General features: G+C 43.1%; 1 protein-coding gene across 1 annotated transcript; it reads right to left on the bottom strand.

The window, feature by feature from the left end:
* Positions 1 to 11,872: 11,872 nt before the first annotated feature.
* On the bottom strand, positions 11,873 to 111,486 carry LUM (lumican). The gene is made up of 3 exons (XM_086919557.1): positions 111,278 to 111,486; positions 60,876 to 61,811; positions 11,873 to 12,605 (listed from the first exon to the last, which is right to left on the bottom strand). The coding sequence occupies exons 2-3, from the start codon at positions 61,789 to 61,791 to the stop codon at positions 12,451 to 12,453; spliced, it is 1,071 nt and encodes a 356-aa protein (XP_086775683.1). The 5' UTR covers positions 61,792 to 61,811; positions 111,278 to 111,486; the 3' UTR covers positions 11,873 to 12,450.
* Positions 111,487 to 144,179: the final 32,693 nt, after the last annotated feature.

A 144,179-nucleotide genomic window follows, 5' to 3' on the forward strand; every position in this document is an offset into this window, starting at 1 on the left:
TCTACATCCATCGTTTTTTTGCACTCCACACCACCCTAGGTCAGACAATGGCTATATGCAAATCAGCCTTGACCCTGTGCCTCATGGGAACAGTCCAGCCCGAGTTACCAAGCCATGTCTTTCCTAGATCGGAATCAAGCATCAAAGGACCTGTTTCTGGCTATCAGCCTTCTTCAGCCTGGATAGCTTGACTCCAGTGATGTGGAGTGCCTGGGACTCACGTCTGAGCATACCCAGCCCACTCGGGTGAAAATTGCAAAAAACACAGTTGATGGACAGAATGCAGAACAATGTCTTACATTCACCCCAGTACAAAGATCTGGGCCTAAATCCATCTTTTTTTGCACTCCATACCACCCTAGGTCAGACAATGGCTATCTGCAAATCAGCCTTGACCCTGTGCCTCATGGGAACAGTCCAGCCTGAACTACCAAGCCATGTCTTTCCTAGACCGGAATCAAGCATACAAGGACCGATTTCTGGCTATCAGCCTTCTTCAGCCTGGATAGCTTGACTCCACTGATGTGGACTGCCTGGGACTCACGTCTGAGCATACCCAGCCCACCCGGGGTGAAAATTGCAAAAAACACAGTTGATGGACAGAATGCAGAACAATGTCTTACATTCACCCCAGTACAAAGATCTGGGCCTAAATCCATCGTTTTTTTGCACTCCACACCACCCTAGGTCAGACAATGGCTATATGCAAATCAGCCTTGACCCTGTGCCTCATGGGAACAGTCCAGCCCGAATTACCAAGCCATGTCTTTCCTAGATCGGAATCAAGCATCAAAGGACTTGTTTCTGGCTATCAGCCTTCTTCAGCCTGGATAGCTTGACTCCAGTGATGTGGAGTGCCTGGGACTCACGTCTGAGCATACCCAGCCCACTCGGGTGAAAATTGCAAAAAACACAGTTGATGGACAGAATGCAGAACAATGTCTTACATTCACCCCAGTACAAAGATCTGGGCCTAAATCCATCTTTTTTTGCACTCCACACCACCCTAGGTCAGACAATGGCTATCTGCAAATCAGCCCTGACCCTGTGCCTCATGGGAACAGTCCAGCCTGAACTACCAAGCCATGTCTTTCCTAGACCGGAATCAAGCATCCAAGGACTGATTTCTGGCTATCAGCCTTCTTCAGCCTGGATAGCTTGACTCCACTGATGTGGACTGCCTGGGACTCACGTCTGAGCATACCCAGCCCACCCGGGGTGAAAATTGCAAAAAACACAGTTGATGGACAGAATGCAGAACAGTGTCTTACATTCACCCCAGTACAAAGATCTGGGCCTAAATCCATCGTTTTTTTGCACTCCACACCACCCTAGGTCAGACAATGGCTATATGCATATCAGCCTTGACCCTGTGCCTCATGGGAACAGTCCAGCCCGAATTACCAAGCCATGTCTTTCCTAGATCGGAATCAGGCATCAAAGGACCGGTTTCTGGCTATCAGCCTTCTTCAGCCTGGATAGCTTGACTCCAGTGATGTGGAGTGCCTGGGACTCACGTCTGAGCATACCCAGCCCACTCGGGTGAAAATTGCAAAAAACACAGTTGATGGACAGAATGCAGAACAATGTCTTACATTCACCCCAGTACAAAGATCTGGGCCTAAATCCATCTTTTTTTGCACTCCACACCACCCTAGGTCAGACAATGGCTATCTGCAAATCAGCCTTGACCCTGTGCCTCATGGGAACAGTCCAGCCTGAACTACCAAGCCATGTCTTTCCTAGACCGGAATCAAACATCCAAGGACCGGTTTCTGGCTATCAGCCTTCTTCAGCCTGGATAGCTTGACTCCAGTGATGTGGAGTGCCTGGGAGTCACGTCTGAGCATACCCAGCCCACTTGGGGTGAAAATTGCAAAAAACACAGTTGATGGACAGAATGCAGAACAATGTCTTACATTCACCCCAGTACAAAGATCTGGGCCTAAATCTATCGTTTTTTTGCACTCCACACCACCCTAGGTCAGACAATGGCTATATGCAAATCAGCCTTGACCCTGTGCCTCATGGGAACAGTCCAGCCCGAACTACCAAGCCATGTCTTTCCTAGACCGGAATCAAGCATCCAAGGACCGGTTTCTGGCTATCAGCCTTCTTCAGCCTGGATAGCTTGACTCCAGTGATGTGGAGTGCCTGGGACTCACGTCTGAGCATACCCAGCCCACTCGGGGTGAAAATTGCAAAAAACACAGTTGATGGACAGAATGCAGAACAATGTCTTACATTCACCCCAGTACAAAGATCAGGGCCTAAATCCATCGTTTTTTTGCACTCCACACCATCCTAGGTCAGACAATGGCTAGATGCAAATCAGCCTTGACCCTGTGCCTCATGGGAACAGTCCAGTCCGAAACAAGCTTGTTTCCGGTCCAGGGAAGACATGGCTTGGCAGTTCGGGCTGGACTGTTCCCATGAGGCACAGGGTCAGACTGATTTGCATATAGCCATGTCTGAACTGGGGTGGCAGAGTGGGCTAAAGAACAGTGATGGATTAAACCCAGATATTTTGACTGGGTGTGAGTGTTTGATTTATTCAGATGCTCCGTCCATCACCACCCCCTTTTGTACCACTTTTGGCTGCCATAAGTGTGGCAGGGTATGCTCAGACGTGAGTCCCTTGCTCAGTTTGCCACTGGATTCAAGCAAGCCGGGCTGAAGACGGCTGGAAAGCCTGAAACCGGTCCTCGGAAGCTTGTTTCCGGTCCAGGGAAGACATGGTTTGGCAGTTTGGGCTGGACTGTTCCCATGAGGCACAGGGTTGGACTAATTTGCATATAGCCATGTCTGAACTGGGGTGGCAGAGTGGGCTAAAGAACGGTGATGGATTAAACCCAGATATTTTGACTGGGTGTGAGTGTTTGATTGATTCAGATGCTCCGTCCATTACCACCCCCTTTTGTACCACTTTTGGCTGCCATAATTGTGGCAGGGTATGCTCAGACGTGAGTCCCTTGCTCACTTTGCCACTGGATTCAAGCAAGCCGGGCTGAAGATGGCTGGAATGCCAGAAACCGGTCCTCGGAAGCTTGTTTCCGATCCAGTGAAGACATGGCTTGGCAGTTTGGGCTGGACTGTTCCCATGAGGCACAGGGTCAGACTGATTTGCATATAGCCATGTCTGAACTGGGGTGGCAGAGTGGGCTAAAGAATGGTGATGGATTAAACTCAGATCTTTTGACTGGGTGTGAGTGTTTGATTGATTCAGATGCTCAGTCCATCACCATCCCCTTTTGTACCGCTTTTGGCTGCCGTAATTGTGGCAGGGTATGCTCAGACGTGAGTCCCTTGCTCACTTTGCCACTGTATTCAAGCAAGCCGGGCTGAAGACGGCTGGAATGCCAGAATCCGGTCCTCGGAAGCTTGTTTCCGGTCCAGGGAAGACATGGCTTGGCAGTTCGGGCTGGACTGTTCCCATGAGGCACAGGGTCAGACTGATTTGCATATAGCCATGTCTGAACTGGGGTGGCAGAGTGGGCTAAAGAAAAGTGATGGATTAAACCCAGATCTTTTGACTGGGTGTGAGTGTTTGATTGATTCAGATGCTCCGTCTATCACCACCCCCTTTTGTACCGCTTTTGGCTGCCATAAGTGTGGCAGGGTATGCTCAGACGTGAGTCCCTTACTCACTTTGCCACTGGATTCAAGAAAGCCGGGCGTAAGACGGCTGGAATGCCAGAAACCGGTCCTCGGAAGCTTGTTTCCGGTCCAGGGAAGACCTGGCTTTGCAGTTCGGGCTGGACTGTTCCCATGAGGCACAGGGTCAGACTGATTTGCATATAGCCATGTCTGAACTGGGGTGGCAGAGTGGGCTAAAGAACGGTGATGGAATAAACCCAGATCTTTTGACTGGGTGTGAGTGTTTGATTGATTCAGATGCTCTGTCCATCACCACCCCTTTTTGTACTGTAAATTAGCTTGATGCATGAGGGCCTTTGTGATTTAGGTTTTTTCTAATTTCTAATTCCTTCAACGGGCTAACGAAAGATGGGGAAGGCTGCTAGGGTCCTTCAAATTCAAATGATTTGCCATTCAGAACCCACTGATGGCTTCGATTTTGACACCAAAGGAACAGAGTAAGATAAAGTCAGATTTCATATCTGCCAGAGTTACCCTCTCCATGGGATGGATTCTTCCTCAAGCTAGGTTTAGACTCGTACACTTTATTTTTGGTTCACATTTTCCTGCAATTGGGCAAGGCAGGCGGCTATTGCTGATGCGAACTAGATTTTGTCATGAACTACTTTTTGAGGTCCCGCTGTAACCAAGAGTGCAGAGTAAAAGAAAACTCAAAGAAGGAAAATCTGGCACTCTTTCAGCTTCCTGGATCAAACAAATTACTCAATCTAATAATTTTGGACACTAGCAAAGTACCCAATGGTCTCTCCTACAGACCCCTGGTCTGTAAGACAGGCCTCTAGGCACCTGGTCTCTCCCTCCCCAGGACTCTCATCATTTTCTTATTTTTTGCCTGAGAAAAGGGTTAAACAGCATATACTAATTCATGTGAAAGGCAACAGATACCTCCTAAAAAAGGACAAGAAAAAATCCATCATGTTATTGATGTATTGCCCTTTTAAATGTGATGGCCAAATACAATGCTTCAATAGTTTTAACAGACATTTGGGACTGGGCAACTCATTTGAGCATGATCCTGTAGCATCAGACAGGGCTCAAAGCTATCAGTGGAACATTGTATATTATCATGGCTCTCTTCTATCTCATCTATAATTACCTAATGATAGATAGATCCCTCACGTCTCCTTTACAGGGTTTCAAAAAGCCTTCAGTATTATTGAAAAAGGCCTTGTCTTGGTAAAATTGTCAAAGTGGGGCATTTCCAAAAAAATATAAAACACATTATTCTACTCTACTCAAACAACTGGGTACTAGTGAAACTGGACATACAGGGCACTTTAACTAAGAAAGTATTTGTCAACAAAGACCTCAAGCAAGGCTATGTGCTAGCTGCAAGTTTATTTACTCTATCATTTTCTGACATTCAGGTGATATTCACAAATCATACGGCATGCCCACATATGACCAACGACCATTAGCTATTAATTCTGCAATTTGCGGATGACAAAGCCATGCTAGATTACACAACAGCAGGGATACAAAAGTCACTAAACAATCTTTATAGTTACTATCAGAATATTATGTAAGTATACTATGAAAAAACAAAAGTACTAACCTTCACCAAAAAAAGAAAATGACAAGTATCCAGAAGCTTGAAAATCATCCGATCTCCAGAACATGATCCTACAAGTATTGTATGTAGGAAAACAAAAAGCCAGGACCAATTGACGGCAGTAGTAGGCAAGTAATTGTGGTAACCTTTGATGAATGTGTGACTAAAGGGAGCCTCGCCCTCGCTCCTAAGATGGCTGACGCAACAGAAAGACAGATGATGGGCAAGTATTAATACTGCCTTCATAACAGTGCACAACATTATTCTGCAAGTTACATTTGTGACCTAATTTACCAGGGAGATATTTCTTTGCACCCTGCTGAAAGTACTGGACCTTGTTAGGCCTTAGAGGAGGGTTGAAATATGTCAGTCAAAAAAATATAGGGTCATAGGACCATAAAACTCCACATTACCCCTTACCTTATTTTAAAATTCTCCACCTTCTCCACAAATAAAGGGATACCTAGGAGAAGGTGAGCTACTTTTAATCTCTAGGTTAAGCCCCTAGGTCACCCTCGATTTCTAAGTGCTCCCTGAAATACGGATGAGCCCACCCTGATCTTTAGGAGTCAGGGTGAACCAAATGATGAAGCATGACACTACTAGTGTGTGTGAGGGTTATATGTAAAAAAGGAAATCTTTCTTTCACCGCACTAGTCATGCAGAGCTAGTATATCCACACTGGGTGACCTACCAATCAAATCCTTGTCCTGTGTACTACACACCATAATCCCTACAACCATTGGCGGGATACTATATTGTTGTATTGAGTTTCCAAGGGAGGACGTATCCCCCCATCCTCTTCATATTTGAAGAGACCTCTCAACCCTTCAGGTCCCACAGGTTGCTCCTATGTGACCCTTGTTTGTTTAGTATGTACAGATTTTCAAAACACAGAACAATTGCAGCCATATCCACCATGAACTTAAACGAAATTTTATAATTGCAAAGTTGCAGTTGAATGGTTTTAATAACTATGGGCCATATGTATCATTCAAAATTGCAAACGCCGAAATTCGCAGAATTTCAGCGTTTGCGATCACTATTAGGCTTAATGGTATGTATTAAAGAAAAACTGTGAATGCGTTTAAGGAATAGCAAATTGCGATTCCTTAAATGGAATGTATGAGGCACCCAAGTTCTGAGAATATGGCATAACGAATCGCAAATTACCATCAATGTCAGGTTGGTGGTAATTTGCGATTTCTTTAAAAAATGCAAATGTTTGCATTTTTCAAAGTGCCATGTGATGCACACTCATACCCTCAGGGCATGTATGTGTGCCACATGTGCACCCATGCTCATTTCAGGGATGCAACAGGGTGTCTTTTTGGGGGAACGTCCTTTACAACAGAACTTTTACAACGAAGTACCGTTACGACGCAGGTTTAACAACGAAAGTCATTACAACGACTTTCGCTGGAGGGCGCTCTAGGATAGGTAATAGCTTTATTTACTATCCAACACCTTCCCTACTATCCAAGGGGACTAGGGTTGGAATAGTAAATTAAACTATTCACTATCCAGCGCCCCCCAACGCAAGTCGTTGTAACGACTTGCGTTGTAAAACTTGCGTCGTAACGGTACGCGTTGTAAAAGCACGCCTTGTACCGTCATACATCCGTCTTTTTGACACCCTGGCTCTCTTGAAATTGCATTCTCAATTTGCGATTCTCTAATTGAGAATCGCAAATTGAGAATGTCTTCCCATTCATTCCTATGGGCCTCTAGACAGCATCGATGTTGGTCGGAGGCAACTCTGACAAACATCGTAATGATGCTCCAAATGCTTCTTTGCATACATTTTGCCACTGTTCAAAACAGATTGTTAATGTGTATGGAAAGAGGTCCTGAATCAGGATCTCACATGATGTAAAGGGCTTGGTAATTCTGGGACCCATATGATATTTCTAATTCCGGTGCCAGAAACTAATCATTGCTCGCAACTGGAGTTGAGATATTGGGTGGAATCAGGAACCTTGGACCCAGTATCTCCCCTCTAATTACCAGTCATCTTGGAATGAGGACGCCTCCAGGCCCATAGGAATGAATGGGGCGGTATTCCTTAATTGGAAATCGCAATTTGCGATTAGCAATTAAGGAATATGTAGGATTCGCAAAATTATTTGCAAATCCTACATACATAGCGTTTTGCAATTCTCAAATAGATATTCTCTAAAAATTGCTATTTGAGAATCTCAAAACCAAAGTTTCATACATATGGCCCTATATTTTTAAATTTAAATCAGTGATTTTACATTTAATGTTTGTAATGAACTACAAATAATAATAATAATAATAATAATAAAAAGTATTATTATTATTTAAGGGAACTCAGAAGACCTGACCATGCCACTCTCTTCTTACACATGGCATTGGCTAAGCACACAAGGAAGAAGTCCAAATTTGACATCTACCATTCAATGCAGAATTTAGCAGTCTTGCTGCTGCCATTCCGACCTAACACTCTTAACAGTGTCACAGCACTGTTCAAATGGCAGAGTTGTCTAGGCCTTGAAACCACTCAGATGTTGCACACTGAGCATGGCATTCTGCAACATACTACCTTATTTCATGGTGAGCACACAGTCTTCATCTGAAGGCTTGCCACCACTGGTAAACTTGTAGCATGCACGGCTGAATGTTCAATTGAACAATTGAAGGAGCTCTTCTGTTCCTTTTGATCCCTGAGGCAGTGAACCGAAAGCAAGTCAGAAACTTTGGAGACCAGCTCCAGACCCTAGGCCCAAGCAGTTATTTGGGTTGCTTTGCTCAGCAGGTCAGGTAGAGTTGTGGTACCTGTTGCTAGTTGTTCTGCGAGGTCCAGTAATGCTAACTGGAGACCTCACTGGGGACGACTCTGACAGAGTTTCCATCAAAGATCAACTCCATTTTTCACCACTTTCTCACCTTACTATAAACCTTCCCAGAGCCCTCTATTTAAAATGACAGAAGCAACACCCACCTCTTATTACTTCTGAGTCCGTTCACACACTCGGTGCTATGGAGATTAGTAGTTCCCTCCTTTTCCTGATCTGGTAATTAATTTCTCCCTTAATGGATCTTCAAGTGAAATTGAAGCAGTTCCTGTAGTCATCTGTGGTGTGACCATATATTCTAATTCCCTCACAAATGACTCATACCAGCTGAGCGGTTAATGTTTGCATTACAGCAGATTTCCAGGCTTTAGAAGTTGCTGTTTTGTCATCAACGCTTCAAGCCTAATTGAAAGGTCAAGTGCAGTAATTGTCATAAAACAACTAGCAGAACTGATGTAATGTTGTTTGGCTTTTCGAAAACACAGTGTATCTATTTTTTACAGCAGATATGATAAATCTAGTTTCATGTCTGAATTAGATTTTTTATAAAAATTGAAAATTAACTTTCGAGCAATTTCAGATTCTTCTCCTATGCTGAACTATAAATTGGCTTTTATTCATGATTAGATCATCTAAGGGGGAAATAGAAAACAGTAAAAAACTGCTTTTGGTATCTTTTAACTATAGGGATATAGATTGCTGAAATATTTACTATATTTCAATGTTATAGAATAACTTCCCAGCCTAGTGAGCCTCCATAGCACATTTAAAAATGACCTAACTACTGTGTACAAAATAGGCTCTCAGATTTATTACTGCCAGGGTTTTAGAATTTCAGTTAATTAGGACACAAATAACCCCTACACCACCACCGTATTTGGTGAAAAGACTCACATCGGCCACTGTGGAAAGTTAAATAAGCCAATTGGGTACAGGCAGTTTCATTCTAGCTTTTTGGAGGAAAATAGTGCATGATGTGACATTGTAGAGCAGGGTTCCTTGCAGACAGAGTCCAAGAGGCAATAAAACAAAACAGAAAAAATTGGGGTGACCGTTCCAAAAATGTGTCATTTTGAAGAATACAAAAAACATTTTTGTTTTCTTCACTTTCATTTTTAAATGGTTATAACTATATTTTCACTGGAATTAATCTCCTGCTTGCACTCAACTTGCAGCCAACAAGTGTATATTAGAGTAGCAGAATTGTTTTTTCTTATGTGTTATGCATCATGGGACTTCTCCTTGAAAACCAGGTCTTTTGCAGTGTTTTCTACACCAAGATGTCAATTTCCACCCCATCTTCATTAATTAAACCAGAGTTCAATGAAAAAGACTTCTCAGCAAGAGTAAACAATGTGCCCTTCAATCAACCCCTTTTTTCTAAGGCCCTGTTTAAGCAAGATATTTCTTCTCCTATCAAATCCCGTGTCCAAACTTACCATTTTAAGTAAGATGTGCAGAGAAAATTGTTAGCATTACGCAGCTCATGTGACGCTGAGAACTTTCTGCTTCATACTAGTAATGTAAATCAAAGTTGATGATTAATAGCAAAATTGTATTATATTATATTACAGCATTAATATATAGTGCTTACTATCTCTATGTGGGACACTGAAGCTCTTACCTACATGGCTAACAAGCTACGCCATGTAGGGTGTGTGGTAGGAAGGATGTTCTCTTTTTTTTGTGATCATATGTGGGATCATGCTTTGTAAATCTGGCCCTAACTTCCCAGTACAGGTATGTGCTTATATAACTTTCTTCTACAACAACATATTACTCTCAGCTAGTGCACAGAACTTTAATAAATTATGAAATTATTAAATACACTTTGCATTGAATATATTTAAATAATGAATACTAGAATAAGTGCTTGCTTCCTTAGAAAGATAAAAAGTTTGCTTCCAGTTTAATTTGCAAGCTCACTTGCAACTAACTGCTTCCCAGTTTTCCATTGCTTTATACAATTACATTCACAAATACTGGTCAATGGATGCTGGTGTACACACAAACCATAGGTGTGGGTTCTCAACCCTAACTGTATTGTGTATCTGAAGATCATACTACCCACACGATTTTGAATTTTAAATTATTCAGTAACACACCTGGCAACACAAGGGCCCTCATTTTGATGTCAGTCGGAAAGCCTCCGACCTGCGCTCTGAGGCTTTCCGACAGACATTTTTGGTTTCACTTTTGACCAGCGTGTTACAGCTACGGCAGTTGGAAGTGAAACCAGACGGTGATTCCGCCTGGCTTCCGACGGGCTTGGGATTACGATCTTAGTTGCCCACAGGCTTTTCATGTCGGGCTTTCCGGCATGAAAAGCCTGTCAGAAAGCAACTTTGGGGTCCCGTAGCTGGGCCCACATGCCTCCACGGCCTCCGGTTGGTGGCCTGCTGTTAATCCCTGCACCATACGGTGCCTGCCACTTAGTGTAGGGATTAACAAAAAAAACCATTTCTCCATGGGAGCTTTTGCTGTGTCTGATTTTCGACCCCCGCACAAGATCCTATAGAGAAATGGGATGGTGCTGTTGCATTGTGATTGCGGTGTTGGGACCGCAGCCCAGAGGTCGGTTGGTCCCGAGACCGCATCAATGTCGGTCGGAGGCAACTTTGACCAACATCGTAATGATGCCCCAAATGCTTTTTTGCATACATTTTCCCACTGTTCAAAACAGATTGTTAATGTGTATGGAAAGAGGTCCTGAATCGGGATTTCACATGATGGAAAGGGCTTGGTAATTCTGAGTTTCATATGATATTTTTAATTCCAGTGCCAGAAACTAATTATTGCTTGCAACTGGAGTTGAGATATTGGGTGGAATCAGTAACCTTGGACCCAGTATCTCCCTTCTAATTACCAGTTACCTTGGAATGAGGGCGCCTATAATGTTGTGAATTTCACTTCTACCCAATTTGCACTTTTTCATGGCAAAAATAATCATTTAATGTGGTGTGATTCCAAACTTTTTTAGATGCCCCTGTTCTACATTCCTTTTACCTGTAAAGGATCAAATGCAAAAACTCATTGTGAGAGAAGAAGACTTGCTGTACCACAAGAAATTGATGACTTCTTTCAGTTTACAGTTATTGGCTACAAAATGGCTTATGGTAAGATTTAAAAATAAAAACATTAGCTGCCATGGTGAAATAGTTAAATTTAACATGTGAGGCCTGGCACTTTTATACTTATCTTGCTCCTACATTTGCAAAGTCTACCAATGCACATAGCACTGCTGTGTTTCTTATTTCCCTAACTCTCTAAAGATTCGCCATGTATAGATGATGCAGAAAACAAGAAAAAAATATCTACATCATTTCAACAAAGTGTGAAACATCACGGACTAATTTTAAAAACCTGCTGTAAACTGGTGTTTTGTGTAATGTTTAAGTACTTTCTACTTGGTTCTGTTCATCTTCCGTTTTAGTTTTGTGCGTCGATAAACACAAAACGACATTTGTGTTTGGGTGCCTACACTTTATTCAGTTGATAACAAATTTGAGACAGTTAAACAAATAAGTTAAACTGGGCTCTGAGGACACTAGAAGAACAGCGGTACACAAATTAATAAAATATTAAATCATTGTAAATACTGTGGGTTTGTCTGATATCTTTCGATATTAGTATTATGTAGAAAATATTGTGGATTCCAATTGTAAAGAGGAATACATTGTGGTTGAAACGTTAACATAACAAAAGAAAGAAAACATTGTTTGTTCGATAACTTTCCAGTAGTTTTGAAAAATATGTGTTCTTGGTTTTTTGTATTTATTGAAACTGATAGGCCACGCATGTTAAAAAGAATTACAAATGTCTCTAAAATATATGAGGCCAAAACTGATATGTTATGTTTTATTTCTTACACACCCGTTAAGCTTGGCATGCATGGTATTAAAGAGATATCCGAATAAATGAGTTAGAGAGAAATAAGTATTTAAGATTAGAAAAACCAACATAAAAGCTTTCATTGTAACAATGAGAAGAAACTTTACAAACAAACTGAAAAGCTGCACCACTTGTAGATTACTAAAGCGTTTTGTTAGAGTTGCTCTTTAAGGTACTGAATTAATCACTTTTTTTATTAAATTTAGGGATTCCGTCACATATATCACTTGCAAACGTTTGGAAATACTACATATTATACCATGCAAGTGTATGAATATTTTACAATATAAAATTTGATTTGCTAGATATACAATTTACGTCCACAACTCAGTCGCTGATTTTTCAAAAATGTATACAGACCGTTTGTACACAAAATATTGTAAGGTCACCATATTCATGCTAAATAACATGTATACACGTTTTAGTTTGTCAAATTGATGGTATCCGTTTTCATAGGGAATTTTAACTTTAAGATGTTATCCCTGAGCAAACTTAAGTTACTCAAGGTCACTGGTTATCCGGAGGGAGCCATCATTCCAGTTCTAAATCAGAAGCTTGGCGGAGACAACTGTACATTTCCTGAGGTAACTCAGCACGAGTGATGTTGTTTCCATCTAGACGCAGATGTTTAATCCTCGAGTAATCCAGCGGTCCAATAACTTTGCAAAAGCTGGACACTGTGAACTCTGCAAGAGAAAAATGGAAGGAAAGCAAAATGTGTAAATCAGAATTATTAAATAACACTTTAGTATGGGACAATGGTTTGCAGTTCAAACTGACTACAGAACAAGTTACAGATCAAAAGTTTTGACAATTAAACAAGCACACACATATACATGCTCGGTCACTATTGTTCATGAAACAGACAAACTGAAAATATACCAAAACATAATGCCATGCTAAATATATGCTTAATTTCAGTCAAACAAGAACATGGCTTGTGGGATGTTTAGTTAGACGTGCCCAGTGGAATAGTAACTCTATCAGTTACAAAGTTAAAAGACATTGTTATACAACAATCACCATTTAGAAAATTTGACTGGACTTGTTTTGTATTATTTATAAGCCAGTGCAATAGGCATAACAATATCAAAATGTCGACACCTTGATCATCAGAAACCTTACATAATTTGTCAGGTACATTTTTCACAAGATGTTGCACACACAGACCATCATTTGGAGTGCCCAAATTGGGATTCCGAGTTTTGCAATAATTGACCCTAATCGGCAAGAATTTTTACCCAAAAATATTTAATTGATGATCGCTAAGTTAAAATCATTACATCTCATCACAAATAATGAATGTTAAACATAGTTAAAACATTGTTTAAAGGACAAGGTATCAAGTTTGTAGTCCCCTTTTGGAGCTCCAAACTTTACATTCTCAATAATGTGAAATGACACACATGGTTTCTCCTCTCACAAAATATTAGTCATGGAAGCAAGAGGACCACACACTACTCTAAAGTGCTTAGCTCTAAAACGTGCTTCCTGGTACATCATTCCTGTGGGAGCGGAATAAGCTTGCAGCCTCTCCTAATTTATTCTATGCTTTTTTGCTTTTTTAAATAATTTTTATTCAGCTCCCCCTCTCCTATCTACCTGTCCCCCAGCCCCCCAGCCCCTTCCTTTCCCACAGGTAGGTTCAGAGCGCCTGCCCCTTCCCTCAGCCGAGCTTCTCTCCCCGGCTGCGCGGATCAGAGTGCCAGGCTCATCTCCTCTCCGAGCCCTCCCTCCTGCTCCCCCCCTGCAGCAGCACACTCAGAGCAGAAGGGCACAGGACTCTGCCCCCTTCAAACGGCCATGAACCTCAACCACCTCCTGCCCCCTCCAGCCTCTCTCAAGTTTTACTCCACATGCAAACTATCCCCATAATGGCCAGTCCGCATTCTGGACATTTTCCTTACCCTAGATTCAATTTGACACCCTCTGGCCCAAAGTGCTTTGTGTCATTAAAGTGAGGCCCAAAATGTCATAGAGATCCATGTGTAAAAGGCCACTAGTGTAAAACCACCCTAGACATTTTAGATTATCAGTTGTTGCTTTCATAAACTTTAAAAAGCATCCAGATAGCTGACAAGATTTTCCTTTTAAACAGGTTAGGACAGCTGCCCAACATATGCTCACATTTAGAGTTTGAAATAATGGCCGGAGAGAGAGGCCCCTCGTGTTTTAGAGCCTCACAGATTCTGATCACATGTTCTATTCTATTCTATTCATAAAGTTTTCTAAAAGGCGTAGTAACTCAGTATTAAAGACTCTTCTGTTTGGCCGCACAATCGGTGTCATGCATCACCTTCAGCTTCCTTGCGACAATACTAATAACACCTTAGGGAGATTAGGCTAAAGCGCATACTTACGAGTGTATACTTTGCATGGTTTTGGAGTGACAGATTCAGATATTCAGGTAGGATGCCTCAAGTTTAGAAGGTTCATGGCAGACCCGGCAGCAAGAAAGCCCCATGGTTCACCGATGAACTCAAGAGCTCCAAGAAGAACTGCCGAGCCCTCGAGAGAACCTGGCGCAGAGACCCAACACCGGACAACATGACTGCCCTCAAGCTCGCCACCCGAAAACACCACCAACTCATCCGCGCCATCAAGAAAACTGCATTCAAGGAACGACTGGACAACAACGCACACAACAGCAAAGAACTCTTCAACATCATCAAAGAGCTCTCCAACCCCAACGCCGGAAACAACGACATCACCCCTTCGCAAGACCTCTGCAACTCCCTCGCCTCCTACTTCCACAACAAGATCGCGGATATACACAACAGCTTCAGCACTCAACCGACGAACACCACGACCGAACCACCGCCCCCCACCACCACCCTCCGCGCCTGGACTCCGATCAGCACCGAAGACACCGTCCGCACGATGAACTCCATCCACTCCGGATCTCCGACCGACCCTTGCCCTCACCACGTCTTCAACAAGGCCGACGCTGTCATCGCACCCCACCTGTGGGACATCATCAACACCTCCTTCGACACCGCTACCTTCCCGGAGAGCTGGAAGCACGCCGAACTCAGCGCTCTACTTAAGAAGCCATCGGCTGACCCCACCGACCTCAAAAACTACCGCCCCATCTCGCTGCTCCAGTTTCCTGCTAAAGTCATCGAGAAGACCGTCAACAAGCAGCTGGCCGCCTTCCTCGAGATGAACGGATCCCTCGACCCCTCGCAGTCTGGCTTCCGGGCCAACCACAGCACCAAGACCGCCCTGATCACAGTCACCGATGACATCCGAGCGCTGCTCGACAACGGAGAAACAGCGGCCCTCATTCTCCTCGACCTCTCCGTGGCCTTCGACACTGTCTGCCATCGTACCCTAGTACAATGCCTCAGCAACGTCGGAGTCCAGGAGAAGGCACTGGAGTGGATCATCTCCTTCCTCGCCGGAAGGACACAGAGAGTCCGCCTCCCTCCGTTCAGATCTGAAGCCACCGAAGTCATCTGCGGCGTCCCTCAAGGCTCCTCGCTCAGTCCAACCCTCTTCAACATCTACATGAGCCCCCTCGCAGACATCGCACGCCAGCACCACCTCAACATCATCTCCTATGCCGACAACACCCAGCTGATCCTCTCCCTTACCAACGACTCGCCACCGCCAGAGCCAACCTTCACGAAGGGATGAAAGAGGTAGCCGAATGGATGAAGAACCGGCGCCTGAAACTGAACTCAGATAAGACGGAAGTCCTCATCCTGGGATCCTCACCCGCCGCTTGGGACGACTCCTGGTGGCCCCCCGCCCTAGGCAGTGCACCCAAACCAACAGACCACGCACGCAACCTGGGCTTCATCCTGGACTCCTCCCTCTCCATGACCAGACAAGTCAACGCCGTCTCCTCGTCGTGCTTCAACATCCTGCGCATGCTACGTAAGATCTTCCGGTGGATCCCCACCGAGACCAGGAAGACGGTCACCCAGGCCCTCGTCACCAGCCGTCTGGACTACGGCAACACCCTCTACACCGGAACCACCGCCAAACTCCAGAAGAGACTCCAGCGGATCCAGAACGCCTCAGCACGACTCATCCTGGACATCCCCCGTCGCAGCCACATCTCCGGACACCTGAGAGATCTGCATTGGCTCCCGGTCAACAAGAGATTCACCTTCCGACTCGTCACCCACGCACACAAAGCCCTACACAGCCAAGGCCCAGGATACCTCAACAGCCGCCTCAACTTCTACGCTCCCAAACGCCAGCTTCGATCGACCAGCCACGCCCTCGCCGCCGTCCCCCGCATCCGTAGAGCCACCACAGGGGGACGGTCCTTCTCCTACCTCGCCGCCAAGACATGGAACTCCCTCCCCAGGACCACCTCGCCTTCAGGAAGCAACTCAAGACCTGGTTGTTCGAGCAGTAGCAGATCCCCCCACCCCCCAGCGCCTTGAGACCCTCTGGGTAAGTAGTGCGCTATATAAATGCAATGATTGATTGATTGATTGATTGATGGCTCAGTAGCCAGAAAATCTAGCTCTTACTTCCCTAAAGTCCCGGTCCCATGAAAATATCTTTGCTGACTTCATGAATAGTTTTGCTATCGTTTTCTGCGGTAAGGTTTTCTTTATCAGATCTCCCCTACTCAGGGTCTTGATCGATGTTACCAGGAGTTGGTAATTTAAATTCGAATCCTATTTGGGGTTGACTTGTGCAGTCTGGGAGTGCAAATAGACGACGACAGCAGATGCATTTCTGTTTATCTAGCCACTCATATAGTTAATCCTTAAACACCAGTGCACCATATGTTATTGTGGGCATCAACTTAGTTGACACCACTATTAGTGGGGCATTAGTGTTTTGCCACACAAGGCTTCTCTTCAGTTGGGCCATCCTGCATGTCAGATGTTTCGCCATCAGTTACAAGGAGACGAGCTGGGCTTTCCTGCCTCCTCTGTAATCGAGCATAACACTAAGCTATTTAAAACGTGTTACTCTTGGTAATCTTGGCCAGCTGATGAACTAAGCAACCCTTTTTATCAGGTGTCTACCAAACAGCACTGCTTTCCTCTTCTTTAGGCTGATAGTAATATCGTTTACTACACAGTATTTATTGTACAAGTGCATAAAGCGATCTCCAGGGGCCAATTTGAGTGTTATCATGTGCCACCATGTAATCTGCTTATTGTAAGATTTAAATTTTTTGCTTCTTCCAGTAGGGTGGGCAGATCTTTCACATTACCAGATCACTTTCCAAGTCTGCCATATATAGATTAAAAAGTAAGGGGGTTAGAATGCAACCCTCGTACAATCCTTTGTTTGTGTAGATTTTCCCTGAGGTTCCCCAGCTACCTTAAAATGTACCTTTCACCCACGCTTTACTGTCTAGTGACTCCATGACGAGGACCAATCTCGGGCTCCATGGCCTTCAGGAGGTTTAATGGCATCTCCCACCTCCATAGCTGGCCTCTTGGCAAGTCATCAAAGGCATTTATGAAATCAATGAACGCCGCATTAAGCGGTTGGTTCTTGGAGAGCATTGCTTCCTCAATTAGGCAGGTGAAGGTCAGGAGATTGACCTCATTGTTATCGTGCCTTTGAAAACCAGCCTGAAACCCTGGGATCAGTTTATCTGTTTTGCCCAGATTTTCTGCTCTTCATACAGTAACCTGGCATAGCACTTTCCTTCCACATTGATTAACAATATCATTCTATAGTTGGGGCTGTAGAATAACACTCTGAGAAGAGGGGGGTTACAAATGACATCTAAAGACTCAGAATTGATTTTATTAGGACCACCGGGAAGCTATTTGGGCATAGTGCCCAAGCTGCTCTCATTTTCTTTCAGTCTTTTCATACCTTTCTTGTAGGCAGTCAAAGGTTGATACTAAAAGGCGTCGTTGCTATGCTCACTTCCCTCACCACCATAACGCCATCCATCTTATCAGCTATATGCGAGATTGGTGTCCTCGTCTGGTGCCCCGTGGTGATCTTGGTCAATTAACTATCATGTTCTTAGGTCTGTGCATTTGGGATGTTAGGCTTGAGTGAGTTTGTTAATTAACCCCCAGAATTTTCTTGATTCCTTTGTCTTGAGCGCAATGTGAAGTTTTGCCCAGGTCAGTTACTCAGCACAGGGTTTGTATATCAAGCCCTTTATAAATAGCTACTTTCATAAACATTTCGTTTACGGCTCTCATAGTGCCCCCACTTATTTTGTTCCACCTGTGATCTTCTTCTGGGGCATTCTGCTAGGTTTTCTTGGAGTGATGCAATCAGTGTTGCCCAGCCTGTTATTACCTCGTTTTCCTTTCTTTTGGACCTAAGCTTTGTTTTATTTTGTTTATTTGGCACTGCTCCATCTCCCAGTTCATTCTTTTTAATGGGCAGAGTCTTCTAGATGGCCAATTATCTTTGCTGCCCGACACTTCTCCAAAGGCCTGGTGATCTTACATAGAATTGCTGCATGGTTACTTGAAGTTTTTGGAATTATTTGAAAACCATCTATGTTGTGGAAATGTTCTGTTGCAAACCACAGATAGTCCAGGGTTGCTAATCTGAAAGGGGAGGAGTGAGTATATTCCCCTGGATTATCTGCTATTACTCTATCGTTGATACATCCCATCCCTAATGCATCTACGGCATTTGCCAGACATACAACAAACGTTTCCTGCAACTGGTCCTGGGCCGTCACTTGTGGGATGCTCCAGCATTCATCCTCTCTCTCTTTTCATTCCTGAATATTGTGTTTTTGTTAGTAGATTTGAATTGAAATTGCCTATAGGCAATCCAGCAATGTGCTTGCTCACTCGCATTTCTGTGTGATTGTCAGGTGTAGATAGATATTTCCCGATTAAGGTATGATTCAGTATGCTGTTTTGCATTTTATAATGATAGCATCCCCTTTTCCTGCCAAAATTATGGATGTCTTTACTACCAGGTCATTTTTTATTTGAATAAAAAAAAACCACTTGGGCGGCCACTACTTTGGAGGGGAGGACAGGTGCTGCAAAGTTTGCATAATTCAAGAAAAGCTCTGGTGACATGTTTTCTGACGTACAAAACCCCTCTATTGTTGCCACATTGTCGAGCCCCAGTGGGTCTTTTTTGTAATGGTGTAATGATGCGTTTCGTTTTTAATTAAGAGTGCTGTACCTGACTCCCTACCTTTCTGAAATATTGAGCTTTTAGTTTTTATTTTCCACTTTTTGGACCTTGAGTTCATTTATTATGATAAGACATTGTTGGTTATATCGTTCCGCTGTCCATGGAAGATTCCAATTTTTATTGGCGACATTCTAGGGTAAGGTAATGACATTGGTTGTGCTAATGTCCTTTCCTTGGTGTATGTTTCTGTCAGAAATGGGGGTCTCTAGGTGGCAGTTTACCCTTCTTCCCAGTCAGGATAAGGGGATACATTTCTAAAAGAACCCCTGTTCACCCCCTTGGTAGCTTGGCATGAGCAGACAGGCTTATCTCAGAGGCAGTGTGTAAGGCATTTGCACATAACATACAGTAATACAGTGAAAGCAATGCAAAAGGAAACTACAACAGTTTTGAAAAAATATCCAATATTTTATATGTGCACTGCAAACAAGACCATAAACGATAAAAATACAGTAATAAAAATATGCACTTTGCAAAAATAACCTTTAATATGCAGGTACTTGAAGTCGGTAGCTCTGTCTGGTGCTAACGCGGTGCTGAAAACAACCAAATCCAACAGTTTTGGTCGACCACATTGGTGCAGACCGGCATCTGTGTCAGAAGACTTGTAAACAGTTCCTCTTGTTCCATCCAACCAAAGCAGTGTGGGGCAGCAGTGGTGGTCATCGAGGCTGCAGTGAGAAGCCGAGCGGACCAGCGTGCAGTGCCCTCATGTGTGGGTGCAGGCAGCGGCTCTGTGCTGGTCAACCATCGGTGTTGGTGGGACCAGGGCTGCAGTGCGAAGTGGGGCAGTGCTCGTCATGGTGCTGATGGTCACAGTGCAAGCAGTGTCATCCGCTGAAGATTGGCGGTTGATCGGGCTGGCATCGTTGCACCGCGGCTCTGGTTTGGGATGGGGCAGTGTGTCTTGTAGCTTATGAGCAGTGCCCCAGACCATGGCAGCGCTGTCAGCATGCAGTGGCAGTAAGACTAGGGCGGTGGAGGGAAGTAAGGTAGTGCAGAGTGCGGTGCCCACAGGTCACGGTGCAAGCAGTGGCTTGGTAGTGGTGGAGGTTGTCATCGTCGGTGAGGCCAGGGTTGAGGTAAGAAGTGCAGTGGTGCCCTCTGGAGTGCCTTCAGGCCACAGAACTGCCGGCGGTTTTGGTGATGGCATTGGGTTACAGGTTCCCTCTGTGGCAACTAAGACATCCGGTCCCAGAGGCAGTGCCCAGAAGAAGGTGAAGTCTTTGCTGTACCTGAGACTTCTCAAACAGGGGGCAAGCTCTTTCTCAAGTCGTGGAGAAACTCAAAGAAGGAATTTGCAGAATGTTCAGTCCAGTTCTTTCTCTGCCCAAGACAGAAGCAGCCACTGCCGGCGAACACAGCAAAGCACACTTCAAAGTGGTAGTTCCTCCTCACAGCTTCTCCAGCTCTTCTTCTTGACATGTTCTTTAATCCAGAAGAGTTTTAAAGTCCTATACCACATTTCCTCTTCTATACCACATTTACTCTCTATTCTCTTTGTGGCAAGAGTCTCTGAGCCCAAACCATACCAGTGTGTCCATTTCTAACCTAGCTTCACTACAAGGTGGAGACATTATTGTGCAGAGGAGACACTGCTATTCAGGGGCTAGTGTAAACTCCTCCCACCATTCTAAATGGAGACCAGGCCTATTCAGCCAAGCTATATGAGTCACCCAGGAAAGTCAGAACACACTTCAGCCTCCATTGTGGCTGTCTATAGTGAATACACAATCTGAGCCCATGCTACACCAAAACCTGACAGTCAATACACAGACCAGCAGAGGCACTCAGAATGGTTAGGCAAGACAATACCCGCTTTCTAAAAATGGTATTTTAAAACAAATAATATAAAAATCATCTTTACTAAAAGATATGTTTTTAAATCCTGAGATCCAGCATACTAAACTCTATTTCTCTATCTTGTCCCAATGGAAAGTTAGGCTTGTAAGATGTTACAAGGCACCACCGATGTTAGCCTAAGGAATAGATAGCCTTGCAATAGTGAAAAACGAAATTAGCAGTATTTCACTATCAGGACATGTCACAAACACCAGGACAAGACCTACCTTTCATATACACTGCACCCTGCCCAGGGAGGTACCTTGGTCCTACCTGAGGTGTGCCTTACACGTGAGAAAAGGGAAGGTTAGAGCCTGGCAAGTATGGGCACTAGCCAGCTCGACATGACAATAAAAACTGCACGCAGACACTGCAGTGGGAGGTCTGAAAAGCTACTTGTGTGGGTGGCCCAAATCAGTGCTGCAGGCACACTAGCAGCCTTTGATGTACGGGCCCTGAGCACACACAGTGCACTGTACTAGGGACTTAGTAGTAAATCAAATAACATGGAAAAACTCATCCATAAACACAGTTTACATGGAGAACATATGCATTTAGCACTGAATAGCAACAGTATAGTGACCAGAGTCCTAAAATCAACAAAAATATGGTCAACAACAGGAGGCCAAAAAGCAAAACGTCTGGGGGTGAACCTGCGGAAAAAGCCAAGTCTAACAGCCTCCATTTGAGGAGGTGATTTGGGTAAGTTGCTAGAGTCGGAACCATGGGCTCACCCATCCACTGTTGGTCAGTGGAAACTCCCCTAGCATTGTTCTTTTACTCTACCACCTACAGCCTTATACTTAGTGGACCAGGCTCTACTATGTCAACTTTTATTTTGACTTTCATTTGAGCTTTTTGTGAGTCCTTTGGACAAGTCTCTATTGTATCAAGTTCCAGTTCAACTTTCATTTGGCTTTTTGTGGGGCCAGTCATTCACCAACCTTTTCTTTGCCAGTGATGTTTTTTGTGAACATTGAGAAATGTTTGTGTTCTTGTTTAATCCAGTTTAATTTAACCCCAAGCATATTGTTGCTCCTATTTTGCCTTGTTAGGAACTTTTTCTTTTTTTAAAGAAAGTGTAGACCATTCACTATCTAAGTTCCCATTCTCCTTTAATTGAGGCAGAAATACTGCCTGGCCAGCAGCTTCCTCTTTTACTCCATTGTTAACGCTGTAGGGCCTCAGATAGTCCGATATTGCATGTGGGTATTTATTAGGTGGATACTCGTTTGTGGTTGTTTCCCCCTGCATGCCCAATGCTGCTTGTGGTTTTGAGTTTTCCACCGGCTCCACAAACTCACTTGTCTGACCTTCTGCCTGAATCTAATTTCCTTCCACGTTCCATGTTGAGTTTATTGGGACTCCTGCCTTCGTGTCCTGTATAAGCGCTGGTATGACCTCCAGCAGGGTGGATTTGGAATCACACTGGCAATATGTTATGTTATGTTATGTTATGTTATAGGCTTTTGTATTGCGCACAGCTGCCCCAGCTAAGGGGCGTCCTGGCGCATGGCAAGAAAAAAGCAACACCTACAGGGAACATAACAAGGAAAGGAACGGAGGCAAAATTTATTCAAACAGAAAAGTTTTTAAAGCTTTGCGGAAGGCTAAAAGATCAACGAGCAACCGCATCTCAACAGGAAGAGAATTCCAAAGCTCGGCCGCTCTAACCCTGAAAGAGCGGCCGCCAACCCGACACAGCCTGTATCGGGGAATCACCGTAAGAGCTTGGCCCAGGGATCTCAAGGACCGGGTAGGCACATACCAAGTCAAAAGATTCACAAGAATTTGAGGGCTTCCACCCCTCAAAATCTTGAACTCCAGACACAGCACTTTAAACTGGATTCTTGCCCTGATGGGCAACCAGTGCAGAGATCTCAATGTGCTGGAGACGGAACAGGCTCGAGGTAGGCCAACAATGGCTCTCGCCGCGGCATTCAGAACGCGTTGGAGGCGAGTGACCTCCGCCACGTTAGCCCCTGCCAGGAGCGAGCTGGCATAGTCCAGGCGAGATAGCACTGTAGCCTGGACTATCAGCTGCCTAGTGTGATGGTCCAAAAACTTCAATACAGGGCGCAGCGACCGTAGTATGCCAAAGCAACAGGCAGCGGTTTTCTTTGTATGGCCCACAAAGCTGAGAGAGGGATCCATCCATACTCCAAGGTTCTTCAGTTCTGTAACCGGAATGGGGGCTGGGCCCAGCTCCACTGGCCACCATCTGTCCCCCCAGAGTTCCGGCCTCCTACCGACGATCATGATCTCCGTTTTCTTTGCGTTGAGCTGGAGACAGTTGTTCTTCATCCAGCTCGCCACCGCCCTGAGTCCGCTCTGAAACCTGGGGGCATCCCGGTCCGCATCCCCGCTGATCGTAACCGCTAGCTGAGTGTCGTCGGCATATGAGACCATAGTCATGCCCCAATGCTTGACGACCTCAGCCAGCGGTCTCACGTAAAGATTAAACAACGTGGGACTCAGCGAGGAGCCTTGCAGCACCCCCTGTTTCAGAGGATGGAATTGGGACTGGAACGGTGGGATGGCAACGCTAAAGAAACGATCGTCTAAGAAGGACCGGGACCATTGGAGAGCTAAACCACTCAGACCAATCTCCTCCAGGCGATGCAATAGGATGGGATGCGAGACAGTATCAAACGCGGCGCTCAGATCTAATAAAACAAGCGCCGCTGTCTGCCACGCATCCATCACCATGCGAAGGTGCTTTATCCTTTGCAAAGTCTTGCACCCAAATTATTAATTAATGTAGGTGTTCCAATTTTTCATCATTTGCCATAGTGAAAGTAGCTAATGTTGGCAGCACGTTGATTTGCGTGTCCAAGCTGCGAGGGTGGAGTTTACTGGCCTTAGTGATAGCTGCTAGTGTTTTTATTAAGACATTGCCACCTGCTACTCCTAGGTAGTCGGGCTGTCTAGCATCGAGGTATCTGGAGTTCTGAGGTGATGTTCAGTCAGCTTGTTCTTTTCATCTCCCTCTACTGGGGGACCTGTGGATTCTGTAGATTATATTCTGGTGGAGCTGTTGCAAAAGCAAAGTCTTCCTCCTCTTCCACCTCCATCTCAGCGGTTGCCCTCTCGAGGGTCTGTTCGCCATGTGGTTTGTAATCGCTTTGAATGGTCCGGTACCCAGGGGCCCAGGTTTCTGGTCTGAGGAGGTGTGAACTTGATTATAATCCTGGTGAAGAGGCATGGACCTGGAGATGATGGACTCCATTGTTGCCACACCTCATGTTTTTCACTCTGTTCACTTTCTTTATGTACTACTGCTTTTTCATTTCGACTTCCACTTTCAATCCTTTCAGGATTTTCAATCTTTACAACATTTTCAATATTCTCCTGTCCCCCCACTGATGGGACTGCCCCTCACTGATATGTTGATATTTGATTGGATTAGAAAAGCACTGGGTCCACTTGAGCAATGACAGCCACATAGCTCACATTCATGTAATTCTTGCTTAAACATCCTTCACTGCTTGCCTTAATTCTGTCCCTCTCTGTCCTCTAAGTTTGTTATTGTTGTTCCGTACTTATCAAAGCTGACTTGCTTATTCTGTAGTCAGTTATGACACAGAAGTCCCTTATTGAGCACTCTCCTTTTCTGTTTTGCTTTGTTCTTGGTGAGCGCATTTTGTCCTTGTTGGAAAACAAGGCAGAATCTTTGAGGACGCCTGCATAAATAACATGACTACATTTGTCATTCAATGGGAAACAAACACCCAATTGTAGGGCCTGACTCTCAGATGGTAGCATTGCAGAGCAGTCGAGGCTTACTCAAGGGAGGTGGTGTGGGCTAGTAACCGCCATTACACGTGCACAGCAATAACACTCAATAATTGATTATCCAGTCTGTACTTTGCTTTATGAAAGTAAGAGTGCATTTATTAAACACACACACTACTCAATACTATGCACCAATTTACAAATATACATAAGCTGTATGAATTACTTTGTGACATTGCATAACATCTCCACACCTCCCGCAGGGGAGTGGGGTCTAGTATCACCACTCCCATGTATGCACACCATCTTGCCCCCAAATGCAGTTAGTTGAACCTGACCTGGAGCGAGGGCTCTCCGCACTGGCATCTGCCCAGTGGCGACCCACCCCAGTACCTCAACAAGCATTTACAATAGGTACACCTGCCCTGGTGACACACAGCCCTACCTGAGCATTGCCTACTGACCATGAAGCATACATCTCTATGTTTTAAGGGCTAACAGTCTGGGCTCTTCACCTAAGCGCAGCAGCAAGAATACAAGTTTAAGCATTACTTTAGAATGACAGTACTCATCCCATTTGTTGGACATCAGAATGTGTTGCAATTACAGCCCCTAAGGGCATCACAGAGGAAATCACAGGATCACTGCATATACAGCAAGACAGACACCCTAGCAGGAATGTCTGGCAACATAACCCCACTTTGCTTATGACATCACCTTACACAGGTACTTCACATTACACATGTGACCTTCAGTCCCTCTAAAAGAAATAACATTCGTAAATGCTTTTCTGGTGCAATTACACCTCTTTATCTCCAGGGGATACCCTTCTCCAGACATCCTCAACTCAGCCCTTCAACTCTTGGCACACTTCTCAATCCTCCTCTAAATGTAGAACAAAAGTTCCACCCAAGAGAAGTTAAAATGCTGGCTGAACCCTGGAGGGGTTATTCTGTTTAAGTCCCCATGAGACTTAGGGAGGGACTTCCATGTTTGTGCTGGGGGGGAATGCGCTTCTCCAGCAGCTCCCCCTGCACCTTTGCACTCACTCTGTGGTGACCTCGTTCTCCTGGGGCCACCACAGGTAGAAAAACAAGCAGGCCGTTTCCTGCAGGCCGACCGGCCCGCAAATCATTATGAGGATGCTTCTTCTTGCCCCATGCACATTATAGTAGCGGCTCCCCCGCTGCTTCGGAGGGAGCTGTGATCTTGCTGCCGGCGGCTTTGCTGCATCTCCTGGCCTTGATGGGAGGCCCGGTCCCACCCAGAACCCCAGGTGAGTTCTGCAGCTCGGGAAGCCAACCCCCGGCTGCTTATGCCAATTATCGAGGGCCAGGTCCCATCCGGGCCCCTTGCATCTCTCTCCTCTCTGGGGCCCCAGTCCCCACCCGGGGACCCTGTCTGACTTCCTTGGGGATGAGCCAGCCGGAGAGCCTACCCCCGGTGGGCTCTGGCTCCCCGCCTGGCCAGCACCCTTGCATACTGCCATGGGAGCCAGCACTCGTCTTCAGGTCTGCCCGCTCCTGTGGGCAGATGCGCAGGTTTCTGCTGGTCGCAGTGGACCTCGGGGATTGCAACGGCACTCCCCCGACTCCCGACAGCTTTGGGGCCCGGAGATGGGATCCCGGGCCCCCTCCTCCTCTTCACATCGAGCACACTGTTGCTCCCCGTCTTCGGCTGTTTCGGCGAGGGTGAGGGTGGGCTCCTGGCACCTCCCTGTGGGGGATATCTTCCCTGGGAGCGCAACAGCACTCTCCACCTTAACTTCTCCACTCTGTGTCTCATTATCCTCAATTTTACCCAGGTGCATATTACCAGGAAATATTCAGGCAAAACGTGTCGGAGAAAATATTGTTGAAGAGAGGGAAACTTTGCAGTAATCAGACGGATAAACTCTGATGCCCCATATCATGCTTCATACTGACATGCAGGTCTCTAAACAGGTGGGTAATACAGATTCCATAAGAGTTGCCCTATTAGTACTGATAAGTGATGGTCATAAAAGTCAGAAAATAGAGCACAACTCCTACTCTGTGTGGTGAGTGGAAATGCAGACCAGGTTCCTTTTTGGCACGGTTGGTAGTGCATGGTATAGTGGATAGAGTGGCGAGTGGAACATATGTCATCATTCTCATCTGGGCATGTAAGTGGAACAGACATTTAGTGAGATATGTACATATTTGTGACAGGAGCCAGACCTAGAGTTTGTCTGCTGTCTGCCCTAGTGATTACACAGGGGTGAAACGTACAACTATTGACAATAGATAGACCACTTTAATGACAAGTGTGAGTAAGGAGAAACATTTGAAGAGTGAGGTGTACAAAAAGAGAGGAGACAGATCGTACGGAATTGGTGAAGGCAGATTTGTTATGATAGATAGAAAATGTCTGAAGCAGAGAAATGTAAGGTGTGAAGAAGGGCAAACTGCTTTACATTAGGGAAGAGCTGCACAGGGTAAACAAGAGGCCAAATGAGACATGCTGGTTTAAGGCTTAAGTTGGAAAGAAAGAGTGAGGTAAAGAAGAGACTTGTACTCTTAGAAGAAAGGTGTCCAAAAGATAAGGCATTAGAAATAGAGGGAGACGAGAAAGGGGGAGCGTTATAGAGAGCAATAGAAAGTAGTTCTATATTACATGACTGAGTCAGACACAATGAGAAATTTGTGGGGGAGAAAGATACACAGTTGGGAGGAAAGTAGGCACAAGATGGGCACAAGATGGGAAAGTAGTAAAGGGACAAGTGTGAGGCAGCAGTATAAAAAAGAAGACAGTTTGAAATGTTCACAATGAGAGAAAGGTACCAATGATATTGAATCTATATGAATATAGTATAAAAATGAGTATAAATTAGATTGAAATCATGTGGAGGGGTAGAATATGTTATGAAAAATCTAGGAGACAGAAGGGGAGAAGAGCAAGCTGAACAAAGGGCCATTGAGGGGGAAAAAATGCAATGAAAGATGGAGAAAGATAGGGTGAAAACGAGGTATTAGTAGTTGGTGAGAATAGTGTTAGGCTAATGAGTTACAAAGAGGAAATGAGACTACAAAAGTAGGCAAAGAAAGAAAACGTTGGAGTTAGAGAAATATGGAGACATGGGTACAGATCAAAATGGGAAGCAAGTGGAAAAAGCAAGACTGGAAGGAGCACATTTCAGGAGTAAACAGTTAAAACAGAGCTAGAGGAAAACAGCTATATTTGAGGTAGAGAGGGAAATGCGTAGAGAAAGGAAGGTGGGGAGATGAGGAAGTAAAATAAAGATAAATGGAAAGAAATAGAAACAGAATGAGATAAGGAAAGTCCTAGAGAGGGGGAAAGGCAGTGAGAAAGCAAACAGAAAAGCAAAAGAATCAGACTAAGAAGTAGAGAGCAACAGAAAAATGCTATCCAAAAATAATGAGAGAGGCAACTAAACAGGAAGAGATAACATTGAGAGGGAACCATTAGGTTTTAGTTTAATCAATTAATTGGATACAGCAGTTTATCCTAGTTGATTATGTAGAAGGAATTTGACTGATCACCTTTATCAGACAAAGTTTCATAACTACCATTCCACTATGTATAACTCTTTTACTTTGACATGAGTTGTATGGCTCGGCTTCCACAAAAAAAGGAATAATGAAGCTCTATTGAACCATAGAAAATATAAGCTGGCATTTGAACCAACAAATTGTTGATATTGTGGATATTACATATACATTTTCAATCAGATATGTGACATGTAATTAAATCACTCCATTTCAACAGCTGAATGCAGAGAGATAGTGCCCAGATTTCCATCTGGGCACATCCAGTCAGACAATGGTTTAATTGAATGTAGTATGGTGGCAACAATTGAATTCAATTCATTTTGCTGATCTTCCTTATGTCTGGCTAGCTTAGGTAAGACATCTCAAGGTGTTGCAATATTGTAGATACAATTGTCTGGGAAAGAACACTTAGGGGACTACAAAGGCATCTAGACGTGCTTAACATGGACATATCGCATGGCCTTATAACACATGGTGGCCTGCAATCTTCATATAAAAGCCCATCTCTAATATCCATATTATTGCTAAGTTGTAATGTTCCTAGTGACGTATAATGATTAAATGAAGTAGCTGCTCCACTTTAATAAATGATTACAGTTAAGTTGTGATGCTATGATGCCTACTACCAGCTCCAATAGACAAGGTGGAAGGCAGATCAAAGTTCATAATTACAGCTGCAGTTTAAAACAAAAAGGAGAACTGCATTTCTCTTCTACTGAACTGTTTTTCTTACATCCACACTTATTTACAGAAAGGAGGTATTAATGGCTACGTATTAACTCTCTGTGAACTGTACGTCATTGAAAGATACAATCTCAGCAGGTTTATACACATTCTGAGTTCAGATTTTCATTAAGCATATTCTAATTTTTCATCCAATTACAGACTGCTTCCTGGCTTGTTTAATTTTGAACTACGTGTTTCACTTTTATTCTTCATCTCTGCAACGCAGCACTTTTTTCATATAAAAGGGCAAGACACCAACAATTGAACAGTTTGTGGGAAATGTGATGCAGTGACCATGTACTATGCAGAATAAAGTACACCATGTATTATATAGAGAAACAAAATATCCTCTGCTGTAAGGTAAAAGAATATTCCAAGTTACCTCCATGCCATAACCTTAGATTGCTTCTCAGCCTTTTTGCGTGTTACTCTATGTCATAAATTTGAAGGAAAATCAGGTTATACATGGACTCCTGGTAATAACAAGTTGGAAGATGTGGACATTTATCGTAACCACTTATATACTTCAATAAACATTCTGGGCATGTTTATGTGCACAAAGTGCTGGTGCTGTTCCAGAGAGGAGGGTGGCCTGACTGCACAATTCCCTCATCAAATAAAAGTTTACACACCAGATTCTAAATAATTCCTCCATTACAAACTATTTAGTTAGGGATACTTTCAGTCTAGGAAGTAACACCTGCAATTTATTGTGAGCAGAAAATGAGAGTAAGTTGATCATATCAATGTTACTTCTATACAAGAGATGGAAACAATTAACTTAACCCCTTCCACGCTCATGCTCTGAACAAATGCAAATGTATCAATCCCCAGGTGAGCCAAGGGCCCAAATTGGAACATTAAGGTAAAAATAACTTCTTAACCAAAGACACTTTGCAGCACAATAACCTTGCATCACATTTGTTTTCACATAACAAACTCCAATAAATCTTTGTAGTTAGAATACTTATGCATACCAGGGTGGAGAACAGGGCACTAGGAATTAGAAAGAATCAATTTTCAATGACGTGATATGTGATTGCAACAATACAGAGCTACGCTAATTGCAATGAATAGATTTGGCCAGATGGAGCTGCATATCACGTAGACCTGGTGATTTTAGTTCATTGCTGACATTGCATTTGAACAATTATCTTTTAACATTCTGATTCTTCTCATTGCTTTGCATTGTTTACTGCAAAACCAACTCTAAGCAATTTTAGATTTATTCTTATTATTAGGATTACTTAGAGATTAGGTGGTGTGCTCCATTCTATGGAAAGAACATATGTTCGGTGCATACTGCTATTTCCCTGTTCTGCATTCTTTCTTTATTTCGTGTTTTGTACTAGTAATTTTGTAACTGTTATAATACACTTGCCACAGCAGTGATGTACAGGTATTGTATGAACAGTTGGCAAGATAGATTGTAGTATTTTAAATTCTTAAACTTGTATTGAAGATTTTGAGTAACAATGGTACACAAGTGGAATTTCTAGAAAGGTATGACAGTACGCATATTTAAAAAAAAATCCTTTAGTTGGTGAATCCTGAGGCATACGTGCAGTGATAGTCAATGTGCAAGTTACAGTATATCTGCAGGATAATACTAATTTGATGATAAAAACTAAATAGATTGTGGTGTAACACTGAACATTTGAGGTCCGTACCTGGTTGAAGGATAAAGAGATAGAAGGAGAAAACAGATGGTAAGAAGAAAGAAAGGAAGTGAAAAGTCAGTTCAAAACTTAAATTAGTGTATGAATAAGGACCCTCTCCAGCAAGGTTCTCTATGTTTCTTGTGTAGATTAGGAATGTTGTCTCAAAGAGATAGTTCACTGAAAGCGTTTAGCGTTTACAGAGGTGTTAGACTTGACATCCTTAGCGGGCATTCCCTCAAACCTTGTGACTTTACGTCCCAATTTTTTGCTGAACTCATCACTCTTGGCTTTAGGACTCGGTTCACTTTCCCTGCCAGCCTGTAGTAAACTACTGTGCTCTCTCCCTTTAGCATGGTAAAATTTAGTTTGTAAATTTAAAATCCTTTTTATTGGTAAAGCCTGATTTTAAATTACAGTTCTGAAAATAGCATTTACTCCGCAAAACAATTGTGTAATTCTGCCAGTGTCGGGGGTCACATTACTCTGAAAGGCTCTCCTGTGGTGTGATGTGTATTTCTTCAAGCAAAAATGGGCTTGAGTAAGGGGCAGGCTGGTCTTGTCCTGAGCAGGATGGCCTGAGGGTTTGTTAGAAATTGAGTGTCTGGCTGGCAGAGGTATGCACCCTGACTTAGCAGGGACCACAGTCCTAATCAAGGTAAGTCAGATACGGTACACAGACAAAATATCGATTTTTAAATAACGATATACAATTATATCGAAGTTTAAATATCGATGGGACAAAATATCGAAGGTAAGTAATATCGACAGTCTTAATATCGATATTAGTATGATATCAGTAATATCGAAGTTTTAAATATCGATGTCAATAATATCGAAATAATAACTTCGATGTTACTAATGTCAATGTTTTAATAAATTTAGTGTATATTATATTGTATTTATTATGTTTTATTATTTATTTTTCATGAAATGTAATTAAATATTGTCTTTTACTACTGTAGCGGGTTGTGGGTTTATAGGGGAATAGGGTGGGAAGTAATTTAATTATGTTAAATTAATTATTAATTAGTAGGAATTATTAAATAATTAATTGAGAATTAATTTATAATTAATTGATTATTGATAAATATGTTCTGTAGCGGGTTATGGGTTTATAGGGGAATAGGGTGGGAAGTAATTTAATAATAATTAATTAATTAATATATGTTTGTACATATTTTAATTAATAATTAATTGGTAATTAATGTATATTAATTAGTTAATTAATTAATATAATTGTGTACATATTTTTAATTATTAATTAGTTGGTAATTAATTAATATTAATTAGTTAATTACATTAATTACAGCTAATGTGCTAATATATTTACTTTATTGTTATTGTTAATTAATAATTAATTGATAATTAAATAATATTAATTAATTTTGGGTAAAGGAGTATTTTTAGGGTTCAGGGTCAGTTTTCAGTTTTTGGGTAAAGGGGTATTTTTAGGGTTCAGGGTCAGTTTTCAGTTCTTGGGTAAAGGGGTATTTTTAGGGTTCAGGGTCAGTTTTCAGTTTTTGGGTAAAGGGGTATTTTTAGGGTTCAGGGTCAGTTTTCAGTTTTTGGGTAAAGGGTTATTTTTAGGGTTCAGGGTCAGTTTTCAGTTTTTAAGTAAAGGAGTATTTTTAGGGTTCAGGGTGAGTTTTCAGTTCTTGGGTAAAGGGGTATTTTTAGGGTTCAGGGTCAGTTTTCAGTTTTTGGGTAAAGGGGTATTTTTAGGGTTCAGGGTCAGTTTTGGGTTTTTAGGGTACAGGGATATTTTTAGGGTTTAGGGTCAGTTTTGGGTTTTTGGGGTACAGGCGTACAGGGTAAAAATAAAAAATATTTACATTAAATCAATTAAATGAAATTAAGAAAAAGAAAATTACATTAAATTATTAAGTGTTTTATTTATTTTAAATGTATATGTATTAGTTTTAATTTTGTTTTAATATTTTTATTTAATATTTGTAAAATTATATGTATTTTAATTTTTTTTTACATTATTATTAATACATTTAAAAAAATGATATTTTTAATTTCGATATTTTTGTACTACGATATTATTTTTTCGATATTTTTGTACTTACCTTTATGAAGATATGACTCCGATATTTTTGATGTCGATATTTTTGTGCCGATATTTTTGTATTTCGATATTCTGTCTGTCGATATTATGTCAGACATCCGTCAGATACACACCCTAATTTAACTGTGCTCACCTTCTGGTAGCTTGGCACTGAGCAGTCAGACTTAACTTAAGAGGTAATGTGTGAAGTATTTGTGCAACAATTCAAACAGTAATCCAGTGAAAAAATTCAAAAAAGATACAATAAAACTCCAACACCAATTTATGAAAATAGATTATATTTTTATGAACAAACAGACACTAAAACACCAAACATCCAATAGAGGGACCAGAGATATGATTTTTTAAAGAATAAACACCTTCTAGTGCTTAAAAACATATAACAACAAATTGGGACATCTGGTTGCATTTGAGCAGCATAAGTTTGAGACCGACCGTGATAGAGGCTGACCGAGATAGAGCCCTGGTTGGATATTCTAAGCAGAGAGGCCTCGGTCAATATGTTACCTTCGCACTTAGTCGTTTGTCTAGAGCTTTTTCTGTCAACATAGAGTGAGGCTCCTCTTCAGGCTGGATTAACGTCAATTTTATCTGCTTGGTTTTCTGTGAGGCCTCGCGAAATCCTGGAAGTCTGGAACTCCGGAGCTTTCAGCGGGATGAACCTGAAATCCAGGACAGGACGTAGTTGAATGTGGCTGGCTTGACTCTCGACGTCGAGTCAGTCGTTTTATGGAGCTTTTTAAACAAAAAGTTCCTAAACCTCACCCAACTTCTGGACCTTCTTCCAGAAGGTCTTCTTGAGGGTTTAAAGTGTCCACAACACCAATCCATGGGTCTAGAATTTCTGAGATGGTCCTTGGGATGTTGGTGCTACAATTACCAAAATGCACATTTCCAAATCCTTAAAAGTCTACTGGTCGCACTCCAGGATGGGGACGTCTTGGAGGAGATGGACAGGTGGGCTCAGTTGTTCACTTGTAGTTTGCAGGGAGCCCACACCTTAATCCTTCTTAAAGCAAAACAAAGTCCTTAGGGCTGTAGTCTCAGAATGTGCAGCAGATGCAGTCCTTCAGAGTGCAGACCTTTGGGGTGCAGATCAAGCAGCAGGTCTAAGTTGCCATGCAGCTCTTCCATATTTATGCAGTATTGCTATGTGACAAGTAGGGGGCACTCCTAACCAATGGGATGTAGTGTGCCACCCAGGTATATGACCACTTACTTCAAAGTGTGGCATACTCTAGACCCAGAAAGCACCATTCTTCCAAAATCCCAAAGTGCGAAATTCTCTCCTTAGAGGTTAGATTAGGCTAAGCCAACCCACTGGTGTCTCTCAGATTCTCTAAGACTACCCTTCCAGCCCTCTCATTTGTTTAATTTCAGAGGCTCCTGTGTGGCTGGGGTGAATGAAGGAAGTGGTAGTGAGCCTGTGCTGTCTTGTCATTCTTTGTTTGAAGATCAGTTTGGGTACACCTCCTCTCAACCTGCCTTCTGCTTCTGCAGTGGCAGTTCTCCATCCACCGGAAATCCTTTATCGCTCTAGCAAACCACTTCAAACCTCATTAAGACAACTTGTTTCCGCCTGGCAGAGGTTAGCCATTCAGAGAAGGGCAGCTGGAAGGCTGGATTTTGGCTTACAAAAATAAAGTTTAATAACTTATTTTCTGCTGTAGTTATCAGAAATATAACAGTGGCAAACTGTTGTATTTAGCATAACTATCATCCTGAGACCGTGAGTGATATTTTAAGCTCACTCCTGTCAATATGTATACTCAAATAAAATATTCCAATGTTAGCCCATGGAGCTTATTAACTACAATGAAGAAAAAACAAATTGGCAGGTTTGCACTCACCAGGGCATACAAAACATGTTTTATAATGTCCCTGCTTATAGTTGGATGTATGACGTTACAAAGCATACTTTTACCACGCATACCATTACAACGCGGTATTTACAACGAATACCGTTACAACGCATAGCGCTTAGATGTGCTGGATAGTGGTAAGTATAATTTTATATTCCAACTCCAGTCCCCGTGGATACTAGGGAAGGTGTTGGATATAAAAATATACTTATACCCTATCCTAGAGCGCCCCCCAGCGCAATGCGTTGTAATGGTATGCGTGGTAATGCCTGCGTTGTAATGGTAGTGCGTTGTAAAAACTTTGTTGTAACAGTTGTATACCCTTATAGTTACATGGCACCTTATCTCTAGGGCAGACCTTGAAGGTGACATATGTAAAAACAAGGTAGAATATTAATTTGGAAGTACTTTCAATTCTAAAGTAGAATTTGCAAATCATTTAATGTTAAAGACAGTCTGCAGGGCTGAGTTGCCTCTAAAATGACAGCAGGCAACATGGTTGTTTACACTTCAGTGCAAGAAAGTACTGGGCCTCTAAACATCCCAGCCCAATTATGTACTAAGGGCTTGTAGGTCGTTTGAATCCCCTTGCCTTAATATATACTAGGGACTTACAGGAGTCTGACACTGCCAATTGTAATTATACCTAACCACCAAATACCTTTAAAGGAGAGCACTGGCCCAGGGTGTGGTAAGTATAACCCAGGGCACAATCAGTGTCAGTTACTACCATTATTAATAAAAAAGGGGGTTGATCAGGGCCAAACAATTTTCTCACAACAGCTTTAAAGTGTATTAAGGATTTTCCAATGTTAACCTATGAGAGGGGTAGGCCTCACAATAGTGAAAAACAAATTTGGGAGTTTTCTCACTCAGGACATGTAAAACTTAAAAGTACCCTTACTATCTTTTAATTACACAGCACTCTGCCTTATGGGTTACCTAGGGCCTACCAAAGGGGTGACATATGTAATAAAAGGAGAGTGTAAGACTTGGCAATGGGTTTTAAATGCCAAGTCGACATGGAAGTGTAAACTGCACACACAGGCTTTGCAGTGGCAGGCCTGAGTCATGTTTAAAATTCTACTTGTGTGGGTGGCACAGTCATTGCTTTAGGCCCATTTTTACATTTTAATTTACTTGCCCTGGTCACATGTATTGCACTTTACTAGTGCTTATAAATAAATTATATATGCACATTTTGGATAAGTCAAACGACCATGTTTTAGGGGAGAAGCACTTGCACTTTCGCCATGGCTGGCCGTGGTAAAGTGCTCAAAGTCCTAAGGCCAACAAAAAGAAATCAGGAAAAGTATGAGGCAAGCAGGCAAAACCTCTTTGGAAGACCACCCTAAGGCTGTCAGGTCCAGAGCAGTTGTACCTAGCCATTCCTGAGCTTCAAAGTGTAGCCTGGCGGCTGTGCCGACCCCATCCTGACTTGCTGAGCTGCCTACTCTGTCAATGGCACATGCAGCTCACACTTAGGCTTTTCTTCGTTTGTCCTCCTAGACAGAGTTGAGCCAAACTTAGGAAAGGGGAAAGTTAGACAAAGAGGTCATCCATCAACTGCAGACTGGCACTGAGTAGAAGACAAGAACCCTCAGAACCTTTCATCAGAACACTCATACTGCTCTCTTAAGAAGGAAGACGGGGCCTGCTGGCCTTGAACCCAGAATCCCCAGAGGATACTTAAAATGTCAGTTGGCGGTCCTCTTGTCTGTGCTACAGGGACACAACAAGCACAACAACAGGTCAGACCCAACTGGACCCGATCTGGTCTCCTCGACTAGCCGCTGGCGGAGTTAGTCCTTCAGGTCCTGGACTCTAGGCTGGAGTCAAAATGTAATCCTCTCCGCTCAACTGCAGGCGCATTTATTCAACGTCTCAATGGACCCGACGCAGCACAATGCCAAGGTTAACATTGCTGCACAGAACAGCCCCTGCACCAAGAACAAAAGGTACAACTCCCAGCGGGCCACACTTGGTCCTGTATCTGGCTCATGCTCCATCACCTTTGGCCTAAATAGGTGACCTTTTTGGGACAAGAGTCTGGTGCAACCAGATACCTGCAGTTGGCGCTACGCGCCTTTCTGCACTATTTATACTTTATGGTTTATAAACTCATAATTTTGCTTCTGCTGACTGAATTTTTGTTGTATTCGGTTTTCCTTCACTGATTTGGGATTTTTCTGGTCTTTTACATGGTATTACTGTTTGAGTACTGAATTAATACTTGTCACATTGCCTCTAAGTGAAAGTGAAGCCTGACTGTCTTTGTGCCAAGCTACGAGAGGGTTCAAATCACCGAAGACCAGCTAGCCACAAAACCTTGCCCGAAACCCACCAACCGACACTACTGACACTGACTCCGCCTCCCTCAACCTCGGGCAATGGATCGATGACTGCGCCAAAAATCTTGCGCCGATCAAGAAACCCTCGAACAGACGCACCAACAGAAAATCCATCTGGTCCACCGCCGACCTCGAGGCATCCAAGCAGGCCTGCCGTAGGCTCGGGAAGAATTGGCACCACAAACAGACAACGGCCAGCAACACAGCCTAAAAGAGCGCCATCCGCAGACACCATCAACTCATCCGAACCACCAAAAGGACCTCCTTCAAAGAACGCATTGACAACAACACACACAATAGCAAAGAGCTCTTCAACATCGTGAAGGAACTCTCCAACCCCAGCTCCAACTCCAACGACATCCAGGAATCACAAGACCTCTGCGAATCCCTCGCCACCTTCTTCCACCGCAAGATCGCAGACATCCATGACAGCTTCAGCAAACAGGCCCCCTGACAGATACAGTCCCCTCAGACGCACCGCTCCCCCAGCCACATTGACCCCTTCTCTCCTGGACCCACGCCAACAACGAAGACACCATCAAAATCATGAACACCATCCACCCCGGCTCACCATCTGACCCCAGTGCACAGCACATCTTCAACAAAGCAAGCTCCACCATCACACCCCATCTCCGCAAGATCATCAACAGCTCCTTCAAGACCGCCACCTTTCCAGAGAGCTGGAGGGACGCCGAGATCAAAGTACTACTCAAGAAACCCAAGGCAGACCCCAGGGACCTCACAAACTTCCGGCCCATCTCCCTCCTCCCATTCCCGTCGAAAGTCATTATTGATAAGAGTGTCAACAGGCAACTGACCTCCTTCCTCGAAAAGAACAACATTCGTAACCCGTCCCAATCTGGATCTTGCAGCAACCACAGCACTGAAACAGCCCTCATCGCTGCCACCAACAACATCAGGGCCATGCTGGGCAACAGAGAAACAACAGCCCTCATCCTCTTGAACCTCTTGGCCACCTTCGACACCGTCTGCCACCACACCCTCCACACATGCCTCCACAACCCAGGGATCCGCAACAAAGCATTAGACTGGACCACTTCCTTCCTCACCGGCAGAACCCAGAGTGTCTGCCTCCCGCAATTCTGCTTTAAAGACACCAAGATCATCTGTGGCGTACCCCAAGGATCGTTTCTCAGCCTGACACTCTTCAACATCTACATGGCACAGCTCACCAACGTCATTCAATCACACGACCTCAACATCATCTTATACGCCGACGACACCCAGCTGATCCTCTTCCTCACCGAGGACCCAACCATCGCCAAATCCAACCTCTACGAAGGTATAGAGGCCATCGCCGAATGGATGATGAACAGCTGCAAGAAACTAAACTCGGACAAGAAGGAGGTCCTCATCATCGGATCCACCCCCTCCACCTGGGATGACTCATGATGGCCGGCCGCACTGTGAGCTGCACCACCGACCATGCACGCAACCTAGGAGTCATTCTGGACTCCACGTTGTCAATGACCCAGCAAGTAAACGCCGCCTCCTCCTCCTGCTTCAACACCATCTGCATGCTCCGCAAGATCTACAGATGGATCCCCACCGGAACCAGAAGGACGGTCACCCAGGCCCTCGTCAGCAGTAGACTGGACTACTGCAATGCTCCCTGCACCGGAACCTCAGCCAAACTCCAGAAACAACTACAGCGCATACAGAACGCCTTTGCACGCCTCATCCTCTACATCTCCCGCCACAGCCACATCACAGCCCACCTGAAACACCTACACTGGCTCCCCGTCAACAAAAGGATCACCTTCAAACTCCTCACCCACGTTCACATAGCACTCCATAACACCGGACCAGCATACCTCAACGAACAACTCACCTTCTACACCCTGAACCGCCAGATTTGCTCCGCTGACCTCGCCCCCGCCAACGCCCCCCACATCCATCGAGCAACCGCCGGCGGCAGATCGTTCTCTCACCTCGCCGCAAAAACCTGGAACACCCTCCCCATCCGCCTACGACAGACCCAATAACTGCTGGCCTTCAGGAGACTCCTCAAGACCTGGCTGTTCAAGCAGTAGCAGCACCCCGCCCCCCAGCGCCTGGAGACCCTCATGGGAAAGTAGCAAGCTCTACAAATGATCTGATTGATTGATTGATTGATTGATTGATTGATTGATTAAGCACACGTTTAATTAGTGACATTTAATGTTCACCCCAGCAAGGATTGTGTTTGGTATTTAAGTGAAGCTCTCACCCCTCTCAAATAATAACCCAATTTCTTACAGGGAGGGGGACAACTGCAAAGTTGGGAGTTTGGACATTTCCCTTTGTGAGCAGATGCCATGCATTTGCGATCCTCTAATTGGACCTCAACAGTTAAAAACATGTTTTTCAGACAAAAATTGCATTTTCACATCTGCATTTTATTATTGGCAGATGTGCACTTTGGGAGTGGAAACTATGTGGCCGGTTTAGGAATATCCAAAAGAAAAGACAAGGTATTGTGTGTTTCCATTTCTCCTCCACTGGGAATACTCATGTTGCTATCCATAAAGTAAACACTGGAAAATTCATAAAATAATTTTTAGTTCAATTTAGAACAACAGAATTTCAAACATTCTCACTCTGTAGATCATTAAGTTTTTTGTCTACCTGAGTAGCATTTAAGGTGCCCAAATATGATTGAGAATCTGCTGCAAAAGCTTCTATTAATACATACATTTCCAAACATTTGTTTCTCTATACACTCTTGAAGTATAATTTGTACAGAATTTTAATACAAAACAGAGGTCAGTGTTTAGACTTGTATAAGAGCTGAGATCTCGAACTTTTTTATAAATGTCCATACAGTTTTCTTCTGAAAGTCTCTAAAACAGATAGTATAGTCTTCCTTGTGCTGGGGAAAACATTCACATGAATTAAACTTTAAATACATTATCCAAAGAAGATCAATTTCATTCTGATTATAATCAGGACTCCATAGATGGATGATATTTTCCAAAACAAATGTATAATAAAGTGGCACAGTGATTAATACAAATGCACACTTAACACTGTTTAACATCCCCACCCGACCATACTCAAGTTGCATTTACCCTGATTGAGAAATTGAGAAATGTATTAAACAATTTCAATGAAAGTTAGATGGAAACCATGCTACAGAAAATATCCCACTGTTTTAAGTAAGACGTAGAGATGAAAGAAAATGTATCCTATATTTGGGCATCCGATTGACTAAAATCTTAGGCTTTGGGAGAGCTTCAAACAGGATTTCCAATGTTGGGGGCACGTATCTTTGTTATTGTTCCCAATGGCCATTTTTTTTCCTACCTCTTTGTGTTGAAGGTCGGGGTTATTTCTCTAAATTGAATGCATTAGTTAGTCGATTTATATAGGCCGCTAAATCCCCGAGAACTGCAAAAACTAAACTATATACCAAGCTAAACAATAGACGGTTGGCGACTACTCATTTTAGGCATTATTTTCTGGCTGCAGTTTTCCTAAAACAGACGCCTTTGGTTAACCTTAGATCACAAAATACATTTTTAAATGCAGTTCTGGCCCAAATGGTGGGTTAACATGGATTATTTGGTTTTATCTCCAGTTTCTATAACTTGAAGAGTCACTGATACATTCTAATTTATGGGGGTTTACGGTTGTCTCCTGTTATAGAAAGTCCCTGCAAGTTCATCCAGAACTTTCTGGCATGGGTATCCAAGAGAACAAGTAAGGGTGCCTGATGATGTTGTCACAATATAATGAAATCTTTTTTTAGAAATAACAGCTGAATATGAATTGTGGTTTAAGGAAATGTTATGGATATTTGCAGCTGTGAAGTTTACTGAGAAAAGCTGAGGGAAGGGACACTGTTTTCGTTATATGAAGCCATATTTCGTCAGGACTCCATCAATGGTATATATGCATGTACATGGTATTCCTATAGCGGGAATCTTAGCCAAAAGGTAGCGGAAAACTGTATATAGTGAAAGGCAAGCGAAAAATCAATGAGTTGCAGGAAAGAAATCTTGTTTGTGGACTGTTAAAGCATTTTGATGTAGTGTTCTTAAAAGTGGGGAGTCTTCAACTCATTCTCATAGTAGAGCCACATTGGGTGGTCCTGATTGATGCAGGGTTGTTGTTCCAGGGTGTATAGATGGAAAAGGCCTGCTGGATTGGTTTTCCTTCTTTATAGTCTTTGTCTGCAGTCTGATGGTATCCTGACTGTGGATATGCCAAGATCCTATAGAGAGGTTGAGCTGGCCTGCAAGATACGCATGGGTGCTGGTCATGATGGCTTTGTAAATGACGTCTATCTTTTTTGAAGATGGTGCTGGCTGACAATGGGAGTAAATGAGTTCCATTTGTATGTGAGTGATGTGATCATATTTCTTCAGGCCCTGGATGAGGCGTGCTGCGGCTTGCAGGATGCCCCTAAATGGTGCCAGTATTGAGTCTAGGAGATGATAAAGTAGATCATTATCACCATCCACAAACAAAAGAGCAAGGGTTTGAACAGCAGTTCTGAAGTTGCATTTTGGAAGAGACTGCTTGACTTTCTTAAGAAGCCTGTCTATGTTCTTGTGGAAATGTGTTCCTTGAGTGTGAGGTTGGTGTCCAGAGTGAACACAAGTGACTTAGCATTCTGTGAAAGTTGGGCTTCGAAACCATCAAGGTTCATGTTATTGAGCCAGAAATGTATGTATCTTGTTGCTTGTTCTTGACAAATAACAGGACATTTGTCTTTTTTGGCTGAGCTTCAGGTAGATGCTGGGCATCAAGGTCTGAATTATGTGCAAGCTGTATTTAAGGCATTGGAAGCAGAGGAGACTTACAATGAGAGTTGTGTATCCTCAGCGCATTGGTAACTCTTGATGCTGTCATCGGTGAGAAGAGGCCCAAGGGGTTCCATATAAAGGATAAAGATGACAGAGACAGTACGAAACCCTGGTGGACTCCACAAGTGATAGGTATATCTCGATATGTGGAACTGCCCATGCGAACAAACCTATGTCACTGGCAAAGGTGGAGGAGAACCAGTGAAGGACATTGTCAGTGAATCCTTTCTAGACCCCAGGGTGTGTGTGAGAGTGAGATGGTAAGCTGTTCCAAAGGCTGCTCAAAGGACCAGCAATATTACGAGGCAAGGGCCATCTTCATCAGAGATCAAAAGGGCATCAGCTGTGATGTGCAAGGTACTGGCCTTGATGCTGCAGTGTGTTCCAAAGCCAGAGTAATAGTCGTGCAGGAGATGGGTTGCAGATGAGCATAGACTACTTTTTCAAAGATGATGCCAATTAATAGTATTCAAGTAATGTGCTGGTATTTGGTCAGGTCATCAGGGTCTAGTGTAGGTTTCTTTAGGAGTTGGAGAATCGGTCCTGTGATGACACATTCTGGGAAGATGCCTTGACAGAGGGAGGCATTGACTGTGGTAAGAAAGGGTACAAGAGTATCCCCATAGAGAGCTTTGATGGAGGACGATGGTAAGAAGTCATCTTCGTAAGAAGTGTCTTTGAGAAAGTTTAGTATGTCATCCAGATCTGGGAGAGATAGGGCTTTGAATGAAGAACATTGAAGGATGGCCATACAGCTAGAGCATATAAGTAACTACATGAATTGATGAGGGCACTCATTGGAAAGATAGGGGCAAAATTGGTTTGGAACATTTGGATGGACTTTTCAGCTACATACTGTTTACTTCTTTTTTTTTCCTTTTTTTTATTAAGAATTCATGAAACACAATGAAAACCAATTTACATAATTAGAGGAAAGAAGACAAAATACAATATATATATAATCAACCATCGTTATAAGGGCAGAAGTAATGCAGAGATCGATTTGGCAGCATACATAAATTAATATCTGATTAAATTGATTCCTTTAAATGTTAATAAACCAGTTACATGCGATATCATATATTTTTTAGACATTTTGAGGACCGGATTAGCTCGCTACACTCTGTTTGCCCGCCAAGCAGCCACTGGTGCCCAAATCTTCAGTCCCAATTCTTTTGTTTTTTTACCCTTAAATTCGTACAGGGCCGCCTCAACATTATGTATTCCTAAGAATCTAGACATACACATTTGGAAGGTTGGGGCCTCAGTATCTTTCCAGGCAGCTGAGATTAATATACGAAGTACGGCTGTAGAGATAAAGACTAAAGCTTCAGTCTCGATATTTAAATTCAGTTTACTTTCACGTCCTATGATCATGAGTGTTGGGGACAGGGTTATTTTAACATCTAACAACCCCTCCCAGAATGCCTCAATTTCCTTTTTAATTGATCCAAGTTTTTCACATTGATGAAACATGTGGATGATGTCAGCCGGACCTTCAGAACATCTGGGACAATTATGATCAACCCTCTTGCCCCAATCATGGAGCTTGGAGGGGGTATAGTACAGGTTAAATAATGTTTACACAGTGATAAGGTTTTACACACGCTCATAATAAATGCTAAAGTGATAAGCATTCAGTATTACTCATTTAATCAACTATTGGTCCACTTGAGAAAAATGGCCAGAAAATATCTCAACAGATGTCCGCAATGTTCTGCAGAAGTGGTTGCTGACAATGTGGTTTTTGGAGGGCCGTTTTCCCCATAATGAGTAAAATTTGTGAACAGAAGTTACAGTTAGGTTAATGTTTCACATTGCTGGGATGCTGCTGAAAAAGTAATTCCTATTGTAAATTCTAAGGGAAATCTGTCATTTGCCCATCTAATTAGTTGCACATTTACAAACTGAAAAAAACTGTTGCTCACCAGAGGCACCTTCACCACAGATCTGGTGAGCCAAGTTGACCTTTGTAATGAGGAAGAGGAGAAGCGTTACAAGAATAGAGAGATACATTAGAATTGTGTTACCCTACTGGGGCAGCAGAATGGAAACCCTCTCAGAATGATCGACCCAACATAATGATGGATTTAAAATTTTGTAGACTAGTGAGAGTAAATATGACAAGGGGTATGGTAAAAGGCAACTTCATTAATTTGAATATAAACAAGAGTTTGATATTGATTGTCTACTGGTGAGACCCTTTTGGATGGTTAACAATTAATAGATTCCTCCCTTTCTCCCCCTTGTTACCGAATATTAATATTTCAACCATTTTATCTGAAATGTCTGCTTACTACCTTCGCTGATCTAAAAATAAACATTTAAAAACATTTACATTCCTATTACACTTTCCTAACTAGTACAGGGAGAAAATAAAATATATCTATTTCATATCTTAATCTAGGGAATGAAGCATGGTACATTTTTGAACAGGTACTCCTAGCACCCGTGCCGACAAAATGGGAGTATGTGGGAGTTATTTTCAACATAGCAGTAATAATAGTATTCTGATTAATTTAGCATTTGTGCCTTGAGAATTTCATGACACTATTAATTGAAATCTGGCAATTAACCAATTAACTGAATTTTTAGAATAACCAAAATGATGACTGAGCACTGCTGCAACTTGAATGGGTCTCAACCACTACTACGTGACAAAAACTATCACAGATTTAAAACGGATGAGTTCTTAGTGGTTTCCTGAAATCCGGATGCTGATTAAACTGCCCAGGCATCTCAGGCCTTCAATCGAGAAAGAACATGTAATATTTGGGAATGCTCTTTCACATACATTTTCTAAAGATTCTGGTGAGAAGAGTAGACTTTTACCAGCAAATCTTACGACCGTTCAGGTATGACCACAAAATGTTGCTTCTCGTTTTCAAGGGGAATCCCCCAAAACTGCCTTATGTCTTCTCTTCAAGCATATGCATTAAATTCTTAAGGCTAATAGGAGCCACTGGAGCTTACTAAAGGCTTACGAGACATGAGCATGCCTTCGTACCTATGGGACTGCTCTGGCCACAGCATTCTATAAGACATGGCTTTCCTTACTAGGCTTGAATTTCCCAGCAATAAGAGCACTTCAGTGATCTATTTTGACCTCTTTGACGGCAATAGCTATTGTTTATCTATCAACCTTTGATAGCAGAATTCTTTATGTTATGTTATGTTATGTAATGTCAGAAAAACGTATAGAGAGCAAGTACACCCACGTTCTAGATGCTGTGACAAACAGGGGGGGAGAGGAGAGCGGGTTCAGGCTAACCAAAAGCTTGCTGAAACAGACAGTCCTTTAAAAGCTTCCTGAACCAGGAAGTTAGGTTCCAGCCTGATTGAGGAAGGGAGAGAGACCCTTAACTTAAGACCTGGACAGAGAATCTAATGTCCCCTACTTCCTGTCGCCTGATCCAAGGGCAAACGAGGATCTCAAAGGTAAAATAGAAACATGCCTCTTATTAACCCCTTCGATGCTGATGACGAGCTCAGCTCGTCATCAGCCACGGGGGGAGTGTGTGGATGACAAGCTGAGCTCGTCATCTAACGTGTCTTTTAGAAAAAAGCTGCGTAGCGTAAAAATAACCGCCGCAGCGATGCGGTTAATTCTGCAAGCTACAAACGCTGCAACATAGTCATGAATGGATTTGTAAACAATACAAGCCATTGTAAAAAGAGCTTTTTGATGGGGGAGCCAGTGGAGTTTCATTAAGGCAGGAGAGATATGCACATCTATGTAGTTTACATATTATCCTTGCTGCTGTATCCTGAATAATTTGTAATTTGAGTAAAGAAGTTGCAAGGAGGGGCAAATACCATTTCGGTATTTGCTTTTTATAGCAGTAGCATGATTGTGTTCTGTGTCTACTTGGTTACAGCCTGATGCACCGTCTTTTGAAATGTGGCATGCTCGGTTTTATAGAATCTTTAATTTGGAATATAGTTTGTATTCTGTTAAAGGGCCAGGACAGCATAAATTAGGTCTGTGTGCATGGGGGGTGGGAGGGCATAATTGACCATATGACTTGTTGAAATTAATTTCTGTACAGTGGAATGAATTTGATTGCTACTGTGCTCTGATGTAAGATCACTTTGTATTTATTGATGTTTTGATACTGTGGATAAAAAAAAAGTAGCAAGGAGACCCTTATATATAGGATGTATATAGGGAGTTTTGTATTGTTCAAGCAGGAAATACTCAGTGTTGCAGTAGGCACTTTCAAAGCCTCGAGTGACAAAAGAAGAGTGACCTTCCTAATGGCGTTGACTGGGTGTGAGTGTTTGATTGGTTCAGATGCTCCGTCCATCACCACCCCCTTTTGTACCGTTTTGTTCACCATAAGTTTGCAGGGTATGCTCAGACGTGAGTCCCTTGCTCACTTTGCCACTGGATTCAAGCTTGAATCCGGTCAAGGAAAGGCATGGCTTGGCAGTTCGGGCTGGACTGTTCCCATGAGGCACAGGGTCAGACTGATTTGCATATGGCCATGTCTGAACTGGGGTGGCAGAGTGGGCTAAAGAACGGTGATGGATCAAACACAGATTTTTTACTGGGTGTGAGTGTTTGATTGGTTCAGATGCTCCGTCCTTCACCACCCCCTTTTGTACCGCTTTGTTCGCCATAGGTTGGCAGGGTATGCTCAGACATGAGTCCCTTGCTCACTTTGCCACTGGATTCAAGCTTGAATCCGGTCAAGGAAAGGTATGGCTTGGCAGTTCGGGCTGGACTGTTCCCATGAGGCACAGGGTCAGACTGATTTGCATATGGCCATGTCTGAACTGGGGTGGCAGAGTGGGCTAAAGAACGGTGATGGATCAAACACAGATCTTTTTACTGGGTGTGAGTGTTTGATTGGTTCAGATGCTCCGTCCTTCACCACCCCCTTTTGTACCGCTTTGTTCGCCATAAGTTGGCAGGGTATGCTCAGACATGAGTCCCTTGCTCACTTTGCCACTGGTTTCAAGCAAGCCTGGCTAAAGATGGCTGTAACGCCAGAAACCGGTCCTAGGAAGCTTGAATCCGGTCCAGGGAAGGCATGGCTTGGCAGTTCGGGCTGGACTGTTTTCATGAGGCACAGGGTCAGACTGATTTGCATATTGCCATGTCTGAACTGGGGTGGCAGAGTTGGCTAAAGAACTGTGATGGAGCAAACCCAGATCTTTTGACTGGGTGTGAGTGTTTGATTGGTTCAGATGCTCCATCCATTACCACCCCCTTTTGTACCGCTTTGTTCGCCATAAGTTGGTAGGGTATGCTCAGACGTGAGTCCCTTGCTCACTTTGCCACTGGATTCAAGCAAGCCTGGCTGAAAATGGCTGTAATGCCAGAAACCGGTCCTAGGAAGCTTGAATCCGGTCCAGGGAAGGCATGGCTTGGCAGTTCGGGCTGGACTGTTCCCATGAGGCACAGGGTCAGACTGATTTGCATATGGCCATGTCTGAACTGGGGTGGCAGAGTGGGCTAAAGAACTGTGATGGAGCAAACCCAGATCTTTTGACTGGGTGTGAGTGTTTGATTGGTTCAGATGCTCCATCCATTACCACCCCCTTTTGTACCGCTTTGTTCGCCATAAGTTGGTAGGGTATGCTCAGACGTGAGTCCCTTGCTCACTTTGCCACTGGATTCAAGCAAGCCTGGCTGAAGACGGCTGTAATGCCAGAAACCGGTCCTAGGAAGCTTGAATCCGGTCCAGGGAAGGCATGGCTTGGCAGTTCGGGCTGGACTGTTCCTATGAGGGACAGGGTGAGACTGATTTGCATATGGCCATGTCTGAACTGGGGTGGCAGAGTGGGCTGAAGAACGGTGATGGATCAAACCCAGATCTGTTGACTGGGTGTGAGTGTTTGATTGGTTCTGATGCTCCGTCCATCACCACCCCCTTTTGTACCGCTTTGAATAGGCCAAAGCACTTTTCTCTCACTGCCTTGATCTGGGGGATCATGGCCAGCTTATTATCTACCTAAACACCCAGGCAGAGGCCACTGGAACAGTAGGGGCACCAAGCTTTAGTAGGTGTTGATCCAGAGATCTGCCCAGTGGCTGGGAATACCAATCTAAGTCGTATCGCCATTTATCTTGAGGGAGTTAGTGCCCATGTACTTCAAAATGACCTTCAGGCTAGATCAACATTCCTGTTGGGACTGGACTGGGCAGTGCCCTCAAGCAGGAGATGATCAGTGTAACTGTCAAGTCTGAAATCAAAACTAGCCAGGGCTAAGCTCAATGGGCAGATGTAAACATTAAACAGAAAATGAGATTTTGCTGAGCCCTGGGGGACCCCACTGTTAAAAGAAGAACATGGGTCAATCTGCTCTTCCTGTGTGCGGCCTCCTAGAAAGGAGGATATCCTGTTTAGAGCCTGACCTGATAGACCAGCTGCCTTCAGATCATTTCGCATTATTACATGGTCCAAAGTATTGAAGGCGGATGATAAATGTAGGAGAACTATTGCAGTCACATGTCCTGAATCTGACTCCCATCATAGTTCATCAAGAACAGAATGCATCACTGCTTCTGTACTGTGGGCTAGACAGAAACCAGCGTACAATGAATGAAGAAAGTTGGATGCATAAAGGAACCTACTTAGCTCCTGATTAGCAAAATTATCTAAAGGTTTGGGTGATGAGGGGGGGACTTTGCCTAGCTTCTCAGAAAGGGAAGTATCACAGCAGCTTTACATCTGTCAGAGGCAATGCCCTGAGTGAGTGATTTATTTAAAAGGCCTAACAGAGGGGTGCCAGTTATGAAAAACAGAGCTCGCCTAATGGTAGGTGGGACAGGAGTCCAGCGGGAACGAGATTTCACCTTATGCATGAGAGAAATAAGGGTCTCATGCTGGAGCTGAGAAAATTGTACAAAGCAGTGAGAATTAAAGGAGCTACAGTCCACATTCTCCCCAGGTTCCTGAGTCAGAGAAGTGGTCAGACTGCTATCCTTAGCTGATTTATTTTTTCACTGAAAAAAGTGCTGAGTGCTCCACACAGAGTTTGGGAGGGATTGATCTCACACAATACTCACTTGGAACATTTGAGTAGGTTTAATATCTTAAAAATGTCCTTATGTTTATTTGCAGCTAAATTAATGTGGTTAGAAACAAACGAGAATTTGGTTGTGAGGTACCAAGCTTTTATACTTCCTCAAGCCCTCACTAAAACCTGTTCTTTCTAAAGTACCATAGCTCTTATGCCACTGCCGTCGCTTTGCCACTTTTAATTTATCATCAAACCATGGAGTGTGTTTAGAAGGAGGCTGCGTCATTTAAGAACGTTCTGGGATGTGTACATCATGGGCAAGATGCAGCCATTTGGAAAAACCAGCAGAAGTCTGTTTAACAAAGGGTTTGGGGACTGAGCAATTATCATGGAGGGTTTTAGATATTTCCTGGAGATTCACCCTGGTCCACCTGCGAAAGGTGCTTGGACATGCATTAGTCAATACAATGCTTCTAATTTTTGAGATGGTGATCTGACCATCTGCAAGGGAGAGCCAACACCTTCTCGTAGATGTGTTGTGTGACCATACGAAATCCAAACATGCCCCTTAGCATGGGTAGGTAATTGGACCTGTTGCATGAAAGATAAAGAAAAAAGAGGTCAAAGCACTCTTTGTCCTAGGAATTTGCTGGAAGGTTGTTGTACCAAAAGTTTAATTCCCAATGACCAGCAGATTGCAATATGCCAAGGCTGTATGTTAATTCAAAGGAGTCCATAAAGCTTGATGAGCAGTGCAGTGGCCTATATATGACCATGCACATTAGACAGCAAGAGTGAAATTACATGTTTACAGTCATAATCTCAACTTGAGGAATAGTGGTACAGATCACAACAAATGAGTTAAGAGTGGGGAGGGCGAAAATGGCAAACACTAACGCCGCCTGTGGGACCCTCTATTGGTGTTAAAAATATTATACAGAGGGAGTAATACCTCCTAGATGTCAGGTATAGATGACTCATGCAGCCAGGTTTCTGTTAGGCAGAATATTTCTAGAGAGGTCTCCTCCAGCAAGTTTTAAATTTCAGTGGTATTCTTATTCAGGGACCTGGTATTGAGGAGAGCCATGTGTAGGGATTAATAGGAATTGCTATGGGGCAAACAAGGAAGCGAGCTGGACAAAGTGGAACCAGGTGGGTTCTAAGACCTGGGAAAGGAGTATTTCTAAGAGGAGGAGGGACGGTGATCCATGCAAACAAGTGACAGTAGTGCACATATTATAGGATGCATTTATGGTTTCATTATTTATTTCTTTACTTTGTTTCATTTTTTCTTGACAACTCAGTTATGGCGGCGCTATCTAAGGCATTAGGCAGCCGGATCTGTAATTTTTGGAAGCGCGTCGCTCTTGAAGGCCTGGCGTATGCACGCACGATGTCACGTGCATGAAGCAGCCCGACTTGGAAAACATTTGAAGCGTGTTATTTTTGGACGCCTGACGTATGTACGCATGTTGTTACATGTATATAATACGTCTCTCACTCTGGGTGAGTGATTTACTTCCAGAAACAGAGACGCTGTGAAGGCTCCAGTACCCCGGGAATTTTGAGCTATAGAGGTAAGGAGGGTTGCTTATCGAGGGCGCATTATAAATAGCTTCACTCCCGTCTATTTAGTGTGTTATTAACCTTATAAATCTGTTAGAACCGCTGGTCATGTCCATATAGACTACCTTTGATTTTGCATTTGGGTACTAATTTACATACCGGCTACGAGCCCAATGCGAGGGGCAACAATCTGGGGGTCCTTTTAACACTTTAGTCTACCCCCAAATCCTAGTATTTAGGACGAGGATGGTCCCGTTCTGTCTAACTGATATGATACGTTTTCAAAGCCATGCCATGACTGTTTTAATTACAAAAGCGGGCTGTTTTAGTTTGATTACACTGTACATCATGTGTAATTATTCTGCGATACAACCGCCACTGTGTAAAGACAGGGTATCGCTCATGGCTCAATTAGATGTTCATATTAAAATAGAATGCTATTAAATAGGTTGGCTTAAGTGGTGACGTGTTTTCTAAAAAGGTATTTAAAGATTTTGATAGGTAGCGCTCCTTCTGTAATTAGGATTGTAAAAATCCCCTCAGTCTATTATTATTAAAAAATGATTTTTCCTTCCTTTTTTCACATAGCCTAATAAATATGCTCCAGAAAATGGGAAGATATTTTATAAGAAATGTATCTCTATAAATCACTAAGGTCTTTGACCTGACAAAGCTGAAGACAGCGTTTTAACTTATAGGTGAGTCCCTCTGATAAAAAATCAAAATAATATCAGTGCGCTACATTATTAAGGGCAAGTCATATTTAGAGATTGTGACTTGTATCTTTATAGATAGACTGAGAATTCTTCCGATCAACCTCAACATTAAAGATCTACTATATAAATGTGGACTGAGCTGTGTGATCTAAGGCCATTGTTATAGAATTTAGTTGAGAACAATATCATAGGCTTAGCTTCCTGAATAACTTGATTGATATATTTTTAACATTCGTGTTTTTCAAGATTCATTGAGGATCATATCTGTTATTTTAACAGGCGCACGCCTTAAAACAGATATTAAGTTCCGGAGAGCTAGACGCTTCCTGCAATTTATGATACCACAGTTTGAACAAAGGTAATGAGACTGTGCAAAGTAAGGTGCACGTTTGGTGTGGGTGATTATGGAAGTTGCTAGTTCCAGATTAATTATGGACCATTTAATAATGTATTAGCCCCCACATAAAAATGGGTTTGCTAAATTAATCAGCCCACACTAGTCTATAGATACATAAGCAATGTGCAGGTGTGGGCCCCCCAGTGAAGCGGTATGTAGGTGTGTAAGATATGGGGTACATGTACTGGAACACTCTTACAGGATATATATGTTCTTATAGACTATTTGTCCTTTTTTTAAACATTTTTTAATAGATGCAATTATAAAAAAGATTTGTTTTATTTATTTTGGGAAAAATATGTTGTTTATCCTAATTCTATCTGTATAATGTTTTATGTTAGATACACTGATTGCTATTGAATAAGGAAGGAATATCATTGTTAGTCCTGAAGAAGGTGGTTTCATCCAACGAATCCCGTTGACGCAGAAAGTTCTGTTAAATTTTAATTGGGACAAGAATCATAGTGACTAGAGTCAACTGTTCTCTGTCAAGTCTTGTTTACATTTTCTTCAAATTAACACTGTAAAAGCATATTTGACTGCCCTGTATATGCTCTTTCCATGTATTGTTTTTTTAGTAGTTTGATGAGATAATAACTGTAGGAATTATGTATTTTGAATATGTTTTTTAATCGCTGTATGTCATTGGATTATCCTTTGATATATTTTAATTATGTATTTATATGTGATGATTCAATTTTGTGATTTTCATTCTTGACTTATAAATAAATCTTTTTTAATATAAGGACTACAGTATCCTGAGCGGAGTTAGTCCAAGTGTGTGGCAGTGGTGATAGAGTGCTGACATTGGGTGTTGGGAGTATAACGAAGAATTTTAGTCCAAAGGGAATTTTTATAACTACATTGTGGATTTCTAAATAAGCCTGCTGTCCACTAGGTCTCACCAACACTTCGATCAAGGAAAGGACTGACCTGTTTTAAATTGGAAAGTTCCAAATCTGAACAGTTAAGAAAATACCTAGCCTTCGTCCTGAGGGGAACGACGGGTGTGCCTTTGGCGTACCTTCAATTAGCTGTATTAATAACTGTGGCTTGAGATGATAGTTAGAAGATGCTATGCTGGGATGGATGTGGCTGTCTACAGACAGACAGGTATCAAACATGGCTTCTAACCTATCTAGTCTTTGCTCCAATCTCTGGTCACTAACCCTAAATGATTCACACAGACAGCTACATTACCTTTGCCAGTCACATGCACCAATGAGCAAGAATTAAATCTTTGCCTCATGTAGGCGAATTCAGTTCATCCAGTTCTGAATTGTACATCTATGTTTTTTCCAAAGAACTATATTTAGTTCTGTGAAAGTTAGAATGTTAAATGAATGTTAATGTTAAATGTCGTATACTTGTAAAGCGCACAGCTGCCCCAGCAAAGGGGCGTCCCGGCGCTGTATACCGCTGGGGAACCCATCCTGGCTTTCCCTGTGAGATGGTCCCTCCTGGGCATCTCCAAGGTGAAGACAAGCATCCCCGGCGCTGATGGGGCCGTTTGTAGAGATTAAGCAAGCTATTGCCCAGAGTTGCTGAGTGGAACCCATGGTTGGAGTAGGCACCGAGGCGAGAATTATCGAGTCCGCTGACCATGGCCCAAGACCCTGCCGCGTCGGGAATCGAACCCTGGTCCCGGGCCGACCTCTGCTTCCGGGTCTGCCGCCTCTAACCAGTGAGCCACACCACTCCACTAGAACACTACATAGTTCTGCAAATCAACTTTCAACATTAATAGTAGATAATGTAATGATTGAATACAGAAATTTTAAAACTATCTGGAAAATACTCAACATTGCAGAACATTCAAAGGTGCCCATATTCTTACTTCTTCCTCGCCATTAACAACCCTAGTGTTTCCATTAGACAAGAAGGACTCAAGCCAAATGGCAAATTGACACCCTTAATTGTCTCTTTTAAGTGCCTGCAGTGGCCTAGGAAGTTGGAAACGGCCAAAAGCTCAAGCAGTATCATTAATACTCTGTCAGTAGTGTTGATAATGGCGGGGAATGTTGCTTGCACTGCGGGTGCAAACTGCTTATGGTCTTTACCGCAATATCCTATTTATGTTAGTAACATTTGGCAGCTTATTCAAGACAAACATTCCCATTATTTGAAGCAAGCGGGGAGTATTAGAGAAGGAACATTTTCATTTCAAGCCTAAGGCATCAACTGAATTGTATTTTTAAATAAAGGGACGACCCAAGATTTTCAACTATGTCAGCAATCCTGCTAAACCTGAATGAGCCATTATTAATCTAATTTTTGAGCATGGCTAACTGTTCTAATTTCTCAATTATTTATTTTGTACAATAGTTATCACACTGACAATCTGTTGGACATTTGCTATCTGGGCACATTTAGCTCTACTACCCAGGGTCCAGGATTGAAGAGGCACTACTCAGAAAGTCGGGACTCACTCAGGCTGAGTCTAGGTGCAGGTTTAAGTTGTTCAGGCCTTTTCGGGTCCTTAGGCTCTGATTAGGAAGCCAGCTAACTACTCCTTGGAGGCACTCTGGTAGCCCTTGTTTCCTGGAGTGGAACAGGACACAAGCAGCAGGGCAGGCCTCTGAGGATTCAAGGCAGGCTTCAGGCAGCAGAGCAGTCCTTTCAGGTGGAGCAAAGCGGCCTAATGAAGTACAGAGCAGGCCACAGCCAAAAGGCAGTCCTCTGAGAGTCTTTCCACAGGCCCAGAAAGTGAACTGAACAGTGGATTGGAGGGTCCTATTTTTTTAATACAGGTGCCTTCTTTGAAGTAGGTCAAGTTTCTAGAGATCTTCTTTTTGAGTACTTGGAATTTTCTGCCTCCCCTGTCCTTTCTCCAGCTTGACTATACACACAATAAAGTGGGGTGAAATCCTTTGTGCAACAACGGGACACAGTCTACTGATTTGAAAGTGGGCTTGCGCACAGCTATGCCCCCATCATGCCATTGATGGTCCATCCAGGCACACTTGATCCCTCTATTGTGGCTGTCTGGGAAGAATAAACAAAGTCCAACTGCCAACTACACCCAGTCATATGATCCAGGAACAGTCTGCAGGAATCACATAGTTCGAGCAGGAAAATATCAAGTCTCTAAAAATTGCATTTTTAAAGTTCTAACTAAGAATCTGACACCAAACACGAAAGTCCTACTAGCTGCCAATCAAAGGTTAGCACTTATTAAATGGAATCAGGTATTCCAATGTTATCCTTTACAACAGGATTAACAAATAAATTTAGGAGTGTTTCTCTAGCAGGACATGTACATTTTTAAAGTACATGTCCAACATTTTAATTACTATTCATCCTGCCCTATGGGCTGCCTAGGACCTACCTTAGGGATGGCATGGATAATAAAAGGGGAGTTTCGGCTTGGCAAAGTGGGATATTTTGTCAAATCTAATTGGCAGTTTAAAACTGATAGCGCGCTGCAATGGCCGACCTGAGACATGTTTTTAGGGACTACTTAAATAGGTGGAACCCACTATTAAAATTGTATTTACCGGCCCTGGGCATATTGTATACCACTTTAAGTACTTATTAATAAAGTAAATATGCCAATCAGGTTTATGCTAACTTTAACATGTTGTTTGAGAGTGGGCACAAGCATGTAAGTACTAGATAGCAGTGGTAAAGTGCCAGGACTCCTAAGCCCAGCAAAAATTAATATAGCTTAAATAGGAGGGGTAAAGGTAAAATGTTTAGGGGGTGGTCCTGCAGAGAGGGCCACGTCCATCACAGCGCATTCAGGAACTATGCAGCAGGAACACAATCAAGTGGAGTGATGCTTTAGTATTAGCTTAACTTTAGACGAGAACCATCAAAAGAAAAGAGGTCTGCATTTGAAAAAGATGTCAAGCTTGGGCTTCTTCTTAATATGCTATGCTGACAAGATGAGTTAGAGGAAAGGAGTTTGGTCAAGCTTTATGAATTATACTTTCCAAGATGGTGGCCTGAGGTTTCTGCCTGAAAATAGCATTAATAAATGCTATCAAATAACATTTCTCACTTGGAAAGGCAGTGATCATCTTCCAGTGGCTGTGGATGTTGCTGCTCTTATGAAACTTTAGATAGCTACCTAAAGATTGAATTAATTTCATAAGGAATAAATAAAAAGCTACCCCTCCCTGAATGCTAGGAATTTTGTGAAGGAATTACAAATGTGCAGCAATTAATCCCTTCTGCTATTGTCACCCCAACTGATATTTACATGCAGCAAACTAAAAAATAAAAACTATAGTAATGGTCTGAAAATATATTTTGCTAACTACCAATTCCAATGGATGATTTGATAACGGCTGTTATATGGTTCCTAAACAATTAAAAAAGATATTGAAGATGATCCAAATATGATCCTAGCATATTAGCATAATACAAAGATTATTTATAAGTGTATATTATGGTAATTTTGAGAAAGAAGAAGCAAAATACATCTAAATCTTTCAATAAACAGTATGCTGCTTGTCGGCTAAATGGGGATGTAACGAGAAAGGTTTGCAGAATTCTCCTAATTTCAGTGAGGAAATCTGGTCTAAATACCTTACTGAGTTGTATCACTCTCCCTTAATCTTTCTAGTTTCAATTAAGATTTGAATTTGGTTAGCAAAATATCTATTATTTGGTCACTTAAGGCTAGTTACTCTGCAGGTCTTCATGAACTCCCTAATGCTTTAATCAAAAAAGATCCTGTAAGATAGGCCTACATTTTCTCACTACTTCCTCAGTACATGACAACTGTGGCTAAAATCCCACATTTTCAGAGAGGATCTCTGAGTGAACCAATATTTAAGAAGGATGAGTGACTTTCCTTCACAAATCTTGATAAATATTTAAATGTATTGATGTAGGCAGACTATCTAGTTATTCTTGATCATAATACTACAGACCCACAAAATCATCTCTTTGTACTGCATAATTATGCTAAGAGAAACCCATCTGAATATAAATGTAAGACCAAAGTGATGGTATTTGGAGAGACAAAGCATGTGCATTCTTGTCACTTACATAATGAGAAGCTGGAAACTACAAAGCAATATAGATTCATCAGCATGCCTTATAGCAGTACTTTGAGTTAGAGAGATCATTTAGGTATTGACACAACAAATGTCTGTTCTTCAAATAATGGGCTATGTCGTTTAAACTCTGTAGGCTTATCAATAGCTTACTTATTAAATGTCTTTATTAAAAAACATACTTAGAAGTGCTCTGCGTAGCTGTGTTCCTCTGGTACTGGATTTAATTTCAAAACTATAAAGTTTTAAAACTTGTAATGGAAGGTGTTTTTCCTAAATGTGTTTCAGTGCAGGCCATTCAATTAGGACTATGCAAATAAACACGAGTTTTACTCTTGAATATCTGAGTGCCAGGTTTTTCTGTAATTCGAAAGAAAAAGTAATTTAATCAATATTAGGTATGGGCTTAAGGGAATTGCTGTTGAGTGAAAACATCTAAACTGGAAGCAAAGAACATTTTATAAAAAAAGTGTCATATTTTTCTGAAACAATTGCAACGAGTTCCCTCAGTGTAGTGGACAATGCAATTTGTAAACTGATATCAGAAGGTATTTTAACAAGTTTAGACTAAGCATTCTCTATGTAATTTGTTAAAGTAATAAAAGACAATTTATAATGTCATTGTATTTGTCTTTAGTGTCTACTATCCTTACACAAGGTCATCTAATTATGATACAATTTGGACAATCAAATTAGCCATTCAACACAGGGAATTTTCGCTCTTGCTGCTAGAGTCTTCTTGAGGAATCGGTAGTTGTAGTTTATGGAATAATTGACTCATCAAAATATTAATCAGAAACAAGATGCTTCATAATCCCAATTTGTGAAAACCATGTTGACCGTATTGAGAAATCTGGCCATTCTAGTGTACAAAAACCGTGCTTGGAGATGCAAATTCTCACTGGGGCTCACCAACTTAGCTTTAGAGAGCGGCATGCGAAAAGATACTCCGCCATGCGGCTGTTGGTGGAGTTATGCCAGAACTCAGTTTTCCAATTATGCGAACACCGGTTTAGTAGAATTTTCGGCCCACCTCTAGTTTAAAGTAATAGGCTTGGATGAGTCTAGTAACATACATGTGTGTTTAATCTTACTCTGTAACTAATCAGTGCTATTTTAAGACATATGATGTTTTACAAACCTTTTGTTTGAAATGTCTGTATCAGTATTAAGTTACATAATAAAATTATCATTTTGTACACTCATCTTTAATGAGTCAATGAAGAGTGAAGGATACATCACAATAAACTAATTCCTTTCTTTTTTGTCACTTTTATCACCAACTTGCTGCTATTTTTGTCCCTTATATTTACACTTGTTCAGTTAGATTTCTCTTGGGGATTTTCTTCTGGATTTCCTCTTTGGCCTTTTCTCTTCCTAATGTCTGTATTAGCTTTGTGAATAGCTTATCTACTTATGCATTACTCTAAATCTTCAATTAAGATCTATAAGGTTGCCAAGGAGATGTTTTACACATATTTTTTTCTCCTACACGAGGCCCTTTGAAGGAGACTCTCCAAAATTCACGTACACATGTAAATACAGTCGACACAGTTGCTATTAGGAGCAGTGTCCTTACCTCAGGCAATCAAGAAGGAACCTTTACAGACCTTCCCAGTGCTCAGTATTTGACAGTTATTTATCATGCATCCTAGTTCAGGCCAGTAGTATGATTGTTCTGTATTGTAAAGTTGACAAGTGCTGGGTTGTGGTAAATGTGTTAGTAATAGAGGTGACATCTACATGCGACCCCCTAGAGCATCAGGTTTACGTATATTCTACACAGTATCAGTGAGTGTATGAGTCACATGGAACTAATGAAGATGTAACTCACTTACATCAGAGTGGATGTATCTTTTCAGGCAGATCAGAACATTGACAGATATTCTTCTGATGCACCAATGGACAAATATTTATAACTAGCAGCCCGTCCCGACGTTGTCTGGGAGCAAAAGGCTTGGGAGCAATCAGGCTTCAGGACCCCCGCCCGCCCCGACGTTGTCCGTGGGTCCCCCGGAGCGCACCTGTGGCGGCTTCACCTACCTTAGCCGCCGCTCCTCCCCGTGCTCCTGAGTTCACTGCTCCTCACCGCTCCTCCTCGCCTGTCTGCCGCTCCTCCCTGCCTGTCCGCCGCTCCTCACCGCTCCTCCCCGCCTGTCCGCCGCTCCTCCCCGCGCTCATGTCCGCAGCTCCTCCTCACGCTCCTGTACGCCGCTCCTCCCCGCGCTCCTGATGTCAGCACGCACATCGCGGCCGGCGCTACTTCCAAGGGACTCCTTTTTTTTAATCGTACATTTTTTTAACAACGCATATTTTGTTTTTTTTATGTAGCCTATGTCCATCTGCTTGCCCTGACGTTTTCAAAGATGTATTGGGTGTTTGGATTGGTGGTGTAGTTTTTGAGTTTACCTGGCTCAAACGACACAGTTCTCTCTTTATAATAGTAGTATAGATTGTGTGCTGAAAAGCTATTATTTTGACAATTGTATTTGAACAATATTGTCATTATCAGGGCCAAATAGTTATATGTTTTGATAAGACTTACTCTGATAAATTATCTATTCCACACAGATTGAAGTTTCCACATAAAAACTATGTGATGCAACAAAGCAGCTGATCAGCAACAGAAATACAATGTTTCGTCTTGCAAGTAAGGAAGCCACATGGATTCATGAACCCCAATAAGACTTTTAAAATGCTCCTTCACCAACAAAAAAACAAAGGAGAGACCATAAAACAGATTACTTTTCAATCCTGAAATTATAATATTTACAGAAAAACAAATTCATATTAGGTGCATATTAGGTGCCCACCCAGACAAAAGAAGCAGCTTTAAACCTGGGTTTGGACTACGAAGCCCATAAGGATTATTTGGGGGCCTTCTCTCAACTGGTGGGTGCCTATTGTCCTCCTGAGCTTATAACACAAGTTGTTTTCCTTTGTTTCATTTATATTTTGGGAATATGTTTTCTTGTAATACATCATGAAAGGGGAGCTAAATATTTTGCCAGTGAACAATTCACAGTACGTGAATTACCTTAAGGCATAACATTTGGAAATCTAAAAGTCTGTAGGCCAGATGTACAAAGCATTTTTTCATTGGTAAACAGCCCGATTCACAGAATCAAGTCATTTGGGAATGCAAACGGTTGACCCAATTTGCGATTTGGCAATCTGTTACTAAATTGCAAATTGGGTTTGCCATTTGGTATTAGGAAGGGGCTTGTTGAGGGTATCCCTTCCTAATACCAAATCGCAGTAGTGTGTGTAAATGTTTTGCCACCGAAATGAGGTCGCAAAACATTTGCATTTTACCTCCAACTTCAAGTGGGAGGAAACCAATTCACAAAAGGGACCCTTTCCCATTTGTGAATATTTATAAAAGATCATTTTAAGAGCAGGCAGTTGTCCCACACACCATTACCTACTGCTAAAAAATGGAAAGAAAACTTTTCATTTCTCTTTTGAAATGCATCCCATTTTCCTTTAAGGAAAACTAGCTGCATTTTAAAAAAATGCTCTATTGAAAACCAATCACAGACATGGTGGTCTGCTTACCCCCCCAGCATACCACCATCCCTGTGATTTTTTGTGAGTCCCAATGGGTTGCAAACCTAGACCTACCTCATTAATATTCATGAGGTAGGGTTATTTGCGATCCACTGGGAATCATAAAATGTGTTAAACAAACATTTGTACATTGCTCTTTGCGATTACCAAAAAGTAAATTGTAGAAATTTGCTATATGGTAATCGTAAACGCTTACCTTCTTACATCTGGCTCTATATTTTTAATTTAGTTTTCAGAGCTTTAAAACTGCTGAATAGAACCCTGAAAGCACGGCCAAATGTCTCTAACATTCTATGTTATTTGAGCTAGGCTAGTAATTTGGTGAAGGGCCTTATTTGTCAAAAAACGTACATGTACATATTTGTTTTTATATTGCAATCTGCACATTCACACTAACTAAAGGGGCTCAGAAGCAAATACTCTTTTAGTGGGATTGAAGTGTTAATTGTGTATTCTTCTAAACACATCCATCACTTTTCAATTGCTGCTTCAAAATTCTCCTTTGTACGCCTGCAGAACACAATGGGTCATCATGTGAGAATGCTGCAGGTTTGATTTCTGTATACATAATTATTAGGGAACCGTTTTACTCTGCTCAGAGCAATAGTTAATGTGAGCGAATACATCCCTGGAACCCAATTAGACCATAGTTCCTGGTAAGCATGGCTACTCCAGATTCCGGGTACAAAAATAGAAATTCATGGCGTCGGGGTAAAATTAATGTTTGAATGAATGATTCAGTACATTATAATTTTGGAACGCCTACACTCTGCAAGCTGTGTTCAAGCCATAGTACCAAGTCGTAGTGTTCAGTTAGATTAGGGAAAAGTAAATACCATTGCTATACTTCCTATTGTAGAATCATTTTGTGAATATTTTCGTACAAAACATTTCAATTCTTGAAGCTAGTTAATTCCATCTCCAGCATCATAATTAAGCACAATGTAAGCAGGAGTATAATAACCTTCTAGTTTGCCTTACCGTCATTAAACGCTTAACAACAATTCTATATTCACAGTGCACTTACTCTGAATTTTGTTGACCTGTAGGTAAAGGTTTTCTAGGCCTTCGTTGACAGCAGGAATGCTGCCCAGCTCATTAAAAGACAAATCCAGCTCGAGGAGTGTAGAGATGTTGAAAGCATTTCCAGGCACACCAGAATCAGTTAGCTTGTTGTGAGACAGACGTAGGTATTGTAGACCTTTAAAGCCTTGGAAGTATTCATCAGGAATATTGGTGATCTTGTTGTTGTCAAAATAGAGCATGTTTATTGAAGGCGGAAGTCCTCTTGGCAACTTTTTAAGTTCATTGAAGCTCAAGTCAAGGTACAATAGGGAGTTTAGACCTTTAAATGCACCAGAAATCGAATCCTCCTTTAGTGAATTATAGTGCAAATGGAGAACAGTCAAGTTCACCAGGCCTTCTAAGACGTTAGGTGTTATTTTGCTAATTTTGTTATGGGTTAGCTGGAGGTCGTCCATGGATTTCGGGAGTGGCCCAATAGGCTCGGTTAGATTGTTGTAGTTCATGTGCAATTTTTCTAGAAACTTCAGCTTCGAGAAAGCACCTTTCTTAATTTTACTATTCGACAAGTGATTGTAGTCCAGGATCAACCATTTCAAGTCAGTTACATTATCAAATGCATTATCTTCTATTCCCTCAATCATGTTGTGCCTGAGGTAGAGGTATTTTATTCCAGCAGGAATACTTGGAATACTCTTTAGCTTGAGATCGTCACAATACATGGCAGAGGGATAATTTGCTGGGCAATTGCACTCAGGTGCACAGACTGCAGAAGAATATCCTCCAAAAAATAAACTTGAGTAGGAGTAGTCTTCTCCTGCTGTATGGTATCCATGGTATCCTCCAGCATCGTAGTCATAATAATGACATAGGACAACACCAATCAGCAAGAAAAAGAAAGGAAGGCAACTCCTGTGCATTGTTACAGCCAGTGATGACCCTGAAAATAAAATACAGATTAATGAAAGTTGAAAGCATTTACAAATCTGGTTATTTAAGATATTGCCATTGATAGAAAAGAAATTTGTTCATAGACAATACAAGATATTTACATAAATAACAATAAAATGTATTGTTGAGGATCTGTACCACGGACTCGTACTAACAATCTTTTTGTCTCCAAATACACCTATACAACACTCTATTAACAAGTTTCCAGAAACCTTGTATATAATTTGAATGCAGCTGATTAGGAACAGTTTCCATCTGACCTTCCACCATGCCCTTATTGGTGAGGTATAGTCTGGTTGTTATTCATAATGCCAATGGATGGTGCTTGGGATGTTCTTAGTGGGTGTTAACAACATCTGCCAATCCTGTTCTCTTATATGATTGATATTCATTGTGGGTGGGCCACAGGTGTTCTGCTGGGAAATCTGTGAGTTTGAGGTTCCTAAATGTACATGTTGAGGGTATTTCTAATGGGTGGTGTTCCAAAAGGAAATGTGGTTGTTGCAACGCCCCTCCATGCCTATGTTGTGTTGCATTGGTAATATGGCTGTATTGTGTCTAACTATGGTCTGCGTAGATGTGCTTTTTATAGCATATGTGTTCTAATCTTTGACGATGTATTTGTTTCTTACAACTAAGAGGTCACTTTCATTATACTTTGATTTGTCTGTTGGTTAGATAGTTTCCAATGACCTATAATACGGTCAGTGAGAAGAAAGGAAGGGGGAGTATGGTGTGTTTAAGCCTGCATGTGTATTTGTAGAGATCATATCAAAAGGCGAGCAGTGAGACTTCAAAAGTGGGGGTGCATTCACAGGTGGTGGTGCGGTGGTTGTAAGTAAATGAAGATATTGGAATGGCGGGTCAGGTCAACGGGGGACTCTAATGGTAAACGGGATGGGTAGATAAAGAGTGGGAAGTTGGCTTCTAGGTCACACTTAATAATGGGGTAGCATCGGTGGGTAGCAGAGTCTAGTTGCAGTTGCAACTGGCAGGGAGTTGGGCTAAAGAGGGATCATCGCAATTGTGACATGCATGGTATGGGACTACAGACTGGAGGACAAGCTTGAAAATGCAGGAGATTAGTACTTTGAAAGGAAGTTGGCTCAGGCAGGTGTGGGTAATGTGAAGAAAAAGACATGGGGGGAAATGGTGTAAGTGCTTACCAAGCTAGAGAGAGTTGGGGAATGGGATGTGAAAGAAGGAAACAGGAGCTGGGAATATTTAATTATAGTTGGTTGGGATAAAGTATCTGTATGTTCTGGTTTGAGGGTGGTTCATTTGCACTGGGATTGTTGTAAGTGTAATATAAGAGATGAGCAGAGGTCATTTCATGACATGGAGCCCTATTACAATGACTGTGAGACAGCCACCGATAGCCTGTTGGTGGAGGTATCACCCCCATCGTAAGCATGTTTTCCACCTGCCACTGTAGGATGGCGGGCGGAGGGGTGGTGTCAGAGAAACCAACCGCCATGGATCGGATGAGCTCAAGGATCCTGTTGGACCATCAAAGATCACTCTGATCCCTACAATGGTGGCGGGGCGTGCCAGCCACCGCTGTAAGAATTATGATGTATCTCCCCGCCAGCTGTTTCATGTCCTTTACCCGCCATTTGAAGGGTGGCGGAAAGTGACATTTGGGGCCAGTAACAGGACCTCCTTTCCCTATAACCCTCAGTGTTGGGTTTTGGGGGGGTCTCTATGGTGCCCCACTACAAATCCTGCACCATATACCAGGCACCATGCAGGCATATGAACAATGTGTGTTTTTTGGACTGCAGCGTGTGCTGCAGCCAGCAGCAGATGCCGCAAAACAAAAAATACACTTTGCGACTGCCTAGTAAGGGTGCGGGACCGCAGTCAGCTTGTCAGGCAGTCCGATCCCCAATATGATGGCGGACAGATGTAAGTCCGACCACCATCATAATCAGCTCCATAGTTTGGAAGACAGAAAAGATAAAATGTGGTGGTGTCAGAAGAAACGGCTGTTAGTTTCAGAACAAATGGAGTTTTGGATACCTATAGCAGAGATATGGTGACGGGGAGGTGTGAGTGGTTGTTTCTGTAGAGCATATTTATGGGAGTTTGTGCAATAGGGAAGGCATAGTATCAAAGTGGGATGGGGATTTATGGCCAGGTGTCGAGTCTGGTTTTAGTTATGTCAGGGGTAGAGTATTCAGAGTGCTTATGTTTGATGTAGACAGAGGTGAGGGGTAGGTGGGGACTGCAGTAGTCGGCTTTAGAATGGGTGGAAGGTAAAAAATGAAGGGAGATTAAAAGGAACACAAAAAAGAAAGTGGGTTGGGGAAGAGAGGTTAGTGTTTTTGCACAGAGCCATCAGAATAGGAAAGGAAGCTATAGTGCCAAATGGTTGTTTCTATGTTTTTGGAGGAAGACAGATGATGGTTGTTGTGGGAAGTGGGTTATGTGTGAAACTAGGGCAAGGAGCTGTGAGGATGCAGCATTTAACAGAGACATTGAAGGAGTCACAGTGAGTCAAAGCAGAAGAGGATCTATTTTGAAAGTGGTGTTTTGAAAAGGATACAACAGGAAAGAACTGTGAGAAGATGTACTGAGGAGAAAGGTAGTGCTGGGCTGGCAGACTGTAGCTACAAGGGCATGTTTGCTGTGAGAGTGTTGGTGCTGTAAAGATGCTACAATCTATAGATACAGGTTAGTGTTCAGCTGGAGATGGGTTATTTGGAGCAGGTCTGTGTGTTACAGGCTCGAGATAGGACATCGGCCCACCAGAGAAGGAAATAAGGCAGTAGTATTAACAGGAAGGAAGGCCAGGATGAGGATGAGGCTGGAGGATTGAGGATAAAGTAGGGTGGGTGGTGGTGTACAGGAAACTGCATATCATAGATGTAGTGGAGTGGTAGAGGAGTGACTAAAAAGTGGAGGGCTGTTGCATTTTAGAGTTAAAATTCATATGACAGAATGGCGAAGCTTGAAGAGAGTGAAGGGTGATTTTAGTAGTGCCTCTGGTGGCGAGTGGGATGAATTGAAAGAAGTTTGGAGCATGGGGGATTTTTGCCTTGTCAATGGGAGAAATGTTGTGATGTAAAAACAAAGAGGTAGTAATGGTGGGATGATACAGGTAAACTGGTGAGAGTCCCAGCAAAACTCATCGAGATAGCCATCAACAGCCAACTCGCCACATTCATCGAAGAGCGCAACATCCTCGACTTCTCTCAATCCGGCTACAGAAAAAACCAAGGCACTGAAACCGCCCTCCTCGCCGCAACAAATGACATCTGCACCCTACTGGACAAAGGAGAAACAGCAGCCCTCATCCTCCTCGATCTCTCAGCTGTGTTTGACACAGTCTCTCACCTCACTCCAATATGCAGACTCTACGAGGCAGGGATTCAAGACAAGGCCTCGACTGCATCCACTCCTTCCTCTCCGGCAGAACGTAGCGGGTCAGACTCCCCACTTTCCTCTCAGACCCTACACCAACCACATGCCGAGACCACCAGGGGTCATCCTTCAGTCCTACGCTCTTCAACGTCAATATGGCTCCGCTCGCCCCCATTGTCAGAACCTACAGACTCAACATTGTGTCATACGCAGATGACAACCAACTCCTCCTCTCCCTTTCCAACGAGCCCAACATCGCCAGACACAATTTTTGAGAAGGCATGGAAGCCATCGCCAAATGGGTGAAAAACATCTTTCTACAATTAAACACCAACAAAACAGAAGTACTCATCATGGGCCCACACCCCGATGCCTGGAACGACACCTGTTGGCCCCCCGCCCTCGGAAGTCCTCCCGCCATGGACCATGCACGCAACCTGGGAATCATCCTGGACTCCAAATTTAAACCGCCAGATACACCCAGTTTCGTCCTCCTGCTTCCACACCCTAGTCCTCCTACGCAGGACCTTCAAATGGATCTCACTCGTACACAGAAAGACTGTCACTCACGCCCTGATCACCAGCAGACTCGACTACGGCAACGTACTCTACGCCGGAATAAACAAAAACCTCACACGCAAGCTACAGAACATCCAGAACGCAGCTGCAAGACTGGTCCTGAACCTGCCAAGACACTGCCACATCACCCAGCATCTGTGCACACTCCACTGACTGGCTCCCCATCGAAGCTAGAGTCACCTTCAAGATGCTCACCCACGCTAACAATGCCCTCACGACACCGGACCAGCATACCTGAACAGCCAACTCAAATTCCACACACCCCAAAGTTCAGCCCAACTCTCCTACGCCGTGGTCCCCCACACTAGAAAGACCAGATCAGGCGGCCGCTCCTTCTTTTTCCTCGCAGTCAGAGCCTCCCTCTCCACCTCAGACAGACAACATCTCTCCCCATCTTCACAAGAAACCTCAAAACCTGGTTCCTTGACAGACCCCCTCCTTGATGGACTTGTACCTGAGAAACCCCCCCTCCCCAGCGCCTTGAGACCCTTATGGGTGAGTAGTAGTGCTTATCAAACGGGTGATTGATTGATTTTGGACTATACAGTGGCTACAGTTGCTACAGTTTTTTTAAATCAACTTTGCAAATGCAATTATTAAACCTATGCCAGCTTTGAAAACTGGCTAAGTTTAATAAAAATGATGTCAGAAATAGGTCTGTGGGAAAGATGTGTTTTTACACAATTATGCTAAATCCTACAAAAAATCCATACAATTAAGCAAAATGCTAAATCTCCAAGTGGAGCTAAGTTTTAGGTCAAAATGCATTCTCACATCCAATTTGTATGCAAGGATCAATTTTTGTGCTAAATAAATGAGTGCATCAAGCCTCTTGTGTTGTGGTCATTGTGTTGTTTCTGTGCCCCTGCGTTAAAATTCTACCACAAAGCCGTGGAATTATACCACATGGTGTAATGGTGTAATTTTGGTAATTTCAAATAACAAGCATAATGCAAAATTCACAAAAATATTAATGGTGGGCGGACTACTCTGTTCCGCCCACGTAATGTGCGGAATTTTGACTGTTTCGCGTTCCGGGAAGTAGGCGGAGCAGGCAAATTTCCATACCCTCGCAGCAGAGCGGAGTTGGTCTCCCACCGAGCTATTAAAACATTTAAAAAATCGATTTAAAAGACCCATAAAACTCCTTACCTTATTGGCGACGTCCCCGGGCTACCCTCTTCCGCTACCACGACTTCTTCATGAAAAGTGTGCATGCAAAGGCGCCTGCGCATGTGCATTTCTCTCGAGGAAGGAGCATGCGCGGGTGCCCGTGCATGCGCAGTTTTCATGAAGAAGGCGCGATAGCGGAAGAGGGTAGCCCGGGGACGCCACCGATAAGGTAAGGAGTTTTCTGGGTCTTTTAAATAGATTTTTTTAACGTTTTAATAGCACGGGTGGAAGGCGGGTGGCGCGTAGCAGAGTTACACGGAGTGTGCAGGAATTGGTACTGTCTCCGTGGCACTCCGTGTAGGCCCGCTACTCCCACTACGCTCAGCCCTAAAAAATCTGCAACGGGCCTCAAGAACTTCAGACCCATCTCCCTGCTCTCCTTCACAGCCAAAGTCATTGAGAAGGCCATCAAAGCCCAACTCTCTGAGTTCATCAAGTTGAACCATGTCCTGGACATCTCCCAATCAGATTTCTGAAGAAACCACAGCACTAAGACCGCACTCCACGCCTCCACCTACGACATCCGATCCCTCTTTGGCTGGGGTGAAACCGCTGATCAGCAGTGGTAAAGTGTCCAGAATCCTATAGCCAATGAATACAGGTCAAAAAAATAGGAGTATCATACTGGCCTCCTTGCTCACAATGAACCGGCAGATCAAATTCATATCCTCATCATGCTTCCACATTTTGTGACTGGTTTGAAAGACATTTAGATGGATCCCCACCAAATCCAGAAAGACGGTCACCCACACACTCATCACCAGCAGACTTGACTACAGCTGCGCACAGAGAAACTCCTCTGGAAAGTACAGAACTTTCAAAATACTGCTGACAGGCTAGTCCTCAGCATCCACCACTTCAGCATCTTCGAGAACCTTCTAGAACTACACCACTGGCTCCCAATCAACAAAAGAATTACCTTCAATCTTCTCACACATGCCTACAAAGCCCTCCATGAAGCAGGACTAGCATATCTGACCCACCACATCTCATTCCAAATATCCGCCAGACACCTTCACTCCACCCAACTGGCCCATGTGTACATCCTACAGAGCTGGAGGAAGATCCTTCTCCTACCTCGCCACCAAGACCTGGAACACCCTGCCTCTCCACTTCAGGCAATCCCCTCAATAACCCAATTCAGGAAGGATCTCAATACCTGGCTCTTTGATGAAACCCCTGCACTCGGATGGATCAGAATCCCCCTCCCCCATCAGGACCTTGACCCCCTCACAGGTGAGTAGCTGCACTATATAAACCTCTGATTGATTAACTGATTGATTGCGGAACAACCACTTGTTTTGATTTCAATGGTGCCATTTATATTTCATTTCTTCACTTCCAGTAGTCTCATCATGGATTTCTGGCAGTGAGGAAAGTCCAATTTGCTTCGCTGTGTTCATTTTGTTTCCCCCCTAACATTCCTCACAAGGACATCTTTGAGTGGCCCTGTAAAGCAAGATTTCTAACATACTGGTGCCACATTCATATTGGTTGCTGGTTGGGATGGTTAAAACTGCTTTAGGTGTTTGGCAACAAGAGCAGAATTTGGAAAACAAAAATACTTCATAAGGTGAAAGCTCCCCGAATTCACACAACTTTGTAGACACAGTGTTTCACGTCAAACATTCATTACATTTGTTGATTCAGTCCACTTTACTAAATGTGAATATTTTGATAGGTAACCACATTAAATGAGTGATCATCTCACTAAGATATTCAGCTTAAACTGTTTTGTTGTTTTAATAGTTATCCAAGTTTGAAGCATAATCATCCCACCAATTTCTTCAGCTTTATGCTTCCTATACTTATGGTCGATTGAAGAGTATGGGTATCTTCATACCAGTTCCTCACATAATTAACCAGACCAGAGATTTTAAGATAGCAACATGTAACTCCACTATTTAATGTTTGATAACTTAGCATCATTAGATAATGCTGACATTCTCATCTGTGGGTGTCTAATTGAAGATATCTTTGATTTTTCTTGGCATACTAAGATTATGCCAATTGTGTCAGGGATGGTAGCAAAAATCAATCAATCAATCAATCATTTGTAGAGCGCACTAATCACCCATGAGGGTCTCAAGGAGCTGAGCGGGGGTGGGGGAGCAGCTACTGCTCGAACAGCTGAGTCTTGAGGAGTCTCCTGAAGGTCAGCAGGTCCTGGGTCTGTCGCAGCTGTGTGGGGAGGGTGTTCCATGTCTTGGCCACAAGGTATGAGAAGGATCTGCTGCCGGTGGAGGTTCTGGGGATACGTGGGACTGTGGAGAGGGCGAGGTCGGCGGATCGCAGCTGGCAGTTCGGGGTGTAGAAGGTGAGACGCTTGTTGAGGTATGCTGGTCCGGTGTTGTGTAGTGCTTTGTGGGCGTGGGTAAGGAGCTTGAAGGTGATCCTCTTCTTGACTGGGAGCCAGTGTAGGTCCTTCAGGTGGGCAGAGATGTGGGTGTGGCGGGTTTGTAAGGATGAGGCGTGCAGAGGCGTTCTGTATGCGTTGGAGTCTCTTCTGGAGTTTGGCCGTGGTTCCTGCATAGAGGGCGTTGCCGTAGTCCAGCCTGCTGCTGACGAGGGCCTGTGTGACCGTCCTGGTTTCGGTGGGGATCCATCTGTAGATCTTGCATAGCATGCGAAGGGTGTTGAAGCAGGAAGAGGAGACGGCGTTGACTTGCTGCTTCATTGAGAGCGATGAGTCCAGGATGACCCCCAGGTTGCTTGAGAGATGGGTGGGTGTGGGTGCGGCTCCCAGGGTGGCAGGCCACCAAGAATTATCCCAGGCTGAGGGGGTGGATCCGAGGATGAGTACTTCTGTCTTGTCCGAGTTAAGTTTAGGGCGGCTGGTCTGCATCCAGGTGGTGACGGCATTCATTTCTTTGTGGAGGTTGTATTAGGCGATCAAAGGGTTGTCAGTGAGTGAGAAGATCAGTTGAGTGTTGTCTGCAAAGGAGACGATGTTGAGGTTGTGTGATAGGTTGATGTTGGCGAACGGTGCCATGTAGACGTTGAAGAGGGTAAGGCTAAGGGAAGATCCTTGGGGTACGCCGCAGATGGTCTTGGTGGCTTTGGAGCAGAAAGGTGGGAGGGGGACCCTCTGGGTTCTGCCAGTGATGAAGAAGGTGATCCAGTCCAGGGTTCTGTCACATAATCCTGCTTCATGTAGTTGTGTGTGTAGGGTGTGGTGGCAAACGGTGTTGAAGGGGGCCGAGAGCTCCAGAAGGATAAGGGCCATGGTTTTGTCATTGTCCAGTAGGGTCCTGATTTTGTCTGTGGCAGCTATGAGGGCAGTTTCGGTGCTGTGGTTGCTGCGGAAGCCAGACTGGGATGGATCCAGGATGTTGTTCTCCTTGAGGAAGTGTCAGTTGTTTGTTGGCGATCTTTCAATGACTTTCACCGGGAATAGAAGAAGGGAGATGGGCCGGAAGCTCTTGAGGTCCTTTGGATCCACTGTGGGTTTCTTGAGTAGGGCGTTGATCTCGGCGTGCTTTCTGGGAAGGTGGCGGTCTCGAAGGAGCTGTTGATGATCTTCCAAAGTTGGGGAGCGAGGATGTGGTTTGCTTTGTTGAGGATGTGGTGAGGATCTTCAAGCAACAGATACACATGATTCAGCTAAATAAATGCACTGGAACATTGTTTGCCTAGAGCAATCTATACTAGTATAATAAAGAGAGAGCTCAAACCTTTGAGGCGGTAATCTCAGGAACCACAGCACCAATCACAACACCCAATACAGCGTTGGAAAGGGCAGTTGAAGCAGAAGGACATAGGCTATGCAGACGCCCACCATATACATCTAAAAGGTAAAAGAACCGTGCCAGCAAAGTAGTACCTTGTGGGCGTGTCTGTGTTGTGCTGTGGGCGTGTGCTGGGGGCGTGACAAATGCTGGGGGCGTGTGGTACGTTCCGCCCTTCATGCCATGTCTCATATCGTGTGGAAATCCCACCCCGCTCCCTTTAAATACCCCTGCACCCCATATTCATAACCCACCCATACTCCTTAAAATACCCCAACACCCTTAAACACTAACCCATCTTAACCCTATAAATATACCCTGTACCCTAAAACCAAAACCTATCCCTAAACCCTAAAAATACCCCTGTACCCCAAAACCCAAACCTAATCCTGAACCCTATAAATACCCCTGTACCTCAAAACCCAAACCTACCCCTGAACACTAAAAATACCCCTGTATCCCAAAACCTAAACCTAGCCCTAAACCCTAAAAATACCACTGTTCCCCAAAACCCAAACCTACCCCTGAACCCTAAAATACCCCTGTACCCCTATACCCCAAAACCCAAACCTAGCCCTGAACCCTTAAAATACCCCTGTACCCCAAAACCCAAGCCTACCCCTGAACCCTAAAAATACCCCTGTACTCCAAAATCCAAACCTAACCCTGAACCCTAAAAATAATATTAGCAAGTAAATTGTGGAACTCATCCAGATACAGGAGATTTTTAGAAGTATAAATTGGGGGTAAGATCATGGAGTCATATCTAATTCTTCAACTACAGAGATATTTAGCTGCCAAATTAAAAGTACAAATATCAGTTAGGATTTACTGAGATTAACTGTGTTTTATATCTGGTGAATGTGTAGGGGTTTGAAGTGCCTCAAAACCATTAAATTCACGTTGCCATTTTTGCTACTCACATTTATTGACTGTTCGTTCAAGAAAAGACCAAGCTGTTAAAACCCTTCTTTTCAAATTGGGTATTAGAGCAGTAGCTACCTCTTTACTCTTATCTTGAAGAGGTCATTGTCATCTGTACCCTACTCGAGTTTAAAAGGTGTTCTTCCTGTCCAGAAAGCCAGTATTTTAATTGAATGGCTACAGTATTATCTGAAGTAATCAGCACTTATCCTCCCATGAATTATACATTGAGGGCCCAGAGATCAAGGCAGATTTTATCCCACTAAATGAGCACGACTTTGTTTTTTAAACTAGGGTCCGTATTTACAAGGAATTAACGCAGGGTGGTGCTGCAAGCAATTTGGCTGTGCCATGCTGCGTTAATTCAGAAGCAAAGGGATGCGTAGTATCTACAAAGATATGATGGATCCCTTTGATCTCCCCTGACCTGGCACACAATTAACTGTCATGCGCTGAGACAGGCACTATGGTGCAAGGGTGCCTATGTCACTGGGATGATTGTTTTTGTACAGGAAGATGTACCTTCCTGCACAAAAAAAATCACAAAAGGCAGAATGCAGCACGCTTAGAAAAAGTAAAAACAAGGAGAAATGAAAACATTTCTCCTCATTGCGCCTTACCTACGCCTGGTAGCATTCTGACGCATTTCCAGGTTTACGATTTCTTATAAATATGGAAATGCTGCAGAAGCCATGGGCGTTACATGGGAACACCCACAGTAACACCCAGGGCATGGCCCTTTCATGCAATGTGTTGCTGTAAAGGGGCCATATTTACAAGTACACTAAAAGCTGCGCAGGGTAACTTTACATGTCCTTGTAAATATGGGGCAACAGGTTGCACCACTGGTGCATTACAAGGGGCTTGTAAATAAGCCCCGGAATATGCAATCCTAATATTTTAATATCCAACATATTTGAAACTAGAGCTCATCCTCAACAGTATATACTAGTTGTTTTCACTGCTTCCTTTAGACTGTGTTTAATATTAACCTTTACATTCTGCAGAACGTGATGAGAGGTAACCTGTCTCTCATATTTCACAGATAATCATTGGCCTTGGGCTTCAAGTGAACCACCTGAAGAGTTGGTGGCCCCTGTATGGTTGGGGCCCGCTTGCATTGTAGGGACTTTTAGGCCCTGCGTTATCACCCTGCTAGCAGCCGCAGCCGTGGATGGAGTTTCTTGGGGCAGAAAGGCGGGGCGGGGGAGGGGCAGAGTGGGGGGTGCTAAACACCAGAATATGGATAATGTGAGGTAAGTAAACAATTCAATAAATAAAACGAATTTCATAGTACACCCTGCATCGCATTTGAGATGCAGGGCGTACTACGAAACTCGTTTTATTTATTAAATTGTTTACTTACCTCACATTATCCATACTCCGGTTTTTAGCACCCTCCACCCTGCCCCTCCTCGCCCCGCCCCCCGCCTTTCTGCCCCACGGAACTCCCTCCACGGTCTGCGGCTGCCTGCTAGTTATAAATTTACTAACACATATGTATTGCATGCATGAGAGAAGGAAATGAAAATCTGACATCACGCACCACACAAAGTAAGATCAGGAGGAGGATATTGTTAAAATAAAACATTGTAAGAAATAGGGCTATTGGATGACTGGGATGTGAGCCTGGTCAAGCAGCAACCACACTCAATTTCAGGTTAAGGCACAAGCAAACCCCAAATTAACCTAGGGTCAACCCCCTGGTAGCTTTTTCACAGAGCAGTCAGGCTTAACTTAGAGGTAATGTACAAATTATTTGCACAACACAAACAAAAATAGAGCTTAATTTAAAACATAAAACAAGACCTAAACACTAGGGGTGGTAGCCACGCTACGTTCCGTGCACGGAGTGCGCGTAGTGCCGTCTCCTACGCATTTTGCGTAGCGGGCGTAGCCAGGCGGCACTACACGCGCTCCGCAGACGGTGCGTAGCCGGCCGCCACCCGCCTCCCACCCGCCCTCACTAAATACTTCAATAAAAGTATAGAAATCTTTTAAAAACACTTACCTTGTCCGCCGCGTCCCCGGGGCTCCCTCTCGCCGTCCCTGGATTCGCGCCGCCATTTAGAATACTAATGCGCATGAGCGGGCGCCCGCGCATGCGCCCGCGCTTTGCACATGACAATGTTAAAGTGCATTTCCAGCATTGTGGCGGGCGGTGCAGAGAGCACTGCCCGCCACAATGCTGAAAATAGAGGATGTGCCCGCCACTGTGGCGCGCACATCCTAATGGCACCCCCGGGACCCCCGCCCTTATGGCGGGCGGTCCCGATTTACGATGGGATGACGGGCGGGCAAAGTCCGCCCGTCATCCTAATGGAGCCCTTAGTGTCTGAATCCCAGTATTTATACCCAGTTGTGCCTTTTAAGTGGTGGAGAAGCTGCTAGGGCTTTTCCTTTGAAGTCTCCAGGCAACCTGCCCTCCCTGTCCTTTCTCCAGACTAAGTGCAGGTGTTCTGCAACCCTTTGTGTGGATGCAAGACACAGCCTATTCAGGTGAAAGTTGGGCTGTGCCTAGCTCCTTTCTCCCATTCTTCCAAAGATGGCCCATCAAGGCACACGTATGCTCTCTATTGTGTGTGGTTTTCTAGGAGGTACACATGAAGCTCAGCTGTCAACTACACCTGGCCATGTGACCAGAGACAGCCTACAGGCACTAAATGATGAAGGCAAGAAAATGCCAACATTCTAAAAGTAGCATTTTAAAATTTGCAATTTAAACTCTGACTTCACCATAAGTTAGGATTTAAAATTGTGGTTTCATAGACACCAGACATAGACTGGTCATCTCTTCCCATCTGGAAATGACAGTTAAGAAAAGTAATAAGACAACTCCAATGTTATCCATCTGGAGAGATAGGCCTTGCTGTAGTGAAATACAAATGTAAGAATTTTTCACTACATGTAACATTTAAAACATACATCCTTTATAATGGATTGCACCCTGCCCTATGGCCTGCCCAGGGTCTACCCTAGGAGTAACATATATATTAAAGAGGAAGGTTTGGGCCTGGCAAATTTCCCGTGCCATGTTGAAGTGGCAGTTTAAAACTGCACACACATGCTCTGCAATGCCAGGCCTAAGGTATGTCTGAAAGGGTTACTTGAGTGGGAGGCATAATCTGTGCTGCTGACACTAGTTACATTTAATTTACACACTTTGGGCACAGGTAGTGCCACTTTACGTAGAACTTACAGTCAGTCAATCAGTGAAAAATTCTTTATTTCGTCCGTTGAGACCATGAAAGCACAGATTAAAAAAAGAGTACAGCACAATTAATTAATTTGATTTACCTAATAACACTTCCGTTGCTTGCCATACCAATAACGTGGTAAAGTGCACTCCGATAATAGCATTTTACAAAAATTTCCATTAAAAGATAAAAGTTTAAAAGTATAATAGATAAAAAAATTACAGTCTTACGTCATTAAAATATTACAAAGTCAACTTAAAAAGAACCAGACTCTACGGCAGAGTGGGGTGATCAAATCGATGCAGGGTCTTGCTTTAAAATAGCTTGACGAACATACCACATGGAAAATAAAAGTCAGACTGAACACACAATCGACATGCTTGTGTTGTATTTTAGTATCAGAAATGCCTGTATGCAGTGTTTTGTTCGGAGATTTCTGCATAACTGCAAGAGCCAATATTACATGCCGGACATTCCACCCAATTGTTTGTGAAAGCACGTAATGGGAGTGCCCCGTACCTAAACTGTAAATAAAGCTTTTTTGCAAGGGCTGGCTGAATATCATCAGGGATGGGCTATAACCTGTATTGGCTTTTTATCTCTGAAAACACTGCAGTCAATATACCAGATGCAGGACTACCCTGCATTTGGGAAAGTTTAAACTCCCCATAACTCTCTATCAAAGCCTTCCTAGATGTTATCGAGCAATTTTCTTCAGGGATAACCCACAGATAACTCATTCCCATTGCTGCTAAAGTGTTTTTGATAAAGGCTAGTCATGGGATTTTGCTCACTCCCCGTAGGCTCAGCACTTCCTCAGCTATTCTCTGTATGCAGGCAGATCTCGGGTGCTCCATGGGCATCACCAGAATAGCAGGGGTCTGAGAGCAATCTCCTCTGCAATTGGTCTAACCTCAAGGTCTATACGAAGCGGTGTATGTGGAGTGCTTATGGGGAGACCCAGTAGTTGTCTAGCAAAGGAATTCTCTATTTTAGCTAGAGAGTCTGGTGGCGGGTTGGCCCCAGATTTTTGCCCCATACAGGACTGCACCTCTAGCTTGGGCTTTATAGATTCCCACCACCAGTCCAACAGTTGTGAAGATACAGTTCCTATGTACTTTAGCTATTCCCCCTGTTGTCTGGGCCAACCTTAGACTTGCCTTCTTAATCTGTACACCCCAGTCCATTTTTTCAGTTAACGTAATTCCCAGATATTCAAAAACGGTCACTCTCTCTAGTGCTTTCCCATCTAGGCAGGGGTTTGGTAGAGTACTGTTACCTGCATTGAATACCATATATTTGGTTTCATGCAAATTGATCTCTAACCCCTCTGTTTTTGTAGAAAAGAGAAAAAGTGTCTAGGACCCTTTGGATTCCCATAGGAGACTTTGATAGCATGTGGGTATCATCGGCGAACATCAAGGCTGGTACCTTGTGGTTTCCCTGCCTAGGTGCGCCTATACCACTCCCCGCAATCAAAGCCTCCACTAGGCCATTAATGATAAGGCAAAAGAGTGTCGGGCCAACACGCAACCTTGGCGTACACCTCTATCTATAGGTGTGGGATCAGTGAGCTCACCATTTTTACCATGCCTAATTTGGGCAAAGTTACGTTCATGGAGACATTTCAACTGATAACAAAGTACGGTGGTCCCCAGTTTTAATAAAATGACCCACAATTTGCCCCTGGGCATCAAATCAAAGGCTGATTTTAGGTCCACAAAGATCACACTCCAAGTATACTGTCTTCCAGTGCAATAGTTGTGATCTAAACATTTGATCTAATGTGGACATCCTTTCTCTAAAACCAGCTGGGTCAGGGCTGAGAATAGTATGCTCCTCCATCCAACTCTGTAGTCAGCCCAACAGCACTCAGGAATATATCCTCTGGCTGACATCTATGAGGCTGATGGGACGATAGTTGGCATGGAGAAGTGGTGAGCCTTTTTTGTAAATCGGTATCATTTCTGCCACAACCCTGGTGCAAGGGATCAGCATTCCCTGCAAGATGGCATTGAATAGGGTCCACAGGTAAGGAGCCCAAATAATAGGTCACCGGCTGTTGGGCCTTAGATGGAGCTACCCTGCTCAAGGCATATGTTATCTCTTTTAAAGAAATTGCAGGAGCATCAGAGCACGTTAACTGGAGGAAGGAACACTAATTTCTAGCAGGTTCATTCAACAGTGGCCCTATCTCATTACCAGCTTCAGAGTGTTCGATTATGGGAGTTGAAGGTTCTGTATTCGCCCTCTGGAGGCCATTAAATACCTGCGTGGGCCTGGGAGATAAGCCAGGTATAGTTCTGATACAGGGAACCCCTTGCGCCCGAGTGCTTTGAGCACCTCACACTCCATCAGCCCCCTAATTATACTGTCCACTTTCCTGTCTTAGACACAAGGGATTCTGAAAAGGCTCCCCCTGTTCTGTAGGACCCCCCGGGGCTCATTTTGCAACTTAAGTTCCAATATCGTAGGATATACCGGGTTGAGTCAATCTACTGTCTCTAGGGACGTACATCTATTTGTTAGTGGTAAATTGAGAAATAGTGGGCTTGGTTGATCCTGTCCCAGAAAGGCCCTTTGCTTAGTTTGCTGACAGATCCCAGCCCCATGGGCATTCCGCATTCCGCAATCTATTTGCAAGCATACGCCCAGGGGGCCTAATACCCTCCTCTTACCTTTGTTGATTGAGGTCTAGGAGAGCTCTTACAACTCGGGGATTTCTAAAATTAATCACTATAGTATTCCCGGGTACATATTTCGGCCTCTGACCCACCCATCTCACCATTCTTGTGAGAAAAATGTCACCTGCATCTTTATAGGAAAATTGCAGCTGCTTCGCCAGCCAAAAAATTCATTCATTTTTTACTTTGGAATGTGATTGCCTTTGTCCCAACTTTAATTCCAGTACTCCGGTTAGATCAAAACACAAGGGGTGGAATCCAGGGGGAGATTGATACAAGGCAAGGCTGTTCTTGCATCAGGTGTTTCTGTTCGTGCAGCATGACCCTCATCAGTCCTAGAACTTGTACCCAATCAGGGCACATACGCTCCTGCTGTGAAATTATGGGCAGATCTATGTTGGTTACCAACATCCAACCCCTGTCTGAGCCCTTGACAGTGTGTGCTAGCCTTATCTGTTGGCTTATTAGAGATAGTTACATTTCTGTCTGCATCCCCTGGTTGTTCTGGTTTAATAGAGTGGGGCCTAAGTTACTAATTGGAGCACTCATAGGAGTATGATCCACCCTATGATGGGAAGGGCAGACTTGTATTACCAGTTTGTGTAGGTCCCAGCTCTTGTGCCCGATTTAGTTTTCCTTTTTTTAATAGGACCATTGGGAGAGTCCTCCATGATCATGTCCGAGTTGGGTGTTTCATGGACCAGACCACGTGTCCTTGGCTGTGACTAGGGGAAATCAGAAACCACAATTGGCGGTGTAGGTTGCATATCGTGATTAGTCAGAGTAAAGGCTAGATCGGGGGTTAGCGATGAGTGCCTTTCAGTCAGTTCAATTTCTGTTGACACCACGCCAATGGCTCTCTGGAACATTTTGTCAATGGAGGTAGGTTGATGGGCTGTTGGAGATTGCATGAATAAAGTTTGTTTTTCCCTGTACAAGCGCGCTTTCCCATAATTACCGTCACACATTGACAAACACAAACTCCACTTTCCGCCCTGTCACTGGCTCCAATTAATGATCTAGGAACCAATACAAGATTATGATGGATTAGTAAATCAGGGATTGCATGTAGCTGGAGTCACTCACCAAGAGGGAATTATAAGCAACTGCTAAACTCACTCACAATAGTACGACAGATAAGGTGTAATGGCACTGACCTTGGGCTCCAGCCTGGATGATTTGATCTTGGCCCAATTTTTTCCACAAACTGTCCTAAAGGGGGTAACCCAGCCCAGCCACCTCTGCCGGGTGCAGCCCGGGCACGCCTTGCACGTCCCGTGCTGTGGGAGCCCTGGGAACCTTCTAAGCGCCTCCAGCGTGTTGCTGATGGTGCTGGCGCCTCCTGGCGCAAGGGATGATGAGGGACATATTCCCTAGCTGCCCCGGTGTAAGTGTCCATTCGTTGCGAGCTCCCGCTCTGCGGGAGTGCGTGGAATCTTTTAAGCACCTCTGGCGAGTTGCTGACGGTGCTGGCGCCTCCTGGCGCAAGGGATGATGGGGGGACGTAGTCCTTAGCTGCCCCGGGTAAAGTGTCCGTTCGCTGCGAGTGGGACTTACAAGTAAATTAACAATGTCCATTGGGTGTAGGTCTATTCTACCATGTTTAGGGAGGGAGCACAAGCACTTTAAAACGGGTTAGCAGTTGTTAAGTGAAAAGAGGCTTCAGGCCAACAAAAACGAACTCAGCAGAAAGTGGCGGAAAAAGCTTGGTTGGAATGCTAGCCCGAGAGATTGCCAGCATTCCTCCCATCACAATTTAGATGTTTATTTATTAAGAATTCATGAAACACAATGAAACCCAATTTACATGATTAGAGGAAAGAAGACAAAATACAAAATATACAATCAACCATCATTATTAGGGCAGAAGTAATGCAGAGATCGATTTGGCAGTATACATAGATTGATATCTGATTAAATTGATTCCTTTAAATGTTAATAAACCAGTTACATGCAATATCATATATTTTGAGACATTTTGAGGACCGGATTAGCTTGCTACACTCTGTTTGCCCGCCAAGCAGCCACTGGTGCCCAAATCTTCAGTCCCAATTATTTTGTTTTTTTACCCTTAAGTTCGTACAGGGCCGCCTCAACATTATGTATTCCTAAGAATCTAGACATCCACATTTGGAAGGTTGGGGCCTCAGTATCATTCCAGGCAGCTGAGATTAATATATGGAGTACAGCTGTAGAGATAAAGACTAAAGCTTCAGTCTCGACATTTAAATTCAGTTTACTTTCACATCCTATGATCATGAGTGTTGGGGACATGGTTATTTTAACATCTAACAACCCCTCCCAGAATGCCTCAATTTATTTTTTAATTGATCCAAGTTTCTCACATTGATGAAATATGTGGATGATGTCAACCGGACCTTTAGAACATCTGGGACAGTTATGATCCACCCTCTTGCCCCAATCATAGAGCTTGGAGGGGGTGTAGTACAGGTTAAATAATGTTTTGAAGTGCTGAGCTCTTAGATTGGAGGAGCGTAAGAATCTTCCATCCATTATAAGGGCTCTATCCAGGTCGATATCTGGATCCTCCAATTTAGAGGCCCAGGCTGCCTCAGTTTTACCCATGTCATCCTGGGATCCCTCCACAAACAGCCTATACACTCCATTGATTCTTAAGTCTCCCCCTTCAGATAATCCAGTATGTTACACCTCTCGTTTAAAATGATACAAGGCCTTCTTGATCTAATTGTGCTGACCATCTGAGCATATTTATAATCTTGATTACCCTGGAGGGAGTACCTTTGTTTCAGGTCTTCAAGAGGTCTACACTCGTCCCCTACCATAACTTGCCCCAGTGTCAAGATGCCCTGTCGCTCCCAGTGTCTCCAACACCCGTCATTACTTAGGTTAGGAAAGAGACCAGAATTCCAAAGTGGAGTGTGGTGGTTATATTTAGATATTGACAAGGCTTTCTGAGCTGCAGCCCAAACCCCCGATATCCCTTCAAGTATTTTATATCTTGTTTTTTTGTAATACCTTCTTTCTGTTCTCCTTAGTAATACCCCGGTAGCCTCGCTTCCTAGCAACAATTCAAAGATAGAGGGGATAGCATCTTGTAAGTTTGAGGTATTTGCACTATTTCCCGCGGGATCAAATAGTATAGCCATCTGAGTAAGGAGACAAGACCAATGATAGTATCTAAGATTTGGCAGTCCAAGGCCCCCCATTTCCTGTGGCAAAGACATGTATTTCATAGATCTTATGATCTTTCCATATTGCCACAGGAAATTCATGAAATAGCTTCTATTTCTTGGATAATTTCCCCCCCCTATTTTAAAGGGGATCGCCCGGAATTTGTATAATACCTTGGGGAACATAGTCATTTTGATGACATTGGCACGCCCTATTATTGAGAGTTGCAATGTATCCATTCTTTTCAGATTCTCCCTCATTGCTTTCATGAGGGGTAAAGTTATCTCTGATTATACGCTCCGTCTGTGCATTAATCGTTACCCCCAGATACACCACAGAATCGACGTATCTGGAGAATGATTTAATTATATTCTTGGAACACAATACCTGGGTCTTACCCACATTTAAGCGATATCCTGACTGTCTCCCGAATAGACTAGCGATTGCCACCACTTCACGCATAGCCACATCGGATTCAGTAGTGATGACCTCCAGATTGTCGGCATATGCCAAGATTTTTGTTTGGAAACCTTTCGTGACTACCGGTTTAATTACAGTGTTGTTCATTATCTGGCGTATTAGAGGATCGATATATAGTGCAAATAGGATGGGTGAGCACGGGCATCCCTGCCTAGTCCCCCTCGTAATAGAGCTCTCACCCATCATTTGAATCTTAGCAACTGGGGTAGTATACATTGCCTGAATAGCCTTCTGAAACTTTGGACCGAACCCCGTTTCTTCGAGCACCCTCCAAAGAAACTCCCATTTGACGCGGTCGTAGGCTTTCTCTGAGTCGAGAAGGATCATTGCGACCCCCCCCTCCCCGGCAGCATGGATATCGAACAGCCTGTTAGCTTGTCTGATGTGGTCCGTGGTTCCCCTACCGGGAATAAATCCATGCTGCCAGGGAGAGACCAGGGTCCCAATGATCTGTCCCAGACGGGCAGCCAAGATCTTAACGTACAATTTATTATCTGCGTTTATCAGGGATATCCGCCTGTAGGAGCCGGGGTTTTCTTGGGCTTATCCTTTTTATGAAACACCTCGATATTGGTGCTCATCCAAGACCCCGGAATTATGCCTGTGTTTATTATTCCTTTAAATAGGTCTAACAAAAGTAGGGATGTTTCCTCAAATACACATTTATACAATTCCATTGGTAGACCATCGGGCCAGCAGCCTTCCCTGCAGCTAGATCTTGTATGGCCTCCGAAAGTTCGTCCGAGGTGATGGCTTGTTCTAGAATTTCTCTATCACCCTGAGCTACTTTGGTTCCCTGTCATGTCCACTCAGTCATTGAATCCTCAGTAACCGGCTCTTCCTGATAAAATGCTTTATAATATCTTTTAAAGACATTCCCTTTGGCTCCTCATAACTCATACCCTGCTCTACTATGTGTGTGATGATATTTTCCGACGCGACTTGTCTAATACGAAGTGCCAATGCTCTACCAGCTTGTTCCCCCATCTCATACAGCCTCCTTCTTTGTGTTTGATATTCCGCAGCTGCTTTTTTGGCCAATTGTTTTTGTGTCTCAGCTTTGATGATACTCACTCTTTCTGGACTTTCTATTCCCTGCCTTCCCTGAGTTAGATCTTTCCTATGCTGTTCCTCAGCGACCGATAATTTGTTCATTAGTTGTTCTCTCTCCAGATTAAGCCTTTTCCAATTTTGAGAAGCATAGCTGGTAGTTTCTCCCCTTAAAGCAGCTTTGTAGCTATCCCAGACAGAATTTTGCGAAACGCTGTATCTATTTGCATCGAAGAAAGCCTGTGATCAATTTTTTATATGTGCTACGTAGGTACTGTCTATTAAGAGCCACCTATCGAAAGTCCAGGATCTCAGTTTTCTAGCTGGCCTGTTAACATTTATTGTTAATAACAATATGTTATGGTCTGATATTATCTTGGGCAGTTTACGGATTTCAACAGTGCTAAACTTGGTGGCGGAAATCATAAAATAATCTAACTTAGAGTATTTCTGAAATGGATGTGAAAAATATGTGAAGCCCGGATTCCCTGGTTCAATACTCCCCCAAACATCCCTCAGCCCATGTGAATGCATCATCGAGCATACTGCCCGATATACCTGGGGTTTACGTCCAGTATATACGGTTCCCCCTACGAAGTCTGCTGAGATATTCAAATCTCCACAGACCACTATGGGTGCCGGCCAGCTCGTCAATTCCTTCTCCATAAGGTCAAAGGTATCAGGGTCATCACTATTGGCCCCATAAATACAGCAAATGGTGATGCCCAGATTCATTTCACATAATGCCCACCTCCCCATAGTATCTGCCTTGAATCGTATTGCTCCCCCCAGACACACCTTGCTAATAATAGCCACCCCCCTAATAGTAGATGTTTGGGAGGAACAAGAAAGAGTCTCAAATCCCTTTAAGTTTAGCCAATGCTTTTTCCCCCAGGGCAGATGGGTCTCCTGCAAACACAAAATATCCATTCATGTGAATTTAACAAATTCCTCCAGTCTTCCTCTTTCTTTCCAGTCGTTTAGGCCCCCTATATTCAAAGAGCAAATACTAAGCTTAGACATACTTCTGCTTTAAATCCTTCCTTATATTCAGCAGGCCATATAGCATGCTGAAAACACATTTGAATACATATCTTGTTACGGCTATATACCTCAGCCAGATTACAATTACAATAGTGTCATGAATTCTCTTTTTTGAGTTTACACCCCCCCCGACACCACCCAGTGCCTCCCAACCCCCCCTGCCATCACCCAATCCCTCCCCCCTACCACCCATTGAAGCCTTCCCACCTGCTTCCCCAACCCCCTCCCCCCTTACCTCCCATTGAGGCATCCTGGTTCCAGCCAGATCCAGGTGTGGGCGTCTGTTGATCGGTACGCCTCAGTGCACTCCCCCTCCGCAACCCTGTTTAAACATTATTGTTACATAGGAAAAAAAGTCTATGAGAGCAACATAACAGGAATTCTACTCCTATATAATATATTCATATATTACTTCATATTTGATTCTCAAATGGTATTAATCTCCCCATATTTTCCACAGAGAACATTATTAGGGTAGTATATATAGTTCGATCTACTTCATTAAGAAAAATATTAGTTCTTGCTAATGTTCAGAAATAATTTTTTTGCGATTTCAGAGATTTCTTTAAGATAATGATCGGCCTGTATTTCGCTGGTGAAACTAGGGGTTGCTCCACTGAAAACTATTTTCAGTCAGGCAGGATGCTGTAAAAATACTTTAGCACCGATCTTCTTGAAGGGAGCAAATAACTGCCTTAACCTCCACCTCCTTTCAACGGTTGCATGTGCAAAGTCTGGTCTCACAAAGAATGTGGTGCCATTAAATTCCCTCTTATTTGTTGGACGGGCTAGGTCATAAATGGTGTCCCGCAATACAAAATTCCAAAAGAACACCAACATTGCCCTTGGGAATTTAGATTGGTTATGAAATTGCTTGGACTGAGTCAAGGGGAAACAATGGGCTTGTTGGACTCCTTTCTCTAATTCCCAGGTTTGCAGCTCAGAAAGGGCTGATTTGAGAAGTCTCATTATATACCCCCTAGGATCATTGCCTTCTATGCCTTCCGGGAGCCCCAGGAAGTGCAGTTTATTTCGCCTAGCTCTGTTCTCCTGGTCCTCTATCTTTATTAATAGGTCCTGTATAATGCCTTCTTGCATTTTCTCTTTTTTTTGAAGATCCGTTAAGTCCTTCTCCAGATGGCCAGTTTGTGTTTCAACTGATACCATTCTGTTGGATATTGCTAGGCAGGGGTTGCCCACCTTGTTTACTGCACCCTGTAGCTTTTAGATGGCTAGGTGATTCTTTTGAGTATCTATTTTTACGTCTTTATGAAGATTCCTTATTGAACTTAATATATCTTTCAAGGACGGCTCGGGGGCCTCTCCTATTTCTTCATATTCGGTTGAATCCAGTTGAATCCTTCCCACTTTCTTGGACCAGTATTGTTTCTTTTAGTTTTTTTTATTTTAAGTTTCTTTGAGGATTACCGGATTCAGGGTTGCTTCCTTGATCAATAGTTTCCTCATAAGTAGATTTGTTTAGTCTTTTATTCCTTATTTTCCTTTTCTCGAGTTTTTTCCTTGGTGTGCTTCCTTGTCCTGGGTTGCTGATTTCCTTTGTACCTGCACCACCTGAAGTTTCCTGGGTTGATACATCATGATCTTGAAATTGGCCTTTGTCAGCATCGCTTGCCTCATTAGAAGTCGAGATGCCAGTCTCGTAAATGTCTGCGTCAGATTCATCTGGATGTGAATTAGTTTACAGCATGGGCAATTTATCAAGGGGGGAATTCGAAGTTACATGAGTATTGCTTCCAGGAGCAAGTTTTTGACTCGCTGTGCTCTGTGTTGCTGCGCCCTGAACCTGAGCTGCTGGCTCTGGGCTTGGCCCTTTATTTGCCCCCATTTTGGATAGTGGGCTAAAGATATTTAAAATACTAGTCTGCAATGTGGTTGTCTGCCCCGTCGAGGTTGCTTTTGCGTTTGCCTTCAGATCTTTGATGGTTTGTAGCCATTTTGCTTTTTTAGCCATTAGTTCCATCTCTTCGGTCTCTACAGAGTCTTTATCCTTCTTACTATATCTCTCCTTCACCGTTTCTTTCAATTTCTTGGGATCTATGCCATTAACTTTAAGTGCATTTTTATCAATTTTCTTATCCTTTTTGGATTTTTCATCATAGTCTCCCTTATCCTCCTTGCCACTCATGGTTTTGCACTTGTCCTTGTCTTTATCTTTATTTTTTTCTCTTTCCGGGACCCTTTTGTTACCTCTCTCCTTCTCCTTATCTTTTTCTCCATCTTTCCATTTGTCATGTTCTTGATCTTAATTTTTTGCTTCTTTGGCTTCTTTGGCTTTAGTTCCTCTTGTCTCTCGTCGTTGTTGCATAGGCTTTAATGTATGAATATTTTCCGTCTCTAGCGCTTCTTGTGCCTCTTGTGCCTCTTGTGCTTCTTGTGCCTTCTCATTAAGTGCACTTTCGTCGGCATATTGATCTCCCATGACTTCAAGGGGTTTTGAATGAAGCATAGACAGATCAGGCGGCGAGGTTTGATCGACTACCTCCTTCTGATTGTGCTGGTCACTCTTCTCCTTCCCTGTGTCCATTCCATTCATTTCCCCTGTCGCTTCTCGCTCTGTGATCTGCCCGCTCTGTTCACTTAATAGTGTCTGAGCTGATCGTAGTGCGGGTGATACCTGCCCAAAGTTTGCCAAGTTTGCCAAGTTTGATACACTCACAGTGCTCAAGATGACATGTTGATCATATACTTGGATTTTACAGTTCAATTGGCACAGCTGGCACAAGGGGTCAACAATACTTTGTTTTATTTGCGCCCGCTGCCTATCGAGTTGTAGGCATTTGATAGGTACTTTAGTCACAATTACAATGCTCGTAGCTCATGATCGGACAATTTTAATTTCTCCCCCAACCAGCCGCTTTCGTGCAGACGCGCTTAAACCACGAGAAAAGCGCTCCTGGATTCTCCAACTTGACCACCCTTGCATTATATTGTCACGTGTTTAGAGATAAGGTCCGTTTCCACCATGTTATATTTGTCTCAAAACAGTCTCAGAACATCCGCAGAACATCCGCAGACCAACACCAAGACCAAAGCCAGGGCCAAGACCAGATCAGAGAATTCCCATCCGCACTCCCATCAGACCTGGCAGTACCAGAAAAACGGCAACAGAAAGGCAAAACAGAGCAGAGGCCCGTGAAAAGGATAGGCAATCACTGCTTCTGCCATTTAGTGTTAAACGCTGAAGGTTGATGTGAGCTTTCCACTGACTGACTGCTTGCTCCCTGTGATGATAAACTTGGTGAAAAAGCCCCAGTTCCTCATTACACTGCCAGTTCACTTGAGATAAGGCAAATTTGCTGTGCTGGCTGGCTGGCTGGCTGGCTGATACTGTCTGAGTGCTTGCTTGGCCCTGCTTCCCAATCAATCAATCAATCGCAAGAAATAGTTAGAAACACTATACTATTGGGCCGCTTTCCACATCGGGCCGCTTTCCACATCTTTCAGCCCCCATCGACAGACGCTGTGGCCGACACGCACACCAACCCCCCCGCCTTACCTCGCCTTTCGCTTTTCGCCGGTCCGGCCACAGAGATAGCGCCACTGCAGCGAGGAGTGAGGAGTGAGTGGAATGGAATGTCGGGCAGTGGGCGGAGGGTTGAGGCTTGAGGGTGTATAGTCTACCTTTTGAAATCAGACTCTCAGATCTTCGGTTCCTTGCTCAGTTCCTCGCTGGATCTGCCTCCGGTGTCTCCGGACTCGAAATCCCCCAAGGCCCCACTGGGTACGCCTCTGATGTGTCGCCGAAGGATTTGCTGATGGAGATTTTCTCAGGACTCCTCCATCGGACCGCTGATACCGCCCAGTGTCTCCTGGAAAATGTCGTCCTGAAGATGTCATCCTGAAAAAAGCGCCGGTCTGAGCACCGGCCTGACTGCCAGTATCCAGTATCAATCCAGTATCAATCGGCCCTTCAATGCCCTTGCGGCTGATTTACCGAACCATGTTCAGTTCAAATCACAATAGCTTCTTAGTAGATCCGATCCCCCTTCATTCTCCATGCTCGCATTCGGAGCTTCGGTAGGCGGAGCAGGGGAGTACAGGAGAGTGCTCAGTCAGTGTCCGAGCATACTGACGCCATCTTGCCTCTGCGCTAATCTCTCACTTACTTACTCTATAAGTCTAGAAGGAAGATTCAAATGATGACGAGAATAAGGATCTACCTGTGGGAACACACTATGATGATGACAGAGCCAGTGGAAGTATACTCGAACAGAATGGTGTGGTTCAGAATTATTTTGTTAGTTCTCTATTAATATTTAAAATGAATTAACCATTAACAATGTTTTACCTGGCATTTTTGTTTGTGGTTGTGTGACTCATTATAGAACACCATGGTACTATATAACCTGTACTCCATGTTTTAATCCTTGGACTACACTGAATCTGAAGTCGTCAGGCAGTTTTGAAAGCAAGCATAACGGGGGTTCAGCTACATATGACTGCTAGTGGCACCCTGACCAATCCAATTCCTTGTCTGTGTTGCCACCAAAGACAAACTGCTGCCTACATTGGAACAATAACTCTCCTTGAGGTAAATCAATGTGATGAATCTGTAGAGTGACTGTGGCACGCACAGCAAACACTGTATTGACTAGGGTTGGGTGATAAAATTAGTTCCACTGGAAGAGTTGGGGGAGTTTTAGCCACTCCACGTTACACGTATAATGCAGATATTTGGACAAATTCCACAGACTGCAGAGTGGTGGATTTTTTTCTTACGTGCAGCCAGCTAACAGTAAATAAGTGAGCGCAAGCAAGATTTGGAATAGCGTTATTTTTCGTTACTAGGAGGGCACCCACTGAGATTTACCCATCGCAGACAGTCGGCTGAAACCATTCGTGGTAAGCAAGCTTCCTCTTGAGTAGAAAATCTACTCGAACAGCAGCAAATTTAACCAAAGAAGCAGCGCCCTATGCCTGTGGTGCCATTTGCACTGATCGTTCAGCATGGAATGAGCTCCAGGCACTAACAACTAGTATCAGCAGTAGGATGGGCCTAATTTCAACCCATTTGCAAAACTCCACTGAATCGCACTGAGTTTTCATGCAACTCCACGAGTTGCGCCACCCCTCATATTGACCTCTGCAATTCTCTCACCATGTGTGAATTGAGCCACATCATTACTGTAATCAAGGCTAGGGTATTCCTGCAGATGAGAGTGGTCGTATTAACCAAATGTTCCAGTAAGTCTAAAATGGCTTTGTCACTCCTGCTGTTGGGCTGCAGCTGTGTTTGTTTTATGTGTTTTGGCCATAGCTTTTGTTTCTGAAGCTTGGTTCATTCTTAGTAAGTTCAAGACCATGTTCTGAAACGAGCCATTCATTAATAAATCACACACTATAGTATTCAAACGTGTAAATATGTCTAATCTACCTTTCTTCTGAAAGGTTTTACGATGCAGAAACTACATTTCTCTTATTGTGTGTCATTTTCCATAATGTGTAATTTGTACACATTTAGCATTTTTCTCTCAAAGATGTCAAAATGAACTCTCTTTGTCATGATAATAATTAAACGTAATTTTTGCTCTATCACAAGGTTCCTCATCTCATAGATAACAAAACGTATGCAGTTAACTCAAACCTGATTACACATGATATCCTTTCAGGCCACAGCACATATAGTATGTGATTTTCCTCATAACTGTCAACACCATTTCAGAAGTCAAAATCAGGAGTACATTTAAATCTATCATCTGAAGACTTAGACATAGGTACTTCAAAAGAGTCGTCAGAGCTCAGTGGAACTTCTGAAACTACAAGATATACTTTTGAATTGTACGAACATTTAATTTGTCCACAATTCTCTTCACTTTATGAGTGTTGCCTTAAAATTGGCTAGTTATTCTTATTTTGAAATGCATCAGTACTATCAAAGAAATATAAGGGAAGGCTAAGTCAGTCAGAGAGGTGAAATAACTGAATAGGGAGAGCACTGAGACCACATTTTAACTGTTCAGGTCTGGATGGTCTGTTTAGCAGGCCTCGATCCACAGTCTAGATCAAAATGAAGAACAGGTGTTAAAGATGTGATAACAAAGAGAAACACACAATGCAGATGGTGTACCCTATAATTGTACACAGGATTCCAACGTTCATGTGTTTCCTACAGTTGTACACTGGATTCCAAGGTCTTATTTTCTCATTATAATCAGCATTTCGAACTGCACAAAAATGCATGGAGTTGTAGCTACTAAAGTCTGTTCACAGATTTTAGCAGCAGGAAGACGCCAGGTCAGCGCAAACAAACGGAGCTGTTGATAAATGAAAGATGAAAAAGGAATAAGGTCGATCAATTAGAAGGATTTGATCCCCCATAAAAGGTTTCCCTTCACCACCTCAGTGCCGTCATAACAATTCTACAGAGGCTGAGTGAAGCAGCTACAACTCCATGCATTTTTGTGCAGGTGGAAATGATGATGTCCACACATGTAAAGAATTACATATTGTTGGAAAGGTGTGATTCATGGTTTCTGAAGCTGATTGTCCACCAGTTCTCAGTCCTCAGGAGAAACAACAATCAGGTCCGGGTTCGAAATGCGTCGACAGTCAAACAAACAATGGAGAACATGCAAAATTGGTGATGTTACACAGGGAACCTTTAACTTGACGAATGACTGTGTAGAGTCCCTGTGTTGCATTCATGTAAAAGATAATAATCTTTTATCCACTGGTCTTTGACACATTGATAATAAGGGGCCTCTATTAATGACACAATCTAAGACTGGCTCTCTGTGTTATATGACCTTGGAGCTGGTACATTGTTCACAGTGCATTATGAAGATACCAAAACAACAAAAATGAAAGTGATCACGCCAATCAAGTTCACACTGTTTAAGAAATTCGTTTTGCTGGTAAGCTATGTTAGTATTGGCTTTGTGTTTGTTTGTTTAGTGTCAAGTGGCCTAGCCTTGCTGACTTTATATAGGCCCATTGGTTTCTTAATATTGTAAAAGTGGCATTTTCAGACCTGCAATTTAAGAAACAAATTTACTAAAAGATGTGTTTTTAAATTGTGAGTTCAAAGACGCCAAACTCAATTTTTCTGTGTGAGCTCAGTGGGAAGTTATCTTAAATGATGTTTAAAGGCAATCCCCCTTTTAACCCAAGGGAGGGAGAGGCCTTGCAGTAAAGAAAAATAAATGTAACAGTTTTTCACTACCAGGACATGTAAAAATCAGAGGTACGTGTCTTATCTTTTAAATGCCTTATACCGTGCCCCTGGGGCTAACTAGTGCCTACCTTCGGGGTGACTTACATGTAGTAAAAGGGAAGCTTTGGGCCTGGCAAGTAGGTTAACTTGCCAGGTCAAAATGGCAATTTAGAAATTCACACACAGGCTCTGAAATGGCAGGCTTAAGCCGTGTTTTAAAGGGTGACTGAGTGGGTGGCACAATCCCTGCTGCAGACCCACTAGTAGCATTTCATGTATAGGCTCTCGGCACAGGGAGGGCACTTTACTGTGGACTTACAGGTAAATTAATTATGCCAATTGTGGATAAGTCAATTTTACCATATTTATAGATACAGACCATATGCACTTTAGCACTTATTAGCAGTGGTAATGTGCACAGAATTCTAAAACCAGCAAAAATGAAGTCAGCAAAACAGGAGGATATGAGGCTAAACACAATGGTTTACGACTTTATTTAGTATTCATAGTTTGATTTGTGATTGATATTATGATTTCTTTGCATTTGTGCAAAAACTGTACACTGGAAGCACATTGCATCAAACACCTTCTTTACTGCAGGCCCTACACATGAACTTCCTAATCCATTCACACTGACCAGTGAATTATTGGCAGACAATGAGTGGTGCTCTTCCACACTTCAGGGTGCTTGAGTATTTTGCTTCCTTTCTTGCCTTCCTTTTTTCTTATCTTCCCTTTTTTCTCATCTTCCTTTTCCCTGTTCCCTCCCCTTTTGCCTTCTTTATTCTATACTCCCGTCTTTCCTTTCTGACCTTCTTGCCTCCATACTTTTTTTCTTTCATTCTTTCTTTCCTTCTTGCCTCCATTAGATTTTCTTTCTTCCTTTCTTTCCATCGTGCCTCCATGTTTTTCATTCTTCTCTTTCATTCTGCCTTACTCTATGTTTCAAACTTTTTCCTTTTTTTCCTTGCTTCTTGTTTTGCTTCTTTCCTTCTTATTTTTGTCCTTCGTTCCTGCCTTCTTTATTAAACGCAAGAGGCTAGCAGCCAATGCCAGGCCAATTGGCATTCTGGGAGTGTATTTACCAAGAGTCATTCTGTGTATAACATAGTTACTTACCAAGGTTTTTACCAAGAATTCATCCATTGTGGAGAAGTGTGGCTCAGGGGTTAGAGGCAGCAGACCGGAAGCTGAGATTGGCCCTGGACCTGGGTTCAATTTCCCGCCTCGGCGGGTCTTGGGCTCAAAAATTCCACAGACTTGATAATTCTCGCTCCGGTGCCTTCTCGACTCACAGGTTCACACTCTGTGACTCTGGGCAATAGCTTGCTTAATCTCCACAATGGCCCCTTGCGGTGGGATGCCTGGCTTTCACCTTGTGGATACCCTGCCGGGGTTATCTCACAGGGGAATACCAGGACGGGTTCCCTAAGCAAGTGCTTAGATACCGACCTCGGTCAATGATTTGCGCTATATGAATACATGTACATTAGTCTGTGGTAGTGTCATTCACATTATTCTTCCACCCACCCCAGCATACATCAAGGGACAATGCATCAGCCCAGTTTAGACACTGGCTGGCTACACATGAGGTTTTGTCAAGCTAGCTTTTCTCTAGGAGCATATCCATGCTCAAAGTAGTTTCCTTCAGTGCCAAGGAGTACTATGGTAATGTGTCTTTTCCTGACCGAAGCAACATCTTTACTCTTATCCCGGTGTTTCCCAAACTGTGGGTCATGACCAGGGGGGTGTGAGGCGATTTTTGATGATGAAAGACCAAGCAATAAAAAAAATACATGTACATTCTGTATTTACCTTGTTATTTTTGCTGTGCTTCAAAGACATAGGTCAAATGTTAGGGTACGTCTTCTGCTGCTTATCTTTTTTAACATGGGCACTGGTGTTTACAAGCAGTCACAGAAAGAAAAGTAAAGTGAATTATATGACAATCTTGCTGGGATACATGAAATGTAAAAGGAAAGGTTGTCAGTGAAATGTGCACTTTCAGCAGTTAGGAAAGCAAAGATTTATCAAATGTTTTTGTTAACCTTAAATGTGATGGAAACAAAGATTTTAATAGAGTCAGAACAAATCAAGATACTTTATTTGGGGATGCAAAATAATAAATATTAACTGTAACCCGATTTACACACGTTTAAAATTTGTGTGCATTATAGTTTAATCTGTATTTCTGTACAATTAGCGAATGTTTCAATGAAAAATGTGATGTCTATAAATGACAATGTGCTACCACACACCATTTTCGTTACATTAAAAAAAAGACACCCGCCTCGTGTTTAAAGCTAGTTGGGTTGCAAATTTTTCTTGTATTAAAAAGTGGGTTGTGGTTCGACAAAGTTTGGGAAGCACTGCCTTAACCAGTGTATTTGTTTTTAGATTGATGTCTGACAGCTTTCCAAACATTAAAGTTTTGCAGAAACCAGGACAAAACAAAACAAGAGTTACCAAAAGGCTGGTGGTCAGTGCCAGTCCTAATGGCTTTTTGCCATGTTTTGTTCAATTTTCAAGCAATATATCAACTATCAAATTACATTTCAATAACTGTCATTAATTTGATTATGTTGTGATAGAGAAATGGGAAGCAAATCATTCTGTTGACACAGATGATATCTTTTTTGTTGTGAAATCGGAAGGGAAGGAGACTTGTTAATGATGAGGCTGCAATTTTGCTAAGATTTGGCATTTCTAGCCTTGCAAATTCAATCTAAATTTGTTCAAGTCTTTAACCTAGTTCTGTAATGAAAACAACATAAACTGCTAAGCCCAAGACACAGATTGACTTGCCCAACCAGGCATGAATCACAGCTGTGGTCTACCACTAGCATAGTCAGACAATGATTTGAATCCAATGATCTCAGACAGTGACTACTTTCCAGTAGTACACATCTGGAACATTTGGGTAATTTAAAATGTTGGCACCTAGTGATGCAGCCACACAAATTGCAGTGGCGTTGAAGAAGGGAAGGAAAAGAATGAACTAGCAAGATAAATTACTGTAGTCTTTCTGCCAAAGAGTCTTTAGCTTCATTACAGCCAATGCCTGACCTGGTGCATATCCAGAAGGTCTGCATCTGTGTGCAGGGCTTGCTGTCATTCCAGGAAGTAAAGCAGGCTTAGCAGGCTGAACGTGGCACTTTCTGCATTGCTTCAGACCTGCTTCGCCATTTTGGAATGACAGCAGTTGCACTGCCTTAAACAGGTGTTACAATTGTTGTTCCTTTTTTGTTTTAAAGGCTCTTTTGTATGTGTCTCCAGAAGGTCTGCTCCCGTTTGGAGGACGGGAATTTCTATTCCACTTGCTGGAATTGCTGATGGCCACATTGCGTGCTCTGGGGTCCCTAAGGGTTTTCCTGGCACTCAGAGCACATTGGCATGCAACCTCGCACTACGCATTAAAGGAGTTCGCAGAGTTCAGCTATGCGGAACTCCGCAAAAGGCAAAAAAACCTCTGCCCAATTACGTGGAGCTCTGCAGGCAGTGGACTGCGTTGGATGTATGCTGTTTGCAGTGATTTTCAGTGCCAGGTGCTTGTCTGCACTGTGCAAACATCATGAATGGCACAATGCACAGCACAAGCGGGTGCTGCTTCCTTTCTGCTGCTTGAGTAGATTTTTACTCGAGCAGCAGCTTTCTCAATGCGAACAGACAGTTTCTCAACATGAGCAGTTGCGAGCATACGCGACCAATCGGAATCAGAAATCTGACCACCTGCGTTGAGAAATCTTGCCGGGAGGTTGATTTTCCACGCTCCCACTCACCAATTTGATGTTGCCATTCGCGACCAAGGAAAAATCTCTCTGGTAAGTGGATTTTCCTCGCTCGCGCTATCCAACTTGACGTTGACGAATGGGAGGGAGGAAAAAGTTTTTCAGAACTCCGTGAGCTCAGCGTAACGCAGAGTGCAGAAAATGATTGAGAGCCTGTGAGGCCCTTGGTGAGGACAAATTCTCCATGAAGTAGAGCCTCGGTCTTCCATGATAATGATGATACAATCAAATGAAATCTGGCATTTTTAGGAAGGCAGCACAAGAGTCTGTTAAAATCTGGAATAAATAGCCATTTTTCAAAATCCGTAGGCTGGCTCTAGATAAATTGGTTCTCCTGCCTCGTTTCTTATGTTTCTTTTCCAATGTGCTGATAGATATAACTGGCATGGTTTTTAAGGACCTCAAAAACTACAGTTGGACCTGGTGTACGGCGGTCATAGAAACAAAGTAGCCATATTACAAAAAAAACTACTGTCAGCAGTTCTAAGTCTTGCAGCTCATGATTTTGGGAATTAATATTTTGCTGCACTGCTCTAGAAGGGTGCTGGATGGCTGGGCATTGTGCATATGTCAGAAATCAGTTACATAAGGGACCTCAGTGTTACTGCCATATAAGTGTTACCTCCTTACCATACCAGTCCCCATCAATTTCAATTGTGGACAGTGGCTCAGCCCTATTTCAAAAACATTTTTAGTTCGTATTACCAAGGATGAAGCATAGGTGCCTCAGCTTCTATTGTAGATACATCCTAAACTACATAAAATTGGTACTGGACCTGTTAGAGAATGCTGTGATAGAGCTAGCATTATGGCGTTATGCGATTTATTTGACAACCACAAAGTTGTAAAATGTGATGAATTAATACGAACTACGCGAATTCCTGTGATCAGTTTCTAATCCATGGTGCCATAGACAGGAGATTAAAATTAATACAATTGACTTTGAAACAGAAGGACCACAAACCACCAGTCGGTGCCATGCTTAGTGTTGGACGTGGTATCCTTGCCATTTTTTTCCCCTCAACATTTTGCCTTAAAACCTCCTCTATGTGTTGACTTAATTTTTGCTAGCCTTAGGACTCTGTGGACTTTACCACTGTTAACCAGTGCTAAAGTGTGTGTGCTCTCTTCCCTAATCATGGTGAAATTAGCTTACACTCAATTGGCACATTTAATTTACTTGTAAGTCCCTAGTAAAGTGAGGTCACATGACGAGGTGTAGCTGGCAATTGGACTTTGTGTATTGCTCCCAAACAGTGAGACAAAGGGGGAATAATTTTGGGCAGGAAGGGCCATCTCTGACTTGATAAAGTAGGGCTGTCACATGCCACACTTGCATATTATAAAGTCTCTGCCTTAGCACACACACAAGTCATACACACTAGTCTATTGTGCCCCTACTCAACCGGGGCCAGGGCAGGGAGACAGGAAATTCATGACAACTCGGTAGGGGGAGGACTCTAGAAGCTTCTGCCACTTCAAAGCCGGCACCAAGCATAAATATTGAACCCTCAGACTCATCTCTAAAATACGCTTTTGGATTTAAGGAAGACTCAGAAAACAGACTGCTCTGTTCCTTTGCTGCATGATATTCCACTTCCCTGCTACTATGGCTTTCCTGATGCCTGAGTGAGACGGACTGGACTTCATCTTAAACCTAGGATCACCAGAGTGGCTGGACTCTTGACCAAATCTCTGGGACAGAAAAGGCTTTAACCACCTTTAGCACAGCTCCTGTACTCTGTCCACTGTGAATTGTGCCACCCAAGTGTTGCCACCCAGTCCTGGACCCTTGAAAGTGGGCCTAAAGGTGCTCTGCCAGCCCAGCTTTTGTCCAGGCAGAACCAACTCGGCACAATGCATTGCCTCACAGCCTCAATAAGTAATCCAACTACCGACACTTAGAAATGTATTAACACACAGAGTCATGAAAAGAGTAATCACAATCCTGTAAAGGGGGCTCCTGCACCAGACTAAAGTGGATATGTCATTGCTGAGGAAACAGTGGGAACGCAAATTACAAAGACAATTCATACTAAAAGAAAAGACACTAATTATTGAATGTCGATTAAAATGTTTCACACAATGCAAGATATAAATTGTACAATGTAAAATTCCACATAGAGCTTATCTTTCTCAAAAAAGACATCCTAAGATCTAGTCTAATGTCCCTGGCAAGATGTGGTCATGATGGTGCTGACATATGTTTGAAGCTGTCTAAAACTGATACAGTACTGGGAATCAGTCTATGCACTGATTCAGGTAGCAATTGGCAGGAACTACCCTTCTGAACTTGCAAGGAACTTTCCAGGTTTATATAAAAGGGGTAAAACAATGAAATTGGGAAATAAGGGGTATATGTATAAAAGCATTTTGGCAGTTGGTAATCCCCTGATTCACACAATCGGGCATTTTTGAACCGTTAAAATGCTTTTTCATATGTACAAAACACAAATTGCGATTTGGTATCATAATACTGATTCCAAATTTGTGTTTAGCGATTCTATATTTGGAAGAAACGTTCTTAGGGTATTCCTCCCAAATAGCAAATCGCAGTTATATGTATGAATATTTTGAGAACAAATTGCAGTTGCAAAACATTAATCTTTTATTGACACCTCGAGGGTGTGACTAACCATTTGCAAAAGGGAAGGGGTACCCGTGGGACCCCTTCGCCTTTGTGACTTGTGAAACAATTATTTTTTAAGAGCAGATAGTGGTCCGAGAGACCACTACCTGCTCTTAACAAGCATTGGAAATGCAATAGGTCTCGCACCATTAGAGTTAGTGCTTTTAGAATTGTTTATGGGTTTTTTTGTAAATGTTTAGCATTTTTGTTTCCTGTAGCCAATGCTAAAGTATTACAAATAAAAAAAGCCATAAACATTTCTAAAAGCTCTAATTGAAATGGTCTGAGAACTATTGCACTGTGTGAGGGTGAGGGTGAGTGAGGGTGAGGGTGAGTGAGGGTGAGTGAGGGTGAGGGTGAGTGAGGGTGAGTGAGGGTGAGTGAGGGGTTGAGGGTGAGTGAGAGTGAGGGTGAGTGAGGGTGAGGGGTTGAGGTTGAGGGTGAGGTGTTGATGGTGAGTGAGGGTGAGGGTGAGTGAGGGTGAGGGTGAGTGAGGTGTTGAGGGTGAGTGAGGGTGAGGGTGAGTGAGGGTGAGGGGTTTTGGGTGAGTGAGGGTGAGGGGGAGTAGTTGAGGCTGAGTGAGGGTGAGTGAGAGTGAGGGTGAGTGAGGGGTTGAGGGTGAGGGGTTGAGGGTGAGTGAGTGAGGGTGAGGGGTTGAGGGTGAGTGAGGGTGAGTGAGGGTGAGGGGTTGAGGGTGAGTGAGGATGAGTGAGAGTTAGGGTGAGTGAGGGGTTGAGGGTGAGGGGTTGAGGGTGAGTGAGGGTTTGAGGGTGAGTGAGGGTGAGTGAGGGTGAGGGTGAGGGGTTGAGGGGGAGGGGTCGAGGGGGTGGGGTTGAGGGTGAGTGAGGGTGAGTGAGTGAGGGTGAGGGGTTGAGCATGAGTGAGGGTGAGGGGTTGAGGGTGGGTGAGTGAGGGTGAGGGTTTGAGGGTGAGGGGTTGAGGGTGAGTGAGTGAGGGTGAGGGGTTGAGGGTGAGTGAGGTTGAGGGGTTGAGGGTGAGTGAGGTTGAGGGTGGTTGAGTGAGGATGAGTGAGAGTGAGGGTGAGTGAGGGGTTGAGGGTGAGGGGTTGAGGGTGAGTGAGTGAGGGTGAGGGGTTGAGGGTGAGTGAGGGTGAGGGTGAGTGAGGGTGAGTGAGGGTGAGGGGTTGAGGGTGAGTGAGGAAGAGTGAGAGTGAGGGTGAGTGAGGGGTTGAGGGTGAGGGGTTGAGGGTGAGGGGTTGAGGGTGAGTGAGGGTGAGGGTGAGTGAGGGTGAGGGGTTGAGGGTGAGTGAGGGTGAGTGAGGGTGAGTGAGGGTGAGGGGTTGAGGGTGAGTGAGGATGAGTGAGAGTGAGGGTGAGTGAGGGGTTGAGGGTGAGTGATGGTCAGGGTAAGTGAGGGTGAGGGTGGGTTAGGGGTTGAGGGTGAGTGAGGGTGAGTTTGAGGGGTTGAGGGTGAGGGTGAGTGAGGGTGAGGGGTTGAGGGTGAGGGGTTGAGGGTGAGGGGTTGAGGGTGAGTGAGTGAGGGTGAGGGGTTGAGGGTGAGTGAGGGTGAGGGGTTGAGGGTGAGTGAGGGTGAGGGGTTGAGGGGGAGGGGTTGAGGGTGAGTGAGGGTGAGGGGTTGAGGGTGAGTGAGGGTGAGGGCGAGTGAGGGTGAGGGGTTGAGGGTGAGGGTGAGGGGTTGAGGGTGAGTGAGTGAGGGTGAGTGAGGGTGAGTGAGGGTGAGTGAGGGTGAGGGGTTGAGGGGGAGGGGTTGAGGGTGAGTGAGGGTGAGGGGTTGAGGGAGAGTGAGGGTGAGGGTGAGTGAGGGTGAGGGGTTGAGGGTGAGTGAGGGTGAGGGGTTGAGGGTGAGTGAGGGTGAGGGTGAGTGAGGGTGAGGGGTTGAGGGTGAGTGAGGGTGAGGGGTTGAGGGTGAGTGAGGGTGAGGGTGAGGCTGAGGGGTTGAGGGTGAGTGAGAGTGAGTGAGGGGTTGAGGGTGAGGGGGTGAGGGGTTGAGGGTGAGTGAGGGTGAGTGAGGGTGAGTTTGAGGGGTTGAGGGTGAGTGAGGGTGAGGGTGAGTGAGGGTGAGGGGTTGAGGGTGAGGGGTTGAGGGTGAGTGAGGGTGAGTGGCGTCGGTGCAGTGAGAGGCGGATGTGTGGCGACACAACAACAAAGAAGCAGCGAAAACAAAGCAACATATGGCTGGGGAGTTGCAAAGACCGTAAATTAATTATAAAGGGAGGTGAGATAATGAGAGCACGTGCTCAGTCCCCTTGAAGGGGAGGGGGCAATGGCGGGCGCGAGGCAGAGACTGCAGAGTGATGCGAGGCTCCGGCGGGGTGGAGTGTGCTTTACTGGCATTATTGTCTGTTTAACACATTCCCATTGCACATCAAGTTACACCATATCGGTCGTGTTCATATAATGAGAAAAATAGTCAAAGGAACATAGTCTGTGGTGCTAAATGGAAATAATAGATACGAGTGAACCTTCACCACTGTGTACAATCCTCATTGCGTGCCGCAAATGGCAACCGCAGTAAAAAAAATGAAGGAAACTTACATCCAAAATGTTTCACCGTTTTTTACCGGGTTCCCAAAAACAAAACAAGTATTGTCCGTATTGCGGAAACCTGAATGAAGAATAAATGAATATTGGAACAAAATACAGAGAGAGTAAGAGGCAACGAGTAACGGCTTGAGGAGGTGAGGGAAGGGCTAAAGGCAACAATGTCACCGGGTGAAAAAAAAGCGAAAGAGAAAGCAGGGTAACCTGACCCAGGAGGGGGGAGGAGGGAGGAGAAATGCGTCTCGGCCGGAGCAGGGGGTGGAGCAGGGAGAGCGGGCTTTGAAATGTACTTCACACGGCCGGCCGGTCGTGAAACTGAAAGCATGGCCGGCCGGCCATGAAAGCCTTTGATGCCGCAGGGGGTGGAGCGGCACCAGCTGGGAGAGTAGGCAAGGCAGGCGGCTGGGGGCATGTGCACGCGCTTTTAAGCTCAATGCGCATGCGCATTGAGCTTAAATTTCTCGTGCACTGCAAGGAATCGCCACGATTCCTTGCAAGTTGGATAAAGAGTGGATAAGCCACCATAGTCTCGCTTGCTCGATGCGCATGCGCATCGACAGGCGAGACCTAAAAACTAAATTTTACAATGTAATTTCCATTTTTTAAATGCATCCCGTTTACTTTTAAGAAAAATGATTGCTTTATTAAAAAGCAATCACAGACATGGTGGTGTGCTGACCTCAGCAGGCCACTATCCCTGGTATGGGAGTGATTCCTATTAGGTCTCAAATTCCAACCTATCTGATTAATATTCATGAGGTAGGTCAATTGCAACCCCATTAGGAATCGCTATTGAAAATGCGTATGTTTTTCAACATTAGGAATCGGGATTTCCTAATTGTGATTCAGTGAGAATCACAATTAGGAAATTGTAATTCCTAAATTTTTAGCAGGTGGCCCAAAGTTTGCAGATTTGGCATTGATGCTCACTAAACCCCCTGTTGTCAATCCACTAGAAGCCAACTCAGGATCCATCTTTGGTGAACTGAATAAAAGAACTACTAAAGTGCGCAAACAAAATTCAGAACAAATGTAAGGACATGGGATGCATTGAAAATTGTAGTATTAAAGTCCAAAACTGATTAAAGAATACCCTAGTAGAACTATTCTCACCCTGCACTTTATCAGCTCCTCTCATGTAACACTGCCTTTAGTTAGGGTTCTTTGACAATTACTAGTATGCAGAAAGCTTCACCTTCACTTCAATATTTTGCAAAAAATGGCTTATTGTGGAGTATATTTCGAGTGTTGTGCTGTATGGTTTCCTTTTCATTTTCTGCTACTGCCGAAAAGCTTGCTCGCAGAATCCTTTTTATTCGTATGTTTACTTGTTGATGACTATATTTTAATCTGTAATTTATTACGTTTGATAGCCTTCACTGCTGCAATTGATTTTATTAAACCAAATGTTAGGTGCGTGTTTATAATTTTTTGAGATACAGTTTTAATTTGTAAACTAGCTATCCTACTGAAATGGAAAATATTAAAAAATATTTACAGAAAACAAACACCAACCAACTCACATATTGAAAAGAGCTCTGTGAGAAACACTAGTGGAAGATACAGAGATTTTTCTTAATCCTTACGTGTCTACTGCTCCTTCTCTTTCAATATTACTGAAACATTTCACTATTGCCCCTCTATTCACTGTTCACCTTCCATTTATCTTGTACCCTCCATTCATCTACAATTCACTCTTCATTCACTTTCATTTCTGTATCTACTGTTAATTCACTATTCACCATTCATTTACCCACCAGTCACCACTGTCAGAAATTGGGTCTCTAATTGGCAGAGGTATGCAGCCTGTCCTAGTAGGGACCACATTCCTAGTCAGGGAACGCTAGATACATACTAAAAGATAACCTCTGCTCACCCTCTGGTAGTTTGGCACATGCAGTCAGGCTTATCTAAAGAGGCAATATGTAAAGTATTTGTGCAACACACACACAGTAACATGATAATAACACCAGAAATATATTCACTGTTTAAAAAGATAGAGCATGATTTAAAAAATAAAACAAGACCAAAATGAGAAAAATCAATAAGTCGAACCGGAGTTATGAATTTTTCAAGAAAAAAAACAAAAATAGTTCTCAGAAGTCAATAGCACTAAGGGGTTACTTGAGGTCACGCTAGACCAAAATAGATCCAAAGTTCAGGCCAACCACGATGCAAGGCAAGCCATCAACAGGACTCAGATAGGTCCGACTGACAAAGTACCTTGAATGGAGCAAGTGTGGATGTCAGAGACTCAATGCCAGGAGTCAAGGAGGCACTGCGCCGTCATTGATGATGTGGATGGAGGCGAAGCATTGGAGCTGATCTGTTCAGTAAATGAAAGCCTCAGCATTTAACCCCTTTCAGATGAAGTTGCTGCCTTGATGTGAAGTCATGCTGTCATCGGCATTGAGCAGTACTGTCTGTTGATGCAATGTTTATTGACCAGCTTCTTCATCAGCATTGAAGGGCAATGAATCAGGTCCGATCAAAGCCAAGTAGTTACTGCATTGGTTTTGATGCAAAACAGCTGTAAAACACACTTCCGAGGCCCAAGTCTGGATTGGCACCTCAGGCAAGGGATGACTTACAGATGTTGGAGTCCAACAGCAGCAGAGTGTGTAGGAATTCTTTAATGTCCCAGAGACTTCAGAAACAGGAGACAAGCCAGCAAACCCTTGGAGTCACTTTGGGTTCAAGTGAGATGGGTCCAATCCTTGTCCTCGGCACACTACTGGGTCGCTCAGTGCAACAGTCTGTCAAGAAGAGTGGCAATCCTTGTAGCACATCAGTCCTTACTTTTGGCAGAGTTCTTCACAGGTCCAGTAGCATACTGTCTTGTTAGTGTCACAGCCCGAGTACTTATAACCAAATGTGCCTTTGAAATTGTGACTTCAAAGCAGGCCCTTGAAGCTCACAGGTCCCTTTTATCCCAGCCCTGTCTTCCAGGCTACCTGTCGGGGATAATCAGCCCTTTGTGTGGGATATAGGACACTGCCTTTTCATATGTGAGTGTCAGCTCCCTCTCTGCCTTCCTGCAAAGGAAGACTGTCAGAATGCAGATGAATGCAGATGATTCCTCTGTCACACTCACCCTCTTGTCTTTGCGGGTGTCTAGATGGAGTGCAAAAGTGTAGCTGTCACCCAAACCAGATATGTATTGGAGACAGGTTGCAAGAAACACACAGCAGTACGACCAGAGAAAAGTCCACTTTCTAAAAGTGGCATTTCTAAAACAGTAATATCAAATCCAACTTTACCACTTTAAAGGATTTATCATTACCGTTAAGAGATATGAAACATTATGTAGCTACTCCTTTCTAATCAGGAATTACAGCTTAAAAGTGTTTAAGGAATTGCGAATGCTAGCCTAAGGGGGGAGTAAGCCTCACAGTAGTGAAAAACAAATGTAGCTGTTTGCCACTACGAGGACATGCAAAACTTAAATGTACATGTCATACCTTTTACTTACACAGCACCCTGCCCTTAGGGCTACCTAGGCCCTACCTTAGGGGTGACCTATGTGTAATCAAAGGGGATTTTAAGCAGTAGCAATTGGTTTTCAATGCCTAGTCGAAGTGGAAGTACACTGCACATACAGGCTGTGCAATGGCATGCCTGAGTCAGGTTTGAAAAGCTACTTGTGTGGGTGGCACAATCAGTGTGGAGGGCCCACTAGTAGAATTTTGGGTATATAAATGAAAATATGAATGAATGAAAATATTTTCCATAGCGCACTGCTACTCGAAAGAGTATCCAGATGCTTTTAGGCTTGCCAAAGAGGATTAGACAGAAGTTCTTCGACCCATGCTCACCCCTAAGGTCTAAATACAATGTTTTCACTTCCTTTTTTAATTTAACTTCTACAGGGACATGTCTCAAGTATTTAGGCAATTTATTCCACAAGCTTTCTGCCTTAACAGTGAAGTGAGAGCCTTCCCTCCACTGTTTCTGAAGGTGAGGAGTCACAATGCAGCCCGCAGAACTAGAGCACAGAAGTCTCCCAGGGCAATATGCCTAATTGCATTCATTTAGGTACAGAGGACCCCTATTATGGAGAGGTTGGTGTGTCAAGGTCAAACCTGTGTACCTAATGCGTTGAAGAACTGGCAGCCAATTAAAGTTTGTCCCAATATGATGACACCGAGGTACGTTCCGGGATTTTAAAGCATAAATAGACTGCCATATTCTGCATGACCTGTAGCCGATGGATCAGATATTCCGGGAGACCAAGGTATAAAACATTGATGTAGTCCATTCTAGATAAAATCAGTGACTTGACCACTGTCGCTTGGGCCTCATAAGGGAGCAAGTGAAGACATTTCTTCAGCTTGCAAAATACCCAGAAACATGAATTCACCACTGCTGACATCTGTGCTCTGAATGAAAGCTGGTCATCAAACAACACACCCAGATTTCTGGCCACCGCCAATGGATGGGGTGGAGGGGGGGACACTATCTGCCCAGGCCCCAAGCCAGCCAGATAGAGGATCTCATCCAAACAGTAAGACTTCTGTTTTATCTGGATTGCACTGTAATCTGTTGGCCTTCAGCCAATCTAGCAGTGTCTTGAGACCCTTACAGGTGAGTATATGCGCTTAACAAACCCCTGATTGATTGATTGACCAGACAGCTGGAAAAAAGGTGGGGCCATATTATCAAGAACTACGATAACATTATCGCCGCTTTAGTGGCAGGAAACTGCCACTAAAACGGCGATAAGGGAGTTGATAATACGCCCTTGTGAATTCTCAAGGGCATATTATCAAGCCCCTTATCGCTGCTTTAGCTGCAGTTTCCTGCCGCTAAAGCGGCGGTAATGTTATTGCCGTTCTTGATAATATGGCCCTTGGTGATATACTGGTTTACCAACTTCTCCAGCACCTTTGAGGCTTCTGGCAGCAGTGAGACTGGCTTAAAATGAGCTAAGAATTTTAGGATCAGCGTTTGCCTTTTTTAATAAAGAGATCTTGTTTGCTATTTCCCAGTCATCAGGTATAACACCTGAGTGGAGGAAGATAGCAAATAACTCCTGGTACATTGGAACAATAATGCCTGAGATGGACTACAGTATGTGAGGGATATGGGATCCATTAGTGATCCTGACCTACAATTTAAAAAGGAATCAGTCCTGTCCTTCAAGGGTAGCACCAAATAAGTTGCAATGTCGAATAGGGTGTATGACCTGCTGGTTCTCCTACCTCTGATTCTCCCAAGTATCAGTCCCCCCCCCCACCACCACCACCGACAGGTTAGACTGAATTCCGAGAATTTACTCCTCAAAGAGGTCTCCCAATCAGGAGCATATGGACTGACTGTGTTCCAGCAAGGGAGGTGGAGGGGGTCACCCAACTTTAGGATCTATATGCTTAGCTACGATTTTAAAAATCTCCCTCCCATCATTCCCACCCTCCCTGATACATTGTGTATAGAAGGTGCTGTGAGTCTCCTTAAAATGTCTATGGTAGGCTTTCAGGGCCAATTTGTAATGGATTTTGACAGAGTCCAAATACACACACCGCTGCACTCTTTATAATTTCTGGCACGCTGCTCTATCATGAACTAATTCCTGCGAGAAGCAGCATGCTGAGAGGATCTTCATAGCCTTTCTTGTAGTTGAGATGTGAGCTACAAAATCAGCCACCCTCCCAAGCCGTGAGCTAATTACAATGTCCTTTTCTCTAGCAGGGTCAGGGATCACTTCTTTACAGTCCAGCAGTCCAGATCTGCGCTAGGAAGGACGGGGATCCTTTAGATAATCGAACTTTCATAAAAAAAAGGCAGAAGGAAGTGATCCGACCATGGTACTGGCTGGGGGGAACCCCTGTTAGTGTGGCATTAGAAAACATGCCATCAATAGTGTGACCAACCATGTGGGAAGGCCCAGTGGGGGCTCTCACTAGTTTAAAAGAGGCTAAGGTATAAAACTTTTCATGGGACTTATAAGTAATCTAAATATGCTACTCAGGTATACACAAATCACCATGTTTAGGGAAGAGGCACATGCTCTTTAGCCCTGGTCAGCAGTGGTAAAGTGCTCGGAGTCCTAAGGCCAACAAAATGATACAGCAAAAAGTGGAGGTAAGCAGGCAAAAAGTTGGGGGAAGACCACCCTAAGGGCTGACAGGGCTAACAACCATTCATTCCAGATTACACCCCTTGCTCCATGGCAGAACATTTCAAGTGAGTCTATTTTAGTTAGACAACAATTCGCAGGTAAATTATGTTTAACCATAGTACCTCACAAAGGGTAGTGAAAATGTTGAATTAATATTTGTAAAAAGATAATTTGGAGTGGTATGCCTTTTGGACAATTTTGAGGCACAGTGGCTAGAATGCAGGGCAAACAAATTATGAAAAGATTGTGCCCGTAAGGGAAAAACCTTGGGCTTTCTATTTTACATGATTTGGAAGGCTCCATTTCATCTTGCTTCTCTGCAGATTAAATCATCATCTATTCTACAATGCTTTCATCCCTGCTTCTGGGAAGAGTATTTCCAGATGGTGTTTAACAGTAAGCCTTCCCGAATCTTCTAATGCGTGCCTTTGCCTCTATAAAACTTTCCTTCCATCACAAATGAAGTTCCATATAATCCTTAAAAGGCAGTTCAAATGAGACTTACCCTACCTTAAGTTGGCAGCCATGTCTAATTATAACTACAAGATCGAGCTCTGAAAGCAAATCTTCAGTTCTTATGAAATTAACAAACCCCCAGATTCTTCATTGTCATGTTTTGCGAGTCCTTAATAGCGATTTTTAGGGAATCGCTATTAAAGACTCGCAAAACGGGATTCATGTAGATTTCTACAGCTTCCTTATTTGTGATTCACTAATTGCGAATCGCAAATAAGGAATGACTCCCTATTCATTCCTATGGGCCTAGAGGCAAATAAGGTATGACTCCCCAAATAAGGAATGACTCCCCATTCATTCCTATGGGCCTGGGGGAGTAATTTCTTATTTGCGATTAGCAAATAGCAATTCGCAAATAAGGAAGTGATTTCAAGTGTGCCAGGGTGTCCAAAGGACACCCTGTAGCACCACTGAAATGGTAATGTACACTGGTGTTGCGCACACACATGTCCAGAGGACATGTGTGTGTGTAACATACAACTTAGAAAAGTTTTCGCTATTTACCACGTAGTTAGACTTTGCGGTAAATAGCGGCCCCAGATTGCGAATTCGCAATTTTAAAATGGTTCATGAATTGCATTTAAGGAATCTCAAATTGAGATTCCTTAAATGCAATTATTCTTAATTTAGCGATTTTTAGAATTGCGATTTTTGCATTTGGGATGATGAATCCCAAATGCAAAATTAGCGCTTGCAAAGGGCCAGATTCTCAGAATCTGGCCCTGGGCAAGCCGATTTCGGCTTGATGAACCTGGCTGAAAATGTGTTGTACAGACATGCAGGCTATCCCGGTGCAATGGCTCTAGCTATTGCATAAAACACCACTAACCACAATATCCTCCTCAGAAAGCTGTACGGCATAGAACTGATGGGTACAGCTCTCTCAGTCAAATAGACCACAAGTAAATGTCATAAGTTAAGCCTCCACCCTATGCAAACTCATGTGGGTGACTCCAGGGCTCAGCCTAGACACTATAAGTATACATGTGCTTACAGTAGTGAAAAGGATCCACTGTGGCAGCATACATAGTTGTAAAAAAGCCTGAAGGTAACAAACAGCTGTGTAAACTTATCCCATTGTCAGAAAGCTAGCATAGGAACTTTACGAGCTGCTTTCTTGCCTAGTGACCATTCAATGGGCCTCAATATTCTGTACATTTCCTCGAAACCGAAATTAAAATCAGCCTTCTGCGTGATCACTGGTTCTCATGTAAAGCACATATGACGACTAAGAGACTCTGGTCCTTTAGACTGCAATACTCCTAAAAATGACTCTGAGCCATACACATAATCTTGGGTTTCCTTAGTGTTCCTCATGGAATCCAAGCCAATAGGGCCATTGAGCACTGTGGATTAGTTTAGTCAGACAGTGCTTATCTAGAGACTTCACGGAGAATCATCTGACCATCGCCAGTGCCTGTAGCTGGCTAGCCTACCAAGACAGTGCATCACCAGCAACGAGTCTTTAGTAGATGCTGGTGCATGAAAGTATTACTTTTGCATCTCATTGCACCGAACAGCAAAACTCTGTTTTTAAAAGAGGATTACATTATTATACTACGCAATAAAGGCGAACAACCCCGCCCAGCATTTGCAAACTGTTCCTAGAATTAAGCAAAGATGGCTACGATGTTTTAGTTCAGGCACCCTTATGGTGGTACACTCCTCCAGTAAAGCTATGAATTCTTTAGTGTCCCTCAAATTAGAAATCTCTGCTGACCCACTGAAATAACTGCATTGACCTCTTCATTCCCACCCCACTCATCAACCTGACCACACCTTCTCTCTATATACAGTGATCCGTGTGTCACACACCTTCACCCATGCACTTTGTCAATGCCACCCTGCTTGCCACTTCCTGGCATTTTGCCAACCATTCAGGACTCATCCTTTCCAGCCCACTGGCAATCCTGTCTCGAATCCTCCATCTTGCTCTTTTGACAGATTAAGACTTCCTACCCTTCTGTGTATTGATTGCCCTCTCCACTGGTCCTTTGGTAGTGGTCTCGTTGACCATCTACTTTAAGAGTACACATCAATTATATTAAATTTGTTTAAAGTATTTGATAAAATTTGAGTAAAATTTTCACCTGGGGCCAATTGGAAAAGAGTGCCTGCAAGGGTCACTTCCAGTACCATATCTTCCCAGAGGTGTAACAGATGTTTTGCAGCTGGGTGCAACGTACAGTGTCTGGCACCATCTACTAGTATTAGCTACGATAGACATCTCTTCATGAATAAGTAGAGCAGGTCTGCTTTAAAATCTATCTTTTTTAAATTGCAATGTGAGCGAGGACCTGAAAAAGCATGGGGTCTGGGACAGCATGACCCCCGTCCATCCCCTCTCTTTTGGATTGGCTCCTGCTACCCCTCACAAAATTGAGTGTTTTCAGCATCACAATGCGCAACATACATGTTCTGGAGGAAAGTGATACTAAATCTCAGTAAAATGCCTGCCATCTTTCAAGACGTTTTAAACATGACATAGTCTGCCGACTTTCATAGGTCGTCAATTGAATTACCAATGCTATTTCCAAAGATTAGTAGCCTCAGAAGCAAATCAAAACTAAAATTCAGTGATAAAATGCAAGCTTCAACACTTCATAATGCTACATTTATACGTCAATTATATCTAAGGTTATAAAGTGCTAAATCAGCAGATTTATCCATCCAGTCATTCATCCACCCATCCACCATCCATTCACCTGTCCATCAATTCACCCGACCCATCCATCCATCCATCCCTCCATCCACCCTGTCTATCTATCTATCTATCTATCTATCTATCTATCTATCTATCTATCTATCTATCTATCTATCTATCTATCTATCTATCTATCTATCTATCTATCTATCTATCTATCTATCTATCTATCTATCTATCTATCTATCTATCTATCTATCTATCTATCTATCTATCTATCTATCTATCTATCTGTCTATCTATCTATCTGTCTATCTATCTGTCTGTCTATCTATCTATCTGTCTATCTATCTATCTGTCTATCTATCTATCTATCTATCTATCTATCTGTCTGTCTGTCTATCTATCTATCTGTCTGTCTATCTATCTATCTATCTATCTATCTATCTATCTATCTATCTATCTATCTATCTATCTATCTATCTATCTATCTGTCTATCTATCTATCTACCTGTCTGTCTGTCTGTCTGTCTGTCTGTCTGTCTGTCTGTCTGTCTGTCTGTCTCTCTATCTATCTATCTATCTATCTATCTATCTATCTATCTATCTATCTATCTATCTATCTATCTATCTATCTATCCATCTATCTATCCATCTATCTATCCACCCATAGATTCTAGCCATTCAGGCCCCACTTGTCGATAGTGAAGATGATCTGTAGGCAAAAAGTAAAAGAATAAAAACATGGGGGGGGGGGCAGATCCATGTAATTAAAGACAAACCTAATCTTAAAATCTCAACCTAACAATCTTAGTTTCAGGAACCTTTAGAAGCCTGCCTACTTTTGCCAATATTCCTTCCAACCTATCTTTTCTCCCCACCTACTTATGTTTCTGGATGTCTGATTGCAATTCTGCTTTTCTGTCTGTTTGTCAGTCTATCTACTTCATGAACATGTTCAGCTGAAGAGAAGTAAAGAGATTATGTTCACGATGCAAAACATAACAATGAACATTATTATCTACTAATGGTTAGCTGTCAAGCTTTACATCGGTTCACCCTACTGCTAAGCATTTGTAAGTGTGCTCTGCCTCTTCTAAGAATGTAACCTGATATCTTGCCATGTTTTTTCTTTAATTACATGTATTCATCAGCGTTTCCTTTGCCAGGGTATGTTTTTTCTGGCAGTGGTCTGAAATGCTGAGCAGTCATAAAGCGTTTTTGCATAAGCCAGAAAAAGCTGGTAAATTACCAATGATAAAGAGCTGACAACTCAAGGAACTGGATATCCTCATCTCATTATTCAACACATGGCTTAAAAATGTAATGTAAAAAGAAACCCATGCCCAAAATATCGTGGGTAGGTTAGCCTACAATAAAGAACTAACCAACGCGACTAAATGCATAAGTTTCATGCAAGTTCCATAGAAAACATCAAAAAACATACCTTTTCTTTTCAGGCTGCATTTAATATTCACCCACCTCATTAATGCATGTTATCCATGCAAGTTGTTGAAAGAATTGCCAAAATACGTTTCTGATTTAATACATTAGTGTTGTCTACTTGACAAACCGAACTGACAAACAGCTTGAAGCAAAAATAAATACATAAAATACACACACACAACCACACACACCAATACGAAGAGGTTGCCAAATACCTTCATATGGAGAATAGCTTCAGGTATGACAATACAATCATAAATGTATACATTTCTAAGATGATAGCTGGTGCTTAGGACTTAAGAGTGAGCAGAAACAGAAAATCATAAAAAAGGAATGGGTCGTCTCATGAGTCCACTTACATATTGAAATGTTACTGAAAATACCATAGTTAACTCTTCATCATGTGGTGACATAATAATTCAGTTATACCGCATCTGGAATTGGATGCAGGCAAGCCAAAACCTCAATGACAAACATGAGTTCCAGATAGATGGTTTTCAGCATACCCACATTATGAAAAAGACATGACTCTTTCGATAAACGCCACTATATATACACATAAATATAAATAAATAAATATATATATATATATATTACACATTATACATTTTTTCAATTATTCATTACCTATGGACAAAAGATTCCAGCTCTATTGTACCTCGAATTTGAGTTAAAAGTGAAAACAAGAAAAAATCTTACAAGTGCAGTAATGAATTTTAGAAAGACAATTGTGAATAGAAAAAAGTCAAAGATAGGAAATTAAAAATAAATATAAAATTCGAAACACCATTTCATGGTTAACATTATGAAGTTGCCGATGTTACTTTGGTCACTCGAAGAACTCTGAACAAGTTCTGCTGTCAACGTGTCACAACCAAATATGCACCGTGGTCCCTGCCCTAAAACAACTCAATCATCGCCAACAAGCCAAAGGCTACAAAGGCTTGTCAGTCACAACATATTTATGTTTCAAAAAAGCATTTTAAAATAATAGTGCATATTTTATTTTCAGTCGCGGCAATTTGTAAGCATTTAAAACAGGCATCGACCGAACAACGTGTCTAATTTCAAGCAAACAGTTAAAACCGAGCGCCAAAAGTACTGGTCATTTTGCAATTAGCAAACCTCCATTGGCATCTTTTTTCACGTGCATCGTACAGTGCATCGGCGGTACCTTTGCCCACACTCACGGGCACCATGCACATGCCCTCATTAAAAGCTGGGCTTTCCCGGTGCTTACCTTTCCACTGTACGGCTGCCTCTTTCACGTCTCCTCACTGATGCGCGTGACCGAGGCAGTGATAGCCCTGTGTGTTCTGCAGAGTGTCAGGAGTGAAGCGACTGCCAGGACCTCTGCGGTGCAGAACTGAGGAGAAAAGAGAGAAGAAAAGAAAAGAAAAAAGCCCCTCGCAGGCTGCTCTGCAGAGCTGCTATGTCATCACAGCCTGTGGTGTGGTGCGGGAAACATATTGCTCTTTAACGAATTGCAGGTGTATGCACAAGCTAGGACAGCCCATCTGCAATTACAATGTAACGGGAGAGATCAGTATGGAAAACCTCATTTTGGTTTGGGCTGTCACTGCTAATGCAGAGAAAAAAAACTATAAATTCTGGACAACTTTTGATAATAGATGCTATTTTAGAATGTAATATTTCACTCCACATCCTTCCTAAAACTGCTGCATAATGTCTTCAAAGGCATTCATCACGGTCGTTTGTTGATTTTTTACTCATAATTTTGCCTTCAGAGCCAAAGGTGCCAAATAATTTGATTTTCTTTCCCATCTATTAAATCCACTTTTTACTATTTTTCCGTGCATCTTTGAACACGTGTAAAAAAAAGTTGTATAGTGTTCTTATAGACCTACACAATTAAAACACTATTGAAATTATGTCATGTTGTGTGTAAGTTTACAAAAAGAAGTGTTGGCGAGATGCTTGTAGAGGCAAAAGACTGTTGCACATGTGAAGCATTGTCTAATTGTATTTTTGTTCTTGTCAAGATCCTTTTGCGATAACTTTGCCCTTTCCAAAGGGTCGCATCCCCTGGAGGGGTCTGGATCCAATAAGCTAAGGAGTCGCTGTTTTTCATTTCATGGATATCCTTCAAAAATGCAGCTGGAAGCTTTGATGTGGCAGATGTTTTTGGTTGAAGAAAGTGCCAGAAAGGTAACACAAAGAGTTCTTCCACATATGTAGCAACAACACGTGTAATCATGAGATGTGATTCCAATTGTAATACATAATGTATTTATGTGCATGTGTGGGTGTCATACAACCACCTGAAAGACTGGCATCCAAATTGAGGTTAATGCAAGTTAAAGTATGTTTTACATAAAATTTAGTTTGATGCTAATTAAGAAACAGAGATCTTGGTTGCTTATGAAGCGAATGGCCAAGCTGGAGACCAACAGTATGACCCATTTTTTTTGTAAATCTTCACCTCCACTATTCATGCAGAATCAGCCACTGTTCAGAAGATCTATGGGTGGTTTTCATTGTCGTATTGGCATAAGTGACAATGTTTTCGGAATTGTGAATATATTTTAGGTCTCTGGTCTTGATCCTGGTAAAACTGGTTAACTCCATGATCCTTATCCCAACTTTCTAACTAGAGGATCAGACAGACAGGAAAATAATATCCAATCTTTCTAGAATGTTGGTGCTATCCACCCTACATTGGAGCTGAACAAGGCCCTGTCATTTGCAGGAAAGCTCTGTTTTGCTGTCTCTGCCGAGAATGAGGACTCAGATTGGTGCCTGCCGGGCTCAGATCTTTATCCTCTCTCTTGTGGTCCTTCTCCCCCTACTGTGCAGGAAGGACTGATTTGACAATGCCCAAATTGAAGCAATACGGTGCATGATTTGTAGAGTAGAAGTATCTCTTATCTTTTAAATACATTGAAGGAGTTTGCACGAATAAGTTTGGGGTACCCCCTGCAAGTCTAGGCAAGGATGGACGTTAAGAATGTGATGATGAGCCAACATTGTATTCCAACATTTCTATCCTGCTTTCCTACTTGTTGTCGAAGTCTCAAAGTGCTTTGCAGACATTTGTCAATGGCTTTGGGTATAAGCCTAGAAGCATGTTAGATATGGTGGCATCTATAAGTGTTGAGTATTGTGAGATGCTGAAAGAGCGCGCTCCATACATGACACAGTAGCATGAGAGCACATTTAATATAAGTGGTGGAAACGAAAGAAGTATAAGAAGGGTTATGAGAATGGTTTCCAAAAAAGCATATCCAGACAGTTAAGACTGTGGCCTTGGAAAACGTAAGGCTGGAATGGAAACTCCACAACCCAGACCAATTCCTTGAAACCTTAATAAGAGACAACCAGGAGCAGACTACATAATGTTTGGAAAAAGATGAAGGTAGAGATTCAGTAGTTTGTTCTTTCATGTCCTGTGTGCCTGCATTAAAATGCTCTAGTAAAACCAAATACACCAAACCTTGCTGCACCAAGGTGGTTTAACAATGAATGTTCGATAGCCAATGGGCAACTACAAAGGGCCCTCACTGCTAATCCTAGGGACCCAATTACTGTAGGCATTTCATGTAAGCAGTAGAAAGCAGTCATTGCAAAGAGGCAGAGCAAGGGGACTGCTCAGCAATGAGAAAAATTAGTTTAAGCAGCATCTGTGAAAGACGTTAAGTCCTTTCAGTCTGCAGTGACTGCATTGCGAAAGGTAATTCAGATAGTGATCCCGCTTAGCTGTCACATTTCTAGTGAAGCATGTGTAGCCTAATTTTCTAAAATATATTGAGTTAGAGTATCTACCCAATGTTTAGTACGATTAGCAGCAAGCATCAGAGTATATCAATATCACTGTATGAAGTCACTGAAACTATCTGGCAGCGAGAAGGTACCTTGGCCAGACTACCCCCCATAGACTTGATAAAGCGCAATATCGATTTGTGGGCGCAGTTATTGACTAATGTTTTTAACAACCTTGCACGCTCCCCTTTGCTCATGGTCCACTTCATTCATTGTATATATATATATATATATATATATATATATATATATATATATATATATATATATATATATATATATATATATATATATATATATATGATCCCAGCTGCTATCGCCCCTTTTCACTTATTGATACATCTGTAAAAACCTTAGGTATAGTAATTTATTCGGGATCAAGGATTGGGCATCAGAAAATGCCATCCTACATAGCTGCCAGTAAGGCTGCATGTATCGTGTGGGAACAATTAAGGAATGTCTGAATCTAAACACCTTATTATAGGCAAGTATACCATAGCTAAACAACCCCACTATATCTTACCTTTATGGATCTGACCTCGATATTTGATTTCATAAATTGCTCAAAGCTGTGGAGACTCCTTATAACCATAAGATGGAGCAGGTGCTCGTAATTTGTTTAGCAACCTTACATGAGAGTATGAAAGTCAGAATAAGATTTAGGGCAAATTGTAAACTTTCTATTGAGATCAAAATGTCTCAGTCTGTTAGGCAGAGCTGCATACTGGCAGCATTATATTTTATTCGCTATATCAATAAGCTAAGCCTCCATTTAACTGCTGTTACGTCTGATGTTCCCAAGCGTAATGACATATTATTCCACTGTTAGAAACGGGGGTCTATAGTTGGCAGTAGCTTGCATCCTGCCCAAGTAGGGACCCTCCCTTCTCGTCAGGAAGAGTAGTACACACCTAAGTTTGCCTGTGCTCACCTTCTGGTGGCCTGACACAGGGCAGTCAGGCTAAACTACAGAGGCAATGTGTTAAGCATTTGTATATGACGCACAGTAACAGTGAAAACACCACAAATTCACACCCACTATTTAAAGTATCTTTATCTAAAGGAAACAACATCAAAACAACAAAAAATTCAACATACAGATATCAAACTATGACTTTTAAAAGGTAAACACAGTTTTGCCCATAGGAAACTATGGCTGCGTCACTTTCAACACAAAATCACAAACAAAACAGCAGCAGGGAAGGTGATGCGTCGATTCCTTACGCACAGGGAAGTTGATGGATCGGTTCCTTGTTCCAGGGGAGGTGGTGCGTCAGTTCCATACTGCCACGCAGGGAAGGTGATGCGTCAGTTCCTTACTGGAGAGGAGGTGATGCGTTGGTTTTGTACTGTGTGGGAAGGTGATGCGTTGGTTTCTTACTGCAGCCCTAGCATTGTAGATTCAGCACACAGATGCGATGCGTGGGAAAATCCAGATGTGCTGTATTCGATGCGGCAAACCAAGTGCTGAGTCAATTCCTTCGCACCAACCGGTGATGCGCCGATTCTTCATGCCACCCAGCAGGGCCTGCGTTGGAGTCGGTGCAGTGATCCTTGACATCGGAAATCAGTGCATGGGGAAAGCATACATTTTTATTCAGAACTTAAGTTCTTGGCAGCTTTCTGTAGCAGGAACAACCTCCAGAGTCCCAGAACTGCAATAGGCACCTCCTGGCAGGTCAGAACTCCCAGGAGTGGAGTTCCAGGAAGTTGTGGGTGAAGTCTTTGTGGCCCTGAGACTTCAGAACAAAAGGAAAGCACACACTAAATTTCTTTTATTTATTTATGTATTTTATAGAGCGCAAACTTGACCTGTTAGGGTATCAGAGCGCTTTACAGGAGAGGAAAGCAATATACAGACTGGCTTAGAATCAACCAGTAACAGCTCGAGTAGTAAGGGGAGGGGTGCCGGATACATAAGGGAAAGAAGAACACGTATTTACAGTTTGCATAACCAATTACTCAAGACGAGATACCATATTTACAGATTACGTTTACAATTATTCAAGACAGGCCCCACATTTCTGATGGGGTGACTGGGTAGTCCTAAGGTGGGTATTGGACGGCCATAGATCTGGACATAGTGGTGGTTGAGGCAATATTTAGCCAAGAAATCTGCCCATAAGTAAGGATTTGGCATCCTTTTTGAAGCGAGTCAGAGAGGGGATCCTTCTGATGTTGGGTGGGAGAGAGTTCCATATTCTTGAAGCAGTCCCTGCGAAGTCCCGATTGTAAGCTTTTTTTTCCTAAAGCGTGCAGGTTGGAGCAAGAGGTCTCTGGCAGATCAGGATTTTCGGGTTCCTCCGAAGATCACATGTTTTTGTGCCATATATGCAGGGGAGATAGAGTATGAAGCTTTGTGCGTGATGCATGCCAGTTTGAGCTGTATTCTTGCCTCCAGGGGAAGCCAGTTGAGAGCTTTCAGGTGTGGGGAGATATGATCGCATTTCCTTGTGCCAGTAAATATCTGGCAGCTGCATTGAGGCAGGCTTTAAGAGGTGCCAGGGAGATCTTGGGTAAGCCCTAGAGGGTTGCGCAGCCGCATTCCAGTCTAGAGATGAGGAGTGCTTGGACTGACATTTTTAGGTTGGGAGCATTGAGGAAGGGTTTCAATTTCCTAAAGTAGCTCAGGTGGAATCTGGCTGTTTTGGCCATCAAATTGATGTGGTCCCGCATGTTCAGGTTACTGTCAAGGGTAATTCCCAGGGATTTAGCAGAGTTCATAATGGTTGGTTGGTCAATTTAAGGCTATGATAGCCTTAATCCATGATTGAATCTCGAGGTTGGTATTGGGAGGGGAGATCAGGATAAATTCTGTTTTCTTTGCTTTGAGTGTAAGTTGATTGGATGCAAGCCATTAGACGGTGAGTTTCAGGGCTTCGTTCAGGGAGAGAATTTCTTCGAGAGATGAGGTTTTGATGTAGATCTGGGTGTCATCAACGTACATATGATAACAGATATTAGCTGCACGTAATACTTTGGTAAGCGGTTCTAGGTAAAGGTTGAAAAGGGTGGGGGACAGGATTGATCCCTGAGGGACTGCAACCGTGACCAGGGATGGTGACGATAGGTTGCCGTTGATTAGGAATGTGACCGGTTGTGGAGGAATGACCTACACCAATCTAGAACAGTGCCATGCATTCCCATCCTGAGTTTGAGGCGTTCGAGTAGTTTTTCATGGTTGACCATGTCGACGGCCGAGTATTGGTCCAGGAGGATTAGGAGACAAGTTTTGCCGTGGTCAAGGGCTTGGAGGGCATCATCCACGATGTGGAGCATAGTGGTTTCGGTGCTGTGCCCTGGTCTAAATATGGTGACTTAGCTGCTGTTGCACACATTTCTCCAGCACTTTGGCTAGGAGGGGGATGTTGGAGATGGGTCTGAAGTTGTCGGGGGAGGCTGGATCCAGCGACAGCTTTTTCAAAATGGGGAGGACTTGGCCAGCTTTTAGAGAGTCAAGCATCGTTCCCTGCTGGAGGGAGGCGTTGATCATTGTAGTCCAGCTCGGAATAATGGATTGGGCGATGGCAGCTAGGCAGTTGGCAGGGAGCGGGTCATTAAAATGGTTGTTCGGGTTTAAGGTAGATAGGATTTTAGAGATGGAGTCTTCGTCATAGTCTTTGAAGACAGTCCAGTGAGCATGATTTTTGGGTGGAGCCTGTGGGTGTGTCGCGGTGGGAGGAGGTGGGTTAGGAAGGGGTTGAGGGTGTGTGATGAAGCTGAGTTTGTTTCCGAAGGCTACAATTTTTTCAGCGAAGAAAGAGGAGGATTCCTCTGAGGATTTAAGAGACTTGGGGGTTTCTTTCTATGTTTTGGTCAGTTTATTAGATTTGTGTTTGACCAGTGAGAAGAGCGTGTGGGGTCTGTTCTTGGCTTTCTCTTGTTCAGTTCTGAAGAAGTCTTTTTTTTAATTGAGTATGTCCCTGTTGTAGACATTTTTGGCCTGGTGGAAGAGTTTTGGATGAGTGGTAGAGGGGTGCTGCCTCCAGGATCTTTCAGCTTGCTGGAGGGCTCTCCTCTCATTATTAAGGGCTCCTGTAAACCAGGGGTTTCTGTTTTTGATCTGGGTTCTTTTCAATTTTAGAGGGGGTTGATCGTACAGGATGTTTCATATAGTAGCAGAGTAGTGATCGTTGAGGCCACTGACTGTTGTGATATGAGAAGGTGGGGAGGTTGGATTTGCTACAGGCCGTAAGTTCACTATGGTCCAAGTTCTTGGTGTCTCTTATCCAGTGTTTAGGAATCATCGGTAGCGGTGCTCTTGTCTTGTTGGTGCAGGTAGATGGAAGGCGATGCCATGATGGTCAGACCAGTTGCATGGGTCAATAGAGATAAGCTTGAGAGTTGATTCTTTGGAGATGATCCAGTCAAGTGTGGCCCCTTTTGAGTGAGTTGGTAGTCAGGGCTTGATCTGTCAGGAGGTCTTTGATGGCGTTGACATGTGGATCCTTGGGATCGTTCCAGTGTAAGTTAAAACCACCTAGGAAAATATATTTGGCATTGGTTGGAATCTTAGCTGTGGGGATTTCCATGAGGTGGTCAGTGAAGGAGTCGTTCATGCCTGGGGGGAGGTAAAAGGTGTGTAGGTTGCACAGTTGGGTGGAGTTGCTGCAAATAGCGAGGGTGACGTTTTCGAAGGATTCTGTGGTGTCCGCCAAAAGTTCAGTGACAAGAAGGTTAGAGCGGTAGATGCAGGCATCTGTTAGATTGTCTGTCCAGCCTTGCGATGTTGTATTTAGGAGTGGCTAGGAGGTCCAGGCATGGAGATGAGGACTCATTGAGCCATGATTGTGTTAGGATTGCTAATTTGAGGTTTTTGCAAAGGATTAGATCAGCAATATCTGCGGTGTGCTAGCAGCCGGTCGGCAATTGATTAACAGACCAGACAGAGAAGATTTGGACGGAGTTTCAGGAGTCTGGGAGGACAGGTGAACAGGTGCTAGATTACTGTTGACCACAGTTCTGTTACGGAGAGTGGCTGGCCTGTTGGGGTTGATAGTGACCGTGTGAATTGCATGTTTGGCATTCCCGTCCAAAGGATAATGGGTAGCTGGGGTAGAGTTGTAGTCTTGGAGGATGGCCAGGATTTCCATTTCAGTGAGGTCTAGTGGACTTGGAGCGGCAAGGGAAGAGGTGTAGGAGAGGACCACAGCAAGGGTTTCTTCCTCTGAGAATTGACATGGTTGCTTACTGGGGAGAAGCTGTCTCAAGGCTAGCGGAAGAGGTTGTTTAGGGCGCTCTGTCAAATGCAGGGGGTGGAGTTTGGCAGGGGAATGAGGTTGGCAAGGGAGAGTTCAGCGAGGTAAGGGAGGTTCATTAATTCCAAGACAGAAATATGAATGCTTTGGGTAAGTTTGGTAGCTCTGGAGAGTGCTGCCGTTCTGGAGTGTATAGGGGGGGTCTGTGTTGGAAGACCTTAGAGGGGTTTGTGAATGGCTAGCTACGCTAGGTAGGCTGGATGAGGACTCATCGGGCAGGAGTTGGTTACCCTGCCAGAGTCATGCTTGTGGTTTCTGAGGAGGGTGAAAAGGTCTGCAAATGTATCCAAGTTTTTGGTTGAGGCTTGGATCAAGACAATGCCATTTTTGTAAAGCGTGATGGTGAGGTCAGCTCGCAGGGTTGGAGAGGGTGCTATTGTTACCTTAGTGCCATATGGAATGGTCTTTGTTGCACGTACATTGAGGAGGTGGGCAATGGTTTTGCGCCAGGCAGAGGGTCTTCTAGAGTAGAAAATTAGGTCATTAATGACTGTGCCGTTGTGTCAAAAGCCAAAACTACGTCGTTCCTTACCTTGAGCAGAGACTGAAGATCTTGAACGACGTAGAAGTTTTTTCGCAGAGACGCAAGGGACCAACTTCCCAGAAATCTAACTATAAACTTGCTGTCTTAAATTATTCACAGCTAGAATAAACTTAGACTTTAGGGAGGAGGGCCGGTACTGGACGAGATGGGATGGTGAAGGGGTTTTCACTGTCGACCTGTGGAATAACGAGTAAATGATATTTACTATGGGTCCTCTAATTAGTTATCCTGGTTCCCCCCTAAATCCCTCCTATTGCCCTAAAGAGTTAATTCCTCTAAACCTTGTCTTTCAAGTATCCTACCTGCGATCAGTGCCAACTGTCCTTCGTCCAGTATTTCTTGTCGTGGGTAGAGTGGTTGTCGAGGAGTCGTGGAGTGGAGTAGAGGAAGTCCTTTGAAGAGGCGTTGACGTCACGCTCTCAGGAACTAAAGAGAACAAGAGGTGATATTACTAGGTATCTATAACTTATTTAGTCTAAATTCCCCTCCTTGACTCGAACTTACTTGACTTGTTTGAAAGATGTGAATTGAAGGTGCAATTCTATTTTCCTTTGTGTTCAAACCTGTTGCAACACATAAAAGGTGCACCTACACTCTACCAATTTACTCCCCAAAACTAGAGCACATATATGTTATAAACATTGACCTTCAAAATCAAAGAATTACTCAGTACAATGTACACATTTGTAAAGTTCACAGATTAGTAACACAATCTGAATAAAGCAACTGGTCAGTTCTCAAATAAGAAACATAAAATGAAAGTTATTCATCCTGCATCCTGAATTGCAAGTAGTCTCTGTTTCCTAGAAATAAAGTTCCCAAGTCCTTGCTTGTTCTTTCTTTCGTTGGGCGCCAAAATTAGAAGAATCAAAAATAACACTTAACTTGTGTCTTGTCTTCTCTTTCAGGCTTGGTCCGTGGAATTCTTTTGAAGTCCGATGACTCTGGGCGTGGCTGGCGACGGAATCCCTGAAGACGCGAGGAAACCAGCAGCGCGATCCTTCCGGGAAGCGAGCAGGAGGCAAAGCGCTTCAGAAAACTTGGGTGCGGTTTAAATAGGCAACCGCACCCAAAGATAACGTGCGCACGCACGTGTCTGCTTTCCGAAAGCCGAACGCGGCTTTCAGGAACAGCGTCTTTCCCTCGCGTGCGCACACAAACGGCAGAGGCTGCATTCCGAGGGCTGAACGCGGCTCTCGGAAATCTGGCTCATTCTTCTGCAAGCCTTACATTAAGGAAGGAAAGTCTATTTAGCATGTACAATAAAGAAAAAATATACATAAAAAGCACGAAATGCATTCTGTAGAATTCACACCTGAAAGTACACTGAAATCACATTAACATTGTCATTGAGGTGCTGGTGCACGGGACAGGGGTGGGTTTTATGAAAACAATAAGCCCCTGATAGACCTAATCAGGAGGTCGAGGTGAATCATGACAGTACTCCCTCCTCAAGATCCCCCCCAAAATGGGTGGGATAGGTTTTGGTTTATCTGGATGACGAACATGGAATGATCTCACAATTCTAGGGGGCATTTTTCAGATTCTCCAAAGGTTCCCACGACCTCTCTTCAGGACCGTATCCCTTCCAATCAACCAGGTAAAACAATTTTCCTCGAATTCTCTTGGAGTCTAAGATTGATTTCACCTCGAATTCAGGGTCTCCATCGATTATTAAAGAGGATGGGGGCTGAATTATTCGAGTCTTTGGATGAAAGGGTTTGACTAAAGACACATGAAATACAGGATGGATTCTATATTTTGTGGGAAGATTCAGTCTGACACATACGGGATTTATAACCTTTTCAATAACAAAAGGGCCAATAAATTTTGGGTTAAACTTGCGATTTCCCTTAATTCTCAGATTTTTGGTGCTTAACCAAACCTTATCTCCAGAAGCATAAGATGGTTGTACAGTTCTGTGTTTGTCTGCAGATCTTTTCTGAGATTCCTTTGCTTGTGCAAGTTTGAACGCTGCTAATTCTTGGATTGAGGATAGTTTCGAAACATAACTGGTAATGGCTGGTACAGTATCTAGTGTCTTTATCTCCCCAGGGAAACTTTTGGGATGGTAACCATAATTACAAAAGAATGGGGACATCCCCAGAGAAGAATGATTCACGTTATTGTATGCAAATTCCAATTGACTGAGTAAATCTGACCATTCTTCCTCTGCACTTGTTAACATACAGCGAATAAACTGTTCAATGGTCTGATTAGTGCGTTCAGTTAAACCATCCGTTTGAGGGTGGTAACTTGAAGATAGGCGGACCTCCATGTTTAAAAGAGTACTCAAATTCTGCCAAACTCGAGACACAAACTGAGATCCTCTGTCAGAAATGACCACCGAAGGAATACCATGTAAACGAATTACATTTGTCATTACCAAATGAGCTAGTTCTAAAGCAGTAGGTAATTTCTTTAAGGGACCAAAATGGGCCATACGTGAAAACTGATCGACTATGGTCAAGATTGTAGAGAATCCCTTTTTGGTAATGGGAAGTTCCACGATAAAATCCAAAGAAATAGTGTGCCAAGGTTGAGGTGGAATTGGGAGTGGGGTTAACAATCCACTAGGAGCTTGATGTAAGGGTTTGTTTTGAATACAAACACTACAAGTTTCAACAAAATCTTGTACATCCTTAAACATGGAAGGCCACCAAAAGGTTCTTTTGATTAATTCGTATGTTTTCATCGCACTAGGATGAGCAGTCAAAGAAGTATTATGGTGGAAATGAAATATCTCTTCCCTGATCTTTACAGTGGGAACAAAAACGAGATCTTGCATGAAAATCAAATCATCTCTTTGCTGAAGAAGAGGGTACTTCTTTTTCCACTCTTCAAGTCCTTTAGAAGTTAGTTCTCTTTTGATATCAGAAATCACTGGACAACAAGATATACTAGCTTGAAAGCGAGAATTAGGAATTACAGGTTGACTTTCCTGAGAAGATTCAGTTTGTTCAGTTACATTGTACCCAATTCTAGATAAAGCATCTGCCTTCAAATTTTCTTTTCCTGGACGGTACGTGATAACAAAATCATAATCATTAAAAAACATTGACCACCTCAACTGTCTAGCGGATAAGGCTTTTACTGATCTTAATGCTTGAAGATTCCTATGATCCGTGTATATTGTGACTGGGTGTCGAGCACCGAGCAGGTAATGACGCCATTCTTCAAAAACTGCTTTTATGGCTAAAAGTTCTTTATCAGCTATGGCATAGTTCAATTCCGCTTCGGAGAGCTTCCTGGAGTAGAAGGCTATGGGGTGCATTTGGCCAGTGTCAGTATGTCTTTGTGATAAGATTCCCCCAAGCGCCAACTGCGAGGCATCAGCTTCAACAATGAAAGGCTGACTGGGGTCTGGGTGACTTAAGATGGGAGCGGTGGTAAATTTTTTCTTCAATTCCATGAAGGCCGATTCAGCCTGATCTGTCCAGACGAATTTTGCTCCTTTACGCAATAATTTGGTGATAGGAGTAATGATCTGGGAGAAATCTTGGATGAAACGGCGGTAGAAATTTGCGAAGCCCAAAAAGCTCTGAACCTGTTTCACTGAAGAAGGGCTAGGCCAAGAATTTACCGCCTCTACTTTCTTGGGGTCCATTTCAATACCGTTAGGGCTGATGATATACCCAAGAAAATCCACTCTAGAAACGTGAAACAGGCTCTTCTCCAATTTTACGAATAAAGAGTTGGAAAGCAATTTTTGAAGAATAGCCCGAACCTGCTGTACATGTTCTTCTTCTGAGTTGGAAAAAATCAAGATGTCATCTATGTAGACAACACAACAAACGTCTAAGAACTCATGTAGGACTTCATTTATAAAAAATTGGAAAGCAGCAGGGGCATTACAAAGTCCGAAAGGCATCACCTGGTATTCAAAAAGGCCGAATTTGGTTCTGAATGCTGTTTTCCATTCGTCACCTTTTCTGACTCTAACAAGGTGATAAGCCCCGCGCAGATCCAATTTAGTATAAATAGTGGCCTTTTTAACTTGATCTAGTAATGTAGGAATCAGAGGTAAAGGGTACCTGTTCTTAATGGTTACATTATTCAGAGCCCTGTAATCGATGCACGTGCGCAACTCCCCCCCTTTTTTAGGAATAAAAAAGAGAGCAGAAGACACAGGCGACTTGGAGTGTCGGATGAACCCATTAGCCAAGAATTCATCAAGGTATTCCCTAAGGTGTACATTTTCTTTCTCCGTTAACGCGTAAATTCTACTACAGGGCAAGGTTGCTCCTGGGACTAGGTCTATCCTGCAATCAAAATCCCTGTGAGGAGGAAGAGTGTTAGCCTTCTTTTTATCAAAGACGTCGGAAAGGTCGGAATAAACAGAAGGAACCCCCTCCAACATTAAAACACTGGTGGATTCTGTGCAAAAGTCATGTCCTTGAATAACATCCTCATCTTTCTTTAAAAGAAAGCATTGATCTAGGCACTGAGAGGATTTGAAAGTCAAAGTCTTGGCTTCCCAGTCTATCTGAGGATTGTGTGAAACCAACCAAGGAATTCCCAATATTAGTCTGAATTGAGGTGCATCGATTAAGTCAAAAGTTATTCTTTCTCTATGGATTGCAGAACAATCCATTTCTAAAACCTCAGATTGTTTACTGATGGGCCCGGATGTTAACTCTTTCCCATCTACTGCTCTCACTATCTCAGGATGATCCTTTAGGATGGATTTGAAACCTAACTGGGAGAAGAAATGAGAGTCTATAAAATTTCCTGTTGCTCCTGAATCAATGACTGCTTCTACTCTTTTTCCAAGAGAGGGGGAAAATAAACTCTTTAATTCCACTATGATACAGAAGTGTTTACAACTAGATGGTGGAGCAATAGAGGCCAAATTAACAACAGAACTCGACAAATTGACCTCTTCATTAGTCGAGTTTTCTAGTTTTCCGAAGGCTGCTGAACTGCCGCAATGTCAGAGGTTTTAGTTTTACTTTTAACGGGACGAGTAGGACAATCTTTAACAAAATGACCAGATTTCCCACAGTATAAGCATTGATTCATCTTTCGTCTCTTATCTTTTTCTTCCTTAGATAGGGGACCCCTAACTGTTCCTATTTGCATAGGTTCTGCCGCCTCAATTCTAGAAGAAACCTCACGAGGCATAGAACCTCTTTCCTTGACGAATATCAATTTGTTGTCACTCTTTCCTTTTTCTCCTTTTCTTTCGATTATTCGGCTATTCAGTTTTACCACTAAATCTATAAAATCAGTAATATCGTCAGGGGGTTCCAGGATTTGAGTCACCATATCTTTTAAATCATCCCTCAAGCCTCTGTAAAAAATAGAAACCCTCTTATCATAAGGCCATCTTGCCTCAAGAACTAGACGATTAAACTGAGAAATATAATGGAGTAGATCTGAAGATCCTTGTTTCAAACCTAACAACTCGTTATCAGCAGATTGAACAAAAACGTGTTTTGCGAAGATCTTTTTTAGAGCTCGTTCAAAATTAGCCAAATTGTAGAGAATCGGGTCATCACCCTCTACAAAGGGAATTGACCAAAGGGCCGCATCCCCTCCAAAATAAGATAACATAAAAGCTATCTTGGATGAATCATCTGGAAAGGCCGTCTTCTTAGCCATAAAATGTAGATGGCATTGTTGAAGAAATATCGAAAACTTATTACAATCTCCAGTAAACCTTTCTGGAGGTGCCAATGGAGTGGGCACGGGGGTTACCACCTGGATTTGAGTGGATGTTCCGGATTCGGAAACAGGGCTTTGAAAAGTAGCGGGTGACAAAACGGGCTTCCGTTGAATGGACTCCTGTAAAACTGACATATCCCTACGTAAGGACGTGTTCTCATCTCTAAGATCCTTCAAAATAGCTGCAATATCCTGCAAAGTTACTTGGTCCATTGCGTCTGGGCGAAAATGTATTCGTGGGCTTTGCCTTCTGTCAAAAGCCAAAACTACGTCGTTCCTTACCTTGAGCAGAGACTGAAGATCTTGAACGACGTAGAAGTTTTTTCGCAGAGACGCAAGGGACCAACTTCCCAGAAATCTAACTATAAACTTGCTGTCTTAAATTATTCACAGCTAGAATAAACTTAGACTTTAGGGAGGAGGGCCGGTACTGGACGAGATGGGATGGTGAAGGGGTTTTCACTGTCGACCTGTGGAATAACGAGTAAATGATATTTACTATGGGTCCTCTAATTAGTTATCCTGGTTCCCCCCTAAATCCCTCCTATTGCCCTAAAGAGTTAATTCCTCTAAACCTTGTCTTTCAAGTATCCTACCTGCGATCAGTGCCAACTGTCCTTCGTCCAGTATTTCTTGTCGTGGGTAGAGTGGTTGTCGAGGAGTCGTGGAGTGGAGTAGAGGAAGTCCTTTGAAGAGGCGTTGACGTCACGCTCTCAGGAACTAAAGAGAACAAGAGGTGATATTACTAGGTATCTATAACTTATTTAGTCTAAATTCCCCTCCTTGACTCGAACTTACTTGACTTGTTTGAAAGATGTGAATTGAAGGTGCAATCCTATTTTCCTTTGTGTTCAAACCTGTTGCAACACATAAAAGGTGCACCTACACTCTACCAATTTACTCCCCAAAACTAGAGCACATATATGTTATAAACATTGACCTTCAAAATCAAAGAATTACTCAGTACAATGTACACATTTGTAAAGTTCACAGATTAGTAACACAATCTGAATAAAGCAACTGGTCAGTTCTCAAATAAGAAACATAAAATGAAAGTTATTCATCCTGCATCCTGAATTGCAAGTAGTCTCTGTTTCCTAGAAATAAAGTTCCCAAGTCCTTGCTTGTTCTTTCTTTCGTTGGGCGCCAAAATTAGAAGAATCAAAAATAACACTTAACTTGTGTCTTGTCTTCTCTTTCAGGCTTGGTCCGTGGAATTCTTTTGAAGTCCGATGACTCTGGGCGTGGCTGGCGACGGAATCCCTGAAGACGCGAGGAAACCAGCAGCGCGATCCTTCCGGGAAGCGAGCAGGAGGCAAAGCGCTTCAGAAAACTTGGGTGCGGTTTAAATAGGCAACCGCACCCAAAGATAACGCGGCTTTCAGGAACAGCGTCTTTCCCTCGCGTGCGCACACAAACGGCAGAGGCTGCATTCCGAGGGCTGAACGCGGCTCTCGGAAATCTGGCTCATTCTTCTGCAAGCCTTACATTAAGGAAGGAAAGTCTATTTAGCATGTACAATAAAGAAAAAATATACATAAAAAGCACGAAATGCATTCTGTAGAATTCACACCTGAAAGTACACTGAAATCACATTAACATTGTCATTGAGGTGCTGGTGCACGGGACAGGGGTGGGTTTTATGAAAACAATAAGCCCCTGATAGACCTAATCAGGAGGTCGAGGTGAATCATGACACGTTGTCCGCGCTGTAACGTAAGTCAGAGATCAGTGACTCAGAGTGCCTTTTCAGAGCGGAGTGCTTGAAGGATTTAGCAGCGGTTTTGGAGAGGTTGGGGGGTAGACCAGAGTGTAAAAACTTACCCCCAAAGCGGATAGGCCAAGACTTGCCATGCTGGCTCGGGGTAGGCTACTCGAGGACCAATAGGGACAGTTATGCAGCGGAGTGGGCTGCTCACATTACGGGAGCTAGAATTAAAAAGTGTCAATACCACGGGAGAGTGCACTATTAGTGTAAGAGCCTGGTTGGTAGCTCTCAAAAGAATATCTAGGTAGGATGATTGGTTGGCAACTCTCAAGGAATAACTAGCGAGGGTGAGGATAGTCAGGTTGTCTTTAGGATTTTTAGCCATTTTGAGGTCAGGCAATGAAAGGTGATTGTATTTTCTTCATACTGTCGCCATTTAGGGTCAGGCGACGAACAGTCTGCCAGATATATGGCTACTGTGGAGATACCAACAGTAAGTCACAGTTGGTGATAGGCATTATATAATTCCAAAATGGTAACTGCTCATCTTGGATGGTGTTCGTAGGAGCGAAGGGAAGAACAATGATCACCGTATTTTACTCTGGAGCCGCCATTTTAGGTCCAGGCAGCGGTCTGTTCCTGCATGTATTAATATTTAAAAGAAATCGCGGAAGAACAATGATCCCCGTATTGTTTAAGTCTAGCATTTATATCCCATTTTATCTTTATAGTCTTTGTTTCAAAAGTCTCTGAGCCCAGTAAATCCAGTGATAGGTCTATTCAGCCTAGCTCTGAGTCACTTAGTAATGGCAGGACACACCTCAACCCCCCACCTTGTGACTGTCAAGAGTAAATATACATCCCCAGCTCTTGTCAATCTTAAACCAGACAGTGTACACAAACAGGCAAAGGCACACAAAATGATAAAGCAAGAAAACGCCCGCTTTCTAAAAGTGGCACTTTCAAACAGACAATTTATAAACCACCTCTACTCAAAGGTGTGTTATTAAATTCTGAATTTAGGGAGCTTAAACTCCATTACTCTTTCTTGTCCCAATGGAAAGTTACACTTGTAAGATGTTACAAGGCGGCTCCTATGCAAATCTAAAGGACAGACGATTCAGAAAAGGGGGTGGTGATGAACAGAGTGTCTGAATTAAGCAGACCACTCTTACCCAGTCCAAAGATCAGGGCTTGATCCATCAGGGCTTGATCCATCACCGTTATTTATCTCACTGCACCATCCCAGCTCAGAACCAGGCTATATGCAAATCAGTCTGTCCCTGGCCCAGTGCATCATGGGAACAGGGCAGACTAAACTACCAAGCCAATTCTTCACCAGAAAGGAGACAAGCTACCAGGGACCGGTTTCTGGCATTTCAGCCGTCTTCGAGCTAAAAAACGGTGATGGATCAAGCCCTGATCTTTGGACTGGGTAAGAGTGGTCTGCTTAATTCAGACACTCTGTTCATCACCACCCCCTTTTCTAAAGGACAGACAGCATTTTAATATTGAAAAACTAAATTGGCTGTATTTCCCTATCAGGAGATGTAACACACACCAGCACATGTCCTACCTTTCACATACACTGCATCCTGCCCACAGGAGTATCTTGGGTCTACCTTAGGTGTGCCTTACATGTAGGAAAAGGGAAGGTCAGGGCCTGGCAACTGGGTGCACTTGCCAGGTGGACATGTCAGTGGCTGGTCTGAGACAACATTGAACCCTACTGGTGTGGGTGGCACATTCAGTGCTGCAAGCTCATTAGTAATTAAACAACAGGGGGTGGTGATGGACAAAGTTTCTGAATTAAGCAGAATACTCTCACCCAGTCAAGAGATCAGGGCTTAATCCAACACCGTTTTTTAGCTCACTGCACCATCCCAGCTCAGAACCTGGCTATATGCAAATTAGTCTGTCCCTGGCCCAGTGCATCATGGGAACCGGGCAAACCAAACTACCAAGCCAATTCTTTCACTGGGAAGGAAACAAGCTTCCAGGGACCGGTTTCTGGCATTTCAGCCGTCTTCGGCCCGGCTTGCTTGAATCCTGATGGTGCAATGAGCAAGGGACTCACGTCTGAGTATAACCTTCCACGCTTATGGTGGACAAAATAATTAAACACCAGGGCTCATTAGTAACATTTGACTTATACACCTTTGAGACACTCAGTGCACTTTACTAGGGACTTACCAGTAAATCAAATATGCCAATTATGAATGACTAATCATAATCACAATTTACACAGTGCGCATATGCACATTAGCACTGATCAGCTGTACTAAAGTGCCCAGAGTGCCAACGCCAACAAAGATGGGGTCAGAAAAATAGGAGGCAAAAGGCCAAAAGTTTCGGGATAAACCTGAATGAAGGGCCAGGTGTAACATACACACTATTTGCTGATGATACAGTGATGATGGCCTGCAATCCAAAAGCTTTGCATCTGCTAGTGAGGTTTTCCCCGCAATTAATGGCTGATCTTGATCTTCCCCCAAACCTTTCAAAATCATACATTATGGCCTGTAGCCCCAAACAAATTTGAGTTGGTACTAATCACTTAGATAGAAACAGTACTTTTTCCCATCTTAGGGTTAGCATTGATTCATCAGGATCTTGGATACCTAATATTACACACTGTATGTTGAAGTTGTCTAGAGCGGTTGGATCTATCTTTAGCCTTTCACTGCCCCAGTGGCAATATATGGAGTTGAGGTATGGGTTACTACTAATAAGAGACGCTTTAAGGCAATGGCAAAGTGGGTTCTGGCCTTCTAGGGGGGTCAAAAAACAACAGAGAAATCCTTGGGTCTGGAATGCATATACAGGCAGGAGACAACACTAGGTGGGACTAGGTTTACCCGCCAAGAGGAGAATCCCAGATGATAAAGCATGCCACCTATGGTGGGTGAGGGATTTTGTTCTGAAATGGATTTCCCCACAAGCTTCTAGAGACTACATCTAGTGTTTTCACCCGCCTGTAAAGGCATTCCAGACCCAATGATTTCTCTGTTGTTTTTTGTACTGGTTGCGGACGTAATCCATGCAGGTCTATAAAATAGCCCTGATAAAGCCTGCTCTGTTCTACAGAAAGTCTTGCCCTGATAACCTTGAATAATTCTTAAACAGATTGTTTTAAATTATGTTTTCCTTTAATTTATTTTAAATGTGGGTGATATGTCCAGGGTCTATAACAGACTTTTTGCAGAGAAGTGTTTTTATGGTTCATGCAACTTTCATAAAAAAGGTTCTTTTAGATCAAAACAGCATCTTACATATGAGAAATGGGAGGGTGTTATATAGATTATTTGCAGCAATAGTAATAAATTGCTGTTGTGGTACACAATTGACAACACATCACTATCCCTGAATATTAAATGTAAACATAATTAGAATTTGAACAAGTGCGCCTGTGTACTGTTAGTGACCTGACCAATGAGGGCATGAAAGAACTGAAATTGGATCATAAATTCAAAGCTGTTCCGAACAGGGACCCTAACAATCCTTAAAATGTACCTGTTGCTAATTGCACACCTATTCAGGCAAATAAAAACCGATTTATAGGAACATTCTGTCAGTCCCTCAATACACCTACCATTTAATTTGTCACCAGGAGCTGGCCATGAGTTATTTGGTGAATTGTATCAGAGCTATCCCTCTACTTTAGTGATTATCCATATGGCGAACTGAGGAGGTGGCCCTGGGTCAAGCTGTTATTGAAGACTGCTTAGTCTGCAATAAGTGCCTTAGCATCCAATGGCTACCATACATGAAAAAAGCATTTAATAAGATATGGCTGCTTAATGCTTATGCTGAACCGTGCGCCCAATAGAAATTTGAAAACCCCCTCAGTTTTAGCTTACACCCACTTGACTGTCTTATGTACTTTCTTTGCGTTCATTAGGGCTTGCAGAAAAGTGTTAGCATTTTCCTTGTGGCGGAAGATCTGCCCAAACAATGTTACACTTTCTTTTTGTTTAAATCTATATGAAATACAACAAAACATTTTTAATCCTATTTCTTGGATCGTGTCATTTTAGGCAGTGTAAAACAGCTATACACTTCCTACAGAAACTTGTGGACATTGACTGCTGTCTTTATGTAGGATCTTTTCTGAGATCTTCCCTACGGTCACGTAGCACCATGCACTTTGAGTGATCCATTCATTTCTTTTTTTAATGATCTCCCTGTTGTTATAATTTTTTTATCGATGTAAGTAATATCGAAGTCAGTAATATCAATATCAAATATATCGATGTTACTAATTTTGATGTTACTAATATCGGTATTTGTATTATTGTTATGTATTTTATTATGTATTTAATATGTATGTGTTATAGGTTTTTTGTTAAGTATTTTACTTAAATTATATGTGTACTATTTTTATATATTAATAATGTTCTTTTTAAGTCAATTTTATGTTTTAGTACTGGAGCGGGTTGTGGGTGTATAGAGGAATAGGGTGGGAAGTAATTTAAATATATTAAATTAATTATTATTTTTAGGAATTACAAATTAATTTTAATACATTTTTGCGTTTAGGTTTTGTAGTGGGTGGGTTTATGGGGGAATTGGGTGGGAAGTATTTTGATTGTAATTAAGTAATTATTTATTTTAATGTAGTGTTATTAATATTTAATACATTTTTAATTAATTATTAATTGGCAATTAATTATTTTAATTGTTAATTTATTTTTTAATTTGGTAATTCATGTTTGTAATTAGTGAATACCTTTTTTAATTGGTAATTAATGTTTGTAATTGGTAATTAGTGTTTGTAATTGTTAATTAATTTTTTTAATTGGTAATTATTTTTTTAATTGATAATTATTGTTTGTAATTGGTAATTAATGTTTGTAATTGGTAATAATTCTTTTAATTGGTAATTCGTTTTTTTAATTGGTAAGTATTTTTTTTATTGGAAATAATGTTTTAATACTTGGTAATTAATGTTTTATAAAAAGTATTCTTTGATATAAAAAATTATTTTATTGTGTAAAGTTCTTTAATTGCTAATCAATTTTTAATAATGAATATGTTTTTTGTTTTGGAAAACATTTTGTTGCTCAATATTTATTATTTGGTAACTAATATTAATTAATTAATATTTATTGGTATTTATTGTTAATTAATTATTCAATTGTAATTATGTTTTCAATCCTTATTAATTGGTATTTGTAAATGAAGTTGAGTTATTTAAAATTTAAATTATTAATTATTTTAAATGCAAACATTGCCCATTAAGAAATGCTCAATACACCATGTCTCTTGGATAAGAATGATCATATATCCATCAATCATTTTTAACCATTCTTTATCTTTAAGTTTACTTTTAATACCCGCCACCTTTCAGGTCATAAGTTTAAAAGTATCACCAGTAGATAGCAAAAACCCACCACTCTCCTGTTCAACCTTTTGCTAGTGTATAATAACATGTGAATGCGCTTTAACCCCACACTCTTGTGATCCCACTTGGATTTCTTATTCCTTATTAGCGGTCTGGTTAATTTCTTTAGAGGAATCTTCACTAGCAGACATCCTTCTAACTGTGTGTTCATGTACACAGCAGGAGAGAAAGGGTTAACATCATCACCCCTATTCAATTTCCTATAGACGCCCCTTGTCCTTCTGAGTCAATCTACTTCGCTACACCTGCAGTGTGGGGAGAATCTATTATACAGGGGGAGATTAAACATTGGTTGGCTTCTCTGTTTTATAGGGTGTTTATTTAGAGTGGGTGTATAAAAAAAAGCCTAGTGGGACTGCCACAATACAATCATTCCTGGCTAGACTGAATCCATTATAGTTTTCCGCCAGGTCCCTTAGTATGTTACCCACGAGAATTGACAACTATACAGTCTCCATCACATGCTTTCCTCGAGTCACCCACCAAGTCAACTCTCCTTAGCATAATTATATTTTGATGGAGAATATGCACCCCAGCAGCAGTGTTTGTGGCAAACAAATGTACCACTTAGTTTTTTTAACTATCATATGTTTCTCTGTGAGGGGTACTAAGTTTTGGGACATTTTCTAAGACAATAACATATGGTGTCGCCTGGGGTGGAAGACTAAAAGGTACTTTACAAATAGGCTCATTCTCACTAGGCAGTACTCTGTTAAATAAGGGTAAGGTATCAGATTCCCTTGCAGTATGGGTTTATCAAGCGATTTGACTTCTTTTTCTAATCTCTGGTCTTCGGCCGGTCGTTTTATTGTTTCCTTATTCAAATTGGCTTGTTAGGCTTATTAAACTTATGTGTTTCCTTATCTTTTGTGCAGTCCCTTACCTCTACAACTGTACTGTGTATATTTTGGTCTAGACCTGTGGCACCATGTGCTTTATTTTTAATATTTGGCAAATGGTTATTTACAACTAAATCTGTTAGAAAAGCCACGTCTTTCTGTAATGATTTCAATTCAGACATAAGTTGTTTTTCGATATTATCTAATTCACAGTGGAGTTTTTTAAACACCTTTTCATAGCCGTGGTCATGTTCCACCTGACTGTCCTTTTTTACAATCGCTGCTACCATCCTTTTTGCGAAAAGATTTAATAGCCCCCCTCTTATTCCTTGGTTTGTGTTTTATAGTAGAAGTAGGGATAGAAATAGGCTTTTTTGCATGCTCCTCAACCTGCTCTTTCGTAAATGGAATGCTATCCGTTACTAATTGGTTCTTTTTCTTTTTAGTGGGTGGGGATATCAGTGATATCATTAGACAGTGTTGAAATCTCTAGTGTCGAAGGGAATACGCAAGTGTTTAAATGTCCATGTATTTGTCCATCAGAATCAGTCCTTCTGCCACTTCCCTTTTTCTCTTTCTTTTCACCCTTCTCCTGTGTACCAGTTCGTATTAATGCCTCACTCTCTAGTGCATTATCCCTTATCACAGCATTTAATGCCAATGTGGTAGCCGCCAGTTGTTCCTCCACTTGCACAATTTCACTGTCGATAATGCCCACAGCGCTTTTTACATAGTTTGTAATCGGGTAGTGTTAGGGTTTAGTTTTGCACCTAACGTAGTTAACTTCCATTTGCCCATATTCAATGGCAATGGGGGTAATCACATGGACAAAACTGAGGACTTGGCTTCTTACCGTTATCTTTGACCATACAGTCCCGGGGGTGGCCCTGCCCTGTCCATACGAGGACCGGCGCAGACGGGCCTGCTCTTGGCCCAGGCTTCTCCCGGACAGCGCCGGGGCACGCCCGTGCGTGTGCCGCACTGCGGGAGAGCTGCTCGGCTGATATCACGCCTCCAGGCACCGCAATGACGTCCCCAGCAAGCGTCAAGCAGTGCCTGCTGGGGATTGTAGTTGTTGCTGCTATTGCCGTTGCCCTCACGGCGGGTCCTCCCGGTATGCCCCCCGAGCTGTTCCCCTCACAGCTGAACTCCTACTGGAAGATGGGAAGATGAGAATCTGTTCCCCTCACAGCACTGGTTCACTGGTGTCAAACACAGGTGAGGGCGTCCCCTAGATGTTCATGTATTGCAACGACTAGCAGATACTCCTCATGATTATGTAGTCGTAATATGGGTGCAGGAACTAACAACAATACATGTTAAAGTGATGCCTCTATCTTATGTGAAAACAGTATATAGGGGCAAATCAGTTATAGAATTCTTCCCAAGCAGAATGAGTGTCTTGTCATATAGTTCCTTCCAGCGGAGCATCCAACCCACTTACGCGCCCACTATTCACAACACTAGCCTTCTGGCACGTGACAACACCCTGACAGCTGCCACCTTGAATAAGGCCTCCCTTCCCACTCCTGACCATCTCGTTGTCCACCCCCGCCTACTCCCCTCCTTCTACTACTATGTACTACTCACTCTTAAAAACGCGGCTGCCACAACATGGCACTTCACTCGCTATGCCCGCGGTCCTGCCCAATGACCTCATGCACAACACTCTATCTATTAGGCAACAATACAGCAGCGACAGGACTCCCATCTCCCGGGAGGACCCCATTCAGAACCCCCCTGACCCCACCCTTGAAGAGATGGAGCAACGTCTCACCCTGCTTGAAAGCCAGCTAACCATTGTAATCCAGGGTTTCCACAAAATCCTAACCAACCTCCCCTTGTTCTGAAAACCTTACTAAAATCCCTATAACTCCCCCACGTCAACAACCACACTCACCAATGGCTCCCCTTGTCTCCCCACTACAGGGGGATCCCAACCCCCCCTTTGAATCATATTCGTAACCTAGATTGTACCAGCAGAACTAGATCAGCCATGTCCCCGAGTGAAGCAGCAGATCTTGCCTCCTCATACGACACCCCAGCTACTGCCACCCCTCTATCCAAAATCCAGGTGATCACTGGATTCAGAAGGGACCTCTCCCCTGCTAAACACCCCAGACCCCCAGCCACCCTTTCCAACATCCTCAGGGCCCCTTTTAAGAAGAACCCCACTGAAGAGGCACTCTCCGCCAACTGCATGCTCAAAAACTGGAGATCAGCCTCTAAACATGCAACTGAGCTAGCAGAATCCATCCTCACCCATGGCATAGACATAGCCTTCAACACCGAGACATGGGTAAATGAATGCTCAACACCAATCTTGGACACTCTTTTGCCACCAGACGTTACAATCATCAACAAAGATCGAAAAGCCCAAAAAGGCGGAGGTATAGCAATCATTCATAACAACAATATATTGGTGAAGGAAATGGACACCTTTAACTATAACTCTTGTGAGTGCCTTTATGCCAACATCAACACAAGTGACAGCAAGACAATCCACTGCCATCTCCTATATCATCCCCCAGGAAACACCACCGCATTCACTGATCACTTGTCCGACCTCATTGTTCATTGCTCACTCGGAGACACAAACAACCTAATTCTGGGAGACCTGAACCCACACTGGAACAGAAACAACAACTGGGTAAACCAGAACTTAAATGAGCTGCTACACAGCAACAACCTTACCCAGCACTCCTCAGAAGGTACCCACAAGAAAGGAGCGACCCTTGATGCCATCATCTGCTGACAGCACACCATCATGATCAATCAGATCCTACCTGTGGACTGGTCTGATCATCACCTTATCCTATTCCACATCACTCAACCAATCACACATCAACCCCCCCACCCAAGACACCCCAAATGGATGAGAAATCTTGGACAGATCTCCATGGCCAACTTTGAGGAAAGGGTAGGCTCACTCCTGCCTACCTCCACGGATGATCTCTGTACAATAGAACTCACCACTCACTATAACTCTGCTATGACTTCCATCCTAGATCAATTAGCCCCCCTGAAACTTTAAAAAAACTAGGAACACTCCATCTAGATCCTGATTCAACTCAAACATCAATGTTGAAAGAAGACAACTAAGACCTGCCAACGACGATTGAGGAACAACCCCTCTAAAGGTCTACACAAGCAACTCAAAACAACCCAAAGGAAATACAAAAAACACATTAACAATGAAAAAACCACCTTCTTCTGCACCACCCTGGACAAGGCAAAAAACAGACCCAAAGAACTATTCAAAATCATCAGACAACAAACATCCAAACCCTCTGTTGCCCCAGGACAAGCCTCCAAAGACCTGTGTGACAACTTCGCCAACTTCTTCATAGACAAACTCACCAAGATTGAGCTCACACTAGACGTCAACCCCAACACCTCTTGCACAATCCCACCCCCAGAAAGCGAAGCCAATGCATGCAAGTACCACATGAAAGTCTGGAAATCCTTCAACCCCATTCTGGAAACCGAAATTCTCAAACTGATCACCACCTCCAAACTCGCAGCTCGCGCATTAGATCCCTTACCCCCTCAATCGACTAAAAAGCTGAAACTCTTCATAGCTCCATACTGGTGCAAGATCATAAACAGCTCCTTGAGAACCGGTGTCATACCTGACAGTCTCAAAGTCAGCCAAGTCACTCCACTCCTGAAAAAACCAGGCCTTGCCACTAACGATCTGAACAACTTCAGACCTGTTTCCAATCTCCCCCTCCTTACCAAGTTCCTTGAAAAGTGCATTCTTTCACAATTGACTCAGCACATGGACAGCATCAACCTTCTTGACCCCCACTAATTGGGCTTCAGAAAAGGCTGTAGCACGGAGACCGCAATCCTTAACATCGTGGATGACATTCACAAATCTCTAGATACCGACAAATGCTGCCTACTCATTCTCCTGGACCTATCGGCAGCCTTTAACACGGTGGATCACAATCTTCTCATCAAGGCTCTCGAAGACAGGGTAGGAGCAGGTGAGGTGGTCATACAATGGTTCTCCTCCTTCTTACACAACTGCTCCCAAAGGATAAAAAGCTAAATCTTCACGTCCGACTCACACCCTGTAAACGGAGATGTCCCACAAGGATCAGTGCTCTCCCCTCAACTATTCAACATATATATGGAACCCCTCACCTCCCTACTCAAAAAAGTCAACATCACCTTTCACCTCTATGCAGACGACACCCAGATCTATCTGGAAACCTCCTCCATTGAAGCTATTCAGAGACTAAACAAAACTCCTAAAGAAGTCCAGCATTGGCTAGCCATGAACCACCTCAAACTCAACCAAGACAAAACAGACATTTTCCTAATCTCCAACAATGAAGAAAATCCCCAAATCATGGACTGGCTTAAAAAAATCAATGCTCTGAACTGTAATCTCACTCTGGCTAACTCCAATAAATCATTAGGAATCACCCTAGACCCCAAACTGGACATGGCCAGTCACATCAAGAACACCGCGAAGAGTGCCTTCCTCAATCTGAAGCTTCTTAACAAAATAAAACCCTTCATCCTGCCTAAGGACCTCAAAAAAGCGACCCAATCCCTGGTGTTATCTAGACTCGACTACGGAAATGCCATCCACACTGGTACAGCAAAATCCCACCCAGCCCCCCTCAAAACAACTCTAAACGCAGCAGCCAGAATGGTCAGCGGAGTCAAGAAATTTGAGCACATTGCACCCGCACTCAAAGGTCGAAAATGGCTCCCAATAGAGATTCGTGCCAGCTTCAAACTGCCTGCCTCACGCACAAAGCCCTCCACACAGGGATACCCGAATACCTGGCCTCCAAACTCAAAAAAGCCGGACAGACAAGGAACCTCAGGAGTTCCATCTCCCTTCTGCTCATTCCTATGAAAACACGCAAACAGAAAACTGCTGCTCGATCCTTCACTGGAAACGCTCCCAAAATCTGGAACCCCATTCCAACAGACATTAGGACTATCCCGTCCTTTGTCAAATTAAAAAACTCCTAAAAGACCTCTACCTCAACTGTGCCTTCCCGGACAGGTAACCAGCACTGAAGTGCACACACTTGCATTCAGAAGCACCTTGACACTCTGTCACCATAATCTACCTCCTCCTAGCACCCTTCCACCCCTCCAAGCTCCCCCTCCCTGAATGTGGTTCTGCACAAGACAATCGTTCGCTCTGCGAGGCTCTCAGGAGGACTGCTCTGCCTCAATGTTGCAGTACATGCAGGGACTTCCGAACCAATTTCTATACCTATGACTATTTGGGATTCCTGTACTATAACTGTTGTAAAGCTCTCCGATATCCTCGTTTCTGGCTAGCCCTATTTAAAAATCCTTAAATAAACAAATAAATAAAGTTGACTTGGTGCTGCAGTAAAATATTTGAGCCAATATCTTTCTACCGTGTTTCATTTCAGGGAAAGTGTTAAGTGAATGACCCGATTCCTGTAGCCAAAGCGATGTAGATGATAGTTTTGCCACACCACAAGCCCCAGGGAAGTATTTCTTATTTTCAGAATTTGAGTTTGAAGTGATTTCCTAGCATCTATTGTCCCACATCTAGTAGTCATTTTCCGTGTCTTCATGATTTGACCTCTGAGAGTTGTCTGAGGTGTTAAAATGAACAAAAGGTCTTCAGCACAGTTGTAGCTGTGAGGTTGAAAGAGTTCACCTATTCAAGGAGAGTTACTAAGTAAATGTTGAAGAATGAAGATGTGGTAGTTGAGTCAAGGGGAGCCATTATTGTTCTGATGTATGGGTAAAAGTAAAATGGTAGTAGCGAAATAATTTGAGGCCTAATGTTAAAGAAGTATTTTATTTATTTGAACATTGTGTTCTGTATATAGGTGTTTTGCAGTCATGATGGCCAACTGTTTTAAAGCTGCTAACAAGTAAGTAGTGGTAGAGCAGTAACCTCAGTTACAGATTCATGCTGCTTTTTCCCAGTCTGAAACCTTTCAGTTTTTCTGACAGTAGATTGGTTTGTTCAATGAATTCTTGATAACTGGGTGAGGTGTTGTGAGGAAGGGCCTGTTAGCTATTAGTAAGTGATCAGTAGTTGAGTCTGTCTTTCTTTACAGTAGGATTAGCATATGATGTTTTCAGGTCCAATTGGAATTCACCACTGTTAGACCTATCATCCTTAGGATGGTCTTTCCCCCAACTTTTTGCATTTTGCCTCGCATTTGTGCTGATTCTTTTTGTTGGCCTTAGGACTCCGAGCACTTCACCACTGATGACCAGTGCTAAAGTGTATGTGCTTCTCCCCTAAACATGATGACATTGGTGTATACCTGATTGATGTATCTGATGTACTGGTAAGTCCTTTGTAAAGTGTTATACCATACACCCAGAGCCTGTACTTCAAATGCTACTAGTGGGCCTGCAGCACTAATTGTACTACCCGCCTTAGTAGCCTTTCAAGCCTGTCTCAGACCTGCTTTTGCAGTGCCTATGTGTTCAGTTCACTGCAAGTTCGATTGGCCTTTAAAATTACTTGCCAAGCATTACACTACCCTTTTATTACATATTAGTCGCCCCTAGGCTAGGCCCTACGTAACAGTAAGGGCAGGGTGCAATTCATGTAAAAGGTGGGACATGTACTTGTACGTTTTTCATGCCCTGGTAGTGACAAACAGCCTATTTCATTTTTCACTACTGTGAGGCCTACCCCTCTCATAGGCCAGCATTTGGAATTCCTTAACATATTTGTAAGCTGTACTTCCTGATCAGAGAGGAGTAGCTTTTCCATGTTTCATATGTTAGGAATGGTAATGAAAAAAGCTCCTTAATGGTAAAGTTGGATTTAACATTACTGTTTTATAAATGCCACGTTTCTCTGTACTTACTGCTCTTTGTGCCTGACAGCCTGTCTCCAATACAAGTCTGAGTTGGGTGACAGCTACACTATGTGCATTCCCTCTTGAAAGCCACAAACACAGGAAGGCGCGCTCATCTAAATTCTGAGAACTCAACTGTGTTCATCTGCATTCTGATGGGTCTACCTGGACAGGGAGGAATGGGAGGAGGTGACACTTACACTTCAATAGGTAGTGTCCTGTCCACACACAAAGCACTAATTTACTCCCCCCTCCCTAAGGTAAGCCTGGCAGACAGGACTGGGTTGAAAGGGATCCTTTTGCACTTCAGAGGGCTTCTTTGAAATCATCCCTTACATCAAATGCCCACATTGGGTTTAAGTACTGGGTCTCTGACCCCCTAAAACCAGACATTTCTGGATCTTGAACTGATCCTCTGCCAGAAGGACTACTGTGTTACTTAAAGGACTGAACTGGGCTGCTTTTCAGGAAGGACTGATTTTATGCTTGTTGCCCTGCTGTCTGCTGCTCCCTGAATCTGTTTTATTAGGAAAAGGTGTAAACGCAAGGCAGCGCCTGGAAGCGAGACTTGAGGCTCGGAACTCCAGCCAAACACCCTCTGCAAAGCCATTTTAGCACAGGACGCCGACTATGAATCGGTGCAAGAGGTCTCTGCCGTGGCCCCTCCTGTTGCTGCCTCCGCTGCCGCCAGGGTCCCAGCGGTGTGAGTCGGGCTGCGTGGCTGGCAGCAGGATGCATAGGAGCAGCGTGGACACCATCTCCGGCACTGCCAACTACCTGATCTGCCCCCGCCGCGAGCACTGCTGCCAATCTTGCCCTGCTGCAAGCGTGTCTCTGCCGTGGCCCCGCGGGCACTGCTGCCAATCTAATCCCGGCTTCTCCACTTCACCAAATTGTTTTATCCTGAGCGAATAGCACATCCTGTGCCACAAGTCCCATCACAGCCAAATTCAGGGTGTGCAAAAAGACCAACTGCAGCCACATTCGAATGAAAGAGACTACACCACGGACTCTCCTGGACTTCTTAATTTTTTCTTTTGTCCTGGCGGCCATTTTGCTGCTGATCTCGGCCGCTTTTCTCTGGACTCTGACCCGCCATCTAGTCCATTCCCTTGTCCTTTAACTCTTTTCCCCTTGACGATCCTCAAATGTTTCTTCCCTTTGCTGATCTGCCTTTTCTCCATACCCTTGTATCCCTCCCACCCTCCCTTGGTGCTGTAACTGCACCCCCCTCCAACCCCACTTAATGGAACTCTGCTTTTCTGTATATAGAGATAACTCAATTCAATTCAATTCAAAACAAGCTTTATTCGATTTTTGATTTAAAATCATAAAAGCATAAAATCACATTTTTACAAATTTTAAAAATAGACAAATTACAGTCCATACTATACAAATTAGGCTTGATTGATATCTAAAAAACCATCTTCGGTCCTCTAAAAAAATATTAAAAAACAGGAAAATTACATTAATAATGTATTATCAAGCAGAGTCAATCACAGGGAACTTCTAACTTTTATGACAGCTTTTAAAAAAAATGAGACGGCATAAATAACATGTTCATCTCCTAATTGTAGAAGTTTCACAAATACTGATCTACATGTACAAATCCCCCAGAATTTAAGGATTGGTAACAAAAACTTCTTTCTGGGATTCATGTAAAATTTACAAAATAGCGCGAAGTGAATGTTCGATTGGGATGAACTATTGTCACAGGGGCAAATTAATTTGGCAGCAGACCAATCGTTACTAGTTGGTAGAGTGACCATATGAAACAAGCATTTGCAATGCAATAGGTCTCGCATTATTTAAGTTTGAGCTATTAGCATTGTAAATGGCAATGTTTTCATTTATGCGTTATTGTTTTTTTCTTTGCATAAAAAGGTACATATAAAATATGTGTTGTACAAAAGTTATTTATGCAGTATTTTGAAAATAGCTAAATTAATAGCTTTGTCATTTACAATGCCAATAGTTATAACTTTCGCAAATGTGACACCTATAGCATTTGTAATGCAACATGTTTTGTATTTACGTGACTTAGCTGTATTAATATTACAAATTACAATGTCTTTTAATTTTTTTAAATAAGTAATACTTAAAAAATAAATGGCATTGTCATTTACAATGAAAATAGCTTAATCTCTCGCAAATGCGAGACCTATTGCATTTGCAATGCAATAGGTCTCGTATTTCTGCGAGTTTGAGCTATTGACATTGCAAATAACTATGCGTTTTATTTATGTTTCAAAAACCAAAACATAAAAAAAAGGTCTCTCACACTGCTGTCTCTCACACACTGCTCTCTTTCTTACACACACACTGCTGTCTCTCTCACACACCATGCTCTCAGTAGAACACACACACTGCTGTCTCTCACACTGCTGTCTCTCTCACACACACTGCTGTCTCTAATACACACTGCTGTCTCTAATAGACACTGCTGTCTCTAATACACACTGCTGTCCCTCACACTGCAGGTGTGGGTTGTGTGTTTCCAATTCATGTCTGGAAGGTGGGCGCTGCTGCGTTTCATGGCTATTTTTTTATGTTTTACATACTCCCCAGGTGCCCTCATGCCTCGTAAACGTAATTGGCTTATGATTTTTTCCCTTCAAAGACACATTCCCTATAAGATCCTCCCCCCAAACCCCTTGTCCACGTTAAACGAAGCACTGTGGTTTTGCAGCTTCCATTAACTTCAACTGCTTTTCTTTATGAGTCTTGTTTATTAGCTCCCACGGGGGCAGAGCTGCGATCTACGTTCTGGTATGTTTTTATTTTACACAAATACTCATGAAAATATGGAATGTCATAAGCCATATATGCAGATGTGCAGATTGTAAGGTGTGCTGTTATTACCATTTTAAGATGCTTCTGTGCCTAACGTAGCGCCTGCTGCTACAGGTGCACGGTAACTAGATCTACCGAAACCCCCTTCGGGCTCCCTAGGTTCCCACAGGTGGTGGGAACAGGCAGTGTTTGTTTGTCTTCTCGTGCTGGAGGGTGGCGCGGAGAGGATCCAGGGCGGAGGGGCGGGACGAGGAGCGGAGAGGCAGTTGCTGAGTGTCAGGGCATGCTGCAGAGCACCGGGGGGCTCCCCTGCACTAACCAATCTGCCGGGGACTGCCTACTGCCCTGCCTTAGGACCTACTAGAGACCCCATACTTTCTGGGATTTAACAGCCGACGTCTATTGTGAGACCAGCGAGAAGCACCCTATTGCTAACGGTTGGAGGTGGCGAGAGGAAGACTGCCTGCTCACCTGCTGTGGTAGCAGCCGGGACCGTGCACACATACCTAATATACAATTTTATCTACCTAAATGGTAACTCTGAGCCTTTACATAGCAGCACCAATTGCTGAAATTTAATCGCTCACACACACGTTGTTAAAAAGATGATATGACTTGATAAAACCGTGCTGTGAAAGATTGGCAGCTTATTCCAGCGAGACAAAGTTCAGCTAAAAGCAATGTTTCAAAAGGGTAGGAATTAGAAGATATGCAGCCGGTGAGCGTTTTTCTTGACTGGGGATGCTGTACCAGAATACATTTATAGAAACTAAAAAAAAAACTGATCCCTCGTATGCTAGAAATGCATTAAAACAGAAAATACATTGTTCGCCTATGCCCAAATAAATGTGCAAGTGTCAGTATTTCAAGCCGTAGAAGGGCATGGTGATTGTGTTCCTTCTTCGGGGTTACATTCAAGATAATATTTGTGCAATTTCGTCATGAATCACAGTCACCGGGTACATACTTGTATCACTGCAGAACCACCACTCCAATAAAGCACTGTGGCTGTCAACTCAGAGGAAATGTAAAGAAAGGGGAGGGCTTTGCGCATGGGTTTTATGTTTGCAAAGTCGGGAGGAACGGTGTGCAATGCTGAGAAACATTGCTAACAGATTTGCGCACATAAAATAAATACAATTATAGGCACCCAAGAGTAGCTGGCAGAGTGGTGTAAAAATAAATACCATTATAGGCACAAGAGAATAGCTGGCAGAGTGGTGAAATAAAGACGCGCAGTGAAAAAATATCGCGCAGCTACATAATTAAATAAACAAGCAGACAGGCAGAAAGAGAAAGCGACATACGAGGCA

The sequence above is a fragment of the Lissotriton vulgaris genome, chromosome 1_1, assembly GCF_964263255.1.
Source record: "Lissotriton vulgaris chromosome 1_1, aLisVul1.2, whole genome shotgun sequence".
Taxonomy (NCBI): domain Eukaryota; kingdom Metazoa; phylum Chordata; class Amphibia; order Caudata; family Salamandridae; genus Lissotriton; species Lissotriton vulgaris.

What these genes read in the sequence shown, in the direction of transcription:
- LUM (XM_086919557.1), bottom strand. Translation starts at nt 61,791, where the DNA reads ATGCACAGGAGTTGCCTTCCTTTCTTTTTCTTGCTGATTGGTGTTGTC. An exon ending in ACAGGTCAACAAAATTCAGA is followed by an intron (nt 12,606 to 60,875) that starts GTAAGTGCACTG and finishes TTTCTCTTGCAG; the next exon opens with AGTTCACAGTGTCCAGCTTT.